This window comes from Chanos chanos, chromosome 8, assembly GCF_902362185.1.
Source record: "Chanos chanos chromosome 8, fChaCha1.1, whole genome shotgun sequence".
Classification (NCBI taxonomy): Eukaryota; Metazoa; Chordata; class Actinopteri; order Gonorynchiformes; family Chanidae; genus Chanos; species Chanos chanos.
This window is the reverse complement of record NC_044502.1, coordinates 34,222,987-34,341,638: the sequence shown is the minus strand read 5'-3', so window position 1 is coordinate 34,341,638 and position 118,652 is coordinate 34,222,987. Positions and strand designations below refer to the sequence as shown.

At 41.2% G+C, this 118,652-nt stretch overlaps 2 protein-coding genes across 4 annotated transcripts; one reads left to right on the top strand and one right to left on the bottom strand.

Moving 5' to 3' along the window:
- The first annotated feature begins 31,526 nt into the window (after positions 1 to 31,526).
- Positions 31,527 to 38,077, top strand: LOC115818242 (riboflavin transporter 2-like). Of its 3 annotated transcripts, none has more exons than XM_030781570.1 (4): positions 31,527 to 31,617; positions 35,219 to 36,316; positions 36,505 to 36,628; positions 36,936 to 38,077. In XM_030781570.1, exons 2-4 carry the CDS (start codon positions 35,274 to 35,276, stop codon positions 37,146 to 37,148), a joined length of 1,380 nt encoding a protein of 459 aa, XP_030637430.1. In that variant the 5' UTR covers positions 31,527 to 31,617; positions 35,219 to 35,273; the 3' UTR covers positions 37,149 to 38,077. The 3 variants fall into 3 exon arrangements, with proteins under 3 accessions (XP_030637430.1, XP_030637429.1, XP_030637431.1); XM_030781569.1 differs by lacking the exon at positions 31,527 to 31,617 and adding an exon at positions 34,369 to 34,471; XM_030781571.1 differs by lacking the exon at positions 31,527 to 31,617 and having other exon boundaries at positions 35,247 to 36,018; positions 36,055 to 36,316.
- Positions 38,078 to 58,547: 20,470 nt separating this feature from the next.
- On the bottom strand, positions 58,548 to 98,066 carry LOC115819629 (nuclear factor of activated T-cells, cytoplasmic 1-like). Its single transcript, XM_030783132.1, has 10 exons — positions 97,946 to 98,066; positions 94,008 to 95,082; positions 92,350 to 92,509; positions 83,541 to 83,743; positions 80,549 to 80,721; positions 79,241 to 79,381; positions 71,840 to 71,895; positions 69,301 to 69,433; positions 62,463 to 63,107; positions 58,548 to 58,660 (listed from the first exon to the last, which is right to left on the bottom strand). Exons 1-10 carry the CDS (start codon positions 98,064 to 98,066, stop codon positions 58,548 to 58,550), a joined length of 2,820 nt encoding a protein of 939 aa, XP_030638992.1.
- Positions 98,067 to 118,652: the final 20,586 nt, after the last annotated feature.

The following is a 118,652-nucleotide window of genomic DNA, read 5'->3' as shown; positions in this document are numbered from 1 at the left end:
GATATAAAGTTTCAGGGAAATTTGCTACTGTGAAACCAGAGCTTCATGACTGGTACCTTTTTTGTGTGTGTGTACCTGTTTCAGGAAGAGAGGATGATTGTTCCTGGATTAACAGCACCTCCAATTAAAGACAAACGATATGGGTAAAGCAAAGACATGAATCCATTCTAAATTTGGCATGCAGTTATACTTGACCTTTAAATTCTCTTATACCCCAGGTTCAGATTAAAAAAAAAATCACTCTGTATCTGAGAAAGATGTCATGGAGCTTATTTTTTAATGGAGTAGGACACTGAGCTATACACTGGGCAGCCTGCCCAATGCAACTTTTCTCAAACAGAAAGAAACCGTTTGCAGTGACAGTTGGTTCATTGTTAGGTGTTTTTGGATCAATGAGTTAGGACAGTCTCAAGCAAATAGATGTGTAATGGGCTGCTGAAACATATCACAGTTTTATTAAACTTGCTGGGATATTATATGTAGAGGCCAACAGACAAACAGTAGATGCTATGGCTGGTGTTTTCAACATCAACCACATGAGAATGAGATTTTATTGCATTTGTTCCCAGTGTAATTTTGACATGATGGTTAAATATATTAATAGTCTCCTAATGTTCTGGAATTAAGGTGGTTCTGTTTGATTACTTAAGCTCTGATTTTCTAACTCAAGCTCTTCTCTCAGGACAGACACAGAAGAATGGAACCAGTGGCAGTGCGAGTTCAGAGGTCAAATTCGGGCACTACGCCATTGGCTGAAAAGCATGGAAATGAGGCTGCCTCCACTAGATTCTGCTGTAAGTTTCTCGAAAGCACACAAACTCTACCTCTCATTGATAACAATACAGCAGCACAGCCAGTCTTATGGCCATCTTTACGCTCTCTCTCTCTCTCTCTCTCTCTGTCTCTCTCTCTTTCTATCTCTCTTTGTCTTTCTCTCTCTCTGTCTCTTTCTCTCTCTCTCTCTCTCTCTCTGTGTGCTCCCTTCTTAACCTTTAACTTTCCTTGGTATATCAGATTGAACTGTTTTATCAAAACATTTCATTGATTTCACTTCCATGACCTCAAAGTGTGCTTTATTGGAACTTAGCTGCAAGTTTAATATTCAGTGATTCTTATGTTTTAATTAAGTAAATGGCCATCATAAAGGCTCATGTATTCAACTGAAACCAACACTGTTGACAGGTACTGTGTCACAAATATCATGTTGGAACTTCAAGGACCTGAAAAACTCGGCTGCCATCATTCAGAGAAATGTTTGAAAAATTAATGTGAAACACATACCCTAATCTGTGCAGTCCGCATCAACTTGACCAACTCTCAGCTAGACTGAGCAAACCCCCATAATCCACTTCTTTGTTTGATAGTAATTGTGTGGGCTGAGATCTTCCACCACCAAAGGAGAAGATATGAAAAAGATTTTTGAAAAAAGCCATGATTTGAGGCTGGCCCCTTTTGTGTGATCCAGTGTCCCTGTGGTGCAGGGGGTAAGCATCCCTGTTGAGTATGCTTTGGGTTTTAGTGGAGAGAGAAAGAGAGAGAGATTTCAACCATGGTAAACCCCGCCACCGTGGCATAGGAGGGCTGGCAGGACAGAGAGAGACTATATGAGAGAGAGAGAGAGAGAGAGATAGAGAGAGAGAGAGAGAGAGAGAAGGAGGGAGGGAGAATGAGAGATAGATACAGCTCCTCTGGGAGAGTACTAGGCAGTGTCTATTGTGCTGAGAGTGGATGGGGTGTGAGGGGTGCAGCTCTGTGTTGGAGGCCCTCTGTACACATGAGAGAGCACACTGAATGCACATTAGACTTAAATGGGGGGGACGAGGAGGTCGGAAAAAGAGAAAAGGATCTTACGGACGGAGTGCTCTGATTTGACTGTAATAGAACTAGTGGTAAATCCAATTCTGTCCCCCTTACCAGAGGCCTAATTTGACTATCAACAGCTGTATTTAATCAGAGATTTATTAAATTTTGACTGCCATTTATTAATTTAAAAAAAAGCTACTTATGTAGAGTAGCTCAGTTCCACAAAATGGTAATTCTCAGTCTATTTGAATGACTTAATCCTGGGACACAAAGCCCTCTCACATAAAACATTACACAGCATTGGCCAGCCTTAAAGGTCTCATCAGTGCCGCTTTTCACAGTCCATGTCATCAGCTATTTGAGTTACATTGCAATTAGTAATGTTCGCTTCCTTTAATCCTTAGATTACATAGCACTCAGATGGCAATTAGTGCCTGAGATGATTGTTACCCAAGAAAATGCACAAGCCATTTCATGTAATTGTGCTGATCAGGTCACATATCCAACCTCACTATTAAATAAAACAGAACTTACATATACCTACATATTTGGCCTCACCTTTAAATAAAACAAGAACTTACAGATGTCTTGTATATTATTCAAAATGTCTAGTTCCCCCCCCCCCCCCCCCCCTCGTGTGTTTCTTCCTCAAGTTGTCTCATTCATCAGTTTATATGGGTATAATGTTAGGAATGATTTCAAATGCTGCGGAGGTGGCATCTATGCATTAGAGTGGATCTACCTACCTCAGTAAGAGTAAATGCGAACCACAAGTTCACTCTCTCTCCTTTGTGCTTTCACGGCACAGCATTCAACTAAATGTTTTTGTCATGGAAATAATAGTCCAGTCTGTTTCACTGCTGGATACAATCCGGAGGGGCTTGTTAAATAACGACCCTTTGCCACTCCAACTTGTCAACAAGAAACTGTTGGGAGGCACACCTGCCACAGGGAAGAGCCGTGGTCAAAACTGAATGTGTCCTTTATCAGTATGCTGTAGCATACTAATAATTCTACAAATGTCTGAATGTATAAAATGGTACTGTGACGTATAGGTTGAGTTCTGTCAGTTTTGTCAAGTTTCCCATGCCCCAAAGCTCAAAAAATGCGAGATTATCATTTTAAACCTGACTTTTTTTTTTTTTAAACCTTTGTTACTTAAAGCATTTGTTTCTCCTAACATGCTAACATTCCCAGAGGACCAAACTGTCAGTGTCAGCTTTTTGCAACATGGGACCTCTCTCCACTTTGAGGTCCCAATGATGAGAAATTGTTGGATAAAGACAGTCTGTGTCTCTTGGCCTTAAAGGTCTGCCATTTCCCGAGGCCTACGGCAGAGTCTGCATCTCAAATAAGCTCTACACACATAACCTGCAAACAAGCCTGTCACGACCCAGGAAGAGAAGCTAGAGATCATAGCTCATTCTGCTCTATTCTCTTTGCATTTTTTATGGCAGAGAGCAAACAGCACTCTTTCCCTCTTTCACTCACAAAAGTATGAGAACAGACAGAGGGAAAAAAAAAAAAACCTTAGGGAAGATTTAGAAAATTAGTGTTGTCTGTGAGTGCGATCAAACTCCTCAAATGTGTCTGTATCCCAGAGCCCTTCTCACATGTAGATATTGCAAATCAGCCAATCAAGGGTTAATAACTCTTGCTCTTGAAGATCCCCCAAACCTTTAGTTTAATTACAACCTTGACAGCTGGGGTCTTTTCTACAGGGCCATCATCCACCTTATGGAGAGCTGATAAACCTCAGTCCGACTCATTTAATGAAAGCTCCATGGAATGGGATGACATCATACAATCACATATAAGGCTAACAATGAACTTTGTTGTCAGTACAGAATAGTAAGAATACAGGGAAGGATAAAAGCCAGAAAATGGATAAGAGACAAAATATTTAAAATGACCCACAAAAAGAGGAAAAAAAATATGGAAAAGAAAAATGGAAAAAGGGAAAAGAAAATGTGTTTAGCAAACATATGTATTCAATAATATTTTATTAATTTATTGGGCAATATCAAATTAACACCAAATTTAGCCAAATAGGTGCCAGTGTGTGCTCCAGTGTCCAAAGTGCAGTTTGGGAATCAATGAGTGAGATGAGAGCTTTGCTGTAGTTGTTCATTCATTGCACTTTTTAGTGACTCAACTTCCAGTATACCAGATACTACAGGAGGGAATTCTATCATTCTGACTCACTAAGAAGCCCGCTGTTCTGGGAAGTGAGGTAGCCTATATATAGTGATAAATGATTCCAATTACAGAATGGGACTTTATTTTTGACCCATGAAAAACAACTCTGTTTTATTCATTTATTTTTTTCTCTCTTGTTTAGCAGTGTGGAGGACTCTTAACATAACTCTTGTGAAGAGTAAGGTATGTCCGCAGAAGTGCTAATTATCATGTAATGGCATATCCATCGAGCTCTTATTTAATTTCCAGGCTTCAGAAGCAGAAGGAGAGTAGGGGAGGGGACGACCACCAGGATTAATTCACTTTCGCATTGCAGGTCTTCTGGCTCAGGGCGACTTTGATCAAATTTGGCCCCATTTGCAGCCCATTTGGCATTTTTCCCAGCACATCCTCTTTCCTATATCCAACCTTTCCTATGCCCAAAACAAAACAAAGCAAAAAAAATATATATCTGTTACACACTTGAACATGGAAGCTAGTCCAGACAGAGAAATTCAGTTTCATGGTATCAGCAGTATCTGTTTTTGCATCTGGGTAATGCATTTTTAACGTGTTAAGTAGAATAGCAGCTATAGTCTTCGAGAAGGTATCCGGAAAAATGTGAAGAACACAGAGATAAGAGTATGTCTGGTCAAGACATATAATTGAATTGTATCTGTTTTTTATTTTTCAGGTTTTTATGTATTCTGTATGTAAACTAGGTTTAGGGGGGGGGGAACTGGTAAAACCATTTTTTTTTCTTCAGTGGACTTGAGGGCTGTGAGTCAATAGAGAAGCAGCTTTATGACATCTTAGAGGAGGAGGGTGTAGAGAAAGCAGGGATCAGGTGTCTGTCTTAAAGAGAGCTTTTTGGCAGGAGCAACCCCGTGCGCCATGCCAAAAACTCTGACACACTGGAGGCGTAGATACCTCTCTCTGGCAAGCCCATTAAACACCCAGCGTCTGGCCGGAGCAGTGACTGCTCTGTTTATTACCAATTCTCACACTATTTGACATTTATTATGAAATTATTAAGAGTAAATTATTGCCTGAAAGAATGAACTTGTTGGATTAATGACTGCTAAGAACTGTTTTCCATTTGTTTCGCATACTTGTGTTTTATTACGGTATTGTATTACTAAACTAGGTGATTTGATGACACTTTTACTTCATCTTTACATGTTCTTTTGTTTGGTCATATGTTTTCGTCTGAGGTGTAGTTGACACCGGTGAGGACAATTTTTTAACCAGGACAGAATTTTTAAACTTAGTATAAATTGTAACAATAATTAATAAAGCAGTACTGTACAACAGGAATAAGTATTAACAAATTGTGGCATAAAAGATCACTTCTCCCTTTTTTTTTTTCTTTTTTTTTTTTTTTTTGCGTTTACCGTTCAGCATGCACGTGCACCCGTCCTTGTGTAGATACTGTACATATATGACATATACTGGGTGTGTCTCATTGTGTCTCTGGTGAGGACATGATTTAAGACACACACATCCTGCCTCAGCACTAAAACCCACTGAGGTTAAATGACTTGCCCTTACGAGCTCGGTGCATTTTCCCAGGACAGTCAGGGTGACGAGCATTGTTACTCCATTTTTTCTGTGTCTCGTCCTTTTGTCTTGTTTATTTCCTTGACGCTGGTCCATTAAAAGGGGGATGGGTGAGGTTAATAATTTAAGTGCCGTGGTTAGTGAAGTGGCCATCGTGCTCCTTATTTAAGAGCTCCCTGCTGAATCTCATCTCCAGATTAATCATTATAATCTAGACACACCCACTCGTCTGCCTTCACATTGCTTATTCTTTCTTCCATGTATTGCTCTGCCCACTTATCTCTAAATTCAATTTAATTCAATTCAAAAATCTTTACTGCCGTGACTGCATGCTGAAAATGTCAAAATGTGTAACATGACATTTAATATATGAAAAAGGATGTAGGAGATGTTTAGAAAACACCCTTTCTCTGCCAAAAAGGGTCAGAAACATATCAATGTATATTTCATTATATATATACAGGTAAATAATAGAAGCATAAATAAAGGAAAAAAATGTCTTTGTCTATCTTGCTCTCTTTCCTTGCTCGTATCCTCTTGTTCTGTGGCTCACGTTCTCCCCACTTGCTGTGGTCCAGTCAGTACAGACACTCTGATGGCCATGGTGTTTCCCCATCCCACTTAGACAAGCTCGGAGTAGACTAGATTTTCACTCTTTCTCTCTATCTGTGTCTTTCAGTTATTCTCTCTGCCTCTTTTTCTTGTGAGAAAGGAACAATAATTATCACCTTTAGGAGTATTTTCCTTATGTTAGGTCACACCCTCCTCTCACACTGTGTAGAGAATGGCAAGAGATGCAATAGGACACCTGCGACTTCACACCTGGTGACTATGGCTCTCTCAGGGATTCAGCCTAATGTTGTGTGTGTGTGTGTGTGTGTGTGTGTGTGTGTGTGTATGGTAAATACTTTAAGAATTTGAGGTTGGTCAAACAGATTGCTGGTTAGTCTGTAATCTAGAGACTGGTGATAAGATTTTGGAGTTTGTGAGCCCTAGAGCTTAATGATGTTAGACCAATTAATGATCATCATCACCCATCTCCCTTTGTCTGTATTCCTTGATTGGAGTAATGGTGGTTGGTTGTCTGGGGGCAGGTGTGAGGCAGAGGAAATTAGGTGGGTGGGAAGGAGAAGGGCAGGTCTCTGTGTGTAATACACCTGTGAACATGCCCTCAGGGCCTAAAGTGCACCTGCTCGTGCACCTGTCCACTCATAGACAGCAATCTCTGTTTCCCGTGCTCTCTCTCTCTCTCTCTCTCTCTCTCTCTCTCACACACACACACACACACACACACACACACACACCTTCCTGACCCTTTTTCTCTGTGTGCCATCCCCATGGCACAGAAGTGATTAGTTGAGATCTGACACCTAGATAGGGTAGTGACAATCGTACTTCCTCGCTGAGAACCAAAGTAGGACCATGTTTTAATGCTTCTTCTCTCTGCATCCGTGCATTGTTCAGGAAGAGAAATTACTGTATTTCAGGGTATTTTGTCTCCATTTATATGCGACTCAATAGAAGATTAAGTGGAAATATCACATTTGACTATAGTGTCCTGCTGAGAGGTCGTACAACTCTCCCAAAGAAAAGGTAAAAGAGAGGCTCCATTGAGTCTGTCTCTTCTCTCCATTTCTCCTCGGTCCCTTTTGTTTTTTGTTTGGCAATTTTTAGGCTGGAAGTGGGTTGAAAAGTAATCTGAGATGTTTTACAGTAATTAGTCCTCTTTGTTACAACAGTAGAGGCTAGTGCACTGGCTTTGAATAGAGATGGGGGTTGTGTGTGTGCATGGATGAGTGGGGGTCCCTCTTTTTGTGGCCTGCCTTGCTTCACCCCTGTGCCTGATGGGCAGAGGAGAAAGAGAGAGAGAGGGACTGGAGGCAGCTGTCACTTAACATGTGAATGTTTGGAGAAAGCCTAGGGGTCTTTAGAGAGGTTTTTTTCCCTCCTCCCCTTTCTTTTTATCCAGAAACAGCATGGAGTTTCTGAGCCAAAAGAGAACCTGGGGGAGGGGCTAGTGGAAGGAGGGAAGAGAGAATGAGGGAGGTAAGGGAGCACTCTGCTCCCTAACTGTCTGGCACTGGAGAAACAAGAGCCATAGAGTTCATCCAACTGCCCCCCGGCTCATGAAGAAACATGGATCTACCTAAAGCAACACAGGATTCCGGCATGGCAATCTGGATAGGAATATAACTGAACTGACTGGCTTCAGTCCTCTGCACCGGGTACACACCCCATCATTTGCCTGAACAAGGATTGAATCTTGCTGTTGGAGTATCCATAACAAAGGAGAGTGAGAGGGAGTGAGAGAGACTGGTGCTAATGGGAGGGGGCGGCTAGAAGGCGAATGGAACATTGTTTGCCTGTGACTGTGGGCAACGGAAAAGCATGGGTTATCTCTGCTTGTCTGTGTTTGTGTGAGAGAAAGTGTGTATTTAAGAATGTATTTATGTGTGTGAGAGTGAGTCTTTGAGTGAACGAATGTGAATGCAGTGTGTATGTGTTTAAGGTTACGTGTGTATGCGTCTGCTCTTTGGAACGAGGGAGCCCACTGTTGGGAATGCTTAAAAGAAGACGGGATTTTTGTTCCCCTTTCTGAATAATGATAGAGGACCCAGTGAATCTGTTCAGTTAGCTGTTTGCCCTTCTCAGTGCAAAGGGGTAAGTATACACAATTGAATCCTTAACTGCCAGAAACCGCCAAAATCCTCTGTCTTGGGTGGGCTCATTCAAAGTTTGGCTGAAGTTTCAGTAGAGGGTGTAAGGTGCAGCCTGGTGATGATGCTATGTGACCTGCTCTGATTTGACCAAAGGGCATTTTGGCATGATTTTTTTTTTTTTTTTTTTTTTTTTTAGAGGAGAAACAGTGTGGAGGAATTTTGTTCTCATTAATTCTCCCACTCTCAAAGACATGCCTTTGTGATGGCCTCATACTGTTGTGAGTATGCTTTCAACTTTAAACGAGCAGATTCATAGAAATAAGGTGTTTTCTTTTCTTTGGATTCACTATTTTTAAATTAAGTACAGTTCACAATAAGGAAAGACATGATTACAAGATTTGGAAATAATTAATCATAAGCATTTTTGAAAAAAGGAAAATAAATGTAGGTGTAGATTTGTAGTCCCTGTTATCTTTTATTATTTTGACTTTTACTTTTATGATTGTTTTGTGAATCTTTGATTATGAAGCAAATTCATATCACAGAGCATTATCATTAGGATGTCAAATTTAAAATGTAGTGAATAAATCAGATAATATACTTGAAGAATATATAAATTAAAGCCAAAGCCAAAGTAGCAGAACTGGTAGTGAAGAATGGATTGTTTTGTTTCTTAGAGGGCATAGTCTTGGTGTCTATGATGCTTGCCTGTTTAATTCCATCAGTGGCTCTTAAGTGTTTTAGGAACTAGCAAACAGCTGTCACCTTTAATTAGAATCCACTATCCTGATTAGCGCATGCATTTTCATGAAGTCACTGAGGCTGAAGACTGAGAAATGTTCATTTACAATTATTATTAGATCCACTATAGGACATGTCCCTGGAGAGCATATACCACTATATGCTCACACAGTATGCTTTAAGACAAAACTCCAGCCTCTTGGACATTTTTCATCTGTCATATCATGGACAAATGAGACATTGTGTTCTTCAGTGTGACTCCTTTTAAAACACCCATTCAATATCTTTATCTCTTCCTTTCATGCCTTGAGTACAGTGGAATTAAACCATGCTGATTGTATCGATGGCCCAGTTTCTATTACTTAAAGAGCATTATCAGTCTTTGTCATCGTAATTTAATTGCTGTCAATCCGAGTGATGCGAAACAATGAATCTCTATTTATTAGATCACTCACAAAATGTCAAAGTTCCTTTTTTTTTTCCTCATTTTTTGTTACTGCATGCATCACTGGACTAATATGGATTGTCGATGGAAGCGACTTTCCATCACTGTGTTAATCTAATTCTTCTGGAAACCTGTCTCTGACACGTATTATAAATCAATACTTAGAACCCATATATTGGCCCTCACTAGCCAGTCTTAAAAAGGTGGCCAGCTGGGATAGGTTAAATGAAACACTGAGTTTGACAGTCCCCCCCAAATAAAAAGGTTATTTTGTGACTGTGGCATTTTAAGATATACTTTGAAATAAGGCTTTTGCCTTTGTACTGTAGATATGGTTCAAGTAGATCAGTGGATCTGAGATCTTTGCACCTGGAGTGCATCTAGTGCTTCTCTGATGTGCCTTTTGAGTACAGCTCCATGCAGACGATCAGAGATTGTGTTTGTTAGACTTCTAAATGTTAGAGAGGTCAGCAAAAGTTATTGCTCTGAGGTGCTAGTGGAATGATGCTCTGGTCATTGTGGCATGTCACTTTGATGTTTTTCACATCAAGCATAGTAGACTTTGTTTTTAGGTTCTCCCTGGACTTAAATTTGAAACGCACATTCTCTACCAGTGCTTATGCATGTGTCCAACAGCCTGTCACCAGGGCACAGGGTTTTGTTGTTGTTGTTGTTGTTGTTGTTGTTGTTGCTTTTTGTTTGCTTTTTGAACTTTAAAGTGTACCAGTAGAATAGTTGTAAAACACAGTGCTCTAGAGTAATATAATATAACCCATGTAATTTTGCCTCTCTGTGTAGACTACTAATGATCACGAGTGTTAAGTTTGTTTTGAAGTCTGGAGTTCATTTGGTCTTGATCATCATAGCTGATGAATTCAGAGAATTCATTGATGTTAAGGGATTAAACTGGGTAGAAGTGTATATGAATATCATGCTATAGTCAATATCTCATTAGCTCAGCTTTGCTAAGCCATGGATACAGTACATTTGCACGTTGCTGTGGACATGTGATGATAAATTGCATATTGTTTATGTCTAAAGCTTTGATGTGAAATATTAGTTCTTTTTTGTACCCTCATAGTATATTCATAAACACAGTGATACCTTTCCCCATTGGACTTGATCACTGTTTTAGAAGCATGTGAAGACATGTAGTGTTCCAGAGGGCTTTCAGAAGAGCCCATCCAATCTATTCAATGAACAGTACGTGATATACATCACTTCACAGAGCAATTAATGTAAGGCAGACTGCTTCCCCCACAGCAGCTCCTGATTAGGTAATAAAATGCAATTAATATATTTATGTGTGTAAAATCCACAAAGCTTCATGTCTGTCAAAGCAGTCTATTTACTGCTACCACTAAGAGAAAGAGCTTTTTACAGAACACTAGCAGGACTGTTGAGCTGGAAAGTAGGCTGATTCTAGGTCTTCTGCTCCATCGAACTAGACATCCTAACTGTGGGTTTGGGTCCAACATCCCCAGTGTACCTCAGACTACCCTCCACTCATGTGCACCGATCCAGAATGACCTGCACTGACCTGAGCAGATCACTGCCAGTTAACACTCACTGTACAATTCAAACTTCAGTGGGACATCTTAAGAGAATGTGATTAAGTACAGGAGAACCCAAAACAATATTTCTTTCCTTTTACAATATTTGAATTTACAGACTAAGATGTTGTTTCAGAAACAAAAGGGGGGTCTCATAAATGTGACACAGTTCTGCAGAACTGGTTAACAGTGAATATACATTGACAAAAAAATTTGGAAATGTCTTTGGATGAACAGATTTTTGGTGGTTTGAGTTATATATTTATGTTTCCATAGGAGCCCATAGGAGTTTAATACATTGTTAATTTTTAATATAAGGAGACTCAACAAAAAAACAAAAATGGTTTATTTGTGTTCAAAATTTTAACTTTGATTCTTCACCCCAGATGCGTTAGTCAGATCAGAACTCCACCTGTACATCAGACAAGATCACTGTTTCATTAGCTACGCTATAGCCGTATCCACAAATCCTGTAACATCCCCATCTCCCTTTGGCTCATTTTCCCAACAATGAGGAACCCGTTTACGATAAGGAAATGTAGCAGCATTTTTATGCCTGTCATTTTTGATCAGGAGTTAAATGGTGTCCCAGGCCCGTCCTGAGGCTCACGCTGGCAAGGGGTATTGGCTGTTGCTGCCAGGCAGAACAGTGGGTATCTTGGAGGATTCTGGTCTCATAGACAAGCCTGTCATTCGCATTTCTTTGCCCAAAAATTGCAAGAATGAGAATCAGGCCCTCCTGGAAACACGGTTGGCCAGAACAGGACTTCACTTTTCATTCTGCTTCTTCCACCTCCTACACCAAATGAATAAAGGGGTTTTTTGAAGCAAGTAGGAGCTGTATAGGTGACAAAAGGGCTAATTGAGATTTTTAGCGAGGGGTCTGTGTTACGGCTGGTTGAACTATTTGTTTATTCCAGCAATGCTAAAGATGCAGGGACGTCACATCCTTTTAAGGTTCAGTGTTAGGCATGAAATTTGTACATGTATTCACACCAAGCCCCCTTGTGTTTTAGGCAGCTGAAGTGTCTCCTGCATGCATGGCCTTGGGGGCCTTTCCTTACCTCTCACCCCATTAGCCCATGGGCTTAAGGATTATGGGCAACCTCATCAGCAGGCCCAGCTGCCTGGGTCAGAAGGCCAAGCAAGTGAGGTCTGACGAGGACTTCCTGAAGGAGTGCTATCAGAGACGAAGGGAATGGCCTCTTCCTGAGCCACAAGATGAGAGGAAGAAGGAAGATGTAGTTCAGATCCCTACACCTGACAAGCAAAGGAGCTCTCCAGCACCTACAGACACCACCACCAGCACTCTGGACAATGCCTGGCGTAGCACACCCTCTCCAGTCAAAACCCCACGGAACGGCACTGTCCTCAGGAGTACTCCAGTTCTAGAGTACAGGAGATCTCCTATCAGTCATTATGACAAGGGAACCCTTGAGAAGCATGCAAGCCTTCAGAGACGGGACTCAGGAAGCCCCTGGTCCTGGAAAACTGTTAGTTCCCGAGAGGTCACAGAAGTCACAGAGGTTACAGAGACTATTGTGACAGAGATTGTGGAAGTGACTGAATATCCACATGGGGTGAAAGGCGGTGATCCTATCGTCACCAGAACAGTTAGAGTCCTGTCCGGAGCAGCTGAGGAACTTGCAGAGGTCAATACATCCAGAGTGGTCAAAAGTTCTTTAGATTTTAGTCAAGTACAGGCTATAGAAACAGCTTAGGTAAACAAAGTGACATGTTTTTAGGTCTTCTTGCTTGAAATTCTCCCAGGATCAAGTTTCTCTCGATTGGAAAAGTTATGATATTCATCACATTATTCTCTATTGTGCTGTATGTGACTTGTGAAACAACATTCTCTTCCTGGCCAATTGTATGCTTTATTTGATTGTAAGTTATGTCATGACAGTCTTACACCTACTCTTGAGGTGATTTTCAAGACTTTGCTTGTTTTTATTAACAGCTGCAAAGTGATGGCCACTCAAGTTCAGGTCAGGATTCGAATCTGGATAGATGGAAGGTGCAGAAAATATTTCTTTACAATTATCTGACATCACTATATTTCCTTTAGAATCTCCCTGTATCTTTGATCATGCTAAGGGTTGGTGTTTGAATGAATTCTGCTCTGTGATCTTGTCTTTCACCAGGGTGCAAAGAGTGCCTTGGCCCTGAAAGATGAGTTTGGTGATCCTGAAACATTCCAACAGAACCTGGAGGCACTAATGACATGGGTCTGTGAGATGGAGGAACTCACAGCCAGTCAAAAGCCACCATCCTCAGAATTCAAAGTAGTGAAAGCACAACTACAAGAACAGAAGGTATATCCACTTTTTAAAACCCCATTTAGACTAACAGGAGACATTATTAAAGAAAAAAGCTATTAATTACATGTACATGGTAAAATTTTTTCCCACTGAAAGATAAATGATCTTTTATAAGTGCTACTTTACTCAGGGAGCTACATTAGAATTCTCTTCATTTGAAATCTACACGGTCATTCAGTACTAAATTGGAAATGTTCTTGCTCACAATCAGGCTCTGAATGCTTTTGTGTATAGTTCCTGAAGGAAGAAAAAAAGTCATTCACCTTTCAGTCTTTACCGACTGCTTTTGTTAGCACAGTGAGTGAGGTGAAACATGCCTGAGGTTCCACAATGCAGGCCTGACATATGAGACAAGCTTTTGACTTCAGTCTCACAAAGAAAGGGCAAGGCACAGTTAGGAGTGTGCAGATTCTTGGGACTCTGACCATGCAGTTCCGACATATATATCATTAGTAGCTTTAAAGCTCTTCCACCAAGGGAACTTTTTCTTTCCTTTTTTAAGTATTGCGGTCAGGAGGGCATGCCACATGACACAAATTTACTCTTGCGTCCAGAGGGGGATAAGACTGGCTATCACTTTCTTTCGCAGTTTGTGCATGAGCCATAATGACATTGCCTTAAACTCTGCAGTGTACGAATGTTAAATGTTTGCAGTGTACGAATGACAGAGCAACTGCCAATCTTTTGCAGCTCCTGCAGCGGCTCCTGGATGACAGGAGGTCCAACATGGAAAGAATGACGCAGGAAGGTCTATGTTTGATTGAGACACTTGGAGGAGATGAAGAGAAGACAAAACTCCAGCTTTCCTGCTTGAGACTGAAGTGGGAGGCTCTGCTCCTGAGTGCAGACAGCAGGTTGGCAACGCACTGCATCCTTGGTGTTCTTTATGTGTATACACAGAAGGACTTTTTTTTTTACCTAGAAATAGAGAATAATGCAACTTTCATATGATTGCAGGAGAGGGACTCTGGAGCTCATTTTACCTAGGGCACAGCTTTTCCAGGGGAGTTTGGACAGTCTTCAGCAATGGCTCATATCTATAGAGCAGGATCTGGCTGAGCTCCGGACTGCAGAGAGAAGCATGCTACACCTTCAAGAAGCCACAGAAAAAGCCAAGGTGAGTAGATTACAGTTGCACAGCTATCAAATACTTGAGTGATTTAGTACCATTTTGAAAGTGTTATTTTCTGAGTTTTCAGGCAGTCCTTGAGGAAATCAAAACCAAAAGTGCAGACCTGGGACAACTTCAGCGGTGTGGACATGATTTGATGGAGAAAGTTTCAGGTACTCATTGACTTTTCAGCAGCTTTTTTCCCCCTATTAGATACATGAATAAATGAATGCACAAATGAATGAATGAATTAAAAAGTTGTCAAGACATCTCCTCATTTTACATTCTGGTCTCATGTATTGATCTCAGAGGAGGAGTTGCAGTTGGTGCAGGAGAGAACAGATAGTCTACGGATACGTTACTCTGTGCTGAGTCTGAGCAGCTCTGATGTGCTGCAGAGACTGGAACAAGCACTAGAAGCCTCCAGCCGTTGTACTTCCAGTCAGGAGGACCTGCACCTCTGGCTAGGCCGCATTGAGAGAGAACTGCTGGGCCCTACAACTCAAACACAGCCTGGAGATGCAGTATTGTGTACTGCTGAGAGGCAGAGGGTGAGAATCTATTTTTCCCCTTTTTCGCACAAATTCAGAAAATCCAGAAATCTGCTATCTTGTATGTCTCCCTCATACACATGAGTGAGTGTAGCACATTAGATTACCATTATGAATCCTAAGGTACTCAAAGAGATGTGCAATTACATTGGTACTTCACTGACAGGATAGATAGATAGGTAGATAGATAAACAGATAGATAGATAGATAGATAGATAGATAGATAGATAGATAGATAGATAGATAGATAGATAGATAGATAGATAGATAGATAGATAGATAGATAGATAGATAGATAGATTAGATTACATATCTGAATGCCCAGCACTGTATTATTTATGATAACACTAATCCTTTGTTTGTGCAATCATTTTTGTTGATTGTTCTGAGACACTCTGATTTTTAATAATATTAATCAAATGCACAGAGAAGATAATGGTTTCTTTTGTTTGTTTGTTTTTTTCTAATCAGTTGGAGCAGGCAGCAGAGAAAGAGCTGGCCTGGTTTAGGGATACTGCACTAGCCCTGGAGGATCTCAAATCCATCAATCTGGACCCAGAGGTCATCTCATCCCAGCTGTATGAGCAGAAAGTGAGAGAGAAAAAAAATAATACACTTTTCATCATAGTGAATTAAACACAGTGTTTCATGATTTCTAATGTTCTTTTTCTCCTTCCGTCATAGATTCTGGCTGTAGAGATACTGCAGCACCGATTCAATATTGAAAAGATGGTGAAGATCTCTGAGCTTTTGCAGACATACAGTGAGGATGGAGAGTTGGAAGGACTGCAGGTATTAACAAACATTTGAGGACACATTGGACAGATTGAAGAGTGTGAAAAATTATAGCTGAACTCATGTTTGCCCTCATAGTTTCAGATGAAATTCCATTGCAAGACCTAGCTACTATAACTGTGAGTGCAGTGCACAGAAAATTTGAATGTGAATGTAAGAAGCATATGAAATTTAACAGTGATTAGTCAGTGTGTTTCAATGTCATGTAATGTAGGATCTAGTTCTCATGCATACGTTTATTTAGTTAAATCAAAGGTACACCTGTCAAGTGCAAACCATTATATAAAACAAACTTTTGATAGATGCTTGTGATGCTTTTCATTCTACTGCAATAACTTGTTGTTTCTATCTCTCTTTTGTTTTACTGATTATTTTGTTTAATTCATTTTTGTGTTCTATAGAATGCAGCTCAGGTGGTCCCTATGTACAGGTATACAGTACAGTTCAAAGCATGTTTTAAAACACAAAATGTTCTTTTACTTTCCTGCAGACACGCCTAGACTCTTTACAAGAACAGTGCCAGATTACTACTGGGACAAATTCCCATGTAGTGCTTCAGCTAGAGCATGCTCAGTCACTTCTGTCCCAATTCTCAGAGGGCTACGCGGAGGTATTACCATGGTTACAGGAAACCAAAACCCTTATTGGCCAACTTGTTCTGAACACCATCAGTTATGAGTCTTTCCGAGAACAACAGGACCTTTTACAGGTATCAGTGTGTTGTCTTTTCAATTTCCAGCCCCAGCTCTTTCTCTTACCCCTTGTTTTTCTTGTAGTAATACCACCCTGGTTCTCACCCTTTTCTCTGCATCACCAGTAGATTTTTTGCATTTCAGCTTATGTGGGTACAGTTACTTTAACCTTTTCTGTATGTTACTAATCTGCTTTCAATGCTTAGGAAATCCATCTATGTTATGTTACAGTGTACTACTGAGGGAAAAAAAAAATCAGAATTCAATTTAGCATAAAATAAAAAGCTGGAAATTAAAAATGTAGTTAGCATGTAAGTGCAGTGCCCTAGCTAGTGCCTACTCATCAGTAACAATGTAATACTATTGTTAATATCAAAGTGCACAAGTACTGTTAAAAAACAAAAAAAATGACAGCAGATCTGATTCCTGGTATTTAGTGTGAATGTACTGAATCCAATGCTTTCCCCCAGGACCTTAGGGAGTCTACAGCAGAGCACAAACCTCTGATTTCCCGCCTGGGCATGCTAGCGAAGAGGCTTGCAGATCTGAACCCAGCCGAGGGAGAAGAGTACTGCCTCAAAGCTACACAGGCTGAGGAACAGTACCATGCCATCAGGGAGAGAGTGAGAGAGGCAGCCGGTGTGCTAGAGGAATCTCTGCCCCGCTACACCCAAGTAAGAAAAAAAAATGTTTTTTTGGTTTTTTTACTTTTTTTTTTTTGTTTGTTTTTTTACATTACATCATCTGTGATGATATACAAAAGAATACATATTATACTGCAGGGAGCACTGCAATGCAAAAGCACAGATATGTCATGATGCTCTGACTATACATGTAAAGGTTTTGGCCCTGAGTGGGCCAGAGCGTGGGCCCTTTAATTCTTATTCTCTCTCTCTCTCTCTCTCTCTCTCTCTGTTTCAGCTGAACGAGAGGATGACCTTGATAGGGGAGAGTCTGGAGCGTCTTCGCAGTCACATGCGGGCCACTACGACCCTGCAGAGTCTGACCCCACGTATCCAGGAGCAGTTACAGGACAACAAGCATACTCTAGCTGAACTGGCAAAGCTTGAGTTAGGTCTGAGCAGTGTGAGGACCCAAGCTGATGACCTTCTTACCAACACACAGGCAGCAGGGGACAGCTCCATTAGCACGGGTACACTCACAACAGGCTTCTTTATTATTCACAAATCAGTACTCAGTTTGTTTGACAGAAGGAGTTCTTCAATATTAGGTTCAAGAAGATAGTCTTCTTCGATATTAGGTTCAAGTACACTGTGACCACTTAATGAGACAATATTGTTGGTGGTATTCAATTGCAGATTGTGTAAATGCTAATGAGTACTAAGCACTGTCAAAGCACTGTTTTACAATGTATACAGAGAATATCATTTTACAAGTTTGGACAATCCTCCATAGCCATAAAAAGGTAATTCTGTTGTTTACCTCAGCTATCCAGGAAAGAGTGGCCAGTCTGACAGGGCAGTGGGAGGAGACTCAAGCCCAAGCTCAGGAGAGGGACAAATGGTTGCTCAACCTCCTGGAGCTGGCTGTGAAATTCTGGAATGATGTGAGTGAAGTGACTGCAGGACTTAATGATGCTCAGCAGGCTGTTCTGGATCTCAACTCCAGTCGCTCTGATTCTGAGACCATCCGCCAGAGTCTGGAAACCATGCAGGTAACAGGACCACACCTTTGGATATGAGTGTGCTACACCCGAGTCTTCGCTGTCTCTAATGCACGTTGGACTTTCTTTCTCGACAGACGCTAAGAGAGGACATAGATGCTATACAGGGAGATCTGGACACACTTGGAATCCTAGGAATGGAATTAATGTCTGCCTGTGGTGACACAGACAAGCCAGATGTCACCAAAAGCTTGGATGAGGTTTGTATTTGACACTGGAAATGATACTACTTCTACCACCACCACCAATAATAATAATAATAATAATAATAATAATAATAATAATAATAATAATAATAATAATTGCTGTTGTTGTTGTTACTATTACTGCTAATATTATGATTATGATTGTGATGATGACGATGATTATTATCATCATCATCATCATCATTATTATTATTATTATTATTATTATTATTATTATTATTATTATTATTATTATTATAAACGACACAAAATAGTCATAATGTTTGTAACTTTCCAGCTCTACTGCACATGGAATAATCTGAGTAAGATCTGGACAGAGTGCCACACAAAGTTAGAAGATTCCCTACAGATGTCACTGCACTATCAGGACACAATGCAAGTGAGTATAATAGGAGGAATATATAACTGTCACAGTTCACTCTGGATCTAGAATCCTACTCAGCTCAAAACACAACAGACACATGGGAAGCAATGATGAATAATGCATGTCCATTTGAATTACGTTCGCAAGCCTTGTTTGAACCAAATTTTTCTTTTCATGTTTTCCGATGTGGTAGGTCTCTGCCAAATACAAGACTCTGATTGAGGCCATTTGTCATTTGAATACATTTGCACCCAAAGGGCTTTTGCCTCCCTCTGGGTCTAGTGATGTGTTTCTGACAGACTATGCAGAACCCTGCCAACCCAAAACAAAACATGCAGTGATCTTTGCTGGAAGACATATATCAGAGGATTTGGATCTTGTTCTTTTTAAAAAGAAAAATTACTCTACTTGAGCCCCATTCAAATCATGAATAAAAACAAAAGGCAGAGAATAACTAGTGAAAAAGTAAAAGGTTTTATTGCATTGTAATATTATTTTGATGTTTTCTGCAGGGACTCTTTGAGTGGCTGAAGTCTGCAGAGCTCAAATCTACAGAAGAGTTCTTAGTAGGATCTGATCTGGGGTCAGTCAAAGACCAGCTGTGTGATCTTAAGGTGAGGTCCATCATTCAGAGCAAAAGTGGGTTTTACAGTTCCACGAGTCAGACGATTGCAGTCATCTTCAACAGCATCTGTTCATGCATGAGTGTGTTCCAATGATCTCTTCCCTTTCAGGAGTTCAAGAGAGAACTATACCAGAAGAAGGTTGAGATCGAGAGTCTGAACCATCGTTTTGTGTGTCGGCTCTCTCCAGGCTCCGAGAGACCAGGCTCTGTCTCACCACTGTGTGATTTCCGTCAGCGCTGGGATAGTTTGGAATCAGAGACTGTCAGCAGACAGGTTGGACCTTACTTCTTGGATATCTGTTTCTGTTATTATCTCCAGTGTTTGTTTTTGTCTTTCACTGAATTGCTCCTATCTGAATGCTATAATGTGAATGTGAATGTTTGATTCACTAAAAATATTACATTTAAAACAGCAGCATCAAAGTATTTTTAACTTAGTTTTATTTCTGTTCTCTGTATAGCACCAACTGGAGTGTGCACTCCTGGGTCTGGGTCAGTTTCAGAACACAATGGATGAGCTGCATGCCTGGCTGTCTCACACAGCTGATCTTCTGCAGAGCTCTCGGCCAATCAGCATCGATCTTCAGACCTGTGAAATAGAGTTGGCCAAACATAAGGTACAGCGTATTCTCACAATGCTAGTTTATTTTAAAATTTCAGCGGGTCGTTTTCCCTCACGGCATTTTTGAGCGCATGGTCTGCTAATATGTATTTACATTCAGTAAGAATATAAATATACTATTGCTCCTACACCATGTTTATTAACTCTAAATTCACATTTTCCCACACTGTGTAAGATTAGCCACACACTGTGGTAGGGCCTGATGGTTGATTTGTGTTTCAGGTCCTGCGTAATGATGTGATGTCCCACATTCACACTGTTGAGTCCCTGAACCAGGCAGGCCGTGGGCTGCTGGAAACAGGGACAGGGGACAGCCCTCATGGCCTGCAGTCTCGACTTGAGCAGCTCAATGAGCGCTGGGAATTTGTTCGTTGTGAAACTGAGCGTAGGCAGCTAGAACTGGAGAACAATCTAAGCCAGGTGGGCAGATGTGTAGCTGGTCATTTTCTAAAATTCCTTTTTATTTATTCTTTAATTTTCTAAATTATGGTGTCTTTAAAAAAAGGTGTGCCCCACACTCTAAACATAACTCTTACTGTTATATGCCATGTTTTTATGCTCTTATTATGCTTATGGCTCTATAAATGCTTAATCTTGTGTCCAGGTTCAAGATGTGACAATGGAGATCCAGGACCTGTTGCAGTGGCTAGAAAACACGGACCTTAGGCTGTCCTCCACTAAGACTCTTTGGGGAATGCCCGACTCAGCCAGTGAAAGGCTCAATGCTCATCTGGTAATAACGAATGAAAAATAAAAGTGTAAACCTGTGGTCAGAACATAAGAAAAGACTTGTATCTGTTGATGGTTCCCATTCTGCCTTGTAGTAAAATAATGAATGCAATGCCCTGAATCTTGTATTACCATCTTTGAAGTGTAAATGTTTTTGTATAATCTCTTTCTCTCTCTTTCCCCCATTGGTGTACTGCAGGAGCTGTGTAATGAGATGGAGTCTAAACTGCACGCCTACACAAATGTGAGAAATGCTATTCACAGGATGCTGGAGGGCAGTGATGTTGCCCGGGGCTCAAGCACAGAACATAGCTTATGCATCCTCGAGCAGAAATGGAGTACAGTTTATGCAAAAATGCAAGAACGTAAGGTAAGGGATTTGAGAAGCCTATGAACTAGTTATAGCTCGCAGTGAGTACTGATTAAGCCAATTAAGCCACTGATTTGACCACCGGCCAAATAACATCACAAGTCTCATATGGTTTTAGAGGTCAAGTGGAGAACATGCATTCCTCAGCCATGCACTGAAAGTCTGACCTTTTTCTTTTGTTTTTCTCTGATAAATAGGCCAAGCTAACTGAGGGACTTGGTATAGCTAAGGAGTTTAACAGTAATGTTCAAGATCTGCTTACCAGAATGGCAAAGTGTGAGGAATCTATTAGTGCTCTGTCTGCTCCAAGCTTCATCCTGGACACCATCTCTACTCAGCTTCAGGACCATAGGGTGGGTGCTTGTGTATTTTGTAGTGATTTGACTTAGCTACTTTTCAGTAACACTTTTTGAATGTTGTTGATTTTGGTTTACATTTGTTTGCTGTTCTATAATTAATTAATTTTATTTAACTATAGATGCTGGTAACTGAGGTCCATTCATATGGAGAGAAAAAGACCTCATTAGAGAATGCAGCCTCACAGCTGACAGAGTATAGCAGAAAGGAAGACTGTGATGTGGTGCAAAACTTAATCATGACTGTACAGGACCGCTATAGGAAACTTCACCAGCACGTCACAGAGAGGGGAAAAACACTGGAGGATGTCAAAAAACAAGCTAAGCAGGCATGCTAACTTTTCACAACTTTTCAAAACAGCCTCTGTTTATGATGGACATTTAAATAAGTCCCACAGAGAAAAATCTATAGAACAGAGCAACTTACAAAGTAGCAAACAAGGCTTACAACATAATATGGGCTATTCTTTATCTGATTACTTCAGTTCAGTGAATCTTGGCACCTCCTAGTGGACTGGATGACTGAGGTGGAGCAGACTCTTGACACACACAAAGAGATTGCTGTGTCTCATGAGGAGATCAAACAACAGCTCACTGAGCAGAAGGTAGCAAGGCCTCAGATCATGCCCTGAAACACTTGATTCCAATTCCACATAAATCTTTTCTCTGAAATCAGAATGCTTCAGTGTGAAATTCTCACCAATGTTTAGATGTGTAGGATAAACAAATTTGTAGTGTATATACTTGATGATGATAGTTTGCTTCTCTGAATGGATTTTAGCATAAACATAGCTGTAATAGACTGCACAGACAAATATAGGAGGTGATTGTTCTTTCAACAGGATTTCCAGAAGCTTCTTCGGTCCAAGAGGCCTATGTATGAGGCCTGTCTCAAGAGCGGACGCTCTCTGATTGAAAAATCTCAGAGCCCTCAGGACAGACAACATCTGGAGAATATGGTCTCTGAGCTCCGGGATTCATGGGATACCATCAGTGGAAAGTCCATGGAGAGGTAAGAAGGAGATCAGCAAATCTCAAAAGCCACTAAAGCATTGCTTATGTTTGTATAATCCTGTCTTCTAGTACAGGCTGATGACCAAAGACTTGATGTTTTTCTCCAGGCAGCACAAGTTGGAGGAGGCACTGTTGTTTTCAGGCAGATTCACCGATGCTCTCCAAGCCCTGAATGACTGGTTATATAGAGCAGAGCCGCAACTGGCTGAAGATGTTCCAGTAGGGGGTGATAAGGACCTAGTCAATAATTTGGTTGATAAGCACAAGGTATTTTAACAAATTCAGTTGTGGCTGGCATGCAAGGCTAGATGTTGGGGTTTCAGTAGGATCTCTCATTCTTAGTAACTGTTGCAAAGGTCAAATTTACCTTAGTAAAACAGCAATTACCTACTGATGGTTGCCGTGTTGCAGGTGTTCCAGAAAGAGCTGGGAAAACGTGCTGGGTGTATCCGAACGCTAAAGCGCTCAGTAAGAGATCTGACACGAGGCAGCACAGCTGATGCCCACTGGCTGCAGGAGCAGATGGAGGAGTTGGAAGGCCGTTGGGAGGCAGTGTGTAAACTCTCTGTCTCTAAACAGGCCAGACTGGAGGCAGCCCTTCGACAGGTACAGGGATGCTGTGACACAGGGGTCTATTTTAGCACTTTAAGCCATTCGGACTGTTTTTTCTGAATTGTAATTGTCTGACTGTATGTCATGGTCACAATCAGACAGAGGAGTTTGATGGACTGGTTCACCATTTCCTGGATAGCCTTGCAGATGTTGAGAGGGTTCTTAAGTATGGTGTCCTCCCTGAAGAGGAGGAGGACCTTTTGGCATTTCGCACACAGCACCAGGCAAGATGTGTTGCATTTTCTTGTGCTTAACTTCTGGAAGCAGAAGAATCAGCATGTATAAAATTGGTTTCTACATGCTGCTCATTACTCAACTTTTGATTTACAGGAATCGCTGAGTTCATTGTACTGCCAGCAGATGGAGCTAGAATGTATTAGGTCCATGGGTGAGGAAATACTTGCTGTGTGTCACCCAGACTCCATCATCACTATTAAGTCCTGGATCAGTGTCACCAAGACTCGTTTTGAGGAGGTGAGAGTACTAAATGATGAATGTAACAAGGAATTTAGGTGCAAAGTAGGATATTCTGATTGGTTAACCAAGAACTTTGAATCACCTGTTACACTCTTGCTCCATTCTTTATCTTACTGTGAATGTTCCTGGTGTCTCAGGTACAGACATGGGTTCAGCAGCAAGGTGAGCGGATCCATGCCAGTCTCAGTGCTCTAGAAGCAGAGAGAGCAGAAGTACAGAGGCTCCTAGACTGGATCTCCTCTGCAGAGGAATCCCTCAACCTCAGGGAACAGGAGCCTCTGCCTCATGACATGGAGCAGAATGGAGAGCTCATTGCCCAACATATGGTAACACAAAACACTGCTAAACAGATTTCCTTAGAGCACAATATCAAAGTACGGAACTGCTAGGAAAGTTGCAAACAAAAGTATTCTAAAGCACTTTTTTTTTAACATCGATAGGTTTTCATGGAAGAATTGAAGCAGAAGACACAGGAGGTTGAGAATGCCACAAAATCATGCAAACAGAAGCTCGTCCCCAAACGACAAGTGTCCCCCAGTCGGAAAACACCTACAAGTGAGCATAATTCATATTTTCAAGAGTCATGTTCAGACTATATATTTGTTTGAACATTCAGTCTCTTTCAGTAGCAGTTCCTAAAATCCAGCATCAGGTTTCTTGCCATCAAGTATTGTAATCTATATTCTGGTTTTAGAGAGAAGGGGCACAATGAAGCCGCAGCCTACAACCCTTCTCCCCCTGGAGAATCTGGAGCCCCAGACCCCTCAATTGTGCAAGCTCATTAGCCAGTGGCAGAAACTCTGGCTACTGGCAAATGGCAGACAAACTAAACTAGAGGAACACCAGCAGAGGCTCAAAGAGGTGAACATCAGTATAGGAACATAATGTTTTGTAAAAGTATTGCTTTTATAAAAACAAATGTAAAGTATTGTTTGTATTAAAGAAGTTGGGGCTGAATGTTTGTTGGCTTGCATCAGTTTCAGTTAACTTTGTCTCCACATTTATTCACTTGTAGCTGGAAGAATTTGCCAACTTTGACTTTAATATCTGGCGTAAGCGGTACATGCAGTGGATAAGTCACTTAAAATCACGGATTTTAGACGTTTTCCGCAGCATTGATAAAGATCAGGATGGCCGAATCACACAAAAAGAGTTCATTGATGGCGTTCTGGCTTCAAGTAAGTACAGTGGTCCTAACCTTTACACCTTTAGACAAGTCAGCATGGCAGGACAAATGTAAACTTATCAAGTACAGTCTCATTTCAGTCAGGTTATCAGGCTATCAGTATGGATTGCAATGGAGTTTTGTTCTGAACAAATTTTAATTTTGGCCAAATATCAGATATCTCTGTTGGCTCATGCAGAAAACTTTCTAATGCATATCTTTACTTTTGAGTAGAATTTCCAACCAACTCCCTGGAAATGACAGCTGTTGCCAACATCTTTGATACTAACAGTGATGGTTTCATTGACTACTATGAGTTTGTGAGTGCCCTTCACCCAAGTCGAGACCCATATAGAAGGACACTAGATGCTGATCAGATCAACGAAGAGGTAGATAACAGAACTTTATATCACTATATGGTGTCTCTCCATAAATTTAACTGGACTATAAGCACGAGTCAGTGTGTTCAAAACAATGTATTTATATTTTATCTGAAACTGAGAATGTAGTGGTCTCTTGTCGAGGTCATAGAGTGACAGAGCTTCCACAATTCCCCAGGTCAGCCGACAAGTCTCCCAGTGCAACTGTCCAAAGAGATTTCAGGTGGAACAAATTAGTGCCAACCGTTATAGGGTGAGGAAAATGATTGTAGTCACTGTAAACTAGAATAATTACAAAACTCTTTAGCCTTTGGAATTAATACTTAATATTGTTTGTAGTTTGGGGATTCTCAGCAGCTACGAATGGTGCGCATCCTACGTAGCACACTCATGGTGCGTGTAGGAGGAGGATGGACTGCCCTGGATGAATTTCTGGTGAAGAATGATCCATGCAGAGGTTGGTATGAACCAGGTTCAGGCTGAATATCATCCTTATATAAGAAATGAAGGGGAATTAATCCTGAAATAAATTCCACAAAAACAACTCACTGTCTCCACAGTGAAAGGACGAACTAATCTGAAGATTAAGGAGAAGTACCTGTCTCCGGACTCATTCGATAGAGCTGGCCACAGAGGGAGTTCAAAGGGGTTGGCAGTGAGCAGGTCTAACTCTAGCCTGAGTTTATACAGTAGTGCCTCTGCCCCCAGCAGTCCCTTAACCCGCAAGGTACTCTAACTTAATCTTAGTGTTCACTTGTTAACCAATAAGACAGCTAATATCATCATGACTCAGCATGAGTAAAATAAATAAATATACCACTCTCTGTCCTTCTCACCCTGACTATTGCATTTACTTATGTACTCACAGAGTAAGAGCTTCAGTAGCATCTTCAGAGTTTCAATCCACAAACAGGTAATATTTCGTAATATAAACTACCATTTCTTTTTGTCTTTGGGCTGTTTTAGGCTTTACTCCGCAGAAGTTTCTCTGGTGACCGCTGCATTCGACCCAGGAGCTCTATTGCTGCACTGGGAACGGATCTACAATTCTCCACCGGAGGAGAGGATGACTCTCCTTCACCGACAGGTTCGTGGCCCATACCACCATCCATCCTAAACCTGCATAACAAAGTCCCTTAATGCAACTCAAACCCAACCAAGCAAAGGTGAAATTGTTTAAGTTCAAAGTTTAACGTTGTTGTCCATAAACACATTTATCAGAGTTCAACTAATTTGACATTATTTATTAGCTACCTTAGTGAAAGGATGTTGCAAGGATGAAGCAATGATTAGAATTTATTACTGAATAAACTGAAAATAAATGAAGGACAGAATTTGCCTTATGACACAAGGAAATAATGTCAGTTGTGGTAAGTGGAAGGAAGTGGTTGTTATCATAGTGTGTTCAACCAGTGAGTATCCACACATAAAAAAAAGGAACAAAGCAAAAAAGAAAGAAAGAGAAAAGAAAGTCTCAGGAATAACTCGCAACATCAGATTGATCATTATTTTGTTTTTGAATTTTCTTTCCTTTTATAATTCAGATGAAGCTGAAAGACCTCCAACATGACCCAAAGCCTCCACCAACACCATGTGAAAATAACAGCACTCGGCCTTCTTTTCTAATCTGGACCCTAATCTAAGATCGGGACCAGGAAGGAAAAGCCTCAGAACCCACAGAGCTAATAGAAGCATCCAAAAAAACAAACAAATGAAAAAAAAAAAGGTTTCAAACTCCAGTGTTGCTCTATACGCTGACTTGTCCTCATAGAGAACAGTCATTGGATATCCCTGGAACTGTTCTTGGGTTCTTGGGAGTCTTTGTTTCCTTGAGTCTTACGTCTGTTCTGTGTCATGTTTCCACATCTGCCAGAAATTATGCAACCTTTCTACTATCAGCATTTCAGTGGTTTGTTTCTTCTCCAAATATTTTTCATATATTTTTCAGAATGTACTTGGATCCTCTTCATGTCTGTTGTAAGAAATGAAGGGAACATCTAAATGTTTTGCATGAGTCGTAGCCGCATGAGTCCATCGGTGTCAAAAACACCATAGGTTATGTAGTGCTTCACATAAAAATATTGTATGTATTGAAGTCACTCTTTTCTCCACTGGCCTGATGTGAGGAAAAACAATGGGACATTTGAACTTAGCCAACACACTCTCATTCAAACATATATCACTGGTGAACCTCTCTGGTGAACCTTTTCACATTCCCAAATAAACACCAGTATTCTTATTCACAAGCAAGTGAAAAAGAACAACTGGTTCAACAAGAAAACAAGCTGACCTCAAAGGACTTCCTTCATAATATCTCATGGGAATAAGTTAGCTCATCAATGGCTCATAAAAAATGTTGACATTTACGAACACTTGACCTCTAATTCTAATCATCTAATTTCATTTCTGAAATTTCTTCAGGTTTGATGATACCTTGGAATGTTTGAAATGAGTCAGAGAATGATTTGGAACAACGAGATGAACTAGCTTTTTAAAATCTAAAATATATCTCTGTTTCCAGCCAGGAAAATTTTGATCTATAAAGCTTTTCCCTCAATAACATGCACTTTCCAGGTTCTCAGTGTAGCTTCCAAACTGTTGTTTTGATTTTGTTAATGTAGTCTAGCATGAGAGAATATATGTTTTTGTTTCTAGTTTAGATGCAGTAATTCAGTGTGTCCGTATGAAGATACAAAAGTGTAGGTCTCAGTGAGATTTTCATAAGAGATGAATTGCCCAACACTTTGAGTGTTTCCTTTTTTACCATTTTTAAGCCAAAAGAAACCATGCTGATATAAAAAGCTTGTGCAAAGTGCCCTACATACAACATCCTGCCTGATTGATTTGGTTCATTTTCTTCTGCCTTAAACAAAATTGTGAACATCTTGACACCATTGTACATTCATTTCCTTTTTACAGCAACAGATTGCAATCAGAGAAATGCTAAATCAGCCTTCTCTCCTTGTAGGAGTGTATCATATGTGTAGCACCTCTCTTACATATGTCCTAAGGGTCTCTTATTTTATGGGAGTAGAGAAGAAAGGTGAATACAGCGATATTGCAGTGCCACACTTGGTGTAATTATTTTTGCAACTGCAAAGTAATATACAACTATTATTTCACCATTACATGTGAGAAATAGCGATTCCGATTTTAATACCCAGCACTCTGGGTAAGATTAGGGGAAAAAAAAAGTTTGCGATATAATACTGGATAAAGATTACGCTGTCATTACATTATATTTCCACATATCCTTACACAGGATATAGCCCTCATTATGTGAAGTGCTAGTGAAAGTTTCTTTGTCTGCTGATTTTAAACATTCTGTTCGTAACTTTATCTCTGATTGCTGAGTAACACAGATTTCCATATCTCATGAATCACTGGAAAATCTTCCTCCTTTGCTATGCACCTATTCTGTACTGTATGCTTTTAAAAATGAACAAAATTGTTACCTAGCATTTGGTCAAGTACTGTACCCCTTTTATGTAACTGTAGAGGAATGTCACTAATTGCAATATGATGTCTCTTGTAAAATAAAGCTCTTTTTTAGAATGTTGTGTATAAATTTGACAGAGCAGTTTCGTGAATGTGTCATTTTTTTTCTTCTGTCAGTTTGGACATTGCAGTTTTATACTGAATAGCAAGTATGCATGCTCATGACAAATAAAGTGTTTTCAATACTTGTATACTATTCCACACAAATTGTACCATAAAACAGTCCTCATCCATGATTTACAGAGACCTTCACAAAGGATTTTCCAGATGTATGTGAAAGCATTCAGAGACTCTTACCTTGACATTATCAGGCAGTAGGATAGGCACTGGGGAACATCAATAGTTCTCATCCAAATCAGTGACAAGGTTCAGAGAGTGCTGCTAGTCCAAAATTACAACACTCTTAGGTAACCCATCTAATGATATATTACCTAATGAGACAACAGCAACACGTGTAATGTGTTTCATGCACAGCCTAAATGGTGGGTGGCCAATTACCAGACCTGTCTTTTCTGAACATTCCACAGAGCTTCTTAACACTCAACTTGAATTTTATGCAGGTCATTTAACAAACCACAATCTTCACAAGGCCACTTTCAGAAACACGTGTTTTGTGCACTAGCAACGCAGATCCTTTCAGAAAGAACAGTACGCTGTATTTCTCAGAGAATGAAACAGGGTCATGAAAAAAGTATATTTGCCTACAGTGTTCAGAGTCATGGTCACACCAGTGTCTTGTGACTGAATGTTATTCCACCCTCCATTATGTGCAATTCATCAAAATCTCAAAAGCTGCATTGTAGCCTACAATAATAAAAAAAAAAAAATCGTCAGAGCAAGCCTAGTAAGCCCGTCACACTTATACTTTGTATGAAAACAGTGAGTGATTCATGAATATGATACATACCCAACATGTTATTTGCTGGAGTTGCCTTACAGTTGTGGGAACAAGTATTTTGGACTTCTACTACTTTAATCCCTTTTTAATTGTTTATTTTAATTAAAAAAAAATCATACCAAAAATCAAGCTGCCCTGTTTTAGAAAATCATGTGGAAAGAAACAATGTATTCCATGTTATATGTAACAAATGTAGTGAAATATTACTATTTTATCTAATAGAAATATTGAAAATATCCATACAAAATGATCATATTTAGAGCAGCACCATATGTGCCTGTGTGCAGGGATCAGAACAGAGGCAGAGGAGAATTCAACCTCAGAACAAAACAGATAGAGAAAGTAAACTAATAGGAGAAAGTAGAACCCAGTGTAGCCCACTATTATCATAAAAAGCAAGCTTGTACATGTAATGCTATTATAAGTACAGACTATTGTCATTTGACTGCTAAATTAACGCATAAGCAAGCCGTCTTTTGCTATGCAAATGAATTTACAGCTAGCAACACTTGACACTCATAACAACCCATAAGCTGCAGACAGGCTTTGATCTCCAATAGCTTGACATAGGTATACAAAGAACAAACTGTGAATTTTCATTTGGATTCATTCGTTCCATATTCAGTTTTATCACTGATATCTTCACCTCATTTCCAAAACAATCATTTGATATGCAGCATCATTTAATTGGGTAGTAGTGGCTTTGTGGTGAGGATAGCGGCCCAGTGACCATTAGACCGTGAATGTAATTTCTGCCCAAGTTATGTCCTTATGAAAGGCACTTAACCCTTTCACAGTTTGACAATTTGTAGGTAAATCAGCCCGGGTAATAACACCATATAAATGAAGAAATCCTATAGAATCTCTTAGCTTTCTTTAGAAACTCTAAAGTCTTAATTATACTGGGTTCATAGTGTGATAAGCTCTCTGAATTCCTCCCCAAACACTACATATGTGATTATCCTGTTATTCATCACCATTTAATGAGATTAAGGTGGTTAAACCATTAACTATCAAATTATACAAGCACAGGAATATTCTTTAGAGCTTCTGTTCATGTAAGAATAGTTTCTGTCCCTTTTATCTCAGATTCAATCATTCCTTAGTTTGGTGATTTAACTTGAAAACTCAAAGAGTGGAAGGTGCTAATATGAGGGTTCCCTTTTCTCTTTCCCTATAAAATTCCAGTGCACTCCCCCAGTTTTCTGATAGGCTGTTGTGTAACCCTTTTGTTAAACTGTACTGAAAAAAGTCAGATTCTTTTTGGCACACTTGAGGTTCCGTGAATTGGGTTCAGGAAAAAAGCAGATGCCTTTCTCCCTGTGAAACCCAGAGGAGAGGTCAAAATTAATGGCTTGCCCAGTAGCCAAGTGTTTAACAGAGAAGATTAACAGTGAAAGACTGACATTCAGAACACGTTAATCTAATCCAAACCAGGGTCCTTAGATTAATTAAACAAATCATTCAGAGTGGTTAATGTAAGCAAAAAGAATCAGTTTCTTTTCACTTCAGCCTTACTTAACCATGATTATATCAGCTGATACCTCTGTATATGATCATTAACAAAGCATAGAGCATTTTCAACCTGACAGTAATCATACAAAAATCAAAGTATCTATATTGTAGAATCTATCTAATGACTAGGTTGTGTGAGGCCATGTGATATATGAACATTTTTCTACAATATTTAAAAGTGAAATCTTTAAGTAAGCTTTGGTCAAATCAAATACCATCATGTTAGGAGCAATCACTTGAAAGGGAATTTCTGCAGAACAAAAGGCATCCCACTAAGCCTCAGCAACAATCCCCCCCCCCCCCCAACCCCCACTACTGAAATCACAAACTGCTGTCTAAACCCCCTATTGGTTTGGCTGACTACACCCACACAGCAACAAGGCCATAACCTCTCATGCTCCCTCCCAGTAACTCTCCATTCTCATGGCCAGAGACCTTATCTGATAGACTCTGAACAGCCAGAAGCCCAAGCCTGATCTTACGTGAGCATCTAGACTGGTACAGCACACCCCCTCCCCTCGCCCTTTCCTGCCTCTCCGTTATTTAACAGACTAAACCTGAGCAAGGTCAGCCTGATAGTGCTGGATCACACAAGCTCAGTGTATCATTACATTCTTAATACAAACTCATAAAGATTCTCACACTGTGGTCCACACACAGAGACAAGCAACACTGAGTCCTTCTCCAAGTAGGTAAGAATTTTAACTTTTTACGACCACCTTTATTTTAGAGGAGTTACCATAGAACATGTGCTTAATTTGAATGATAAGTCCATGAGAGATAGCTCTGTTGAGGAGTGCATATTGAATAGTCAGATTTTACTTTCACTGGTTATTATTGTTAGGCAGACGTTTGATTCTTTACAAAGGACTTTCTCAGGTCAGCTTATTGTCTTTTGTAACACTTTTGTCTCTTTTAAATTATTCTTCTTTTTTTAGCATTGGAGTAATCATGGCTTTTCAGAGCTACCTCTGAATCATGCTTTTGGCTTTCATCCAGTTAGCAATTCTATGTTTGCATTGACAAATAGTCAGACATTTATTTTCGCTGCTTTAGAGATAAGAGTGGCATTACTATCTACAACAAATAATATTCAATGACCGAGGACCCATAATAGTGTGCCTAATCATTGAAGAAACATTGGACATCAAGTCAGGATTTTTCAGCACTTTTCAGTCTTTTTATAAGGGCCGGTGCATTATGTGAGGAGGACAGTTCTCATGTTTTGGTATTGTGAGGATGATCTCTCTCAAAATGTAACTTTGCTTTGTAAAGCCAATTATTTTATTATATTTAGGTTTGTCAAAATGTTCACATTTCTGACATAAGTTGTTCTATGCGACAGTATATGTTACACAATTAAATATACATTTGTGACTGAAATTGAAAAGCGCTGTAAAAATATCATTTTCATTATCCACACTTTTAAACCCTTCATGTCACATTCCTCCTTTGTAGTATTAAGTCATTAATTGAATGAAGCTGGTCCTTTTTTATAGTAACCGCCAAAGCATCCATAACTTCATCCATCACAACAGAAATGTTTAATTAGCTTCATCTGTATTTTATGTTTTTGGTTTTTTTTTAATTCTTTTTGAACGGGTCATTTCCCCACAGGCCTATTGATAGAACACTATTGACTGTATGTCTGTGTGCAATACTCCTAATGTTAAGTAAGATTTGAAGATGCCTCAAGGTTTGTTATTAAATCTCTTCAGTTATTCTACTTAGTCAATATAATAAGCCATTGCTATGGTTTCCATTATGCTTTCCTTGATTACCTGGTTTGTAATGGTGACCTTTGGTCTCTTGCTGAAATAGTCGTCAAAGGCAATGATGCAGAATGCAGCCGCAGTTTGGTCCTCAGTTTGAGATTATTCTCTGAATGCAGCTGGATCCTAATACCAAGATGTAGCGTATCCACCTGTCACTGGTTAGCTCTTAATGGATAATAAACATCATGCAATCTCTGCTGTCTTCAAGTGAAATTAGCATCTGTTAATAGACAGTTTAAGTCTAGCATGGGAAAAATGTTGGTTCTGCTACGTCATGAGAACATTTCCTCCAAGTGCTGCAGGGCATGGTGGTCTACCACCTAAACCTCATTGAAATCCAATTAGTCCATATGTGTATCATATGACCAGTAACAGATATTACAAGGGCTCTGTAATTTCCATATCAGCCTGTGTATGGTGAAAACTCCTTTATAAGTGAATCTCATCAAACTTCTTCTGGGCAGCGTTTCAGTACTGAACAATATCATAATTAATAATTAAACAATTGAATATCGACCAACCCCACTTCAAAAATCACCTGACTGTATTAGTACATCTTGTGCCAACACAAAACTGTGTCATCCGTTCACCACTTCCTGAACGCTGTCATAGAAAGTGCCTAATTTAAATAAGCTTTTGAAGTGTAGCTTTTGTACAAACTCTCGAGAGTGTAGCTGTATTCTTTGAAGATTTTCTCTTTGAATTTCTACCTAGAATATTGACATTGACATTTGATATTTCACATTAAGGCTCCTGAGGACACAATAAGAATCAGCAGAGGAGGGTTTTGGATATGACTGAGTGTGCATGACTGTGCACTCCTGTGAGTTAGCCTCAGCCCTCGAGAGGGTGGAGGCTAATTTTTCATTTCATAACAAGGCAAGCTGTGACAGCACAACAAAACTCCCGTACTGTAATATCACCACATTTTTTATATTCATAATTTTTACCAAGGATAAGCATTTACTGATATGTCATTTTTAAACACTTCTTTTCTTAACCACTCTCTTCATTATAGATTACAAAAGGATGTGGGCTTGGTTAGTCGACTGGATGTATGCTTGACTGCATGAATGAATGGATACGTAACTAAAGAGCTCTAACCTACAGCTGAAATTAAAATCAATCTCCAAACAGCTGTTGGGACCCAAAACAAGTGGCATACCACTTTGTATGAAACAGAGAGGGAAAACTCATCTTCAAGGGCTCCTATTACAAGCCTCAGGTTACTAAGGGAACATGCAGCACCAATAGAATGAATGCTGCGCCAGGTTCTGCATTAACGTAAATGTTGAGTAACACTAGTAGGCAGCTGCCTCTCTCTCTCTTGCTCTCTCTCTCTCTCTCTCTCTCTCTCTCTCTCTGTCTCTGTCTCTCTCTCAGTCACACTATAAGCAACACTTCAGCCTATCAGGGGCAGTCCCAAGGTCGTCTGTGCCGGGAGTGGAGGAGTGAGAGGGGAGGAGCCACGCTGACTCATACCTCCTCCTACCACTCTCTCCTCTCCTCTGCCTGAGAATAGAGCACATGGTTAGCCTCTTTTGTGAAGGATCCCTTTTCAGCTAAAGGATTAGCATAAAGAGCAGGAAGCTTGCGCCTGCGTATTTTCTCTGCTGTCAGGTGCATAAAGAGCACAGAGGGACAGAGAGGGGAAGGGGAGGGAACACACACGCACATGCTGGCTGACGTAACCGTGACAATGTGCTAATCACAATAGAAAGAGATACCCAGGAGGGCACTCAATGCAGGCAGTTGGCAACATTGGTACGAGGTAAGATTGTGTGTGTGAGTGTGAGAAAGGGAGAGAGTTCGGTGTGTGTGTTTTAGAAGCTCATAGATTCAAGAGTTACTGACTATTTTCTCAACATACTGAAGTTAAACAGCCCTCAACAGCTCAGTTAAAGATGGAGGAAGGAGGGAGAAGGAAGTGATAGGCATGTGGGAGGAATGAAGAGACACAAGGAAGTGAAAACAGCACTTTGAAATTTAGGAAATTCTATAAGTAACCTGCGCAGTCGGCCTATCTTTGATTCCATCATCTTTGTGGTGTTCATAACTTAACATAGCTTAAGTGAGAATAGTGGGCTACAGAGCAGTGGGTTTCTGTGTGAGAGGTCACATGCCCTCTATCGTTGACTTTTACAATCACCTTTACACAAGCAACATTCTATGCAATTAAGCCACAGAAACCTGTCCTTAATTTTATTTACTTGCCTTACAGCTTTAATTGTTCTCATGCGTTCCTTTGTAATTACTCTGTGCCAGACCAGGACCAAATGAGGCAATTGGGATGTATTTATAACTTGTATTAATCTGCGGGGGTTTTGTTTTTTTTTTCATTTAAAAAAAAGTTTCTTTTGTATGAATATTTATAGAAATATTTAATATTATTTAAAAATTATTTAATATTTGTTTGCTCTGGATGTATTCAAACTGAAACTGACCTGAAAGTGTTGTAAGAGGATTGAAGTCTTGAATAACTTGAAAATTTACGCTTGTTTTTTTTTTTTTTTCACAGATTGTGGTCTACGTTAGCTTCTGAATAGTCCCTGATTGTATCTCACCCTGTGGCCATGACTCTGGTAACACACGTGCTGGCCTGCCTATTTGGCATTGGCTCCTGGGTGGCCATCAATGGTATGTGGGTGGAACTTCCTCTGATAGTGCCTGAGATCCCTGAAGGCTGGTACCTACCTTCCTACCTCACTGTCATCATCCAGTTGGCCAATGTGGGCCCACTGTTCATCACACTCATGCATCGCTTCAAGCCCGGTGCTTTGGATGAGCGGCCTGTGATCTATGGCATTGTGGTGATGGGTGTGCTGGCCACTTTTCTGTTGGCCTTCTTGTGGAAGTATACACTGACCATGGGGGACACCACACACAGTGTTGCTCTGCTGGTTCTTAGTTTCTTGCTTTCCGTGGTGGACTGCACATCCTCGGTCACCTTCCTCCCCTTCATGATGCGCCTCCAACCCAAGTATCTCACCACCTACTTTGTGGGTGAGGGTCTGAGTGGCCTGGTGCCGGCTATAGTGGCTCTTATCCAGGGTGTTGGAGTGGTCCACTGCAAGAATGCCACCAATCCTCATGCTAATGCTAATGTTAGCATGGGGAACTCCTCTTGGGGTTCTGCAGAAGGGGAACTGCAAGCTCACTATCAACCAGCTAATTTCTCAGCTCAGACGTTCTTCTTGTTCCTCAGTGCCATGATGGTTGTGTGTCTTGTTGCTTTTGTGCTGCTCAACCACTGCCCAGCTGTGGCAAGGGAACACAAAAGGGAGCTTTACATCAGTAGAGGGCTGGCTGAGAAGAAAGGTGAGTTGGGCCTACCTCTACAGAACCCTGGCCCAGAGCAGAAGCCTATGCTCAGCCCTCTGGATGACCCTGTAATGGAACCACGCAGCAGTTTTGGGAAGGGGACCTACAGTAAACCAGAGATTGTGTTCATATTTGTGGTCCTGGCCTGGGTAAATGCACTGACCAATGCAGTTCTGCCTTCAGTCCAGTCATATTCCTGCTTGCCATATGGAAATCAGGCCTATCATCTTGCAGCCACCTTGGCTGCTGTTGCCAACCCTATGGCCTGTTTCATTGCCATGTTCATACCAAACAGGTGAGCTCCTATACTGCAGTTACATCAGCCATGTCAGATCTACCTCTGCTTACTAATTCTGAATAGTTTATAATGAACAAATACACCACTTATATTCAATAAATTATTCATAGATTACAAATACTGAATGACACAACAACAAATACAACCTCTCTCTCTCTCTCATCTGTTCTCCACTCCTGCTCTAGGTCTCTTGTGCTTATGGCAGCTCTCACTGTGATTGGCACTGGCTTTGGAGGTTACATTATGGCCATGGCAACACTCAGTCCCTGCCCACTGTTGGTCCATGATGTCTCAGGAATTGCACTTATTGTAAGATTTCTGTCAGGTTAATCAGCCTCAGCCACACAGACCTGTGGTAATATCATAAAGAGGGACCAATATTGACACACATTTTTAACAACAGATAAATATGTCTTTTCTGGATTCACTAGCTTGGATACAAAATATAGTAGATCAAAAGAAGACACAGCCTAGCAAATGAGGGACTGCCATTTTTAGGTATTGGGTAAAATGTTTCTTAAGAAGATGAGACAGAAAATCACATACTTCTGTTTACCCCCATTTTGTATTCTTTTTGATTTTTCTCCATGTTCTTTTATCTTTTGTCTTTCCATAGGTTCTAACATGGGTCCTGTTTGTCCTCACCCTATCTTACGTGAAGGTGATTATTGGAATCATCCTGCGAGATGAAGGACACAGTGCCCTCGTGTGGTGTGGAGCTGTAGTGCAGCTTGGCTCTATGCTGGGTGCTATGACAATGTTTCCTCTTGTCAGTGTCTATAGACTTTTTGAATCAGGAGATCCATGTAACACTAAGTGCCCCAAGTAATTAATAGTGGCATTCAGGTGATTAAGTTACTGAATGAGATGTGTGTGCGTAAAAGGGTATTAATGGGCTCCTGTTTGGAGAGTCAAAGTTAGATATACTATCTTATCAAAAATCACGGGACAGCTGTAGTTGCAAGTCAGCCATTGTCTTCAAGTTAAGACATTATACATCAAGGATGGTCACTGCTTATGGACTTAATGGATGACCAAGTGAATCACTGAGGATTGCCGTGGATAACATGGTTTTACGATAAAGTTTTTATGCTTCGCTCTCCATTTAAAACACACCATGAGTTTAACACTGAACGCTAGTTGTTTTTTTTTTCTTTGTGAACATTTGTCACATGTTTTTCTCAGGATGGTCGAGGGAAACTTTACCAAACGTCAACTTGCGGTGCATTGGGTCAAAATGCTTCCCCCCACTGATCATTTTCTTTCAATTCATTCACCTGTTTCTATCATTTTCTCTGTGTTAAAAAAGATCTCTTTACAAGTCATTGATTACCTGTATTGGCCAAAGTAGTTTGCAGTAATCATATCTTTTTTTGTTACCAACCAAAAATATGTCCCAAAACCTTTGGTACTGAAGTGAATTTAGATATTCCTATTAAGGAGACAGGGCTGGCTCCCTCTGACACTACTGTCACAAACAGCACAATTGTTTCTGTTCCAAAGGTCATAAATATGTAATACTTGTATTTAAGCCTTCATCCTCAAATGTAGTCCACAGGCAGGGTTAAAAGTTGACCATGCCTGTCCACATGTTACAATAATACCGTTACAGAAGGCCCGAAGTATTAATGCATCCTGTGTTAAAGAAATATTGCCTTAATTTAATACTTTTTTTAAAGGGTTGCGAAAGAGCTTAGAGGGCATTTACGTGTTTTAGATGTTTGCTTTTTAGGTTCTCAAAGTAATTGCTTGTTTTATATTACTTATCTATTTTGTCCAAAACTGGAAGAGATTTAAAAAAAATTAAATACTTCATACATTACCCCAGTTTTTCAGTGTGGTAATTTCCATATGTTATGTAGCCTCAAGGTGGCACTAGATACCTACAAAATGTTTTGAATATGTATTCCAGTAGGTGGGAGTCTCCACAGAGGCTGGGGAATGAAGAGCACTTTTCATAAAGAACTCTAAATTTAAGAAGCTTTTGATCACATAGAAAGCATTTTGTTACATATTTTTTATTCAGATGGAGAACACTATGAATTTTGGATGAGATTGTAAAGCACATATAAACGACACTTCTATTTTTTTCCAATATAAATTTCACCCGAGCCCGATAAAGTGATGGTCTTGATAATCACAGATTGTTAAAATTGTTGTTGAAGAAATGTGTTAATGACGAAATTTGAGCAAAATAGTGCCAGTCTGAGATTAAGCCTTGACTTAAACAACAGGCATATATTTATTATTATTATTATTACTATTATTGTTATTATTAGCGGTGGAGGTAGTAGTGGTAGTAGTAGTAGTGGTATTGTAACTATTTGTAAACATGCCTAAACAGTTTACAGCAATGTTTACTCAGCCTTTCAGCCTACTCAGATTAACAGTCCATCACACACAATGTCTGATATCTTGTCATTTTCAAAAAGTGGGCAAAAGTGCGGATGTCTTGAAGAAATCATGAAACTCATACAAAGTTTAATGTGGCACTTAGACCACATCCATATCCACAACTGGTAATTCATTAACACCCAGACATACCAGCTGACTGAGGTTTGATTGTTTTTTCTTGTCATAGATGTAATATTTCGAGTTATGACTTAATGTCAGTCTTATGCAAATAATGTACTTGAGTCCAATGGAAGTTTTCATGCGAATCTTATGTGGTTTGACAAATCTTTCAATATGATGGCATTATGTGATTATTTTAAAAATCAAATTGACTAGTGCTATTGGCATCTTTTCTCCATCCTGTCTTACGTGCATGTGTGTGTGTGTGTCCATGATGTATCACGCGTGGGTATTTCCTTTAGCTGTTGGAGTCATGTCTAGAGCATTTCCCCTGACTGATCTTTCTTTCTCTCTCTCTCTCTCTCTCTCTTACTTTCTCTGTTTGTCTCACTCTTGTTACCTCATGCCTACTATCACATCTACAGGGAGGCAGGACTCCCACGTAGTCAGAACCTATGTCAGAGGTGGTTAGGTCACTAAAGAGCATCTATATTTACTGTCATGTCATTACCACCACTCTGAATCAACATAGTTTCCCTGACAGAGGTGATGAATATGATTTGAAAACTTGTAAGCAGCCTTTTTTTTTTTTTTATCACTTTTATATCATATCTTATGATGCTGATACCTTACAGAAAGATGAAACCCAATCATATCTTAGTGAAATTACTGTTCTAATACTGGTATTCTTTATCTCTGTTTCTGTCTCTGTCTCCCTCCCTCTCTCTCTCTCTCTCTCTCTCTCTCTCTCTCTCTCTCTCCTCACTCTATTATCTTTCTGTCTCCTCAGCTCCTGGTCTGTTTGCTTACTTGGGTCTGTGTGTATGGCAGACTCTTCGATCGTAATTTCAATGTAAAACACATGGGGGGAAATCCTAGCACTTTTAATGGGCTGGCCCAAGACTGGGGAATGTGCAGAATGATTGAATTTTGTGAAAAAGCCAGGAACGATCAAGCCTTGCCTGCAGTTATGCAATCAACCGTTCCCCCTCTCAACATTGAGCTGTCTGGTAAAACCTGAGGAGGCCTGGAAATGTCAACATATGAAAGGAGACTAAAAGTCATCTCTCAGTATTCATTTAGACTTCTAATTGAAACAGGCAGGAATATCCTGAAAGAGAAGCATTTTATTTGTCTCTTGTAAACGGGCATTGGGTTGACTGAAGTCTGAGAATGATTCCTTTCACACTTTGAAAACTTGTATAATCCGACAGAGAGAAACATATGGATCTTATAGGAACCATTTCATACCATCTTATTTATATGATTGTGTCATGTCTGTGTCTGTGCTTTTGAAAAAATGAGTGAAGATGACCTCACTCACTCATGACCCCTGCTGTTACCATTCCATCAAGGCATCTCCAAAAAACACCGTGCGAATGCACGGATCAATAGTTAAATACTTAATGTACTTTAAATGATTTTTAAAATTCAAAAGTCTGAGAGAGGCATAAGCCTGCTTGCTCTTAGGCCTGTAATGTATGTCACCTGGGCATTGGTTCACATAAGTGGACGACATGTAGGCACTTAGTTGAAAATTTTATGGTGAAAAGTTCATTAATTCAGAAGGAGGGGCTGTAGTATAGATATTGTGTTGATCTCTGGATGCTTTTGCGGTTTGGCTCCGTTAGAGCAGCGGAGTAGGTGATTTCCCTTAACGTCACACCTACACTGAACGCAAGCCTACATCCTGCACATCGCCCAGTGTCAGTGTCATGCTGAACACAAGATTCAACAGTTACCACACAAATATATTTACCACATTTACATAAAACAGTGAATCCAATGTGATCATGCAACTTTTAATAAAGTAGAAAACAAATAAAACAATATGTGGTGTTTTGATCACTTGTAGATATTCAATGGAATGGCCAGTACTTTCCTTGGGTTTTGGCAGAAATGGGAGGGTACCAATGTGAAGAGGTTACAGGCCACACACATTCATGCAAATGCTGAATCCAGGCTTCTGCTAACATAATAATGCTCTTGTGAATATACACAGTGGTACATGAAAGCTGCTGGGATTTATATAAAACAGAATGTCCGAGCTGTGGTCAGAGTAGGAAATACCTATGTGTTTACTACACCGCAAAACGTGAAGGCACTTCCTTGTGAGTCCTCTGTGATTTGTATGGCAGGGATGAAAAAGCAGTGTTTTCAGAGCTGATTTGAAATGGATCACAAAATGTTTCATATGATAGGAACAGGAGGTTAATAAAGGATTTTGGGATATCTAAATTTCCCAGGAAAAAAACATCCAACTACATCAACTGTTATTGATAATTACTCATCATATGTATTTGTGTACATGCAGATATTCCAATTTTCAGTGTTTCTACTTGGCTATTTGAAAATACGCTCTTTCAGACAGGAAGGACTTCTGGCCTTGGCTGAGAGAAGTTTGGCCCAAGTACAGCAAACTGTAATCCCACTTCAGTTTCAGCTACGATAAAAGCTGATGTTTCCAAGAGGTGAGCTTCGTTGTTGGGTCAGACACGGGTCACTCTGGCCATCCATTAGAGAGACTGTGTAACGTATTATTTTGTCAGTGTGACTGACAGGCGGACATGAAAAAATGGCTCATTACCCCTGCTCGCCCCCACCCTGCTTATAATCAATAAAGAGAGATCATTAAAATGAATAGATGGACGTTGGCTTTTCTCCGGATCCTCATGTTGAAATCAGTGTCAGGGAAAATGAAGAGTGAGTGAGGAGTGGATGACTTAAAGGATACTGTAATTGTCTGTGGCTTGTCTCTACAGCCAGGACCTCAGTGACCGATGGCAAAGGCCAACTGTAGCCTTTGCTTTTAAACCATTAAAGGGGAGGTTGGTCTACCATGTAGTTGCATTTACCCTCGTGCACATTGAAAGATGCACACCAGGGAGTGCTGACCTCTCCGCAGGAGAAACCATACACGCACCTGTGTGTTACACTGCCTACTGCAGCGTCTCCAGATATTTCACTCATAGTCACAGTGCTGTGTCACAAGTTATTAAGATGTATTGCTCTTTTGCAATGTTTTATGATGAGCTAGAGTCATTCATCATAAATGTAGAAATCAGATTTTTGATCCTGGCCTTGTTCATCAGCTCACGAAGACAACAGGGACATGTAATTCAAAGAACGAAAAAACACTGAGTTAAAACAAGCATCGGTTAAAGCACCCAACATACATTTTAGCATCGATTGTAGATCAATCTTATATAGAGGAATAGTATAGAGAATGGATGAACAGAATAGATGCATACAATAGAGTAAGACCAAGCAAGTGCCACGAATATCTTTACCAGCATATATTGAGTTAGAGGATGCAGCTGTAATAAGTAAACATCACCACTTGAATCATCTGGGAAGTGATTTGGGCTGGATAAACTTGCAAAATCTAGTTGTCTCTCCGCTCAACATCTGTTGGATGTCATTTTGCTACTCCAAACACCAATAATCTTGCCTGCCTGCTTTACAATTCTTTTTTGTTTAGCTCTTAATCTATTATACCCCTTTGGGTACATTTTTTCAACATGAGATTTTCAGTTCATTATGACACGTGACTATTACAACAAGTAATAATCCACAAGTAAAACACAAAAAAGTTTTCTTATTTGTTTACAACAAGCCTTAATGAAGATAAACCACATACCTGAATAATGATGCAATACAAATAATAATTTAAGTGCAGCTTCAAACTGAATATATATATATATACACACACACACACATAACAACCTGAATATTTTACAGATTGACATACCTTAAATGAATATATTTGCAGATGCGATTGCATCAGCAGTCTTCAATCTGTCTTCGTTTGATCAAAATTTATACAAACTTGATTCAATCTGCACACGGTTTTAACCTGAAATCCACTGCCCATTGCCAAAGACCTTCCTGAATGGTTACAGATGGAAAATAAAACACAAGTACGGATATTTCCATGACATCTGGATGACTTTTAAAGTGTCTCTTAACATGTCTTTTAAAAGGTGATTTGTCTGTGTGACTATGGAGATGTGGCCGTGTCGTAGGGTCATACGCAGCTGTAAGACTGAGAGCGATCAAGGTCCACATATGGATTTTGTTCACCTATAACAGCTCTTTAGCCTTTGCACTCCTATTCTCCCCTCACACTGCGAGTGACACAATGTGACATCTATCACTCTCTCGTCACCCTCGGTCACACTGTACAACGCGAAGTCTATATATTGTGACGAAATTTTATTAAGTGCTTCACATGTGTGGTGTTTTTACTGAGGATAAGAAAGGATTCTTTAAGTGAATCTAAGGTCCCTGGAGTCTATGGGTCCTAAAATGTAAGCTGAATAATTTTGCAGAGGTAAAAAATGGAGGTATATGATCCTTATGCTGCGTGCACAGCATATTAAAACATAAAATAATAATTAAAAAAAAAAAAAACACATCATATAATAAACTGAAGTAACCCGTATTTCATGTGCAACAAAGGTTAATTACATTTTCTCCAGTTCTTCAGAGAATTAGACTGATTTCTGAAAAGAGACTGTAATTTATGTGTAGTGTAATTTATGTATAATTTATGTAGGCCAAGGATAACACAAAATGCTTTAAAACATCCTGGTAAAATCTGAGGAGCCAAAATGTGAAGAGGAGAATACGGAGAAGTATCTTTTTTGGGTCATTTAATTGATTAATTTTGCTTTTGATATGCATTTTTCTTCGAACAGTTTCATTTTTGTTCCATCCACATTTCGATGACATCATATATCAGTCCTTCATCAGATACTAAAGAAATGATGCAGGATGGTGTCTTAAAAAAAAATGACACCGAACAAAGGATCTTTGGAAAAAGAGGCGTGACTGATTTAGGAAACCTGGTGTTATTTTTGGAATGCCATGGGTGTGCACAAGGAGTGCCGCCCGGGCCTGCCTTCTGTCACCATGGCAATAGCTGTTTTAGAACTTTGCTGGGTGGAAAAAGTCTGCAGGATAGACAGGTGGTACACAGGAGAGTCCCATGGCACCAGTTCCATGGTTTTCCCCATGATCCTCTGCTTATTGCCTGCTAGCATTTAAAACCCACAAAACTCTGTCATTACGCTCATATAAAGAACTATTATCCTATTTACACTCAAGACAATGCACGCATTAAAAAAAAAAAAAAAAAAAAAAAAATGAAAGCAAAAATTTGAGAAAGAGACAGAGTGTTAGCTGTACTACTCTCAAAACATTGAAGTGCATGAATATGTTGTTCATATATTTGAACTATCAACACCCTGAATGTCAAGAAAAGTTATATTTAAACAATAAACATTGTTGATTACAGTGGAAAGTCTAACCGCTACAGTGCAAAGGACTGGAAAAAGGAAATGCTGAGAAAATAGTCAGTTGTTGATTCTTTGCCATTTACCTGTCATGGAAAACAATGTTTTATTTCAAGGCAGATCAAGCAAATTATTACCATGATTTATCATCAAAGCTAAGAGGTAGAGTTTTGTATCGTGAATTTCTGTTGATGATTCATACCAAAAGGAAAGTCTTTTTTTATAGATCTAAGTCCTGATTTATTGATAATGCCATATGCTGAAGACAGGATTATAAAACCATAAGATTCAAATCGATACCGTTTCCAAATGCTTCACAATCTGCCAACTCAAGTCTAGAAACGTGTCACATCAATCCTGTCACCTTTATCTACACTTATCACACAGGCTTTTTTTTTAAAACAGTAATTTTTATTTATTCAATTTTATTCACGGAATGCATACTGTATACATAAAACATCATCAGATTCTTTTTTTTTTCTTTCTTTTTTAATTTTTTTTTTTTTTATATAAATATTCAATATTAGAGAGAGAAGTTTCAGCATGTGCCTGAACAGAAGAGTGTTAGAGTTACAATCATATTTTTTCAAGGAAAAAGAAAAGAAAAGAAAAGAAAAGAAAAGAGAAGAGTAAGGCACAGAACTGAAGTCTTTTACACATTGCCATGCGTTCATTAACAAGAGTGAAATGCTTTTCCATTTTCATTGCTATAACAAACTAAATTCATAAGTATGAATAATAAGTGCATGCTTTAGAAAGATTGTTTAACGACAGAATGCGGCAGAGAACATGATAAGTTTTGGTATCTACCAATTATCCTATCTCTGTCTGACCTTACATGGGGGAGAGAGAGAGAGGGAGGGAAAACTTTAAGATGAAGAGCACTATGTCTGAGAGGCATTGGGGTGATAACTAAATAACAGTGAAATCCTTTGGTATCAGCTAATTGTTTATTGCTCATAGAGTCTGCATCAACAGTTTTATTTAACAGTATATGTGTATATCTCAAACCATTTTGAATGTTTTGTGACATAGGCACAATCTATTTCACAAAGACTTGACAGACAAGAGCACCAATCAATTTCAGCTGATTCGAACGAGGCTTACGTGGAAGTGATAACATATGTTTACGAATGTCAAATCCTTTTTTTTTTTTTTTTTTTTATTGTTTTGCTCCGTGACTGGTTCAAATTTGTTGCTGACGGGTCACTGATGACAAAACTGTAAAAGGTAATATCTTTCTCACGGTGGAGTTTATATTCATCCCATCAAACTTGCATTTTGCAACGATGAGTGAAAACAAAACGGGGAAAGATGCAGAATAAGATGTTTCCAAAGACAGATTAGTAGACATTGACATCTGAGTGAGTGGGTGAAAGTGTGGGTGAGAAGTAGAGATAGAGAGGTAGAGATGCGAGATTACACTGAATTAAAGATTACACTGAATGCAAGATCATCCAGAGACTAAGCACACCGTAAAGACACAACAGAAAGTTAAGGCATATATATATATAGACACATATATATATATATACAACATATTAAACATATATATTTGTACAAAGAACATTACACACATTTTATCATATTTAGGTTATTTTTCTTTTTTAAAAAGGTGAAAGAGATTTTAATCTAGTCAAACTTCTCTACACATTTCCAGCCTTTCATGTTTCCTGTAAACACACCATTGATTGAAATGAAAAATATGTATCAAAAACAAGTGCAGGTTGAGAGGAGACAGAGCAGAGTCAGACCTTTGAGTGGACATGCGTTAAGGCACGGTTTAGGCTGCCCCAGCTGATGGTGTTACTGGTACGCTATCATTGTGAAATGGGGAGCTGACCCTGTCAATCATCTTTGTCCTGAATTCAAACACGCTCGCCGACACGCAAACTCACGTACTGGATACACACATACACACATAGAGTGGAGGTCAAAAATGAAAAAAAAAGATATAACTTTATTTCTATATCTTGGTCCTTGGAAGAGCTAATTTGGAAGAGCTATATTTAAGGCAAGAGAGAAAAAAAGTTTTGTGTTTTTTTTTTTTGTTTTTTTTTGCCTTTATTTACAACTGTAAATGTAAGGCCTTTCACAAGAAACATTCAGTCAAGTGTAATTGTGCAGTTTCCTTTGATTCCTGTGAGACGTCCGTTCCTGCATTGACTCAGTGGCTGTTAGTTAAGGGAGTCAGTAATCAAAAATATCCAGGAGTGTGGAGAGAGAGACGTTGTGGTCCCTTGTTCTTCAGGCATCTGCATGGCCATTCATGCATGACTGTGAACGGAGATGCTTGACAGGTCATTTCGGATAATTTCGTTGACTATGGAGACACAAAAAAAACAAGCAAAAAGGAGAAATTAACATTTTTCAAACCTCAGTTATAGAAGGTAATCTAAAACAGCAAGTCATAGATCACAGAAACAAGCCAACAGCGTAATCTTCTATCTATCTATCTATCTATCTATCTATCTATCTATCTATGAATATAAAATAGAAAATGACATTATTATGGATAAAATAGAGCCAAAATTTCTTTCTTTCATAGGAACAAAGGGGGGCCTCACACAGTGACCTGCACACATATACATATCCCCTGATCATAGCCTCTGTGTATGCCCATGCATTTCCCACGCTCAGAGAGAGCTGAGTTCAGTGGCTCTTTATCAGCTGTGTTCTTTGGCTGAAGAGAGGGAAATGAGCAGAGAGGGCAGGCAGGGTTGGTGGGCCCACTCACCCTGAACGAACAGCAGCTCCTCACAAGTCTGCACTGATAAACTTCATACAGGGACAAACCCCGTCTCAGTCTGAGTCTAGTCCACAGTGAGGTCATCTCCCAAACCATGGAGCCAGACCAGGAAACCCTGTTTCTATTACCCACATCCATAAGATTCCCTTAAAACCCTTTATCATCCCCTCCAGCTCTGGACAAGCATTGCAGTGTAGATCTGACACACACACACACACACACACACACACACACACACACACACACTTAGCCTCCATAAAGGAAGACCTGCTCTGGCAAATGGCCCCTTTCATCTCCAGAGGCTAAGCAGGAAGTGTGTCATTTGAACAGAACCACTGTGTTTATTTGTTTTACTATGTTGGTTTTTGATGATGTGATGGGATGATAGTTACAGTGACACTGCTGGATATATACTCATTGAGCGATTGAAGGTCTAATCTATTTTCGTCTTTTCTTGATTCAGGTGTAGGGGAAAATGTAATCAAAGAATATTATTACTTTAAAGAGAGGAAAAATAAACACACACACACACACACACAAGTATACACTACACACACACAAGCATATGCACGCGTGCACATGCACGCGCGCACACGCACACATACACACAAACACACACACACACACATTCGTGTTCACTCTCACTGGTTTAAAATTGTCTCTCCTATGTGAGGAACTCCCCATGGAAAAAAGCAAGCTGAGCCAACACCTCTGGCTGTTTTTACTCAGTTCTGCTCCGGGCAAAACAGGCATTTACATGCTGGGCGTATTTTTAACCCCGCGCTTCTGCATCCTCAGAAAAATAAACCAAACCACAAAACCTATGTCCCAATTACATGATCAAAATGTAACGTCTCCTGTGAATGTCTGGTGAAATACTAATAGTTTTTTTTTGGGGGGGGGGGGGGGGGGGGGGGACAAAAAAAAACAAAATCACTACCTCAGCAGTTGTCACAGTAGTTTCTTTCAAAGGAAAAAGCTTTCATTTCCTTTTTGTCTTGCCTGTCACAGGAACATTTGTGCCTTCTCCGAAATGTGCACACCTACATGTCAACCGCACTGTTGTTTTGTTTTACCTTATCAAATAATATTTTCCATTTTTGTGCCCTCAACTTTTCCACTGATACAATGCAGCATACGAAAAGAGAGAGAGAGAGAGAGAGAGAGAGAGAGAGAGAGTGTAAACGAAAGTTAGCGTGGTGACCAGATCTCACGCCAGGTTCTTGCTGACGTTCAAAAAGCCACTGAAACAGGATGCGGCAAACTGTTGAACCACAAAGCTCCAAGACCACCCAATTATAGTAGAACTATTTAACACCTATCAGCAAAGTGGCTCCTTATCAAAAGAACAGACAACTTATTTAAAAGTGACACAGTGGACATGTTTGCTGTAGCAATATTATTGACTATCCACTCTGTGTTTTAGGCAAACAAAATAATCATTTAAAGTACCCACTAAATGTAGTCTTTTGGGCTTGTGTTAGGCCTAGAGCTCCATGTGATGCAATCTCCTGTAATGTTCTATCTATTACTCTACCAAGGAGAGAGCAGTGCAGTGTATTAGTAAAGCACACATGACAGAACACGAAAAAGTTTGGTACTTCTACCCTCTCCAAACCCTGATGTTGTAACGTACAGCCACAGAGACTGGGGATTTTTTTTTTTTTTTGGCTTTTTTTTCTGTTTTCTGGACTCTCCCCACTACAACACAGGTACTGCTATGATTTCCTTGTGTTGCATTTATATTTATGTTTTTGCATTTCAAAGAGTTGTTGCAGAGTTGTTGCATAAATGCTGATGAAAAAAAAAAAAAAAAAGCATTCTAACAACTCAGTTTTTCAAAAGCGCTCCGTAGGGAAGGATGCAGAGAGATTAAGGAACAAAGGTGTAATTTTATTACGATAGACATGATTTCCTTTCCTTACAACACACTCCATCACTCCACAACACTAATCTTTTAACTGATTTTACAGAGAACGGTGAGAGTTGGAGGCCACAGGGAGTCTTTCCATCCAAATACACCTGTCATTGTTCATGATGTTAAATAAAAAATGATGACCAACTGCCATCCAGGGCGTCCTCAAAGTAAGTAAAAGGGAAAATTTGAACCTCTTTTTAAAGCCATTCCATAAAGTTATTGTTATTCAACTTAATAAAAAAAACTTGAGTACATATCAACAAAAACACAATGGAAAAAACTAAGTACAGCTTAAAAGAACAGAACACCAAAAAGAAAAAAAACAACAGTAACAAACCCACAGACACAATCTCTCTCTCTCTCTCTCTCTCTCTCACACACACACACACACACACACACACAGACGTATTAAGAGGCGTGGTCACAGGCTGAGTTATTTTTGGATAGCGCTGTGACAGTGGCATCACAGAATGTGTACACTTCATTAAAACATGTCTCCACACAGCAGTGCGCCCATGATCCTAACACACTCTTGCCAAATACACACATATGCACAAACACACTGGCCCTTTGCAGCACAACGGGTGTGCTGTATCCGCACCGACAGCTTTCCTCTCGGGCGTGGCTCACGAAGCATATGTCTGTCCAAGGTACAAGTATTTGATCACAGCTAAAAATGACGCTCCTGTCTCTAAAAATATAGCAATTGGGAATCCCTGTTTTGCTCCACTGAGATGGAATGACAGCTGCCAAAAGCAGGTGGTATTAAAACAAAAGAATCAAATGTAATCACAAACAACGGAACAGTTGAGGCTAATGAAGCACAACAGTGAATGCCCAACGTGCGGCCAATCTCAGAGAACAAACGCTAAGAAAATTTTACAAAATCTCAACCATACCAGACTGTAATATGTTCCCTTTGGCAGCATGTATTTTCCATACGAACATGACTGACCGCAAAGAGATAAACCGCGGATAGAATTCTACAGTACAGACTAAGCTTCGAAATGTGTGATGAGCGAATGTTAGCTACTCTGCGAGTGTTTCTCAAGCGAAAAATAATCTACAGAGGACCTTAGAGTGTGTCTGTGGTGGGGAGCTACTGGTCAGTCAATATCTCCGGAGAGCATTCCGGCTTTATCAGGGCTATCCTGTGTTCGCCGACCCCATTCCAGAACACCAGAGTTAAGTGTGAGAAACAGAGGATGGGGGATGTTGTAGGAGTGTAAATTAGATGACAGAGAGAGGGGAGAAAGGGATAGCCTGTGATTTGGTGGAGACAGGTCATCACTACGGTTCATTTGCCAGCCCACGAGATCTGTATGAAAGATACCAAACTTATTTTCACCTCAGCGATCCAATCCAAAAAAACCTAAGCGTTGTGCACAGAGGGTAGCTTTATACAGTCTTTAGGTAATTCATACCATGAGATGATTTGTATTGTTAGCGGAGATGGGCTGATGAGTTACTTTACAGTGACAGTTTAACATTCACATTATGGTGAGCACCATACGCAATAGCTATTCTCATTGCACAGGCCCAAGTCTGTCTGAAGACGAATACAGGTTACCAGTACAGGTATCAGTGTTTTCTAAGTCTACACACTATCCATCACCATTCCACTAGAGTTCAGAAATGTTCTCAGCAGAACCAGGAATGTTCGCTAAACAATATTACAGAGGGAAAATCTGTACTGTCCTTCATCGCTTTGACACCAACTGATCAATAGAATAGGCAGCTTTCAAACTGAAGGTTTAACCTTGTTTGAACTGCGCACGAAATTGATTTGGCAAGGAAGCTTAACTCTGAATTTGATGCCATAGACGAAAAGCAATTGAATTTCCTGCTGTATATTACTTATTGTTTCCCCACAATATCAAATCTGCTCTCAGTTTCAGCAGAAACGCTTAATGGACTATTTGCAGCCTCCTACACTTTGCTGAATCAAGAGAGGGAGGGGCTCCATCTCAGGCTGTCTAATACCTAGAAATCGTAACTGACACAAAGAGGGTGGTAGTTGGGTAGTCATTGTGCATTTTCCCTCTCTGTCACTCTCTCTTTTTCTTTCTTTCTCTCTCCCTCTCTCTCTCTCTCTCTCTCTCTCACACACACACACACATACACACACACTAAATGTAATTCCAGTGGAACAGATATTTATCCATAGTATAAATAGATTCCAGGTATAAAGGCCATCCAATTGAAGTGCACAGATATCAGCCCGCATTAATTATATTCTTTGTTGATGTGGGACGTCTGCCTCCAGCATATGGAAGCATTCAGCAATGCGATTAATGGTGGAGGTAAAAAGCAAGGGGAACGGAGAATAAAACTGAGAGAGAGCGAAAGAGCAAGGGGCTCCGGTCCGATCTGTTTTTACGAGCCTCCGGCAGCAGCTGAAGCCCAGCGCAGATCCCCTGCTCTCTGGTGCTGGGCCAGGCTCTGGTCCTCGGTGCCAGAGAGACGGAGAGGACAGTGGGAAGAAAGAGAGAGGGGAGAGACAGAATGTGCGTGGAGAGGCTGAGCCACGCTGGCAGGGAAAAATAGGCCTTGGATTCAGAGAAGGAGTTTCCCCAACCGGGATAATGCTAACACCCCCACCGCCCCCCCCCCCCTTCCCCCCCCCCCCCCCCCCCCCCCCACCCCTCCAACCACCACACAGCAAAGAACGGCCTTGATGAGCACTGTAAACGCTAGTGAGCCTGGAAAACGACTAAAGTTTGATCTGAGAATGAAGTGCTGGTGTTGGCTGTATGAATCTTTCTTGTTAGTTTGAGTGAATGGTCCTTAGGGAAGACTGACACACACACACACACACACACACTCACACGCACACACGCACGCGCTCGCACACACATTCACACAAACTTCTAAATGCCCTCTCTGTCAAAAGGGAACCAAAAAAAAAAAAAAAGAGCAAGCAGTCTCCCAAAATGAGATGACCACTCTAAAAACAACAGCTCCCTCCCGTACCCTCGTCAAGTAATACGTTTATTTTGGCTTGAAATGAAAGGTGGTTTCTTTTTGATGCTTTGAGGGCACAGCGCATCTCTCTATCGCACTCCTCCGTCTTTTTTCTTTTCTCTGTCTCTTTCATATCTACGCCTCTCTCTTCTCCTCCTCTCACTTCCTTCCAGGTCCAGCGGGAGCCAACGGGTGTGTGCTTTCAGCTCAGTCCCCCGCGGCCGTGATGGGAGGTGTTTACATGACTAAGGCCACTCTCCTGTGTCCTAATCAGTCATGTGCAGAAATGATGCATAATTCACCGTGCTCTACGTACCCTGGGAAAGCATTTGCTGGTTTATAGGTAGAGATTCCCTTCTTATGAAAAAATGAGGGGAAAAAAATATCAGTAAATCACTGGCAGAATTACAATAAAATGTCCATTTTCTCACTAGACTATGGGGAACAAAAAAAAAAAAAACAAAACAAAAAAACATACACAATACTGAGTAAGTGGAAAACAAAGAATAATGTCTTACCAAAAAAGGACAAAAAGTGATAATCTATCCGATGGTAGCTCTAAAAATGCCATACTGTCACAAGATTGTTGCCGCATGTGCTTTCAAGGTCTACAAAACTCGACATCTCTCTCGAGCAAGTACCCAACAGCCCTGCCATATCTTTCTCTGGCCATGTCTCATTTAGCATAACTGCACGCTAAAATAACTTTGATCATCAGATAAGTCCCCTTTGATGAAAAGTACGCCAGAACAGTCCGAAACTTGGAGCAGTGCAGAAACAAAGCACTGCCGCGCCAACCCCCCACCCCCCCTCCACCCCCCACCCCCCCCCCAACTTTAATATAGCGGTCAAAGCGTGAGCATAATGAAACCATCACCTGTTGGTGTATTATAATCATCTGAACGAATGTTTGGCAGTGCACCTGCATTTAATGGGATTTATGACATCAGCATGTGTACTCTGCCTCTTTAAATCACCTGTTCCCTGTCAGTCGTAATGTAGGATTTCACCCCCCCCCCCCCCCCAACCTCCAATATTATATAAAAAAAAAAATATCTATACCACATTTTAAACATCCAAGCAGGCCTTACTTCAGTGCAAGCTTTATTGGTCCCCATCCATCAATGAGGCGCTGCTCTGAGGTAGCTTGCCATTTGAGCGAGCACACTTTTTGCTCTGGTTCTGATTACTTCTCTGTTTCTCCTGGGGCTGAAGTAGACCTTCTACCATGTGCCATCTTTCTCTCTCTCTCTCTCTTTTTTATTTATTTCTTTTTTTTTTTTAGTGTCATACCACAGGGAATCAGTAAACTTGGGGAGTTCACACACCCCCTTTAGCTAATATCTTAATCTTCTCACAAACCTATGCACGGTTGGAGATGCTTAAAGCTTCAGACCCTGACTGCTTCTCAGACTACAGCAAAAAGAAACAACAACAAAAAAACCCAAAACCAAACAAAAAAAAAAAAACCCCAAAAAAAACCCCACTACAAATCAAGACATTTTTCACTACTGCTTCCAAAATGTGTCTCTCTTTTTCTCTCTCCCTATCTGTCAGTCTGTCTTCTCTCTCTCTCTCTCTCTCTCTCTCTCTCTCTCTGGTAAGCATGTGTCTGCACTCTTAAACCAATTCAGTGATTGGTGGAACTTAGCAGGATGTTATGAATTTGTGAGACACAGTTAAATGCACCATAGCATGTTCTATCTAATGCTATTGCATTCAGAGGAGAAAGACAGATGAGGTTTAAGTTTGACATTCTCTAAAAGGAAGAGGATTATCCTTGAATGTGTGGAGGTAACTTAAGGATATCGGTTTATGCTGCACCATATTTCTCATGTCTCCGCTGACTTTTTTCTTTTTTATCTTCTCTCATCACCCTCACCTCAGTTTTAGAGTTAGTTTCAATGTACCTAGCTGTGCCACATCTGGTGGTTCTGAAATATCCATCCAGCATCATAGACAGTCTCAACTCAACAGGGACCACGGAAAATCTGTTCCAGTACTTAAGATACTTACACACATAATACCCATCATACACTCACACAAACATACACAATGAATTCAAAAAAGGCATCTTTTTCTCCTTCTTTCTCTTCTTTATCACAAACACACACACACACACACACACACACACACTGATCCAGAGCTATAATGTGTAAATCTTAGCCAGCTCTTCACCAGGTTATGGCTCTGCTATTTCATCACCTGCAGATTTAGTGATAGTGCTGGCATAGACTTCTCTGGACTTGAGCTTCTTAACAGAGAAAGAACAGCTGGATCACAATATAAATCTTACAGATTTAATGTAAAGACCCTTAATAATTCACTTCACTTTGCAGATTGCATCACCTTGACTTTATTTTACAGAAGCTGTTAAGCATTTGACATCTGAGCAATATTTGATCAGCATCAGCGAGAATGTTAAAATAAGGATGACGACATAACCAAATGAATCATTTCAGATATTATATGACAGCGGGTTTGACTAAGATCTGCGTCGGTTTGACTTGAATATACCACTCACAGCTGTCTCATTGGCCTCAGTAACTTACCAACAAAGACATCCAAAGTCTTTAGCCTCATCTGTCTCATCTCTCACAAAACCAAAGCTCTGTCTAGTTACAATATCATAGCACATCTCTGTTATTCATTTGCTGTCAATACAAATCATTACAAATTTCTGTGTGAACTCCATGGCTGAGCTGAAATACGGTGTATGAAAAGGGCCTCTTGCTACTCAACAATGCTAAAATTTCCAGTCTTTACTGACGACCTCGTGTCCCTGAGGTATGGAAATCAACTTGCCTTCTGTGGTATGTGACATGACCGTTTTTAGAATTATATGTCCGCAGAAATTCGTATTAGTTGAGTTATTAGTTGTAGAGCTGGAAATGGAATTAAATGGACCATATGTGGTAGGACACTTTTACAAGTCTGAGGACTGATTGGGGCATGAAGCATACGTGATTGAGAAATGAGTCATGAGACACAGGGTTAAAAGTGAACTCCAAAAAGTCACGTTAGTGAATCATGCATGTGTAATTCTTCCCATAACAGGTGTCCAGAATCAGAAAGAAAGTCCACAGCTTCAGGTTCACCATTTCTTCTGCTACAGAATTATTTTCTTTCAGCTACTATGGCTTTAATGGGCTCAGTAGCACGTATTATGTGCAGATCACAAGGGCATTGTGGGAATCTGCCAGAGAACTTCATGAGCCATTGCTTGTGCTCCCCTTTTTCTTCTCCTCACATAAACTCCCTCTCCCTCTCTCTCTCTCTCTCTGTCCCCCCATTCATAGTTACACACATGGAGATACAGAGGTGCATGCACACACACACACACACGCATGCTCGCACACACACACGCACACACACACACACACACACACAAACACACACACACACACACACACGCATGCTCGCGCGCACACACACACACACACAAGCGTGCACGCACACACACACTCACACACACAGAGGTGCATATGCACATGCACATGCAACAACAGGAAACCAGGAAACTGCCTGTTTCACACACACACACACACACACACACAGCCACTCACACACACACACACACACACACACACACACACACACACAAAGAAAGACATGTGGTCTGAGAAATTATGAAGAAAAAGGGTGATAATAAATTAGAGTTGTGAAAACTTCTCTTGCTCAAGTGTTCAAGCTCATTTCAGGCTCATTTTTCTGCATCTAGAAAAATCCATGAAGGGAATGATTTGTGTGAATGGAGGGCTACTGAAACGTGAATACACAGTAGTTTATGGGCCGGTGACAGAAGCTCCTGGGGAGGGTTCGTTTTGTTCCTGTCTTTTTTTTTTTTTTTCTTCCTACTTTCTTCTTTTTGTCTATGTGCTACAGCTCCGTTGAAGGCGGCGAAGGCCCAGAGCTTTGCCAAAAGCAGCAAACCCAACGGCTTCCCCCATCCTGCCTGGCTGGAACACCCCTCTGTGTTAACATGTATCAGCACAGGATTCTTTTTCACTGCGTTAGCAGGTTTAAAATGGGGAAAATGGTCGAAAATGTTTAAATATGGGGTTGTGTTTAAGAATACAGCGTGCGTGTCGAAGAAAAAAAAAAAAAAAAGATGTTAACATAGTCGGTAGTAAAAAATAACTCAAGCCTTTGAACGTTTAAACATTAAGAATGGTAACACCCAGTTCGCTGAAAATACAATGTTTTGTCCCTGGTTAAGGAGTTAGCAGAGTGATTTGAGCATTAGAGGAAATTTCATCAAATGTCAAAAAAATGGAACTAAAAATGAAGGAAAAACAAGTTATGAATTTGTGCACTGGCATGAAGTGGGCTGTCATCATTCTTCTTTTAACAGCACAGCCAGCAAAAATCACAGCCGCACATACCCATCAGCCTTGCAAAACATTAGAGTCAAAAAATAAAAGTCTTAACTACTCTGATCCCGCTGTCTGTTGAACTAACCACAAACACAAACACACACGCACATACACACATGCACACATATTCTCTTTCTCTTTCTGGCTCTCTCTCTCTCTTTCTCTCTCTCTCTCTCTCTCTCTCTCTCTTACTCACACACAGACACACACACACACACATCCATCATCTTTAGGTTTAAGAGGGTAGCAGTGGGACAGGGGCACAGAGCCCTGCAGATCCAAGCCACAGGCCACATCAACTACTCTCTCAGTGGGGCCTGACCTCTTCCAGCAGCAGCCAATCCTGCAATTTTCACTCCAGAGCTCCTAAACCTCATAATACATCCAGGCTCCACAGAGCCACAGAAAACCCACCACATAAACAGACGTCACATGCTCCAGTCATTCCTCACACAAACAACTCATGTTTACAGAAGGGCAGAATGCAGATTGTTGGTGTAATTTTGAACAGGGGTTTTCTGGAGGTTACTGTTTTCTGGTGCTTTCCTCTAAATTGAAAAAGCCCCTATCTGATAGATCATTTTAGGTAAATTTCAATTTATCAAGCTTAAGTTATGGTAAGAGCACTATTTTGACTGTTCCTTTAATGAATGTGGAGAGAAAAAAAAAAAAAAAGTACGTTTTCTAAAGTAAGAAAGTCTGCCCTCCAATCTAGACATGTCAAAGCTCAGACATGATGAAAGCCAATTTGTTTAGATAGCGACAAAGTTACTTGCCAGATGAATTCCTTAGCAGTGACTGTGGGGCGTGATGATGGAATGGCTGAAACTGGAGTGTACTGAATGAATTGCGCCGTGAAGAGAACTTGACAAGAAAGAGGAGGACTTTGCCATTAGACTGCACAGAAGCGGCTTCTATCCCCCAAAGCAGTCAGCGGCCAATTAAAAAAGAAAAAAAAAAAAAAAAAGAAAAAAGAAAAAACGAAATCCAACACCGTTTTGGCAGACACCTGTTGATGTCATTATGAAGTACTGTGTGTACCTGCGCTGATACTGCAGTACATCACAAGTCATTTCTTTGAATTGATTGGTTTAATAGATGATAACTCGCAGATGTCTCTACAATCCTATCGATTTAACAGTGAGATCATGGAGACAAAAAAAGTAATATAATATGCAGAAAAATGTGTAGCTAGAATATGGTTGAAAAAAAAAAAAAATATATATATATATATATTGATTGCGAATATGATTGAAGATGTCATCAAAACTCAGAGTCATAAGTGAAAGCATACCGAGAGGAAACAGAGCATATTGCTAGGTCACCCTACACTTCAGTGCACTGGAACTTTTCTTGTCACAAACACACAGCGTACCCTGCGTAGAACTCCTGCTCAGGGGCCAATTTACTGTCATCTTTATATTATCTTTAAATTTCAAGGGAAATTTTGATCCACGGTGATCTAAATTGATACCTTTAAGAGTGCTGAGGAGGACCGTGTGACAGAGTGATTTTACTGTAATTTACTTTCACTCTTTAACCGACTTATACAGCCATAGCTACTTGACAGCTGAATTACTTAAAGTGGAAAAACAGTTCATAAATTGTGGCCTTTTTTTTTTTGGTTGGTGACTTACACCAGCTTATGATACTAATGAAAGAGGACATGAAGAGAGAGTTTAAAAATCACTACATGTTTAGGTTTTTCTTTCCAGTGGCTGTTACAAAATGTACTGTTCATATGATGCCCTCAGTTGTCTTCATAGTTGACTAACCAAAACTTAAGCCCTCCAAAGCTTCCAAAAGCCAATATTTTGCTCTTGTATTATTTTTTCCAACAATTATAGAAGTTCTCAAAAGCCAATTCTAATTTATTCACCATCATTTAAAAGGCTGCCAGGAAAAGAGAATTCCTAATATGAAAACACAGCAATAATAATAACAATAAAAAAAAAAAAATATATATATATATATATATATATATATATATATATATATATATATATATCCACATCCTCTCATTGGTCATAAATAATGAAAACACCATACCCTGCTCTATTTGACCTGTCAATAAAACCTAAAAAACCCATACAATTTGCTCTTGACAATGCACTTAAACAACAGAGAAGCAAGGCATTTCCTGCTCGATGAGTGGCCACGCTGAGGTACTACCACATCCTGGCAAAGCTGTAGGGGTCAGAGGTTGAGTGCTGTGAAAGCCTGGGCTTTGACCAAGGCTGCAGTCCAGGTTGCCTACATAGGAGCAGTCCAGCTATTCCCAGAACAGTAGCGACCCCCCTCTCTTTTAATGCACATAACCACTGCCAAAGCCCCTCTCAAAGCGGCCAGCCTCACGGCACACTCCCATGTTAGCGACTCAGCATGTTTTCAGTGTTGGGCCGACGCACTCTCAATCATCATTAGAGGCTTTGCGGAGTCCTGCTGCCCGGGCACTCTGCCAGGATGTGTAAAATTTTCCATGAGAAAACCCTCTGGCCACTCCAGAAGAGCAAGGAGTATGAGCTGGAGGGGGAGAGGAGAGGGGGAGAGAGAGTCATGGGACGGAGAGGAGAATGAGGAATCCTCTAAAATATTAGAGTGTTTGCAGAGAGAGAGAGAGAGAGAGAGAGAGAGAGAGAGAGAGAGAGAGAGAGAGAGAAACTAATGACTGAGAAAAAAGGTAATAGCAAAAGTTGTGAGTTAGATAAATAGTAAGATGCACAAAATATCTGAAGAAGAGATTTTTTTCTTTTTTTCTCTTTGAGTCATACGCAATCTCCGCTGTATAATAAAGTGCAGTCAAGAGACACGAAAACAAAAGAAGAAAAGGAGTGCTTCTCATAGACACATAGATCATACGCACTGTTCCCCACACTGAATGACTTGACAAGGTCTGTGTGAATAAAGGCCTAGTGTGTTACGGAGCACAGCTGGTAAGAATCTGCAGCGATGATTAGCACTGGTGCTGTGAAGCATTTAGCTGTGGTTCATGATATCACCCATCACACCAGCAGTTAATAAGAGAAGACAAACAGCAGCAGGCCCATAGCATAACATACGGAACACACTCTCGCTGGACCAGAGTGGCAGAACACACACACACACACACACACACACACACAAAACACAGTTACCACTGCACGCTTACACACACACAAAGGACATAAAAGAGGCCTTCACATGCACCAAGAGACTCAGGGTCTATAACGAGGACCAAAGCCCCTGGATCTGCTGTATATGTAGACAGTGCCAAATCTAGAATGAAAATCAAAAGCCAGAGTGAGAGAAAGCGCTCCAACACACACATTCAAGAGAGGGACCATGATGTCACCACAAGAGTCTTTCCTCCAGACGTTTGACAGAGCGAGCCAGTCTCCCCACCCTCCACTTTTACTGCTTAATTAGCCAGGCTAACCAAGGCACCAAGGCACAATCCTCACTTCTGTTTTTCAATGCAATCTATTGTTTCACAATTGATGTCGTATGCGTGGCATTTTTCACAATTCAGTATGTATTATAAATGGTTGTGGTATATAGTCAAAGAGGGAATGCCACATGACTCAACAAATGGCCTTTACTTACACAAAACTCTGTTAAAAAGTCCCAGGGTTTAATACGCAATGCTAGCATGTTCTACACTTTGGAAAATGAGATGTGATTTTAATGTGACTGGAATGCTGACTTAGAGTTTCAATGAAATAGTGCCTTGAATTAACATTAGAGTGACTTTGAACATAAACAGGCATTTGGCCCAGGTTTACCCCGTCTACAAGTCTAACTGACACAGCACCTAGTGCCGCGACTGAATCAATCAAACAAGCTAACAAGTCCATTAGCGTGAGTATAATCACTGATGCAGCTACTGAGCGGAGTCCTAAGGAGCTGAAGGATATCATGTGTGCTCACTCTCTAACTTTATGCAGTTAAAGCCCAACTGAGACTATGGAGAGCAGAGAGTTGTTGAGTGCGGGGCAGTTAGAAGTTGACATGTAACACATCATCTCTCCTCTCTCTTTCTCTCTCTCTTTCTGTGTCTGACACACACACACACACACACACACACACACACACACACAACTCTGTTCTGTATGGTAGTCAGCTGTTGATAGCTTGAGGGATTTTCTCAGAAGCCATTGAGAGATGTTTCCTCAGGCTGATGGAGCTGGGGAGCTGAGAGCTGTTGTATGGGGGGAGGAGGAGGAGGCGCGAGAGGAGGGAAGTATAGAGCAGAGTCAGGCTATCGGCTTCAGGCTCTGGGAGATCTCATGTGTCTTGTGGCAGACTCCAATCATGGGGGCCACGCCGTGCAGTGCTAACCCCAAAGCCACTGGGTGAGGTCATTGCACTGTCTCCCCCGGACGGCTCCCCAGCCTTCCTCGCTAGCCGCCGCAGGCTAATGAACCTGGACGGGAGCAGGAGGAGCCGACGTTCTTTATTTGGTTTACAGCTCGTTTGAGAATGTCCGGGATAGGGCTGCACCTCGCGCCTTGGGGGCTAGTGGATGCCTTCAGAGTATGCAGTTACCACCGCACACTTACCGGGACTCCAGCAGCACCAACCACAGACGCATATTCAGACATTAGATGACGTGAGACTGAAGCTTATTGAGGTTTTTACAAGAGGCAATTCGGTGGCCTCCGCCAATCGATACGCATTCCTACGAGTCTCTAATGCAACTGTAATCACAGGTTGAATGCATTTGGGCACTGAAACAGAAGGCTTATCCCTGCTAAAGTGACAGAAGATTAGCTAGGGGAACACGGAAACAAGGTTTACTCGGTTTTACGTGAGTATCCGGCGAATTTGGAATACTTTCATATTGTGCTGAAATGCAGATCAGTTTACCTGGAAAACAATCTTATAACAAGCTTTCATCTTGCATCAGTAAAGGCTAGTGTTTCAGAGCTGTTCACTTAATGCTGCCACCCCCACACGTAACAGTCCAAAATGTATAAATATGTCACTATAATACACTCAGTCTTTATAGCAGAGGGCTCATTTGATTTCTCTCTCCCCTGTCTCATCAGAGCAAGTCACAGGACCGCACTGATACAAAGGAAAAAAAAAAAAAAGTCAGCCTTGTATTTGCGTGAATTGACAAGACTTTAAACATGATGCAAAAAGGGTTAGATTCAGGGTTTCTCACTAGTGCGATGATGGACTGATGACTTTAAATTTCTGTGTTTTTGTTTATTTATGAGTTATGGGCCAGTGGGAGTCATACAGATGACAGATTTAATGACAGCTGCGTATTGACTCAATAACAGTTATTCCCTCTGGCCCTGATACACCTCTTTTTTCATAGACACGTACACACGTAAGCACACTCCGCACCCCCAGTCTCACTATTCATAGTGCCCTGTTAGCTGGAGTAACAGAACTGAGTGTTGAAAAGACACTCGATAAAGGTGACATCCTCATACGAATTGAGAGCTGCTCTGTGGCCTTCTATTTATATAGGACATTCCACCTTATCATTTTTAAGCGTAGAGGAAAGTGTGGCACATATTCAGATCATTAAAATACTGGGAGCTATTTCAGCAACCCAGGCAAGCACCACCATTAGAGCCAGTTTGGAAGGCCAGAGGGTGAGGACATCACAACCTCCAGCCAGGGGCAATTACGACAGGAACGTGGAGGAGAGGGAGGTGTTCAAATGTACAGTGCTCCCGTGGGTGTCACTGGGCACAAAGCCAGGGCAGAGGGGCTCCCCTTAACCAACCCCCCTTTCCCCTTCGGTCTCCCTTGATGACGACAGCTCCATGCAGCAGCCTCCATAGGGGATAACCAACAAAAACAAAAGTGCCTCTTGCCTTCTAACTTCCCTCAAATCAAAACTTTGAGTGCAAAGAAAAAAAAAAGTAAATAAAAATCCACACGCCTCAGGAAACCCCTACCCATTGTTTTGCTTCCTTCATTAGCTCTTGTGTCAACAGTTTGGTCCAGCACGCGTGTGCCACTGTTTTTGTACTGCCGCTCCCTGCCCGACCCCTCTCTGCCTGTGTTTGGACAGATTGTCTGAAAATCCCACTGAGGTAATTTACTGTAGTAAAATCATAATAAAAAAAAGTATTCATAGATGTGATGCCCATTGTCACACACCTGTAACTGGTCTGAGACTTAAATAAACAGTCCATAAATGGATAAATAGATGGCTTTAATGACACCAATTCTGGCAGAGGCATTCGGATTCAAAGGAATAAGCAGACCACAACACCGGTGGAAAAATGCTGTTAAACTTAGAATTGTTATACACACCACTAAAACTGAGGACATTTGTTTTATACTTTAGTAACTGAGACAGCAGGGTAGCTTTGAGACTCACCGTCATCAAGGTATATCTGATCAAGCTCCTGAGGCTCCTGTTTGATGGTGACTGGTAGGGTTGGGGGGCTGCTGTCCTCTGGGAGGAGGCTGGTTGGGCTGCCTCTGGTCTGGGTGGAGCTGGGTGGTGCTGGCTGAGCGGGGCTGAAGGTAGGGATGAAGGGGCTCTCAGCAGCAGCTCCAGGAGTGGAAGGGTGTGAGTTGGGAGAGGAGGAAGGGCTACTGCTGGGGTATAGGGGTTGATAGGCAGGGCTGCTGAGGTGAGGACTGCCCTGTGGGTGCAACATGGTGAGGGAGGTGGAGTGGTCTGGCGAGCTGGGGAGGGCCAAAGACGGATGGGAAGGCGTGTCCTGCAGGGAGGCCACTGCTTGCATAGGGTGGTGTTGCGTTGGGCTGCTGGACAGACACTTTGGGAATGGGACAGGAGACAGGTCGTGCAGCTTGGGGCTGGAGCTGGGGGAAGAAGTGGGCACAGCGGAGTTTCGTGGCGGGCAAGATGGATAACCTCCAAGACAAGCTTCAGCATCACCCACAGGCATCATAGGAGTCAATCTCTGATGGCCATAGTAGGATGGCATGTGCATGGGCATCCCCAGAGCCCCTTGGGGCTCATAGTCATCATTTGGTTCTGTTTTTATCATAGGAACTGCCAACAGAAAGAGAGGAGAGAGCGAATGAAAAAAAAAATGTGATATGTTCAAAGGGATAATTGAGGGAACAAGTGAGTAAGTAAGTGAGCAAGTGAGTGAGTAAATGTGAACTATTATGCCAGTTCATGATTATCCCTTGCTAATGAATGAGTGTCTCACTTTCAAGAAAAAAGAGAAAGGAAGAAGAAGAAGAAGAAGAAGAAGAAGAAGAAAATGGATGAGTCTTTAGAGCAGAGTACCACAGCTGGCTCCAATAATGAAAAGGCCTGTTTGCTTTGGATTCAGCTCCAGCTCTGATATCCTATAAAAGAGTATTTTAAAACAGTGCGCTACAGCAGGAGCCCAAGACCCAAAGGGCTCAAAGCTTTCAGAGTAATTGTTGCTCTCAGGATAGAGAGTGGAGGGAAGAAGAAAAAAAGATTTGATTTTGATTGGGTACTTATTGGTTCTTAAGTGAGTCTACTGTGCCTGTGGTTTAAGAGGACTCTATAACATAAGATAATAAGGGAAAGTCCAATGACCTTCCAAAACTTGTATGGACATCTTCATGTCAAATAACATATCATTTACCGTAATATACTGATTAAATCGCCTTGGTTTTCCTGTCAGTGCACAGGAAGGGTGAACTTTCGTGGCCCTTTTTTTAAAATATATAGATTTCAAAAGTAGCATCATAGGCTGCCTGAAAGAAAACTAAACTACAGCACCGTGTGCTAATGTGTTTACCGTGTATGAATTAGCATGCATTGTAGAGCTGCTGAGGGGTGTTTGTTACCATATCATTAAATCATATGTTTATTATTTTTTCAGTTGAAGAGGTCTTTCACACTCTTAAACTGCACATGTCAGCAAACCGTTCCCATAGGAAGGGGATTTACGTCAGTGTTCTGCACTGTAACTGACGTGGGAGTGAGCTAGACCTCCTTCAGTTGGCTGGTGTGCACTAGTCTCAAGTGCCCAAAAGCTAGTCTCAGATGCCCAATATGAGTAGTACCTGGAGGTTACAGATACAAATCCCTCCTCGGCTGTTGTTTAGCTAAGACTCCCCACTATTTGGTATCTTTACTTTACATTAAGGGAACAAACAATTTTAAATGATAACTGCTTGGTCATTTTGCAAATTTAGTTGTTTGTGCCCACAGCTGAACATGCGTACTATGCATGTAATGCAAAAATGTGTATCTGCATAGCTCATTTCTATTAATTTCATGAGTTTTTCATGACTTTGATTTTACTGTTACAGGCTAATGAGTTGAGTGGGTGTAATGTAATTATTTGACACTTAAAATAAACTGCAAAATGACAGCTGTGCTTATGTCTTTTTACCTCCCCTCTTTTTCTCCCTCTCTCTTCTATTGTCTGTCTCACATTCTTGGATTTCTGTCTAAGCCTTTGGGGACAAAGGGAATCATCCAGCCTTCAGGTGGATCTGGAGCCGTGTACAACTCATCTCTGCTTCACTGTGAGAAGACCCCCCCCCCCCCCCCCCCCCCCCCCCCCCCCCCCCGTTAGTGCCGTCCCCAGCTGGCTCCGATTTCCTCCCAACCTGCAGGGTTATGGCCCTTAGACAGTTTACGCTCTGCACATGTTTTTCTCCACTTCTTCTTCTTCTTTCTCTCTCTGTCTCTCTCCCTCTGACTAGCCCTGTCTGCTTGCATTAAAGTTTGCAGGCTTGATCTGGATATTCGCTGAGTGCCTTAGTCTTTGCCGGAGCTTTGGAGAAAACTTGGACTCAGGCAAACGGATTGGGGGGGATACTGTGGAGTATACTCTGACTCCCTTTGCTCAAGAGAGGTCGGAGGAGCTCTCCTAAGCTTCCCTGTCATAGTGCATAGCTATGACTGTGGTCGTCTCTGGCTGTGAGGCACACGTTGCTCTGTCAGAAGGCTCTGTATGAAACTTTTAAGATGGATTAAACATTAAATGCTACAAAACATTAGGGTTTGTATGATATATAGATTTTTGCACCATACAAAAAAAAAGAAGTGAAATTTGTTCTGTGTGATACAGAAGGAGCACTCAGGATTTGTTGTGCATTGTGAATCATAGGACAGTTAATCACACCATGAGAGCCTGGGAGTAATTACATGCTCCTGGGTGGGAACAATCTGGCTGATGGTTGGTGGCCGGTGAGGGACAGTTGGACATGTCTGTCACCATCCAAAAGCAATGTCTGCAAACAGTTTGTGGGCGTGCTTAATATCCACAATATCATAAAGGCAAGGTCCTAGAGACAGAGTACGCTCCATATGCTCACGCATATGGCCAATATATGAAGGCTTACTTGTCATGAGAACCAAAAAAAGGCATGGAGGAAATGTTATTACAATATGTGTATGTATGTTGTGTAAGACAGTGAAAGATAAAGAGGCACACAGAAAAACACTGAGAAAGTCGTGCTCCTTGGAAGGTTCTCAAGTCCAGGTTTGACAGGATATGAATTAGTTTCAACGTTGCACAGAACATTTTAAATCAGTGATAAATTGCACATTACAAATTAAGTCTCTACTTAACATTCTCCTTCTCTATAACCACTAAAGGCCACAAGCCCTACCCTGAAACTAAGTCACCATTTGTGTTAATAATAGAACTTGATATTGGGAAGGAATCTTCAGACTGCTTGTATAAAATGAAAGGATTCCGAGAACTGACTTCAAGTGGGCTTTCACTGGTGCCAGGACTTTTGCGATTGTTGTTTCATGTGGTATGAGAGAATGTTTCTTATTTTTAGAAGAAAAGGACGACACGTCAGGACCTCACTGGCACAAAAAGTTACTGGAATTGAGATTGGAAAAGCAACGTTAACACCAGCAGCTAGAGAACAAGGACTCACATTTACTGCATGGAGATTTCAACATCTACTGAGTCATGAAATACAAACAAACCACAAATTCTACTAAAGCTGAATTTACAAAAAAAAAAAGAATTGAAATAGTTGGAGTGCTGTATTTATCCTTTCATTTCATTTTCGAATAATTTCTTTATAAATCTAGACATCTTGAGTGATTTATTGAAATAGACATCGCAGATCTTTGAACCGAAGAAAACAGATCAAACTTAATCCAAATTCTGGATCAATAACTTTGCCCTAAATTAGAGTGCAGCTGATTGGGTTTAGTGAATTGATTAAATTAAATTAGTAAATCCAACATTCAACACTAAATCAACGGACTGACCTAGTGTGGTACATTCAAGTAAAACAAGGTGAACATTTTTCTACAAATGGACTTCACATAAGCTGAAAAAATAGCTTGGCTGAAGTGCCATTCAAGCTTATCTCTGGCTGTCTAACCCTGCCTGAGAAGGACTGTGTGTGCGTGTGTGAGTGTGTGTCTGCGCACGAGTGTGAAGGAGAGAGGGGACAGACTTACAATAGAGCCTAGATCTGATAACATCAGTAATACACATATCTGAAGCATGACTAGAGTACACATGGATAAGAATCAAATTATGTTTACACAACAAAAACAATACATCTCCCAGGAGATAAGGTTGTACCGGTTCAAAGGGGGGAAAGAAGGAGAAGAAGAAACGAAAAAACAGCTGTTAAGCCCCGTATTGAACTCTGCTAACGTTACTAACACTTGAGCTGGTGGTTGCTAGTAGCATCAGAGGGAGAGGAAAGGCTATTTCCAGGGTTAAAGGAAGATAGTAGTAAAGCATACCATTTAGTTTCACACTATTTGCATGCCAGCCTTCAATATGGGTGTACGATTTAATAAAGACAGTACTATGAATGGAAAATGAGAGTTGTTTTCGATACCAGCTAGAAAAAACCACAGCGTGTTTGTCTCGTCCTTCCGCTTTTTAAAGAAAGTAAGACTATTTTAAGGGGCGGTTTTCACAGCCGGAGCCTTTTTATAGACACAGAGACGCTGAAGCGTGAATGAGATGTTCTTTGTAAGACGCGTCAACAACCGCAATTGTACTTGAAGTGGTCCAGCGAAAGAGCGGGCAGGCCCCATTCACATGAGTGTGGGAGGAAGTGATGACAGCGACCCCACTGTGCCCTGGGTTCTCATTACCTTGCCACAGTGTTGACGGTTTGCAATGCACACACACACTCACACACACACACACACAAGCAAGCAAAACCACCTCTCTTTCCGACACTAATTTTCCATCACAATTATCTCTGTTATAATTATGGGAGTGAGTCTGCACATTAATTCAAGTTTGCTACTAATTCAATTAGTTGTTCATTAGTTTTTAGATTTATGTAATGAATATACAATGCAAAATGTAAATTACATTTATGATGAGGTGGACATTATTGGTAATAATCAGTATCAGTGTGGGTACTATCAATGCAAAAATATGCACAGATGTCTTGCAAAATTTCTCTACATTTGGGCTTTTGCATTATCCACTACAGTCACTTTTCAGTTTGCACCTGAAACACCCTGCATATTCGTGTTAGCGCTTGACTGTACTCATCACTCAGTCACAGTCATTGTCAAACAGACGCAAACAGAGGTCCCTTCTTGTGTACCGCTGCACTGCTAAACCGAGCTTGTCTGTTAATGGTAGTGTGCGAGAGCAGATTCTGTGCTTTCAAACAGATCTGACGTATATTTACAGGCTCTCTGATGCTTAGCAGAGTCTGCAGGGCAGGTCTATGTTTGTATTCGAGAGTTACAGAAATCGGCCACCGTGCAGCACGGGTAACCATTGTCAATATTCATTGCGTACTGCAGCGGCCATAAAACAATTGAATATTGCACTTGACTAACTGGTGGGTTTTAATGTTGAGGCACGAAAAGCTTTGACGAAGCATCATACCGCTGATTAGCGTTATCTCTCCCGCTAAGTGATGCTATATATGGCTGGGGATCTGCCTTTTGTTTCTTGTGAGCTCCAGCCCTTCCTGTTTGAGAAAGTATCCAACTAATGTCGTACAACTCTGTCAGGTCACATCTCCTAATAGGGCCCTTTACTGCAGGGCTCTCGCGTGTGGCGCTAATATGAGAACCATCCTCACTGAATGAATCATGGCTTATCTCGCCGACTTACAAAAACAGCTGGGACTTGCCGAAAGGATCAGGGCTTTTTTTTTTTTTTCAATCTAATCGCAGCCTTTACAGTTTGTGGGTGCTGACACTGTAGCGAGTTCAAATAGCCTTTTTCCCCCCTGATCTTTCACCCATGAGAAACTTAAGCCTTTTGAAGATTTTTTATTTAAGTCAACTTTTATTATGATGTGCAAAATGCATACTGTGTGAGGTGTGCAAAAAGGCAAGATTTGAATATTTTGATCAAAAGTTAAAAGCAAGAAACAGAGGAGTAAGAGAAATTTCTTTGCCTGTACTCAACGTCAGTGCAGTCTTATCCAGTCTGTGTTTGGGACAGGAACTCTCTGTTATCCTGTCTAATGGATACTTTGCTGGTATATTTTTCTCCAGAGAGAGAGAGCGAGAGAGAGAGAGAGAGAGAGAGAGAGAGAGAGAGAGAAAAGGAAACCTGTGATGCACACAGCCTAAGAAAATTCCGGAGTGAAATGCCATCCATAAAGCAGAGGCCTGGGGAGAGTGGGGAAGCCAGGGTAACGGATCAGGGTTTGGGGCAGGTTGTTGCACGTTGTGAGGAGCAGAAGGAGTAGGAAAAGGAGGTCCCAGCCATGCCGAGCTACGTGAAGGGAGACGTGACAGCTGGGTTGACAGGAACATCTTACTCAATATCAACAAAGCTCGGGGGCTCTGTCAGTCACTGGTAATACCTCATTGCTGAGCAATGCAATACAGCAATAGAATAAACACAACTCACAGGTTTCCCTCTTACTGTGCTCCATGTATGCTCTATGACAAAATACTGCTGCAGAGTTGTGCTGTCCAGATAAAAAAAAGACTTCTTTAGATGGTCAAGAGTTGTATCTTGATAATAATTTATATACTGGATAATGTATGTCCCTCTCCTGCACATACAGCACAAGTCATGATAGAAAGTCAAAAATATTTACGTTTGACTTGGAACACAACATGAATAGACAGAGAGGTAAAGAGAGGGTGAGAAGATAAAAGTATCTAGGTGTGTCTTTGTGTGTCTGTGTGTGTTTGTGTGTGTATGTGTGTGCAAGAGAGACAGAATGGAAGCAATGCATTCCAACTGTAGACTTGTGCATTAAGTATAAACAACTGTAAACTTGAATGGAGTGGAATTAAATTAAATTAAGATGAATTTAATTGAATTTACCATTAGGGGGCAAGTATGTGAAGCGCTGATATTGGCTCCTCTTCCTCTTGCCATTGCAAACATAGAAGTTCACTTGCACAGGATTGGATATCCTCTGATTCCGATAGGGAGGGATCTCCACCAACAGTGAAGTCTGCAACACACCACATCATTTTCAGACTGTTACTATATGACTACGCTACAACGGACTAATAAAGGAAAAAGTATAAACCTCCCAAAACATTAGCATCAGCTTATAAAATAAAGGGTATTAAATAAAATGAGAGTGGGTGGGTGAATGAGGCAATAAAGGTTCCAGTCTTTAAAAAGTTCCCTTTACAAAGCTATTGCATAACTCTCAAAGGCTCTGCAAGTTCCTGAGGTGCATAAAGATCCCTATTTTTTTTTTTTTTTTTTTTTTTAAAAGCAGGAAGCGTGGAGGTTCAGGTCAAATGTTTGGACTGTGCAGCTGGGTCTCCGGGTGAGCCCAGAGGAGTCAAAGCAACGCTGTGCCCTATATCATTTCAATTCACACCGTCTCAGGCAGACTCCTGCGCAGGAGCGGCCGTGCTGAGATCTGCTAGAGGGAGTAAGAGGAATGGGGAGAGGTTGGGCTTTGTTTTAACCATAGCGCCCGTTTTCCCATTGCCACCCTTCCCCCCTCCCCCAGGCGAACCACGGGGGTGAGTTGAACTCTTGACTGCTTTGACAGCTCAGGCTGACAGCTTGGACGGCGGTGACGTGAACAGGCATATAACCGACTTCCAGAGAATAGTCAGAGGTCCGGAGGTGCAGAGGTAGGTGGTTGGTGAGGGGGGGTGGGACGGCAGAGGAAGTCCCCTCATTTCATGACTCAGCAGTCTCTGAGCGCTACCTCGCTCCGCAGGTCACGGTAAGGCATTCAGACAGTCCCCAGGTGTGTGTGGACATGTGTAAATGTGTGTTTGACTTGCCCTCTGACGTGCGAGCGTTGGCCTCTAACAGAGACACAAATGACGGTTCCTCTGAACCTCCTGCCTGATGGCGGCGTGAGGGGGAGGAAAAGAGAAGTTGAGAGGGAACTCTTGTTTGTATGAGCTCCAAATAGACATTACTGTATTATTTGTCTTTCTCCTGTCTCTCGCCACCCTCCCCTCCCACCCAATGCAATTTTCCAACATCTGAGGCTATCTCTAACATCAGCCTGCCCTTAAGACCAATTAGCCTGCAAAGAGAAGGTCCATCTTTAACAAAGCTGACGCAACAAAGCATTCACTTGAATGAAACGACAACAACACCAATAAAGAATGCAAAGAATCACCGCAGACTATTAGAGTGGTGAGGCTAGTGACAGGAATCCTTCAGGCTGGTTTATGTAGGACCCCCGCTAGTGTAAATTGCAACAGTTGGTTTACAGGAAGTGGAGAACTGAAAGCGTGCTGATTAAAGGAACAGATGGAATGTATAACATGTACACATCACACACATGCATGTACACACATACACAAACACAAAACGCATCAACACACAGACACACACAAACACACACAAACACACACGCACACACACACACACACACACACACACACACACACACACACACAGAGGGGTTTGTTCTAATTAAATCCCAAAAACAAAGCAGCCTTTTGGAACGAGCAAACTAATATAAACCATTCCACAAAAGGCAATAAAAACTCAGTTTGACTTTGTTGCCTTTTTTTTTTTTTTTTTTTTGCTTTTTTTTGCTATTCAGTCGAACTGACAGAAAACACTAAAAGAACAGAGAGGTGGTTTATTTTCTCATTACATCTGAAATCAAAATGCAGCAGGTGAAAAGGAGGTATATAACTCGCTCTTGACTCCTCGTCAAACCGAAGCCGTGGTTCACCCGACATGTCAAGGTTCTTGTGTGTGTGTGTTTGTGTGTGTGCATGTGCGTATGCGTGTTTGTGTGTGTTTGCGTGAGAGTGTGAGTGTGTGCGTGTCAGAGAGGAGGATAACAGGAGCATGAGACTAAATATGTGATTGCTTTTGTTTGTGTTGCTGCTGATGAAGGCAGACAAAAAGCCTTTGGTGAAAATTTCATTGAGTGTTGCATGGACTAATCAAGCCCATTCACTCTCACTCTTAGTAATTCCTGAGTAAGGGTTACATCAGGGAAAGGAGAGTGGTGAAAATAGAGAAACAGAGAGAGAGAAACAGTGAGAGACAGGTTTGAGTAAGCCTTGCATCACCACAGAAGTAAGTTTATTACTGAGTAATATTTTAAGAATGAGAAGACTGATCGCATTAACTCTGAGGTAGTTTATGTTGTCCCACTCTGGTGGAACAATATAAACAGAATTAATTTAACTCTGGGGAATTTGCTGTGCAGAAGTCGTGATGTCATAGAGAAAATTATGAGTCTCTGCTTCAAGACACCCCCCCCCCAAAAAAAAACAACAACAACAACAAAACACACACACACACACACACACACGGACAAACATCTTGTTCGTCATCAAACCAACTAGCCTTCTCTATTCTCTGGCCTTATTGTAAATACAAATGTACAATACGATAACTGTGTTTTCATACTTACAGATTTGACAGAGTCCTTGTCAACTTTGGCCTCTGTCTCCCATAGGTGATGCCCATCTGTAAATGAGAATTTAGAAATTGAATTATGCTGTAAAACTTGCAGCAAAAGCACAAATGAACTACATCCCCTTTTCTCTGTCAATGTCTGTCCTGACTGTTCATAATGCACTCCCCCCCACCCCACCCCCCCACCCCACCTCACTACACATCACTCTCGTGTCGTACCCATTTACAGCTGTCTCCTAATGTATTTTTAACTCTGCTTCATAAAAAAAAAAAAAAAAAAAAAAAACCTTCTCCTCTTTCTTTCTCCTTTCGTTTGTCTCAATGGGTTTCCACGACGCCGAGGTTTCCCTCTCATCTAATAAAATGGTGAAGAGATGAAGCAGCTGTGGCTAAAGCAAGCGTCATGCGTTCTACATTCGTGTCTCTTTTTTGACTCGTCAAGCCACACCTTAAAAGACGGCAGACGTTTTCGGCTCTGTTATTGTCATCACCATTGGAAGCCGCAGCCAGGACTCGGCCTGGACTCATTAGCGTTAACAGAAATAGAAACGACTTTGGCTCTCTGAATGTCTTTGAGTCTGTGGCAGAGTGTGGTACTTGGGGTGGGGGGGTGGGGGGTGGGGAGGTAAGCCGTAGGGCTGCGTCTTTGTGTCCACGAGGCCGCCACAAAATGGCTCGGTGCCTAGTCATGACATCTCATTAGCATTGTGGTTGAATAGATTCACAAAGTGATGTCATAATATTTTCAGAGAGTTTTTAGCAGCCAACTGTACTGCAGGAGTGGAATGTACATTTGAATGATTAAAGTGGACTGTGTGAAAGAGTTATTTGCTTTTATTTTGAAGTATCCACGCTTTAGGTGAGGCTTTTTTTTTTTCTTTTTTTTTTTTTTGTCCCTTACTTTGCTGTTGACAAATCCCTCTTACTGTCTGTCAATGACAGATAAATGCATGTCTGCTTGGATTCAAGTGATTGTTTCCTGTATTGTAGAATTAAAGCATAATGAATAGCAATTAACTGCTGCAGCTGGAACAGCCCTTTTCCGGTAGATTTGGTATTCACATCAAGTATGGTTAGAACAAAAGGACTCAAGCGAGGTAGTCCTATCTATATTGACGTGTGTGGGAGGGAGCAGTAGGTATCTGTTTCCTAAAGTGTTCTATATAAGGAGATAGAGAGAAAGAGAGAAATAGAAAGTGAGAGTAAAGTGAAGAAGCAGAGTCAAAGGACAGAGATTATAGTCAGGTAAGGCTTTTGTTGCTCTTGAGGGAACACAGAGATTGGGTGAGGAGGGTTCAGTGAGGTGGTGAAGAACAGCGCTGATAGGAAGTATAAGAGGAAGGACAGGGGGCAACACTGAAGAGGTTTGCGCATCGGCAGACATCTGCCACAGTTCAGTGACTGCTCACATTATATCCGGACAGTCATCTGGGGGTGGGGGGGAGGAATCACAGCACCTCCTCCTCCTCCTCTGCTCTGGGAGCTTCTCCAAGAGGGAAACCTTAGACCTCCACATCAAGGCTCCCTACGTAAACATGTTTTTCAGCCTTTATTTCTGTCAGCAGCCTTTCTCTCTCTCTGTCTCTCCCTCTCTCTCTCTTTTACTCCCTGTCATTTGCTCCTTATGTCTCTCTGTCCTTTTCTCACTTTTTATCTCACTTTGTACTCTTTTCTTTTCTCAGCCACCTTATCTCTCTTTAATCTTCATGGGTACAAATTTAACAAATCTATCTGCTTGGGGCTCTAGAGGAAAACAGAAGGGGGAAAAAAAGAAAGAAAAAGAAAAGAAACAAAAGAAAAGAGAGAGAAAAAAAAAAACTTTGTCCATCTTTCCTTTTCCTCCTTTTAATTGAACCGAGAGAGCACTGCGTATGTGGCATACCTCGTCTTGTCAGACATTGCCGTAGGACTGATAACCACAAAACTTTCCGCTCGCTTCCTGTAACATCTGCAAAATGCTTATGTTCCTGAAAGCCCAGGTTACACCCCTTCAACACACCGTTTTCTCCAACACACACAACACACACACACACACACACACACACACACACACACACAACACACTCTTTAATTAGACTATAACTGCAAAATCCCCTCCATTATCAAGTCATGGACACACACACACATAAAAACACACAAAGAACACATACCACACACTTATAACCACTTTAACTTGAAGGAAAAAAAAAACAAAACCAAAAAAAAAAAAAAAAAAAACCTTTGTTAAGTGACATTCAAAGAGGCTTTAGTCCCATGTATTTAGTACTGCTACAAATCAAAAAGCATCTGTGAGGATGTGTAAACTGTCTGTTTGTCTGAACCTGTGAGAGCAGCTCTTTGATGGTCAGTGACTGTGGTACTAGTAGTACTCTGGGGCCTTGACACTATTGTCTCAAAGGTGACCTGTTGTTCACTCCCAGTTGCTGAGAGCACAAGCCCAATCTCATCATGGAGTCAGAGGGCACCCAACAACACCACGCAACAAACACCATCAGCCAGCAGCCAAAGAATGTTCACTTTGGCGGCTTTGGGAATGGAAAATATGATTCACACAAGTAATTACAGAGGCACTTGTGAAACAATCCAGTCTTATTTTCCCCTCTCTTCCTCTGGTCCACTGATCATTTCAGGGAGCTTTTCTCTCTCTCTCTCTCTCTCTCTCTCTCTCTCTCTCTCTCTCTCCTGCTCTGTCTCTGTCTCTTTCTGTTAAATTTAATAACTTTTGGGAGAATCTAACCTTCACCTGGCTAATTCTAACGCTGCTCAGCCTTGGAACTTTTATTTTTCTGAACCTGGAGCAGATGTGATTGTATGTAAAAAGACCTAATTTTCCACACTTGGGATATTGACCACTGGCTTAAGCCACTGCTCTTCCTGATGGAGACTAAATCTGACAAAGCCATTCATTGGGTGGATACGGGAGGGGATGAGGGTTTAAGATGAGAGTATAGGTAAAAGCAGGGGAGAGACAAGCTCGAGGTGAAGTGCTAGGGGGAAGGTAGGGGAGGTGTGGGGTTAGCTCGTTCCTCCTACTGTGGAGCCTAGGCATAGCCACATTGCAGCTGCACTGAATCCAGGCATGCATCCAGTCAGACCAGATGTAAAAGTCATCCAGCTCACAAGGGAATTCCCTCCCCTCTGAGTCAGAGCCCAGGCTTTCCCCAACTCACACACACACACACACACACACACACACACACACACTCACAAAAACACACACACTCGTGCCAGAACACACACTCCAACCACGAGGTGCGCCAGGTATGCCTACGGGAAGCTCTGCCAAACCGGAGGGGTTGTGCAAAGAAAACCTTCCCTCTATTGCTCTGTAACACGGACTACACAAACACACAATAATAAAAATAACAGACAGAGAGAGAGAGAGAGAGAGAGAGAGAGAGAGACAGAGAGAGAGAGAGAGAGAGAGAGAGAGAGAGACAGAGAGACAGAGAGAGAGACGCACACAGAGGTCATGGAAAATTCATAGAGACAAAGTCACAAAAGTTAATGAAAAGTTTGTACTACCCAATAGAAATAACTCTACAAATCTGTTCACTATCATTCTCCATTTCATTTCGATTAATGCTGATAATAGCCTTTATGGTCTCTGACAGCAGCAAGAAAATATAAACAACAACGTTTATTGACTGTATAATGTGTCCAGTGTCAAATGCACTGAAAATGGCTCACATTTAGTGAAAGGATAGCTGTCTCAGACAACTAACTCATATCTCTCTAATCAAACATGTTTTGATTCGGTGAATTAGAGCAAGTCATCCGGGGACACATAGCCCATAATGAGGTCATACTATAGAAAATCAATGTCAGAACATGTATTATTGAGAGATAATAAGTCATGAGTAAATCAGTACATAAAGTTAACACCTGAGCAGCAGGCGTAATATGGGCATGCATGTATGTACGCATGTGTATGTGCATTTGTGTACGTGTGTGTGTGCGCGTGCGTGTGTGTGTGTATTCCTGAAAGACTTGACTGTTCCGCTACTCCCCTCTGGAGGGAATCCCTCACTGTTGAGTCACTGAAAATACTTCCTACTGAACACACAAACAGGCCCGCAGGCTAACTATCACACTTGCACACTTACAACACTTGCAAACAAACATACACACGCACATGCACGCACATGCACACGCATACACACACACACACACACACACACAAGTGGTTTGCATCAGTCATCCAGCAGGGCCCTCCTCAGAGCAGTGGGGATGCTGTTGGCATTTGAGAAGCTAACGTAATTATTTTTCAGGGGACATTAAGGTATCCCTCAGTGTCACTGGAATACGTGCTGTCTGATCAAACTTCTCAGACATAGTCTCAGGAGAGAAGAGGAGCAAACAAAACAGAATCAGAGAGAGAGAGGGAGGGAGGGGTGGAGAGAGAGAGAGAGAGAGAGAGAGAGATGGGGGGGGGGGGGAGATTGTGTTTCCTTGTCCAGTAAATTCGCTCATGTCTCACAAACGGAGCACGCTGTTATCAATTTGCACATTGTTCGTTTACTGAACACTTAGAAGACATGTTTCCCTTTCACGGGAATCAACACATCCAGCAATGTAAGGAGCCCTGCGAAGTGGATTTCAACTGGCAGGACTGTCCAAAAATAATCTATGATTCAGATATAAAAAGTTCTGATTGCTCATCTTTAATGCAGAGGAGATTTAAAAGGCATTATTTGTCTTTGTGCACATTGCTTCTCTATCAGTCTGTTTGGAAAGGCTGAGCCACGTCTGTGTCTACTTAAAAATCCTGGAATATTTGGGGAGGTGTTTATTGGAGCACATCTTGGAAAGTGTGCAGAGTCCCTAACCTTTGATCATTGTGTTAATGACCGTCACTGCTTACTCCAATACGCTAATTCTGACGAGTGAAGAAGCGTTCAGTGTGATATGTGTGTGTAAGCGTGTGTCTTTGTGTATGTGACTAAGAAGACACTCAACTTCTGAGTGCACAAATGTATCCAAAGCAATAGAAATCCAGATGCACTTTTTAACAGTCCGTATCAACTATGATTTAAAAAAAAAAAAAGGCTTCAGTTTCTCAGACAACTGAACCTAGACACGCACACGCAAAAAAAAAAACACACACACACACACACAAAGAAAAGAAGAAAAAAACCCCCAGAAAACAGTAAGGTTTTTGGTGAATAGTGATACATTCTGTTGCAGTGGGGAGCCAAGCAATAGATTGTACTATGTAATAACATAAATACAAAGGATTAAAAAAACTTTTAATTAGAGTTTGCACTGGATAGAATTAAAAGACCAGTTTAATAAATCCAAATCATGCACACACACACACACACACACACACAAACAAATGCAGCCTGACAAAGTGGAGGGGGGGGGCATGAAAGGTATCCTTCATTTTGTGCACCTTCCAGGAAGCCTCTCTCAGGACAAAACAAATAGGGAATACAAACGTCTTCAATGTCAATAGCAGGCAGATAGGAGCACAGACTCCCCTAAGCACAGAGCTCCACTCCACTCTAATCTGTTTAACGGGCAACCCAGACAAATAGAGAGAGACAGAGAGAGAGAGAGAGAGTGAGGGAGAGAAATGTGGGACAAAGTAGAGGGATGTACTGCATGAGTTTCCCTCTTGGGGATTCCCTCCCGTCAATCGAAGTAAGAGTCACTTCACACACACTTCCTACACGTAAACAGCTCATTTTGAGACAGATGGGCAATGTATCAAGACAGGTGAAGTACTCTTGTATGTAACTCTTAAGTCGGTGAGGGGAGGTTGTGGTGAGTATGTACATAGTATTTGTGTGTGTGTGTGTGTGTGTTTGATTTTGGAAGTAGAAGAAGTAGAAAGCAGCAGCTGGTCCAGAGTGGTTTCCATGGTAAGTGGTCCCACTGAGGAATCTAAGGCTGCTACCAGTCACGGGGAAAACGTCAGAGAACGAAGCAGTGCTACGCACAGATCCCACCCCACCTCAGAGCCCTAAGGCCCGTCAGACGACGCCAACATTACACACAGGACCAATATCAAAGACTCTTAAAACACTGTCCACTTACGGCCCACATTAACCTTAAAGATTCAAAGATTAGAGCTCTTAGAACCCAGAGTAAAATAATTGTGTAAATCACCGTAAGCTTTTCTCATCCTTTTCTTATCCTTTTAGCCCAATCACTGAATGAAGACAGATATTCTATTCACTCTTCCTTCAGGAGTAATTGTTCTTTTCAGTCTAAATCAGTCCACATTTATGATCTCTTTATCCAATCGCTTGATGTATCACCTCCTGAAACAAGTGGCAAAAATCCAACTCATGTAGGAGTACATTTTCCTAACAGGGAAGGTAGGACGAAAAGAGTGAACAAGAACAAAATATGTTTATTTTCTTCAGTCAGAATAGGGTGAGGCACTAAAACATCACTTCTCTTATGAAATGACTGCCAACAAATCCATTTCCCTTCATTCTTTACCTTTCCTACAGGCTTTCTTTTTTCTATTTGTTGTGTCTACCTTTCCCAATCTAAATCAAAATCAAGGTCCGGAATCATGTTTTCGATGATGCTGATGACCAGAAAAATAGCCTTAATAAACACTAACAAACAAAAACGAGCAAAAACTCAGTGCCAAATGTTATATCATAATTCACAGATTCAGATCTGCACGTAGTAATATCAATGTATGGTAAATGTAAGCCCTTATGCATGGCACTACATTCTATCAAAGTCAATGAAAATTGAATTAACAGTCATGTTTGAGTATAGATTCCTCCTTCTCTTTATAAGAAACGACATCATCACCATCACTATCATCACCACAATCATCATCATCATCCTCATCATCACAGTTGTATACAGTATATGGCTCAGACTCAAGCATCAGGATAGTCTTCACCTCTCTGAGAGCAATCAAGGAAATGACTGTTTGTAAACTTCTAATATCAACAGCCTGAAGCAGTCAGCACTCATTTCGACCCAGACAGAACGTGCAAGAAGGAAAAGAAACAAAACTCTTTTTTTTCCTTTTTTTCCCTGTGGAGAATTCAGATGAGAGAGAGAAAGAAAAGGAGCAATGGGGCGGGGGGGGGGGGGGCGGGTGCTGGCTGGGGGTGGGGGGGGTTGCACATGCCCCATTTGTGATTCATTCCTTAACTTGTGGCAAGCGTCAGCGAACAGGCAATGGAAACTTCTGCAAATGTAAATACGTTTTTGTTAAAAATATAGTGCCTTAATGCACACCACATGTGTCTCCCTGGCAGAGCCTGGACTATTTTGACGGGGAGAGAAGACTGAGGGAACTGGGAGAAAGAGAGAAGGAAAGAATGAAAAAAGGCAGAGAGAGTCAAAGGACAGGAGATTTTGAGGGGGGGGGGGGGGGGGGGGGGACTTTATTTCTAGGGTCACAGGTTGCACTTACCTTGAGCTTTCTCCACAAACACCACCTTCGAGTCTGGCAGAAAGTTGTGACCGCTGAGGAGCAACCTCTTACCCCCCGTAGCAGGGAAACTGTCCACACTCTGCTTCTCCACCAGAGGCAGCTCCTGGGCTGAACGTTGGGCTGAAGATGAACACAGAAAATTCAGAGAAAATACCTGAATCCGCTGCCCATTTGCCCCTGCACCTCCAGCACTACTCTCCAGATATCGCTGTCATTCAACTACAACCAGATTACAGCTAGCACTAGCATATTAGTCATTAGCCTCCCGTTAGCACTAGCCTTTGGGTTGACACTGGCTCCCTGGAGCCTCTGGTTAGCAATGCTATGACTCAGCTATGCCTGTAATGACTTCTCCCAGTTTTAGATCAAGTGTGCCAACTTCTGTTCCATTCTGTTCTATGTAGCCGCCAGGCAAATGAGCACAAGGACTCTAAATACTTCTACAGCAATCAATATAAAACCTATTTCTCATATCGTTATATTTATAGTCACATCATTTAGCTTGTTAGCAATTTTTGCAATGCATTATATTTTTTAAACGTTTGACAATAAAATGGAGATTTGACTATGTCATAGTTTATGTACCACCTGAGTCCTTCAGGGTATCTTGGTCACCTAGCATGTTTTTGCAGCCAAAATGGTGATGCATGGGCAAAATCAAACAATGCATAAAATTCGGTTCATTAGCTGGTGAGTGATATTTTGAGATTAATCACATTATTGTAAAGTTATTTAACGAGTGGGCATGTATACGGTATGCCCATGTGGTAGCCCCAAGTCTTGTATTAGGTCATCAAATTGGGCATAAACTACAGCAAAGTGGCCGTTGTGCATAACTAATCATACCTGGAACAAGCTTCAAATGCCCCTAACCGTGTACTCAGACGATCATTACGTCATAATCTAAACTGGACAACAGCGTATCAGCATTTTCCATATCTTATTCCAATGCTGCTGGGTAAGATGTACAGATGGCAAAAGATCTGCAGTGACCCCAACCAAATAACTCTAACTTTTTTTTTTTAATGCCCGTGATCAGGTGCAACCGCAGCCTCTGGGGTAAGAAAGGTAGGTGACTCAACATTAATTATTATCATAAAATCTTCTTAAGTATTTAAAGGCTGGCGTCCTGATGCAGGGAATATGTCCATAGAATAAAAGTTAGCAAATCATAGCTGCTTGTGCCAATTGTAAGTATGTGTTTCATTTTAATGTACTTCAGTACCCTGTAGCATGTCTTTGTGTGTGTGTGTGTGTGTGTGTTTTAATATTGGCCAGTGTACTTACAGCATTCAATAGGATTGGATGCAGCCTGCAAAGACACTGTCCTGCCACTTGGAAGACTGATGTGTACGCGGAACACCATTCTCACACGGGTGTTTTTGCGGCCGATGTCAGTTTCGCCTTTACGCAGTTCGATGTCAGAGTTACGTAGTTTCAGAATGCCTGCACAGTCAATTCTGTTAAGTATGGAAGCAGAAATGTGTTACAATACTGATTGTTTTGTGAATCAGACATGGCAGGGAAAATCAACATCAGGGGGGAAAAAAAATGTGATAACTGCACAAAACGCAACTGGTATGCCTAAGCCTGAATACAAAAATGATTAGCTCTGACAGATTTAAGTGTTAAAAGGGACCGATTTTATCAAAGGTTTGAACCAAAATCAAAGAACAGGAGTCATGGAGCAACAACTCTGTCACGCTCAATCCACTCATCTATAGCTCTTAATTGCTAGGCCTGTGTATGTATTGAAAAGAGTCTCTGGTGGCAGTCAGGGGAGCAGGCTGTTGGCTGTGGAGAGCTTTCTCACACCCCTCTTCTCTGTCCCTTTCCTCAGGCTCTCTCTATCTCCACCTACTCACTGCTCCTCACTTCAGCTTCACACTTTTACCAGTTCAAACATCAACAGTTTCAACTTTACTAACCAACGCCATATTCTGGGGAAGGATTTTTTAACGGCCTTAATTTTTTCTTTTCTTTTCTTTTTTTTTTCTTCTTGTCTTTCTTTTTTTTTCTTTTTCTTTTTTCGTTCTTTTTCATGACAGGGGATTTTCCTTCTTGGGACTCCTTAGTGGAAAAAGGCATCACTTTTCACGCTGGCCTTTCCAGAAATTAAATAAAATGAAAGGCTGGCTGGTAAAAACTCTCAGAGTTCAACTGGGATATGGTTTGGCATTTCAATTATTTTACATGGGAGCTATTGGGGCAAAAATCCTGGAACATGTTAAATGTCAAGTTTTTACACCAGTCTATTTTTTCCTCAACTTGGATCAGTAAAATTTGAATAAATTAAAACACACACACACACACACACACTCATACTCAAGAATACTAAAAGTACTAAAAGACCAGTGTGGTGTTAGCTCCAAAAGTTTCACATATATTTATTTAGCTAAATGTATTATGAATTATGAGTGGCCTGTTCCTTAGTTTATGATTATATGGGCAATTACATTATATGTCATGGGGCAGGCGAAGTCACTGTTTTCAAATATGAGGAAAAAACTACATGCTTACAGTTTAAATAATGATTTCTCTTACAATTTAAAAGCTGGAAAACTAACAATCCATTTTGCCTTATAGCTTTGACCAAAATTGTAAAACCTAAAACAAGTGGAAGGCCATTGAGTGACAGTCCAGCATGCAGTAATGGATTTTTCCATAAAATTAGCATACAGTATCTCTTGCCTTCTTTGTAATTATGATCTAATATTTAGCTTTCTTACAATAGCAGTGGAAAAATAGATCAGTCCAGTAGATAAGTCTAATTATGACCTCAATGTGGCCTTAGTTGTCTACTATTGTGAAAGCTGGGCCATTCATATCAATTAGAGATCATTTTTGTTTCTTTGGCAGTCAACTACACAATGGCCTAATGAGTTTTCAAGTCAAATTTAAAAGAATAGAATAGATTCTCTGTTAGAAGGATAGGAATCAATCTTTTATTTGCCACTTCATCCGAGGTGTAACCCACATGTTCTTGACGGTTCTAATAGTTTGGAACAACCTTGTCTTTTCAGTCTAAGGAGAATTTGTTGCCTTCTCTCTGTGTATATGGGTAGATCTATTCACCGGACTGTTTGTCTGAGCTATTTGTGATGTCTGTAACAGAGATGAAAGTAGAGCTATCCGCATGTTGGAGTCTCACAGTCCACTGAGTTCTGGCCAAAGAGAAAAAGGGATGCTGTTGGACTCTTATCAGATTCAGTGTGTCTACTGCTGAGTGGAAAGAGCACGTCAGAGAACCTCCTTCCACCCTGACCTTTCCTTCTTTGCTAAGAGATCATTTCAGCCCACTGTTTCCTGCCCAGTCCGAAGCACAGAGATACTTTCACTCTCCTTACATACCACTTTGACCTTTCAATATCTCTGGGTTTTTTTTTTTTTTTTTGTATCACAAGATCTAAATGGAGAAGTCTTGGCTTGTGAAACAGTATTGAAAAATACACTGTTCACATTCATACAGTTTGCAATCAAAGAGGATTTTTAAATGTATGTTTACTTGAGATTTTGTAAACACTTGACCAAAAATACTGAGTCCCTGTCAAAGGACTAAACCTCATGATCATATCTGGTTTATTCCACTTGTCAAAGCCTTTGGGAAAATGGAAATGAAATATGTATTACCGTTACCTACGGAAAAGAAAACCAGATTGGAAAGAAACATATGGAGATGAAGGACAAGTAAGATCAACTCAGAATTTACAGCTCGGTGGCAATTGTGCTATGCTGTGTATTTTGGAGAGAATGGATGCCTGAACAAGACTTACTTAGGGCATCCCAAAGAATACAAGACCCCAGTCCTCTGCGAGGGTAGGGGTGGGTGTTCTGAGAGTCTACAGGCAAAAAATAAGCTTGACCGCACTGTGCACCAGGATAGGACTGACAGAGCAGTAAGGGGTAGACTGCCCGAGGCGGTCTACCCTCAAAGAAGCCATTTGCCACTAACTCAGACATTGTATGTCAGCTGTGACACCACAAAGCAAATCCAGCTCTGGACTTCCTACTCCATCTCTACATCTGGGTACAGTTGCTTATTACTCTACACTTGGGTGGGAGAGTCTGTTTACAGGCTTTCTGTGTTGGCATGTTTGCTGTGTTTAATGTCATGCTGATTTTTAACACTAAAACAAGGACACATTTTCCTGAAGCCCCTTTCCAGATTTAGTTAGAGGTTAATGTGTACGGTAATGAGAACATGTTTGGTGTTAATGGTTAGGTTTAGAATACATGCTGCTTCAGAGTGTTATGGTGGAGCACAGTAGGATATACTCACATAGCTCGCATGTTGTTTTCAGGCAGTAGGGGTATCTCAAGCACTTTAGTGTTGGACTGCATGACCTCGTGGCTGGCAGTAGAAACGGTCTTGCCGGTGATGCGATGGACCTGGTAGAAGGCGTGCGGTCGCAGGAGGCGGTCGTCTGCGGTCCCGATGAACAGCTGCAGGGTGAGGGGCTCGCTCTCCATGTAGCCGTAGAGCTGGCGGCACAACAAAGAAAACCAGGTGAGAGCCCCTTTCGACACGTTTTAAAGCCCCTCTTTAAGAGGCCTCTGTCTCAACAGTAATGATTGAACGCACATCAACCACTGATTCTTGGACCTCCTAATGACAGCTTTGAGCTTTGGTGGAGTGTTGCAAACCTGTTTGTAGGACTGTGTTTGTTTTTTTGGTTGGGATGGCGACTGAGTTCTAATGTCTTCTTATTGGTTTTTTTGTTGTTGTTTTTTTTTATCTAATTTGGAAGCCATTTGCTAACTTGTGTCCCCCTTGAGGGCTGGGTATTTTCTCAAATGGTTTTGATCTTTTTCGCGTGTGTCCACAACTTTGCTCTCCTGGCCAGTAAGCTGAACTCGGTGAAGGAGAGGTTGGCCCTCATCACTTCACTGTTCATTAAAATTTCGCAGTCGCCATAAAAAAGAAATGCCTTGGGAGATGCAGGCTGTCAGTAGACAGTGACTCAATGGAAAGCGACCATTTTGAGACAGAGCAAAAAACCAAAACGATTATTTCAAGTCTGCCTGCAGGAATGTTGCACACAAGCAATGAAAATTGTTCAGCTGAAAATAAAACTATAATGTAATACAATAAATGTATTACAATATTGCTATTTGCATTTATATTTTGCTGAAATGGGCCAGATTTTTTTTGTAACAGTCCTGAATTAAATGTATCAAGTCGTTTATAGGGTCATGTTTCAATGTCATCATAGTTTGAAAAATAATAAATCTGATGTCATATCAACTCAACACATGTTGCAGACATTTCTAACAAGCATTATAAAAAAATGACAACATTTATGGCTTAATATAAAAAAAAAAAAGAAAGAAAACTCTGATAAAGTATTTTATCCAATCTGATGAAATTCATTTAAATGTACATTATGAGAAATATTAAAATTCTTAAGGGTCCACTATTTTCATTGGGTTGGTCATTGGCATGAAGGTCTTCATCATGAAGTACAATGAAAAAATCTTAAAACATAAACTGAATGATTAAATGGAGAGCAGAAACCAATCAACACCCAGGAAAAACAAAAACAAAAGCAAAAAACAAACAAACAAACAAAAGCCCTCAAAACGTATCTGTAACTGTTCCATGCCATCAAAATTGTTTAAACCACAACTAACTTTTACATATGAGAAACTCCCCTAAAGGAGATTCTTTGAGCTAAATCTTTTGGCATCAGCTTAAATGAAATTTTCATGCTTCCAGACTCCTCTTTCAGCCCAAAGGGCTTTCTGACATGGAAATGAACATGTATTATAATTTTTATTAAGCCTTATGATGCTTTGGGCCAGAACTAGAGACGATGTCACACAGAGATGAAAGAGGCACCAGTATCAGAAGCACCACTTCAAACAGGTACCACTTCCTCTCATCGGCCACCATTAGCACTCCTGTTCTCCAGTAAAATGACTTACAGACAAAAATTTAAAAAAAAAAAAAGATCTTTACATATAAAACAACACAGAAAACTGGACAGGCGCACCACCCTCCTAATAAGAGTACATAATATGTCTCGAGAAACAGTGTGATGAATCAAAACTGAGATGATTGTAGTAGTTGCCCTTTATATGAGCATGTAACTGGATACAGTTTCAGTCTGGTGTGTCTGTGGACGTTTGGGTAAAACAGTAGTCAGTATACACTAGAGTGACTGCAATTTAGCCATAGTATTTTAATTGTATTTGGCCAACAGCAATGACTGCTATGCACACAGAATTCAAACCCACAGTGGAACTTGGTTGAATCTGGTTTAACGATGGTTCCACCAGTGGGGAGAGGTCCTTGACATGGTAGACTACATCAAAGCTGCTGAGGAGAGGAGCCCTGAAAAATATGCAAACCTCATGGAGGTTTTGGTGCAACCAAATCTCTTCATCTAAAGAATAATGTTTTCTAGTATGTGGGTGGGCATTTGGCTGGTTAACCAATTGCTGCTCCCCCCTGACAAAAATTTGAGAATCTGCTGAAGATATTCAATATTTTTCAATATGAAAATCTTGCCGTGGGTGAGATAGACCTCCAGGGTATAGCACATCTGGGCTTGCTGACCACATGTTAAACTGTCATGAAAGGGAAAGAAAAACTTATTCAAGTTCGATCTGTCCAAATAATGTTCATCTGAAAAATTCCCACAAATTGCACAATTATCTCCTAATAGAAGCGTATTATTTCACATTTTCATCTAATGAAGCTCACTTCTGTAGGCAAGTAAAACAGTCAACCTGTCAAACAAAATAAAAGGATCTGTGCTTATTTAAGCAACTGAGTCATCTAACCATGCATAGACCACATGTAACCTATGACATAATCTGATTAATGCGTTTCTAATTACCAATGTGAGGGGGTCAAGGTCTCTAAAGCGTAGGGAATAGAGGTGAAGAGAGAAGCAAAGCATCATCGGAAATTTTTATGTCTTTTGTTATCAGTCTGTTTCTTTTCGACGCTCATCAGCACAACATGATTTAGGATTCACCTCTGCCACATGAAATGGAGACTTGCCATACAAACAGCACAGAAGAGAAAGCTCATCTGTTGTGATTCACTGGTAAAGGAATGTGGCAGCTCAGATGCAGTAAATGTCTGGAAAATCTCTTTGGGGAAATCCTCTTTCTTTTCATATTGATTTGTAATACCACTGGATGCGCAGCAGCTGAACACAGACAGGAATTAGAGAATGATGTCTCTATTATTATGATTTCTCCATCTTATTTGTATCATCTTTTGAGTGATGATTTTCTTAAATTTGTAAGTCTGTTTGGTAGTAGTTAAACTGTCATGTTGATGCTACTCAGTAGTTACATCAGCTTGACAAACAGTGCCTAAATGAAAGCTCTCCAAACTCAGATTCTGCCAAAATTTCATTAATCTCAGAGTCATTCAGAGTGAAATCTATAGGACTGAACCAACTGGAATTGGAGATGGCTGTGATCCATCCTCTTATTACCTCTTTTCTTCTCTCACTCCTTTTTTTTTAAACTCAGAGGTCCTACCAACTGTCATGACCTGAGTGCTAGTAACACATGCTAGTCATCAGTGAGTTGTACCGAGGTCAGGAGCTTCTTGAAGTTTTGGCCTCTCTGGAGAGCACTTCATCTGTGAGGTGATCTCACCAGTAGGGTTTCTTTGCTTATTATACTTTATTCACGGTGTGACACCAGTGCTGATTATAACAGGGCCTACATGCGACCAGGCACTTTGAAACACCCAAAAGAAAACAAATATGATCATATATGACTCAAGCAAGAAGTATAGTATGAAAATGACCTGTTAAATTGGTCAACAGACCAGTTCTTCCTAAATTTCACAATAAAATGTTTTTAAGGACTAATTGTTCTATTATGTCCCCCGATGTCTCTGTGATTTCTACTCTCTTCTACCTCCAACAATGATCTCAGCGTTCAAGTGTGGTGGAGGATTGCCACAGAAGATGTGAAATGGGTGACATTCAGTCATGTCCTTCCCAGTTATAGAGGGGTAATGGCTGTACGGGAGCTCACATTCAAAGCAAGAGTGACCTCATGCTCGAGAGGAAGTGATTAATGAGGTCAGGCAACCGTCAGTGACGCTGGTCTTCCCGACAATAAAGGAACGCGGTTTGTCCCCCTTGGGCGACCTTAGTAGATACGTTTACCATATGTGTTCCTCTGACCCCTCTCCTCCTCCCACCATAATCTGCACACATGACGCTTACGTTGAGTCTGAACAAAACAGCTAACTTATCGCTGTCCTCATTCATTAATTGTTTCTTCTTTTTTTTTTCCTGCTGCTTCAACACTTAACGGTCATTAGACGAACACGCCGACAAAAGGCTCAACACTCTTTGGCTGTTACTTTGCATAAGAGTTTGTGATATTGAGTCAAATTCTGACCAGATAGTTTGTGACAGTTTCTGTTCAACGGTAATATTTCTTCTGTCTTTTGTTATCATCTGTATCTATTTATCATCTTTTTTTTTTGGAAGTTATGGCATTTGTTATCACCTTTCCCATTCGTTTAAGGAACTGAGCGGCCTTGCCACTTAAAGACTATAACTAATAGGAAGGTCTTCCCTGGGTTCCCTCCCCCACTCTCGCTCATCATCTTCAGAGTGGAAAAATATCATGACTAGCAGTGCACGTGGCGCAGTGGAGGGGGGAGACACTTCAGCCAAGCGGAGGAGTGGGACCCCCTTGGCATAATATCAGGTTAACTACTGAGTGCTGACAGTTACAAAGCGAGGCCTCAGTGTACCAGATTAAATCTACACTCATCCAAGTCGTCTATTCCTCTCCAAACCTATTCATAAGCTATCTTCACTGTTTGCTACACAAAACCCTAACCCTGTGTGTGTGTGTGTGTGTGTGAGTGTGTGTGTGTGTGTGTATCTGAGACATTTTATTGTATTTGGCTACAGAAGTAACCAAAGGCACTTTTTTTGCTTGCAGCAGAGTAGTTATAATCCATGCTGTGTACTGAAGTCTAACGAAAAACGAATGTTATATCACTGAGGGCCAGGGTTTCAAGTGAGGGCCCCTTGTCTAGACCAGTGATCATAGAACTCTAAGCTCCATATAAATTGATGGCTTTAGAAGAACTGCTTATAACCAAAAGTTTTGCCAAAGGCTACACACTGACGTACATGGGATTTCAGTACCCCTGGTATAAACGGCAGCCACCAGTGTCTTACCTCATAAATCTGTGGTCCTTGCCTCAAACCAGTGAAAATGCAGTTATTTTGTACCATTTCTCCAGTTGCTCTTTGGCTGCAATTAGTGGTTTCCCAATACCAAGGTCGTGAGTAAGGGAAGCCCCGCAAAAGAAGGACCGTGCTTTGGGGGGTCTGGCCAAAAGGACTAAATACTTTTTTGGTAAGGAACAACACAGATTGGAGTTGTCCCTGTGATGAGAGAGATAATCACTCACTCTTCTTTACCTCCCAGGGTACCAAATTTTACCTTATCACTACTTGTGATGGTAACTACTTACTGCTCTGCTCCTGTTAGTCTGGACGGTTCAAAGGTTTAAACAGTTTGCTTGTTTCAGTATTAGAGGATAAATACTGACTAAACTGTGTAACTTCACATTGATGAAAGATGTAACAAAGGTTATATGGAGTGGAATGTTGCTGAACAATAGCCAAGGATGTACAATGATAATGAACAAATGATGTACCAACGAAGGTAAAGTCCCTGTGCTACACTGACAATGCTCAAACTAGACTAAAAATGTCTAGAATTTTCCATGCCAAGGCCTAAAGTGGAAAGCCCATCACAATGACACCTTGAAGACTGATTACCTTTTTGTTACAGTGTCACTGTATGTCAGTGTATATCAATGTTTTGTTTCCTTTTACGCATTAGACTAAAGTGTACTGTATGTCACTGTTAGCATAACTGGCTAGCTTACTCTGCCTTTACCCCCATGTTAATAATAATTCAATCCATTATAATATTTAAAGGGTCGTGTCACAGGTAATTACCCTCTGCAAAACATAATTCCATGTTATTCAATTCTGGCAAATACATTCAATGTCACTTCGTTTGGAAAAATCATCAGTCTCAAAGTGAAGTTCCATTTGAAGGTAGACCTTGAGTACTCTCTGCCAAATGCCTTTGAAAACCATTGTGTAGCTCTTGAACATTTCTGTGGTACTGGGGAAAGCTTGTACCACAGACAAGGGGGTATGTCCTTTATGGAAATGTGGTTAGCAGCAGTCAAACTGGAAAAACAGCAAGAAGGAGTCAGATTATCCACTCATGAGAAGAGAGGGGGTGACATGACAGCACCCTATTAGTAACGGAGGTAAAGAGAGTGAGCAAAAAAGAGAAAAGAAAAAAAAAAAAAAGATTTGAACAAACCAGAGAGGTGGACTGATGGAAGAGGGCGGTCAGTGGGATAGTCGGCAGAACATGGCACCTCATTATCTTAAGCTTTCCATCTCTGCACTGGCGTCTCTTCTGGCCCCCTTTCTTTCATTCTATCTCTTTCTCTTTCTTGAACGTATTGCCGTGTGTAGCCAGAGGAGTTCCATGCTAGGGAGGCTCAGGGAGTGATGTCAGCGTTACAAAGGGAAATTTCCTAAACAAAGGCAAGCCTGTGTGTTTGGCAGCGGCCGTGGAAGGGGTTAGAAAAACACCTCTGCTCATTACAGGAGAGCAACAGAACCTCTGCGATAACTAATGAGCAGTCAAGCCGCGGAGAGAACTGAGAGTAAGGAGTCACAACCTTTTTGTCTGATCTCACCCATAAAAAATATATATATACAATGCATCAGCAGTTTAGAAATGCAGCGTGTTGCTCAATAAAGCCAGGGGGGTGTTTAGAATATGTGGCTTTATCTTTTGTTGTTGTTTTGGTGGTCCAGGAAAGCCTGTCACTGCCACAATAGATATAGTACGATCCCATCCAACCGTGAACAAAAACAGTGGGTTCTGTTTTGACGTGTTTATCAGAGAGATGGGTGAGAGAGAGCGGGGTTGACCTGGGAGGCTGCTTTAAAGGGATGCACTTCACCAGAAATGACATCAGTGGTGAAGCGGTGAGTTCCCCTGGAGCCTGCACGGGTGGCATCAGATGAGCTTTGGGACTTTCACCCCACCCTGGCCCCTCTCCCCAGCAGCCCACCTCTGGGGCCCTGGGCTTTTAATCAGCAGGAAGCAGAGGGTCTCCAGGGGAGTGGAGGTGGGAAGAGGGAGGGATGTGGTAGGGCCTCAGCTGCCTGTCTGCCTGCCTGATGACTCCCAGTGCCCTCCTGCTCCCCCCAGCCCCTGTCGCCATTCGCTCATTCCTCATGACTGCACCCACCTAGCGCCTGCTCTTCATTACCATCAGGCACAGGGACCTCACTGGAACCCACCTCCCCTTTCTACCCTCATCACGGCTGGCACACAGAAGCTATAGGCTTTAGGTAAAATCATGTCTTTACTCTGAGGAGCACTCGGTTGCTAACTTGAGCTTGCCTTTTTTTTTTTTTTTTTTTTCTGGCCTTGTCTCTCTGGGTGAGGTATTGCTTAAACCAGACCAAGGAGAGCAGTTGCAGTTGAGCCACCGCCATCTGCTCATTCGCAAACAACTACTCTTTTTGGCTTTATATCAACGGTCTTGAGGATTTTGAAACCCTCCAAATATTTCACACAAAACGTCACCGTTTAGGGTAATAGATCAAGTAAAAGTTAAAGATATGAGAAAAATGTGTCACAGGAAAATTGCATCAGTAAAGTGGTGTTTATAACTCTCTCTCTCTCTCTGAGTCACAATTTTACTGTCTTGCGCTGGCTGAAAACAGCAAATGCCAGTAAAAAGAAAATGAGGAGAGAGAGAGAGAGAGAGAGAGTGAAATAAACAGCACTGAATACATAGGTTATGATTCGAACTGTTAATGCTAGATTAATGAGGAGTTGGAATTAGGAGAATAATTCCACAGCTCATCGGTCCTCACACTCCTCTTCTTAGCCAGTGCCTCCTGATCAAAGCAATGCTAGAGCAGCGGGAGTCTAACTCACCTCTCAGCACTCACTCACTTGGACCTCCTTTGAAGAGCAACATCATGAGTAATGACCTGGCTTAAACCAAGTCAAGTCCAGCAGAACATGCCAGAACCCTGACAGTCAACACTCCGTTGAGCCTCTCTGACGGTTTCAGCAGGAGGTGGGAGTCTGTTAACAAATTTGCCCTCAGAATTGATGTATGAGTTTTTATGTAGGGGGTGGAGATCATTTATAAATAATACCTGAGACTTGACAAATTAGGTCTGATACTTTTGGGGTGGGGGTAGTGGGGTTAACAGCTGCGGTGGGAAGTGAAACTGTGCAGGTCTGACTGTAGTGAAAACAGGTCTGGGGTTTGGAAAACAGCTGTAGTGCATGGATTTCAGCTTGCTATGTAATTCTGGTGGATCCTGTTCATTGGAATAGCAATGCCTTCATGTACAAATCGTTGTATTTCCAGTGACAACTATTCAGACACACACATGCACACACACACACACACACACACACACACACAAGCAACCACAAACAAAAACAGACATGCAAATACACACCTTATTACCATGTGCTCCACCTTGAATAAACTAAAATGTACAAACAAGATGACAGACTCAGGTCTTAAGAGAGGGAGAAAGGAGCCCTGTGTTGATCCATTGCTACGCTGGTGACGTGTGCTCTTAAAACACTGCCAAACACAATACTGAGAACTGATGGTCCTGCTCCATGCTAATTAGGTCAGTATGTGTAACTGCCATTCTGACTGACCTTCTGTTACAGCAGATTGACTCTTAGCTTCATGGGCCATTAATAACACACACATTCGTCGTTTACCCAACACCCTTACACACACCTGCCATAATAAAGAGCTAAAGCAGTCAGAATGTCAAAGAGGCTTTGTTGTATAAAGCAGAGAGACTATTTGTAAACATTACAACAAAATGCATCCTTTTCTGATTAAGAAAACAGGATTTAGCAGTTATTGTGCCCAAAGCCATATGCTGCTAAGCCTTTGTATATCTGTAGCATTTGCCATATGTTCAGTGTGGTTCATAATGTGGTTTTTTTTTTCAAAATAACTAAATGAATTATTTAGGTGAGGGAGTGTTAGGTACCTGTACTACAGGGTGACCTCCCCCCAGGGCCTTCACTGCCCCGCGGCTGCCCTCGGTCTCATAGTGGGCGCGGTGGTGAGATTTGGGCTGCACTTCAATCTGTAGACTGTACGGTCCAGAGCAGGATGGGAGCTGCCAATCCAGAGCCGGCAGAGATGGGCTGCAAACCCGAAAAAGTAGGTGAAGATTTAACACTGTAATACACACACACACACACACACACACACACTGCCTCACATACAGCCCTGACACATGCTAATCAAATTATTCCAAACAGACTTTTTTTTTCCAAACTCTGGAAAGCATCGTGATTTCAGCCTTTCCATTTCATCACTGCCTCTAATCATATCAGCCGGAGTTGTGGTTTGACAGACTTAATTCCTCTACCCTGCCTACTAATTACAGACTCTTATGAATATTAATCGAAAGACCATGTGTCCTATTTGGACTTTGATATGTCTATCGTAATGTAGCAGGTGGTCACGCTTGGCTGATTCAGTAGTGTAGTAGTAAAACCTATTAAACAGATAAACTAATTCCTAACCTATAATCAAATGGTCATGAAGCTTTTAAAAATCATGTAAGAAAATGTCAAATCTAAACAATATCTTCATTCCAAATGGTTGAGCCAAACCTTCCCAGTCTGACTATGCTTCAGATAGCCATCTGAGAGAGCAAGAAGCTTCCCACATGAAAACTGTGAGGATATCTAAAGAAAACAGACATTTTTGTAAGACTATATTTCCCTCAGACGGAAGCTCTGTAAAACATAAAGTGCAGTGACCTAAAAAGCTACCATGAAAGCCAATCTATGCCATTCTGTTGGAACTTCTGGTGTGTTTGCTGACCCAAAACGAACTAGTTTCCCCCTTTCTTCTTTATCGGGACGCTCAGGGCATGACATCACATGGGGGCCAGAGCGGAGATCAGCAAGCTGCCCAGGCTTATTCTCCGGCTGACTCCATTGCCTCTCCCCCAGCCATGTCACCATCCCTTCCTGCTCCTGCATTATCTTAATCAAACACTTGATTTCCGGCAGGAAAGTACAGCCGCAGCGGAAAACGACAACATGTTGAGCGGTACCCCCCCAGAGGACTGAGGTGGTCTCTCTTTAAAAAAAAGACAATCTGAACACAATAATAAAGAGATATATTTGGGTGTGTATGTTTATGTGTAGGTTGCTATGAAAACCGAGGCAAGCAGACTCCACCACTCCAACCCTGCAAAATATGATTTATGACATGTTTTTGATCTTCAAAGAAAGTGCTTTTTGGAAAGCGATCAGCGATTAAATTTGACTGCAGCCACTGTGGTCTTTGAAGATTAAAACAAATTTACGCTTATGTTACATAAACAAGTTTAAGTACGGAAAACAAGAGGACAAGCATGCTCTGATGAAAACTTGTTGCACTTAGATGTGCAGTTTTACATATTTATTTTATGGAAACAAAATCATTAATCATGATATCTATGTGAGTACTCATCAATTCACTGATCTCTGTGATTCCTACCACTCTCCTCTAAATCCAATCATGCTGAAACTATGCAGTGAACAGACTTTTTCAAAGGATCTTCTCAAGGATCTTACATTCTTATATCTTATATTACGCCCCAGCTTTGAACCAAGAGAGCACCGCTTCTACATGGCTGTCACCTACCTGACATAAGGCTTGGGCTTGGGCCAAGAGTAGGTGTTCTGGGGCACGTCAAGAAAACCTGTGTAGTAGCTCTCCTTCTTGAACGGCTGACGGTTGGTGGAGTAGTCCTCCTGGCAGAGCTCGTTTCCTGGGCCAAGCCCCTCTCCCTCAGGCTCCACCTTCAGGTTCATAGTGGTGGCATGTTCCAGGTTGGTCTTGCGGGATTTTGGGGGCACTGCTTCACTCAGGTCGGCCATGCCATCTGTGGTCAGGGCGTTGATGGCGGCCACGATGGCTGAGTTGGTGTACTGGTTGGTGTTGGCGATCCAGTTGTCATCGGTCACACTGACCCTTGGCGAACCACGAGGGGATGGCACTGGTGACTGGTGTGGTGAATAAGATGGCTGTCTGTAGGGGGCACCGTTAAAGCTGTACTTTCTTTTACCAGGCCCGCCCACATTACAGGAGGGTGAGTTGGGACGGGAACCCCGTGGTAGCCCTGCCCAGCCATCTTCAGTTGCCATGCCTGCATGAGGGGAGGTGGAGGGGGACTGACGGGGAGAGGAGGAGGAGCAAGGTGCATGGGGGCAAGACAGCAGAGATGAAGAGCCTTTGGGTGAGACACATGGTGACTGCCAGGGTGAGTTCTGAGGGGAGTTGTCATAGTTGAAGAGGCCTGACTCATAGGAAGAGGCCTCTGAGTTGCAGCTGCGGGAAGACAGGCTACTAGCAGGGCTCAGACAGCTGGGGTCACGATAGCCGTCAGTGTTAGGCAGGGTCAACGTCACAATGTTGACTCGCTTGGCCATTGGGTCAACACTGCTGCTCTCCTCCACCTCCTCTTCAGGAAACTGGCCATAGGACGTAATTTCGATGCGTGGGCTCTCTAGAGGTGGCGCTCCATTGGGCCGCAACCCATGGGACAGGTAGTACCCGGAGGCTACAGCGTCCTCATGCAGCCCATAACCTGCCTGATGGCAGGATGAGACAGAGATGATGGGGCTGGTCTGCAAGCTGTGGTACTGAGTTGCCAGACACGGGTTCCCCATACCAAGAGGCAGAGACAAGCTGACATTTGGTGTGTGGCTAAAAGCCTCTGAAACACAAAGAAGAAAACATATTTGTCTTCCCTTTATGAGGCTTAATAAAACAAGCATGCAAAACATGGTACATGTGATCACATTAAATATTTAACAGTAGAATAGCACACAGTCTGTCGGTTCTAAGAATCATTCAGAGTGTGCAGTAGCTCTATTATTACGGGATAATGTGAGATCATAAGAGACGGGAATATAAGGTTCAGGTAGGAATCGATCCGTACTAAAGATTAGCTGCCTTTGATTGATAGGTGAAACTCGGTGTGTGAGTTAGTTCTCCCCTGTGAATTAGTGTTCTCCCTTGTGGTAACCTGACAGCACTCTGCATGTCTGTGAGCTTGTGACTGAAGTAAACAACTTATAGTTGACAGAGTATGTTAGATACTCCCATGGGTATGTATATCTAAGCAAAAAAAAAAAAAAAGTAATTGACAGAGACAAGTAGTGTGACATTTCTGATTAGCCTTGGAGCTCGCATTTCTTGGTAAATGAAACAAAGCAAAAAAAGACACTCACACACACACACACACACACACACACACACACACACACATACAAAAATGAAATTGTGAAATAGCATTGTGGCAATCCCCATTTTACCTTTCATTTTATATTTGTGAACCACAATGCTATGTAAACAGGACACCATGTGAAATGATGAACCTGTCATGCAGCACAGTTTGCGTGGGCAGGTCTTCTAAAATTAGTTCATGACTGACTATTTCCAGAAACAGCCGTAGCTCAGAGTAAGCTGTGCATGGTCTAAATGACTTTGTTCTAATGTTCAAAGTAAAACTTTTTTTTTTTACTTAGCCACAATAATTGGATCATTTTTAACATGCCTGAAACATGAAATTCAGCACCAATGGTAACTAAACATTTCTTCATATCTTGGGGAAATATCCATTTTTTGCTAATTCCTATCATTGTAGTACAACACAGTTCTATTTGACATTTCTGAAAGCTCAAGTTCTTAACAATGCACAGAAACAGTAAATTAAAAAGAGAGAAAAAAGGTCATATAGAGACAAGTCTATTTGACCACATAAATTTATTCAGTACTTACATAGCGTGGTGATCTACCTCTATTAAAAATTGCGGACCAGTCTTTTGTATACAATATGAAGTAAATCATAACTTCAGGCAAACCCAGACAGTTGATACAAACTTGTACTAGCGTTTCACATCCATTCATCAGTGTCTTTTGCATCACTTGGTAACACACCTCTTTCTATAGTGCTCTCTCCTCGGTTGTACTCAAAGAGAAGGCTGAAGTCAAAGTCAGGTTCTCCATCCCTTAGGGAGCTCATCTTTAGTTTGATTCTGCAGGTGATATTAACAGTCTCCTCTACCTAGTTACTGTTTCTGTCTTTAAATAGCCTCTTAAGTAATACCGCAACTTTTCACATCCTGTTCTGTCTGAAAATCTCCGCACAAATGCAGAGGGTATGCTTATCTCTTCCTTATTAGTAGTGTGACGCTCACTCAAAGGAGGTTGCAACCCCGGTTTGAGGTTTTAATGGGAGGAAAGTGCTATCTTTTTTTCTTTTTTTAACACCATGTGCACTCTGTGCCTCACCCAATCTCACTGGCAAGTATTTTAAACAACAGACAGACTTTCACTCAGTCACCTGGTCCATTTTGCATGTTCAGGTTGGCTGAGCCAAGCAAACCTATCATGAGATGGGAGACATAAATAGTTAGATATTTATTTTCTCACACAAATGACTTGGCCAGCAGCAGATGTGTTTTCTGTTTTGAGACAAAACTGTGCATGGGATGCTAGACCTTGACAGTGCATAAGGGTGAGTGGATTCAACAACTGCCAGAGGGCTTCCAGGCTTAGGAGACTCAGGCTGGCTAACTGGGAGTTTGTGATTGGGGTTGTGGGTAAAAGTCCCCACAGAGAGAGCGTGAGAGGGGGGGAGAGTAAAGCATGAATCCTGCTTCTGTCAGCACACTGGTTAGGCTTAGTGGTGGTGAGCCATCTCCTCCCACCAATCCAACACCCCATGAATCTGTTATCAATTATGAGGCCTCCACAGTCTGAGTCTGAAAATGAATAATAATGATACCACCCCTCCCACTAATACACATACACGCAAACCAGTGGCTGAAAACCTCAAAGACTGAAGAAAACCCCAAATCCACAGAAAGTCCATGACATCAGCATTGGAGTGCTTTCCCTCTCAGATTGATTGTCAAAGACTAGGATGCACATTGTTATAGTGGGCACGCTGGACTTGTCCACCAAAGATGTGTTTACACATATACTAATCACTGCTGATTGTGCTCTCTGGTCATTTTACTGACCTCCCTTCACTCTAAAATGTCAGCGACACCAAAAGAAAAGAGGTCTAACCGTGCTGGTGTCTTTAGGGGAGTTGTTGTAATAGTAGCATAAGAAGTAGTGGTTGCAGTTGTGGAAGTAGCAGCAGTAGCAGAAAGTACAGCTGCATGTGCTAATATTATTAGTTAAATAAGTAAGTAAATAAATAAACATCGAAATTAAATTAAATTGCACAAAATGTTATTCTCAGACAGTTTCAAACAACTAGACTAACGTTAGTGGAATGTTTCCCTCAGTTGCCACTGACCGGCTCAGCATCAGCTTCTGAAGTATCACACATCTTGACTTGGGCATAGAGGACACCTATTGGTAGGCACCTAGGCTACACTGAATTGTATTGCGATTATTCCTCCAGTAAATAAACGATTCTCGTATTTTCCTCTGAACATTACCTTTCATTAAAACGTTAAAGATAAAAAAATGTGAGGGAGTAAACAATAGAAAACAAATAAAAGTGTAACAGACAATCGCACACGCTGCTGACTTTAAGCACAATGAAAAGTAGCGCTTACCCTCTTCAGCAGACTTCATACTGGCAGCAAAAGGCAATCCGCTCTCAATTCCCAAAACCGGCGAAGAGCGTGGTCCAAAGTTAGGTCTTGACTGAAGCGTCAGACAGCTAGTATTATACATTCAACTTTTGAGCGGCAAAGATAACTAAATGAAAAATATATCAAAACTCCGCTTTACCATTGGCAATAAATATCAAAGGTTATCAAGAAATATCAATGCGGATAATTCGGGAAAGATGATTTTCAAACAAATCTACGATATTAGCCTTTCTTTTTAAGCGTCTGCATCCCAAAGACAGCGTGCCAGGTTTCTAAGATGTATATTTAAAGACTTGCGTATGGCTTTGTGATTCTCTTTCTAAGGTTCTCCAAAGTAGTTTGGCAACCGCTCAGAGAGGAGGTATGGAAAGTGAGGTGCGCTTTGCTGTCTCTGCCACTGTTTTTCTGATTGAGATTTCTGTGACTCCCGGTCTTTATGACGCAGCGCTTGAGTGAGGGGCAGTCTCCTGCGCTTTTAAAGTTGGAAAACACCTCCTGCACATCGCGCCGCCCTTCAAGGAGTGACGCTATCCATTTCTGCCAACTCCACGCCGACGCGCGGGCGGAATCTCGCCGTGTAGGGATTCCATCCCTGCAGACCCTACAGAGGCAGGCGTGGCTAGTTATGTTGCGCTCACTGTCTAGTTGTTTGGTGTTTATCTTTTTTGTTTGTTTGTTTACAGAGGCAGTAAATCTGTGCAAGGCACAACTAATATCTTTGAATGCAGGATGTAATGTATAACTGTAAACCCATGCTATTGTCATCGATTATGTTATATATCCTACATTTTCATCTACACATACAGCAGGATTGAGATTTCAAATAAAGGTGCCACAAAGCTATTCAATCTGTCTATGAAATGTTTTCTGTTTTAAATGGGGAAATTTGGTTTCTTCAGACATTCCTCAAAGTAGTGACCAAGTGAAAGGAAAAACTGTGTGAAGCACCCAATATGCACTTTCCAACATTTCATAGCCCCCCCGTCCCCACGCTAAAAGAAATAAAAACCTGTGGGCAGTGAACCCAGAGCTGGCTTGTCAGATAGAGCACTGCAGTACAGCATTCAAAGAACTACACTTGTACCAAAATGTGTAATTATTAGAGGCAGTTAAAATATTTAGTTATTGGGTTAGACTGAGACCTGGTTAGAGAGGCATGGGTTTCCCTGAACCTGAAAAGTAGCTGGAAAGCAGAGAGGAGAGGATCAGCTCGCATAATTACGACCAGACGTCTCAGGCCATTAGGGAGTCTGAGTAAGCACTCTCCCAGCTCATAGGTATGGTAACACTGTGCTACGTTTTCCTTGCTTACTGTAGCTTCCTGGAGTCAACCGTATTCGATTTGTTTAAGAGAGTATTGAATTACAAAAACCACAGCAAATCTTTTGAACTGTAAATGATTGGTGATGGAGGCTAGTTGTCAAATATAGCAAATATCTGAACACTACTGGAATTAACACACACAGTTTAGCACACAGTTTAGCATTTTCTCCATGGAGTGAACAGCAGTCTGTTTTGTAGTTCGGGTGGTCTTCCTAAATTAAGTTTCCCCCGGATCTTGACTGTCTGAAGTACTTTTTGTTTAATCAACAGGATTTCACTGTAATGATACATCTCTTTCAGAAGACACAATTCAAACATTTACCACATCTGGCTTAACAGAATTGCCGACACAGTGCAAAGGCAGCAGTATATCTATGGAGAGTATTAGAGACATGCCTTCTGCTGAGATTTATGAGGAGTCTAGTCTGTGCTGGCTTTTCTGTGCAAAAATGATTATTTCCTTCTCTTGTAACCAGACATTCATTACCTATACACTTGATATTCAGGAACAGCAGCTGTGTTACTTACTTATTTACTTAGCCCTGAATCTTCCTGTAGCGTCATTTGAGAGACAAAGTTCTGCAGTCCAGGTTAGTACTCTTGGATGCTGAAATGTCTTCAGGTCCAACTTACTATGGTCCTGAGGACACGCAATTTCGTCCCACTGTGTACTGTGTATATGGCTGGCAATAACAGTAAAGAGAATTTTATTTCTTGGCTCTCTTGACTGAAGGGATTGTTTAATAGAAAGTTGAGTATTAAGAGTAAATCTCTTAAGCACTTCACACTTGGCACCACTTATCCAAAACATTAGAGGAGTACTAAGTGTGAAGATAGTTGCCGACCATGAACACCAGACACCTAATAGTTGTAAGGGGGCACTAATTTGAAATTTTGGTATTGAAGCTCTTCATTCATTTTAAAACATAAAAAGTGTTTTGGAACTGAGCATTAGACTACTTAAACAATGTGATATAATAGATGCCATGCCATTAACAGTGGGCCTATAAATTACAGCTAGCTAGACACCAGTCTACCGTGTGGTACGGTTTGTCTGAACCTATATAGCTAAAATATTTCATAAAAGTGATAAAGTGGCATTCAACTGTTGTGTAAAAAAAAAATGGAAACAACCAGAGGAACATAAAATGATGAGTGAAAAAGAATCTAGGATTAGCCTATAACAAGAGAGTTTTTCCACAGTGGTTCGTAACGTACGCTATCTCGGCATCTAACAACAGAAAAAAAAAGTGTGCTCCCAGTGTGCTTCCAATGCAACCCATGTTACCTTGATAGCTAAAGTTTAAAAAGGAAAATCAAAATCAAGTCAAAACATTTAAAAAGTAAATGCTTTCAGAACACCTAATGGGCAGCTTGAAGCCATTTGAACTCATAGCAGCTGTCCAGTACCGAACACACTGGTTTAAGTAAAGAAATCTCTCTGGTTCACTAATGGTAGCAATACCTGTGCAGGAGCTAGGTATCCTCATGACAATTAGCTAAGAAAAGAGATTCAGTATGTGGCTTGCCTTTATACCTTCTCTTAATTGTGTTCTCTCCACATGTGATTTTACTGAATATTAGACAGTGAAAATCAATTTCTAATTTAACAGAACTGGGTGAAAGTTGTCTAACATTGAAGTCAACTACTTCAATAACAGTCTGGGCTATGCATGCAAATATATTGGCTCATGTTGGCTGGCATAAAGATACCTGTTCGCAACCACAGACCAAACTGATCAAGCTGTGTGTTTGCATATCATATGATTTATGTGTGAAGCTAATGAGTTGCAGCTTTGAGTCATAACTCTATTCACAGTTTCACATCGTTACATGGAGTTACATATCACTGTTTTGGGGTATAATTCTTACTGGCAGGGTTGAGTCTCTATACAATAAGTAACAGTCAGGCTATGAAAATGATGTAAAAGTGTTTGTCTTTCACTGTTGTTAAAGTAATGTGAAGTAATTCTGCTCACTTCTTCATTTCTTTGGGGCTCATTTTGAAGAGATAACATACTTATATGAAGAGATAGCAAATCTTATATGTATTTTTCAATGTCAGTTTTATCAATATAGCCTTGACCCAACCAGTCATATTGTCATGACAATAATTAAAACATACTGGAAAACCCCTTTAGTTTCAGTTCTTTTAATTCACGAAGAGTAACTGTCTCTGCAGCCACTGTAAATGGGGTGTCACAACACAGCAAAGAAGAGGAAGAGGAAGAAGAAGAGGAAGAAGAAGAAGAAGAAGAAGAAGAAGAAGAAGAAATTCTTTGACATTTGCTCAGGTATTATGTAAAAGGGCATTGGAATTCTTGTGTGGATCTCTCAGTCATGACTGAGAGAGTACCGCGACGTCACATCACGTTGTGGGGGGAGCGCCATCCTCCAAGGACTTCTGCATTTAACCCATCAAAAAAGCGTGGTGAACACGCGCACTAAGAGCAGTAAGCAATGAGCACACACACTAAGGGCAGTGAACACAAACACACACACACACACACACACAGAGCAGTGGGCAGCCACAGCCGCAGCACCCGGGGAGCAGTTGGGGGTTAGGTGCCTAACTCAAGGGCACTTCGGCCATGCATATTGCAGGGGGGGGGAAAGCACTGTTCATTCCCTCCCTCCACCCACCCACATTCTTCCTGCCAGCCCAGAGGATCAAACCACCGACCTTCCACTCCCAAGCCCGCTTCACAAACCGATAGGCCACGGCTGCCCCAATGACACAGAGAGAGTTTTGATGAACAGTTGAATTAGTGGTTGAAGAAGGCTGAGAGTGTGTGACTGTAAAGCCCAATCATTCATAGCCTTGCACCTGGATCAGTCTCACACTTCTCCTTTTCTTCTCTTTCTGTTTGAGGAGTCACCAACTTCACTGTCGTAACAATTGCAATGAAGAACTGTTAAAAGCTATCTACGGCATGTCTGGACATCTCTGTATGTTTAGCTACTTTTTTTCCCCCACTCTGATCTCCGTTTTGGATGAGTGTGGTGTAATTGATCCTTATTCTGCACGTAGAGGAAATGGTCACTGTCACATGGACGATGACTAAGACGCGGTTTCTGTCTCACATGGACCTTCAAGAAGGGATCTTTCGCACTGTTAACTAACAATGATCCTTTGTTTTACTGTTCCTAACTCAACTGGACGCTGCACGCCCACGGCTGAACACGCTGTTAATTGCACAAAAACAATGACATTTAAACTCAACTCCAACATGCTAGATCTCAGAATCATGCATTAATGTCACACACACACACGCGCACACACACACACACACACACACACACACACCACACACACACACACACACACATACACTCACTCACACACACTCTCACATTCACATTCAAACTCACATATGCAGTTCTGTACGTGCTTTAGTACTGCCCACAGTACTTTAACTGAGAGTAGATTGTAAAAACACAAGCAACAATGAATTCATAATTCATGAATGTTTGTCCATATATGAGAAGTCAAACTTAAAAGCAAAGCAAAGTTGAACTGATGAATTATTAATTTTTTTTAAATAATAATTATTAAGAGTTAGAGCTGTTGGCAGACAGAATTCAATACACTTCAGGTCAGCTTTTCCTTAGCGAGACAAGAGTGTTCCCTTTAGTTAAAGTCTGTGTGTAGAACCCACCATTTCAAAATCACACTTTCACTCTACCTCTAAAATGGCAAAGTGAAGTGAATGATTAAATTGTTTCAATTGCAGCCAGAAGGGTGAGGTGCCATTTGAACTTTTACCTACTGAAATTAATAATAATAAAAAGAAAGATTTACAAGAATAAAAAGTGCTGACGATATTGACCCAGCATGCACTACCTTCCAATGATTCTCCTTACCGGACACCATCCACTGGCTCTTTAAACACATATCGTTTAAATGCATCAGCGTGTCCATGTAAGTGTTTTGCTCATATCTGTGGTTCCTACCAGTTTGCAGTTTAGTGATAGACAACCTAACTGGTGACTCACATGCTTAAGGATCCTAAGTAGTGGCCTCAAAGGGAAGCCACTATGAAATGGAACAGGCTCTTCTTGGCTGAAGGAGGAAATGTCAGTTTGAGAAGAGATGCTATTACATTATTGCTGTTTTTTTCTCTGTCTGGCACACAGCAATGTTTATTAGTTCAGTATTGTTGCAAATCCAGTAATGATATAGGATTATGTGAGTGGATGGTTTCATTTTCCAGGGCTGTGACTGTCACATCAAGGTCTATTAGAATGATTTAGTTTGGGTTATATATGCCAAGAACACTTTTTTTTTTATTACTGCACTCTCTCGGTTGGCTGCAGCGCATTAAAATACCTCTGTATAGACAAGCGCAGTAAGGGTGCTGGTTACCCTAAAGAAGGATGTCAATCAATCACAAATGCAGTTTTGATACAGTAACAGAGCAGTATTTCAGCTTTACGGTCAGTAAGGGCGCTTATACAGAGTGTATGCATTAATTCTCGTCATAAAAAAAAGTAAAAACATGGAAAAGAAATGATTTGATGGTTTTTTTTTTAATTTTGATTTTATTAACATATTATCCATACAAACCAATTGCTACTGCTTTGTAATCATTGTTTTGAGGAAAGAAAGCAACAAATAAGGAAATTCAATTTATTACAAGAGACGGTTATTCCATACAAAAGATAAAAGCCTAAGGACTCCACAACTCTTTTATCTCCTTCTCAGGTGCGGCAGACTCGTGATTCTCTAGAATTCGGCTTTCTCAGGACAAGTCGAGACACGATCAATTCCTCTTTACCACTATGTGAAGTATTCTTAACAATACAAACTCAATATGCAGTGCCAACATTGCAGGCATATTTTGAGGCTGCAGAACAATGGAAAGGCAGACAGAGGGGAAATCAAGCTGCCCTAATCCACCCACCCTGCACGTGCACTTATTGTTTTGTAAAACACGGGCAGCATTCGAATTTAGGCTGCTACCGTATGTTTCATGTCATACTGACATGTCCTAAAATGTGATTCGCTCTGGAATCACAAGGATGTTCTACCTCCTTATGAAACCATCCAAGTTCTTCCTAATGGCTGCCGTGCCCGTAGTCGCATAGACCTCAGACAAAACGCATGGGACGCAGAAAATATCTGAGTGTCCAGAAGGGATCTTATTGAACAATGGCAAAAAAGAGGACGCACTCTTCGTTTTTTTTTCCTTCTATTTTTCCCCTTCTGTTTTCCTGTCTTTGCTCAATGCCTTCCTTTCTACCGCTACACTCTACGGAATCCCCAGACCATTTCCTGCTATGTGAGATGGTTGCTTGGTGACTGTGGTGGAGACCCTCTTGTTCTGTTTTTTTTTTTTTCTTTTTGGTGGAAGAAGGCTTATATTTGTTTGTTTGTTTATTTATTTATTTATTTGGGGTGGGGTGGGGGGGCTGCAGATTAGTCAGCACTGTCTGTCTTTTTTTAAATGAAATCTTTTTTTATGCATTTTTTCCCCAGACTGTTTTTTTTTTCTGATTTCAGTTCACCAACACAACGCATACAGTAAAGCATTTATGGAAATGGCATACCTTAAGATGAGGTGCAACGCAAGGAAAAGACAACTCAGCAACCAAGTTATCAGTGACAAATACTTCATCAAATGGGTCCTTGTGGCCACAGCTTCCTTAAAATGACAAAAAAGCCTTAATAAACCTGCACTTCATTAAAAATAACCATGATTCACAGCACATTTATAGCTGTGCACTGGCTTGATTCACATCCATCTGTTTTTGATATTGTCAGAGGAACTGTCATATGAGGAATATACACGACTTCTGTGATATGATTAATTTTTTCCACACTTTGGGACTAAGGTCAGTACCACAAGTTCAGACGTGAACATTGTCACATGACTAAGAAACCCTCTCTGGCAGGTTAGACAGGGCTTAGCAGACTAAAAAATTATTCTGTTTCCTAAAGATTCTATGAGAAGTCATGCCTTTATCTTTTATTATAATGCTGTATCTGTCCCTGTCTGCCTCATTTGGATTCGACACAGGTAAATGGGAAATGGGAGCAGAGTGCTTTGGTGAAGAATGGTTTTTAATTTTGATTTTTCATATCGTTTGGTTAATCACATGTGAAACAACACTTCACTTATCTGAAATGCGGTTCCTTTGACCAGATATGTGGATGAGGAGCGGTGCCCCAATTGCCCACACGCCCCCCATACTTCAGCTTATGCGCATGCACACTCACACATGAGCACGCACGCACACACACACACACACACGCACTTGTGTGCAGATACACACACGCACGCACACACATATGCACATGTGCGCGCACACACGCGCACACACACACACGCGCGCACACACACACACAGACACACAGACACACACACACGGTCTTACTCAGACTTGTGGGCTCACAGATCTTTGTGTCTGAGTGTGCATAATGGCAGGTTAGTCTGAATCACTGGACATTCCATTCCTTGAAAGTTAAATTTTGCTTCCAGAAATTTGCCAGGCTTACATGGATCCAGACATGTTCATATAGTCTCACACACACACACACACACACACACTCACACACACACACACACACACACACGCACATGTGCACACACATATATGCCCAAACAGTAACATTAAAATAATTTTTGAGCAGCACCACAAAACAGTGATTCAGATTAAATCTGACACAATCATGAGTCAGTGGATCCCTCTTGAGAGACAAGACTAAAACCAGCAGCCGTCTGAGATGCAGACGTTGCAGCTCGATATTACACCATGATTTGTAGTAAGCTTATCCCTGTAGTTGTGTTTTTGCAGTTAATTATACCATGACAGATCCATCTTTGATACTTTCCACAAATATATAGAATCCCACTCTTTCCTACACTCCAGTCAGACACCAGAAATACGCAACTGCGCTGTCTCCCACAAAAATGACCTCAGCCACACATGGCCTTTCACATATTTCACTGATAACAAAACAGAAGCATGATCTAAAGTCAGCAGGACCGACCATATTTACTCAACTGTCATCCTTTGTTTATCTGTCCTTATTTGGCACTGTCTTGTTTCGACATGGATAAGACATTTCAGCTTTACTTTGAATGTACTGAATAATTGACATGTGATATATGATCATACCTGGATGGATGACAAGGACTCCACAAATCCACAAATTACGCACCATCCTTTTTATCGGAGACTGAATTCAGAGAAAGTAGAGATTGATTGCATCACCAGATGACACTGTATTTACATGTGTGTATGTGGGTGTATGTGTGTGTGTGTGTGTGTGTCTCTCAAAGCCAACAGAGGCCTAGGATGTGTTTAATGCACATGTCAGTGCAGAAGGCAAACAGGATGCATAGACAGACAGAGCCAGCACTCAAAGAGTAAGCACAGGCAGATTCACACTGCTCTGCTTGGCCAAGGTGGATTTATTGACATGTCACACCACAACTGTGTGCTTTAACTGTAAGATACTCCTCTCAGCAAACAGTTACCGTTTTAGTGTTTTTACAGTACAGAGTAAGGAATACCATTTTATCTGAACCATTTACTTAAGGGTTTGCTGAAGAGGGAGGCAGAGAGAGAGAGAGAGAGAGAGAGAGAGAGATGTTTAAAAATGTGAGAAATCACATTGGGTGATTTCCTTCTGGTTCTGCTTCAGGTTGTATTACGTGTGTAAAATCGACCGATTATCCAGTATTTTCTGAATCTTTTAAGAATTGAATATGGCTTTGTTCTGTTTGTGACACCTTGGAAAAGGCAACCTCTGTCAGATCCGTGAACCTCCTCCTGTGCAGACAGATATAGTAATGCTTTCCTTTGAGCATTTCCATATTGGGGTCCAATATGCACAAGCAGACTGCAAGGTTGTGAAAGACTGCATATTTTCATGGTTTGTTAGCATTCTGTGAATCTGGTTAAGGGAAATACGATTAGTCAGCATCATCTCCCATGTGTCACTGCTTGTACCGATGTAACGCCAAGGCTGCTGGGAAATTGTCTGGCCTGTTAATCATCCTGTAAAGGGAGCCCTGGAGTGTTCTTCTGCCAGATAGACACACAGACACACAGGCACACTTACACACCCCTGTGCACGTACACAGACACACACCAAACTTACATTTCATGAATATACATAAACATGTTCAGTTCCTTATTACCTAACTGCAATACAATGTTGTCAGCTCTTTGTTTGTTGATGGCAGATGGGACCATAGCTCTGTGTGTTTTATTTCAGTACCTACAGGATTATGGGTGTCTTAGAGTGTAGAATCCCATCTATTGGAAAATGACAAATCCACATCCTGAAAACATATCTTTTATCTTGAAGAGATGTAAAAATACAGACACTCACACACACACACACACACACACACACGAGCACACACACACACACACGCGAGCACACACACACACGCACACACACACACGCACGCACGCATGCACAAACCTCAACTCGTTCCAACCATCTCAACCGCTGAGTTCCAGGTCTTGTCATAGGGATTCCCATGTGGACAGTTTGAGAATACACACGCATATGTTAGTGCACGGGCTCACAGTAGGCTAGCTTCAGCGACTGTTTAATTACTTTGAGCTGAGTCCGCGGTGACTCAGTGGCTCCTTTTTCCACACTTCCCCGAAAAAGAGAACCAGAGACACAGACACAAAGATACGGCATCGTTTGTTCAATGGGATTTCTGTCGGGTGGCATTATTTCATTCGGCGGACCCCAAATGCTCTGAGGAGAGCCGTAGGTGGAAAATTGGTCCCTGAAACGTATTACGTCTCGTCATGAGACCTGGCGCGGATTTCGTACGGAGAACGTGGGACTGCCTGGCACGGCCGCGGTGGTGAAACGAGGAGACGCTTATGAAAGCCTTTTACCACGCTGGTTATTATTACAGAACTGCTCTGTGTGGTGATGTGGTTGACTGAGAGCTGGCTCCTGTTCGCCTTTCTACCCAGAGTTCTTCATCCTAGCATATTCACAGACGCATAGCAGCTTAGTCTCACTGACTTTTTCAGCATCTGGTAGACTGTGTCGGTTTGTGAGGGAAAAGCTGAACATTTTAGGGAAGGTTGCGCAATGACTGACTAGGGTTATAATCACTGAGTGACATATATTTCATTAATAATCGAGCAAGCTTTTGTTGGCACCAGTGAAAAGGTTTTATTGTCCAATAAAGAGAGGCAGAGGTCTACTTGACATTAAATGATAGATAAAGTGCAAGTCTGACTACATAAAGCTCAACAATAATAACGGAATAAATAACAGTGTAAAATAATAATAATAAAAAAAAAGGCCCAGTCAGCCTGAGACATGAACGCCAGAAAACCAAGGCTTAATCTTACTACGAGGGAGGTTTAACATTCAGAATCCACAGCCTGTTGTATGCCTCATCTTATCTGTATTAAATAAATATGCCTTAATAAAACTTGAGTATCTCAGCATCCCACAGGCCAAAGGAGATTATCTTGACAAATTTGTCATAGTAGCGAGGGAACTTCAGAAGAAATAAGCGTGTCAATGAGAGACGGCTCATGTGACGGAGAGGTCACAGAGAGGCAAAGTCGTGGGACACGGATGAACGCAAAGTGACTCACTCCTTTGAGGACGACGAGCTCAGTCATATTTAAGAACCGCATATGATCCGGTTGAAAACCTCGAGGTGTAATAGATTTTGTTAACTTGAGAAACGCAAGCGATGTTTGTTTTCCCTGCTCCGTGCTCAACGCCAGAGACAATAAAAAATAAGGGAATCCGGACCCTGTCTTCACACTCACTCATTTAGATGACACAGCACTAACTTACATGATGTTTAAATGAAGGGTCGGCTCCTTAAAAAACTATTTCCATCTTTCTTTAGTGAAGTTTTTAAATTCAAAACATATTCAAAGGTAAATGTTTTATGTGGTCCAATCTCTCTCTATGGAGCGTGCATGTGAAGAGACAGAATGAAGTCATCTTGAGGGAAGACACTCAGATAAAAGTTCAAGATGTGATTTTTTATATCGCAGACTCAAGGGTATCACCTTTCACACATTATGGGACAGTAAGATCTCAAAATTTTTAATCACGGGAACCAGCGTGACACCATAGCATCCTGGCAGCTGGCACAAGTGCAAAGTAAGTCAAAGCTCAAGATTTTTTTTTTTTTTTGTTGAAGGGAACGGAAAATGACGTGGATCTGGAGTTAAATGAGAAAGTGATTAAAATTCCAGCAGTCAGGTCGGACCGGTCCTGAATATAACTCAGTCGGGTCGGCCTGCTGGGCTGATGGGCCATGTAGATCATTCCTTGAAATGGAACTGGTCTTCCATATGTCTGCCACATGAGGAGGAGGAGGAGGAGTGTGGGGGTGGGTGAGGGGATAGTGTAAAGGGAGGTGCGGCGCAGGAGAGAACGAGCAGAAGGACGTCATATCTCGCTCTCTCTTTCCCTCACACAGACACAGAACCAGTACCCCCCCCCCCCCCCCCCCCCCCTCAAAAAAAATGACTGCAGGACACTACACAGAGCCTAATGTAGTTTGAGCCGTTGAATAGTGAGGAAAGTAGGAGTAAAGTGAGTGCTTAAAAAAATAGAAAGAAATATTTAGACACTTAACAGAAGACAGAGCCTGTTGAATGTATAAACGAGTTGAAGACACATAATAGGCAGAGGGAATAATTTAGACCTAGGTGTATATGGTGTTCATTTAACACCATCTAGTGTTGAAAACTAAAAACGACTTCTCTCATATGTGAGACCTGCAGGATGACTGGAGTAAATTCAGACTTGATACATGTCTTCTGGACCCTAACATATTAAGCCGGTTACTGATTTGCATTTTAATTTTATAGAAAATGAAGCTGGTTCACATACTCACCTTTCTCCCTTTCTGCCTCTCTCATCTTTTGCATGTCTCTTCGCTGAAGTTGTCTTTTCTTGTTTAGGTTCAATTTCATTTTTCATTTATCTTATTATTTATCTCAGTTTCATTTTTCATTTATCTTAAGTTTATCAGAATAATACATATGTTAGAATATCCTGCACATGGACCCTCTGACACTACCTGCCGAACAAACTGAAAATCACATGGAGGTGTATACTGACCTCTAGTGGATACATGCTGAAAGACAGGGTAGAAAAGGATGCTCTCTCTCTCTCTCTCTCTCTCTCTCTCTCTCTCTCTCTCTCTCTCTCTCTCTCTCTCTCTGTGTCTATCTCTCCCTCTCTCCCCTCTTCTTTCTACTCTATTTGTCATTGAGTCACTGAGTGAGAGCATCTGTTTACAAATGTGTGTATTATTATGTTCTGTCATCAGCTATTGTCTATGTACAGAAGGCTGCATGTGTGTGGGAGATTGGTCATTGCTTGTATATAAGCCCGTTGTTGTATATCCATTGTATATATATGTGATGTGTGCTGAAGACACAAAAAAACAGTTTTGTGACTGTTTATAAACAACTCTGTCTGAGTCTAGCATTTAGGGATGGCTGAACATAGAAACATAGACAGCAAGGAAGCCAAAGGTCCATTTTTAGGAAAGTGTGTGTGTGTGTATTTGTGTGTGTTTGTGTGTATTGTGTATGTGAACGTGGGAGAGGCAAAGTGGAAATTTGAGCTGAACATTTTGAGAAAATGCCATCTCTAATGTCCACCGTTTGCCCTGCTGAAAAGAACCCGGGATAGAAACGCTTACTGTAGGTTCACAATCTCTCATTCATTCTGGAGTGTTCTTCATAGCTTGCCAATGAGAGCCTAATGGCCTCTGACTGATCACATAATTGCATTTTCATAAGTGTGGCACATTCCAGAGAGTCAGACACTGTGGAATAACAGAAATGTGATAGTGACTGAACGATTCAAAAAATCACTCATGCTCCTCATCCCTCCATTTTTCTCTTTAATTAAAAGCAAAAACAGGCATGTCATGCTCTGCTGGAGAGCCTGGGTCTGTTCCCCATAGCGTCACCATTACAGAAATATCCATTTACTTCACACACACACACACACACACACACACACACTAAGAGCTGTGTGTAAAGCACAGAGGATTTGGCGTAACCTTACCTGCTGGGAAACATTGAAGGAAGCTTTTAAATAGTCTAGAAACAAAGAAAGCACTCGCAGAAAAGTTGCTTGACGCTTAATGTGGACTTCTGACAATGAGAAAGAGTTCACCAATGTTAGAAATCCACATTTCATACATACAAAAGCAAAACATTGCCAGTATATGTGTGTGTATATATATGTTTGTATCACAAAAAGAAAGATTTTGTTTTATGGGGATATTTTCACAAGGGTCTTTGACATGTTAGCACAGACTGAAAGTTATTCAGGTAACGACTGTGAGTGGATAATTAACATTAGTCAGTTATAAGTGTTACAGATAAATATATACACTGTGTAATCTCTGCTGTCCTGACATTTTGACCATCCAACACACACACTTGTGAAAAGTTTGATGAATAGGTACACTCCACCTTTCAAAATATGAGATCCACTTTACATCAAAATTACATTAATCATGTTCATAACAACTTTGTTACGACCATATAACTTACTCTGTAATAATTTTATCATAAATAACTCGGTGTTGTAAAGGAGACTGCAGCATACGTCAGCTGCACAGTTGAACATTTAATAGCGAATTTAAATTATGAGCCAAATAAAAATTCTTACCTATTTCCATTTCATTCCATTAAACAAAAATACTCTAGCATATGCAAACATTTTAATAATTACAAGTACACACAGAAAGTGACTGTTTAGACTATGAGTCAGGTACCAATTGCGTCTTAAATCATTCGTTTTGCACATGCTAGCAATTTCGACTCGCTAACGTTTTCCGTAAATCGGCCCTTATGCACGGACAAAAATAATTGTGCATTTGAAGGCCCATTTTGTAAAACCATCTACGCTCTTTAATGAAGTTTGAGCTTTTCCAACAAGTTGCTAAGGGAACATTTTGCTGGGGAACTCTCCGGAGCGCTGAAGCAGTGATGCTCCCTGATTGATGACTCTAGCTGAGCGCAGACTGAGTTTCTCTGAAGCAACACTAACTGATAATAAGCAGATGTGTCCATCAGGGACACGTCTACTACATGAGTAATAAAGCTGGGGGGCTGTGTGGGGGGGTGGGGGGGACACTATTAATAGGGCATAAATGAGGGCGTTCGGGCCAAGCTGTCTTTATCCTGCCCACCAGTCCTGCCTCACTGTCACTCTCACACACTGCCACATGTCACCACTCAACTCATCCAGTGTCAGCTCAAATGCACAGATACACAGGAAGACATGCACATGCACACACTCACACACCCTCACGCAGCAGCACATGCAATCATATGTTCATGTGAGGACTCACACATTTGAAAACCCATGTGTTAGAAAACACTTTACTTTCCCTCTTTCTCTTTCTCCCTCTCTCTCTCTCTCGCTCTCTCTCTCTCTCTCTCTCTCTCTCTCATACACACACACACACACACACACACACGCTCTCACTCACTCTCTAACTCACACTGTCTCTAACCTCACTCACACGTTATCACACCCCAGGAGTGTTCTGCAAATGATTTGGCTGTAATATTGCCACCCTGTGGACAATCTGAGTTATTTCCATTTGTGTAAGTGAGATTCTGTCATAACTAAGACACCTGAGATGTAAGCAGTGTCTTGCATTCTTTGTCTCCTTTTTTCTCTCTCTCTCTCTCTCTCTCTGGCATACATACACACTTACTCACACATAGACACACAAAGAGAGAGAGAGAGAGAGAGAGAGAGAGAGAGAGAGAGAGAGAGAGAGAGAGAAAGCAAAAAAAACCCAAAAAACGAAATTGAGCAGCAAGACACCAGTTCTTGGTGAATGTATGATATATTTTGTTGTAGCAGAGAGCCATACAACAAATTGTAATACATAATAATATAAACACAAATAATTAAAAGATAAAAGCCTTTGATTGGAGTTTATACTGGATACACCAGTTTAACAAATCCAAAAGCTTGATACATTCTAAATCAATCCTCTTTCTTTTTTGTGGAGACTAAGAAAGAATAAACAGTAAACTAATCTGGACTACTTTCATAATCCATAGGGAATTCTTAGTGGTTGAGCTAGCTTTTTCATTAAAAAAAAAGAAAAAAAAAAAGGTAATTTGCCTTTTAAGGTTTGCATACTCCACCACCAAGTCTGACCCCTGAGAGATTAGTCCTGTGGGTTCTACATGGGGCGCATCGCTGTTATGAAAGCTCACGGTGGAGGCAATTGTGGCTAGAGAAACATTAAAGGACGGCTGCTCAACACATTTCCTTTTGGCTTTTTTATGACTCCTGGCAAGCCCACCGAGACTACTTAGATTTTTTCGGTGGGTTTCTTTTTCCTTTTTGTGTTTTACTGAGGAATAAGGAAACAAACCCAATTAAACAGGCGCACCGACGAGCTCTGTATGTTCAGCTCGCACAGGCATGTTGTGTGCTCTAGCCCATGTAACTCCTGCTTTCTCCAGCTGTGAATGATAAAGGGAACATCAGCCATTATATAAAAAAAAAGGTGTTAGTTGCATTATAATATGGTTTAACAATCTCCATTATTCGTTTGAAAATAAAAGATGTACGTGACACAAATCTATAATTCCAAAATGAAAGGGAGAAAAAAAAGCTGAAAGGGCATTTCGACAATACAACATGGTCATGTCAATGACTTTACTATGCGTTTGATATGAGGCATATGTGGTAGAGGAATCAAAGACTACGAAGGCCGCTTTGACAGGTGGACAATACACTGCTGGATCGGAAAGCCACAAAGCGACCCCCCCCACACACACACACCCCCCACCTCCCCCACCTCTTTAAAGGAGCTGCGTAGGTCAAGCAGAAATTGTACTTGAATATAATCAGTCGGGTTAACATTCTAATTGTAAATTGCAGTCTGGAGGACATCTTTTAGCACTGTGGCTTCTTCATTTTATTTATTTATTTTCATTTTTTTTTCTTCAGAACCCAATGCATTTATATGCAAATTATATCTAAATAATTATGTTGGCAAATTAATTAGCTCCCTTTGTAATACTAGCTGGATTTAGGGCCTGCTCTGCAATAATAAAAAGGACAACAACAAAAACACATTAGCCTCATTTTCAGAGAATGTGTAAAGGCTAAATGTCAAGTTTGCCCAGAATTTGATGTGATTGCATTATTTCATTAAGGTGATGAGTGGCACAGGGCAAGGCATTTCATTTTTAGACATGCAAAATGAGGAAGAGGCACGGACCTCCGCTGATATGAATATATCTGCTCCAGGCAACACACACACACACGCACACACACACACGCACACACACACACATCTACACACCTGTTTTCCAATTGTTTTGCACCTGTCACAATGGAGGCAACACAGAATCTAAGAGCTAAATTGATTGACTAAAATCAAAATTAAAAAAGAGTTATTAAAGACTGTTTTATTAGTATAACCCTATTCTTGGTTGCTCTCTCTTTATTTATTTATTTACTTTCTATTTACCAGTTTACCAGTAAAATGTCGCAGATGACAGGAATGAGATGTAGAAGGTCACCAACTCTACTTTGTTTGTACATGGTCATCTCAGTTAAGCCTTTAAACAGATTATAACCTGATCTGCTGGAAAATATCCTAGAACATTAGTTACATTTCATAATATAACATATAATTGCATCTGTTTTCTAGATATGCTATAAATACATTTTAGATTAGATTAGATGATCACATTATCGGAGCAGCTTTGAATGACATGGCATGGTTTGTTGGCTTCAAGTGAACCAATCAAGAAGGATATTGATATCATAATCTGAATTATTTTGATGCATTAGACAAGTCAGTGAAACAACACCGATCTGTAATCTGGAGTTCCAGTATTATACATGCTCTCTCTCTCTCTCTCTTTCTCTGCATTTGTCTCTCCCCCCTCCCTCTTTCAAGCACAACCCTCCATACAAACACAAATAGCAGCTTTATTCAAATAGGTGACTGCAATGCTCTATACATCATTAACACCATTTCTGTGATTATGACATTCAACCCAAAGCCTCTCTCATGTATACCCCCCCCCCCCCCCCCCCCCCACCCATCCCCACCCACCCAACCAGCCTTGGGATCCCTGGTCTAATCAGCACACTAATTAAATAAAGCCGCTCTCGGCTGTTATTGACCCGCTAATATTGCCAATACAATTATGAACATAGCGCTGCCAATCAGTCAGCTACACCCTACCATATCTCTGCCACACTGGCCTGGCCTTGCTGTGACTCTGGCCAGCTTCATTGAGAACTGCTAATATATGGAGGGGGAGAATTATCATGAAGTGCTGAAAAAGGTCATTACACTGACGGAAAAGAATAAAAATGAGGAAAACAAGAGAAATCTTTCCTTTAAAACTCTCTCTCTCTCTCTCTCTCTCTCTGTCTCTCTCTCTACCTTTTTCACACTTTTGTCTGTTAAGTGTTGGCACGTGGTAATTGCGGTGGAAATTTCAAATAGAAAAATATGTTGATCGGGTCTGAGAGAACGGAGGGGTTTATTAGTATGTACAGTGCATAATTTCATCTGAGGATCTCTCTGTACAATTATGCTGAAAGCTCTTAATCTCTTAAACTGCTTAATAGCTGCAGATACATATAATTATGTTATAAAACAAGTTTACACACAAAAGGAAACGGGGTAGTGCTTGTCATACGACTGTGACAGCAAAATCACAGACACCTTAATCCTGCTACTTTGGAGATAATTATGGATACCGACACACAAGCAACATCCTCACACACAATGTAAATGCTGTAATGTACTTTGATTGCTTCAGTGGATAGACTAGCAGTTACTGAGTCAGACCTTCTAAAGCTAAGTCAAATTTCCCACAAGAAAATTCTCCTGAGGAGGACATTTGAGAGGTCACTCACAAGCCTGAGTCATCTTCCTTCTTTCAAAAAAAAAAAAAAAAAAAACCTCACTTTCTCTCTAACACCTTTTCCTGGAGTCTTGCCCACAATAAGTTGATTTAGTGGAAGTTATGTGAGAAATTTAAGTCCCTTTCAAATGACTTGAAGAGTGTGTCCAATACAGATCATTTTACAGCAACATCGTTTGAGATATTTAGCACACCTCGCACACTCTCTCTCTTTCTCCCCCTCGCTCTTTCATTCACTGAGATTAGCATGTGGGCTAGCTTCCAGAGTCCAGTCATGTACAGTATTTAATACAGATCCCTAAGTGACTGTAATATGATTAAATATTAAGCAATTTAGAAACGCTCTAATAGCATTTACAAGTAACAATTCGGGCATATTTAGAGTAAGAACGAGCGTGAGAAGTCTCATGCTACGCTAATGAGCCTCTACGCTTCCACTAAGCTCAGTGCCAGACAGTCACTTTAAGTTTACTGTTTGACAGAATCCTGGAAAGGGCAGGGTTGAGGTCAAATGTCAAACTGCAATTTATGTCATGGCCTTACTCTGATATCCCAGAGATGTAAGATTAGTTAAATATGTACATTTAGATAATGTGTTTCTCCCTCAATCTATCAGAGAGGACTCGGTGCTTCGCCTCTAGGGATCCTAATGCACTCAAACGTATTTATGGTCAATAATTAAAACGGAAAAGCATGCATTAAAACCGGTCTGTACTTAACAGATCTTAACTAATGAGATTAGGATAATGAATAGGCCACTTTACAGGGGTTCTGTTTGGAACAGTGGCATTTTTGCTGACAGCCGCTAAATATGACAAGGTTTTGAGTTATAAGCCTTTCTCACGCAAGGCTTTACACATTGAATAATTCCTGAGCTCCAATCTGAAAAGAGGCCAACGATTTGTATAAATGCATTCATCCAGAGTTCAGGAGAGAGAGAGAGAGAGAGAGAGAGAGAGAGAGAGAAAAAAAAACAAGCACAGAAAGATCATTTATGAGAAAATTTATAATTCGGCGAAAAATGGTTGGCATTTTGTTTGCGTCTCTAAACGGGAGAAAATGTCTTGGTCAACAACATTAGTTTGTTTTTGTTTAGTCATGTTAAGGAGCAGTTAAGGGACAAATCCAGTCTTACTGGAAGGGGTGAGACTTAAATGTGTGGCAGAGTGACAAAGCCACGCAAATAAATAATAATTCACTGTCCTCACTAGCGAAAATCTTATTTTCCTTGCCTGAAAATGACTTCTGAAGACTGCACACAAAAAAAGAAAAAAAAAAAAAAAAGATCTCCCAGGGGTTAATAAATATGATCACATTTCATCACTGGATGATTTTCTTTCTCTTTGAATTTTCCGCTCCAGAGATATTTCCGCTTGGTTCACAGCTTCAGCTGCCGATGATTCAATACCCCAAAGGTTAATTTTCAATTTATACACTGAAAGGTTACCATTACATTTTGACCCGAAAATTGTGTCTTTTCCGCTAATACCATATCATTTGATTTTGGAGGCCTTTTTGTAGTTTGGTACTGCTGCTATATTAGGCAACTACCATCTGTTTATTATTTAGGCCATGCTTGTCTATACAGCCCCTTTGAATTAAAGGGTGACGATTCCCCCAGCCACCTCAGCCCCCCACCCGCACATTAGCGTGTAGCCGTACCTGGGCCAGGCTCTGCAGGTCTCTCTGGTGTTATTGAAGTTATGACAGCTTAGATAACAGCCCGTCATGCTGTTCTCAGAGGGATACTGTAAAAGAGAGAGGCAGTAGTTCAGTGCTGTTATCGAGGACCGTAATGTCATAGCACATCATAGCATATCAGCGACAGCTGCTTTGGGGAGTGAGAGAGAGAAATATCAGTTTATTAAGTGCAAGAGATGGAAAGCCACCTGTTCTGGGAGCCGGGAGGTCTGGTTATTGCCGAGCAACAGCACCCCACTTAGGTTTCCCTTTTTACACGGCTAATATAGCTCAGATTACTTGTTGGATACCACACTGGAAGTAAGTCATCTATCGAGGACACAGGTAACTGTGTTGTCTGGCTTCAGAATACCCCCTCCACCCCCGCCATGCACAAACACACACACACACACAAACATACACACACAACACCAACCCCAAAGGCTTCCCAGCCACACCCCCACCCCACCACCCTACCCTAGTTTGTTTTCTTTGATTGCTATGTACACAATGTTAAATTCAATCTCCTCCTCTTCCAGGAAATGCTTAAGTGTTTAGCCCACAGTAGACTACCTCAGGTAAACAGCCCTAAAGCATCGCTCTCTCGAACTGAATAACATGACAAACAAAGTCACCGTCTACACATTATCACACAAGGCTCGGTCTGGATCCGACAGGTGCACAAAGAATCGGACCCTTAACACAGAGCACCCGGTGCAATACACCTGGGACCCAACGCTGCATAGAACAA

Bases quoted from the DNA above. Each gene is read 5' to 3' on its own strand.
- LOC115818242 (XM_030781570.1), top strand. From the start codon at position 35,274: ATGACTCTGGTAACACACGTGCTGGCCTGCCTATTTGGCATTGGCTCC. The intron at 36,317-36,504 runs GTGAGCTCCTAT...CTCCTGCTCTAG, and splicing joins GCCATGTTCATACCAAACAG to GTCTCTTGTGCTTATGGCAG. The intron at 36,629-36,935 runs GTAAGATTTCTG...GTCTTTCCATAG, and splicing joins TCTCAGGAATTGCACTTATT to GTTCTAACATGGGTCCTGTT.
- LOC115819629 (XM_030783132.1), bottom strand. From the start codon at position 98,066: ATGTATAATACTAGCTGTCTGACGCTTCAGTCAAGACCTAACTTTGGA. The intron at 83,744-92,349 runs GTACCTAACACT...TTGTGCCGCCAG, and splicing joins GAGGTCACCCTGTAGTACAG to CTCTACGGCTACATGGAGAG. The intron at 58,661-62,462 runs GTGAGTCTCAAA...CTCCCCCTCCAG, and splicing joins TCAGATATACCTTGATGACG to CTCATACTCCTTGCTCTTCT.